The sequence below is a fragment of the Xiphophorus maculatus genome, chromosome 18 (genome assembly GCF_002775205.1).
Source record: "Xiphophorus maculatus strain JP 163 A chromosome 18, X_maculatus-5.0-male, whole genome shotgun sequence".
Lineage (NCBI taxonomy): Eukaryota > Metazoa > Chordata > Actinopteri > Cyprinodontiformes > Poeciliidae > Xiphophorus > Xiphophorus maculatus.
In genome coordinates, this window is record NC_036460.1 from 25041047 (window position 1) to 25162942 (window position 121896).

At 39.2% G+C, this 121896-nt stretch overlaps 2 protein-coding genes across 4 annotated transcripts; one reads left to right on the top strand and one right to left on the bottom strand.

Moving 5' to 3' along the window:
• Positions 1-21016: 21016 nt before the first annotated feature.
• On the top strand, positions 21017-75642 carry mme (membrane metalloendopeptidase). 3 transcript variants are annotated; one of them, XM_023351911.1, is made up of 23 exons: positions 21017-21593; positions 27383-27559; positions 28649-28684; positions 31770-31931; positions 52628-52708; positions 53304-53399; positions 53493-53611; positions 54333-54401; positions 55812-55946; positions 62512-62613; positions 62710-62846; positions 63035-63128; positions 64644-64772; positions 67784-67882; positions 67977-68054; positions 68263-68366; positions 68722-68780; positions 68870-68989; positions 69671-69804; positions 70126-70191; positions 72254-72349; positions 74380-74456; positions 74569-75642. In XM_023351911.1, exons 1-23 carry the CDS (start codon positions 21551-21553, stop codon positions 74666-74668), a joined length of 2313 nt encoding a protein of 770 aa, XP_023207679.1. In that variant the 5' UTR covers positions 21017-21550; the 3' UTR covers positions 74669-75642. The 3 variants fall into 3 exon arrangements, with proteins under 3 accessions (XP_023207679.1, XP_023207682.1, XP_023207681.1); XM_023351914.1 differs by lacking the exon at positions 21017-21593 and adding an exon at positions 25158-25409; XM_023351913.1 differs by lacking the exon at positions 21017-21593 and adding an exon at positions 27125-27310.
• Positions 75643-103693: 28051 nt separating this feature from the next.
• Positions 103694-120766, bottom strand: LOC102229407 (extracellular calcium-sensing receptor-like). The gene is made up of 12 exons (XM_023351714.1): positions 120608-120766; positions 119723-119754; positions 109540-109698; positions 109128-109431; positions 108159-108245; positions 107945-108052; positions 107672-107838; positions 107102-107579; positions 106779-107009; positions 106546-106669; positions 104261-104733; positions 103694-104134 (listed from the first exon to the last, which is right to left on the bottom strand). Exons 1-12 carry the CDS (start codon positions 120764-120766, stop codon positions 103694-103696), a joined length of 2763 nt encoding a protein of 920 aa, XP_023207482.1.
• Between the last annotated feature and the right edge of the window lie 1130 nt (positions 120767-121896).

The window sequence follows — 121896 nt, forward strand, 5'->3', positions numbered from 1 at the left end:
GTGTGCATTAGTTCTTGAAGCACTCAGACTGCAGTTGCAAATCCTGCTGTGTGTGGTTGATAATCCTGTAAAGGGGAAGAACGAAAGCAGACACGACACGGACACGACGTTACTCCTTTCGCTTCCAGCGTTATTATGTTGTTTCAAGAGCAGTTTTAAACATTACATTGTCACATACTGAGTGCTGAACATTGTACACAAACATTGTGGTTATAGCCACTCAGTAATAAGAAATGTAGCACAGGACGCAGCTGGCCAGAAAGCTAACATTAGTAGGCTATAGGTCTTTAAAAAAAACTCAAGTTATGGCAGTGACCACAAACACTCCCTGCTCATTCGACAAATGTAATGAACCTAAATACAGCTTGAACCCTGTATTTAAGCTTGACGGTGATAAGTCAGAATTTTACCTGTAAAGGGGAAAAACGACACGGACACGACGTTACTCCTTTCGCTTCCAGTGTTACTATGGAGGAGCAGAAGCAACGCGGTCCACTACATCGAGTCAGACAAAACCAATCGAGACACGATCGGTAAACAACTGCAGGTAATCAAAACGATTAGATCTAATAGTATTATACCCTGCAACATGGTCACCATTATTTCTTGTGTAACTTTTTCAGTTTCAGTTTTGTTTTCTTCCACTCAACTTTCCACGCAACCTAGCTTTAACAAGGACTCACCATCTTTGTGAAGGGCGTCAGTGACAACTGCAAAGTCAACAGTCGTCCAGATGAGGCCACGTAACATAGCCCTCACACAACATTTTATTCTAATAAAAATAATCTTAGGTCTGATGTAACATCACGACTTCTGAGAAAACACACTTTTACTTAGCAACTTGTCGATTCATCCAACTTACTTTTGGGAATCTTGATCGGCTTTCCCGTGTAATAAATGGATTTAACGTTTCACTTTTACATTTAGAAACAAATTACTGAAATATATTACCCTTCACGTTATTAATCTTGATTACCGAGATGCTCTTCATGTGGGGGGACTGATTGAGTAATAGCGACATTGTCATCACACAGCTGTGCGTGTGTACGTCTTTCTGTTTTGTTGAGAGCTCATGAAGGAAACATGCTGCAGACCTCACCGCAGACACGACAGGGACAGACGATTGTGATCAATCGCATATAAATGCAACGCTGTCCGCCAAATTCCCCACGGCCGAAGACCCCTTGTTCTTGCTGAGGAGTAACACACACTGAGTCGAAGCAGCATAAATCGGTCCAGGAAATAATCGCTTTAAGCCCGAGATGAAAGCTGTTGTTGCAGCCAACAACTTGACCTTCCTGACCTCCAGCGCTCGCCATGGGAAGGACATTAAAGGGACAGGAAAAGTGTGTGGCTGACTGTACTTGTAAAAAAGGGGGAAATCGAGTAAACAAGCTGACAAAACCCTTCCTGATATGAGACACCTGCGCATCTGAAACACATCCTTTCAGTTTTACTTGCAGCCCCCCCCCACGCGCCGTACATGTAGGAAGAGCAACAGCAGCTGTTGCTGCTGCGGCGCCGCTTCCTGTCACGTTCTAAAGCAGGTGTGAGGGAACATACACACCGAGAGGAGGCAGCGCATTCGTTTACCACCTGTGGGCCCCTAAAGAAGGAGATTTAGGAGGAGTGGTTCCTTTTAGCAAGGAAAAGAGGGGGAAAAAAACAAACAAAACACATCTATTACTTAAAAACAAAATTGTTACAGATTGCAATAAGTGTTGCATGAAAAGAAAGACCGATATTTATGCAATCGCATGCAGCAGGTTTATTTTCAACGCTTGAGTGCTGGTGGCACATACTGTGGCTGCCTTTTAAGGCGGGCTGTGGAAACACATGCGTTTGGAGTCTGCTCACTGTGGCAGAAGATCAGCAGTAATTTTGTTTACATTAAGTGGGAACACACTTCACTAACCAAATGTCCAAGGCCGACTTTTCATCCTGCCAAAATCGTCGACCGAAGATGGAGAACTGTACGCTTTTCCTAAATTGCCGGACTTTCCATTCGACGTTTGATGAAGGATGTTTTCTCTGAGGCTTATTGAACAGTATCGAGCACAAGGTGAACAATTTTAAACAGGAAACAAGTGAAAAAATCAAAAATCAAAAATCCGTATTTGCGGGTTGTTTAGTGCAGTGGTCCCCAACCTTTTTAGTACCGCGGTTAAGACTTCGCAAATTTTCTGCGGACCGGGGATGGGGGGGTGCGCGTCTGGAAAAGAAAGCAGGGGGGTGTGCGTGTTGGGAGGAGACCGAAACCGATGCTGTTTGTGGGCTCAGTGTTGCCGCGCAAGACGTAACCGACAGAATCCAGTTAAAGGATTTTCAAAAGAAAAGATCCTCCAGACTCAATACATAACACGGAAATATTTAATTATTTCTTGCGCGGCCCGGTACCAATTGGTCCACGGACCGGTACCGGTCCGCGGCCCGGGGGTTGGGGACCGCTGGTTTAGTGGATCAAAGAGAATCGGGTGAAACATTAACGTTTAATGAAATATTTCTGTCCAACTGCGTCTCAAATTATCTTGCCTGGTGCTGCCACCACAGGTCGGGAGGGGCGTTCGCAGTCAAATGCTGCGTTTGGTTTCATCTGACCACTCCACCTTCATCCACATGTTGACCTACAGCAAAGCACACGCAAGACATCTAATGTTTTTTTATTTATTTATTTTTTTCCAACAATGCCTATTTTTGCGCTACTATTCCATAAAGACTTTAGTTTGGGGTTTTTTTTAGGTCCATGACTAACAGTTGTCCTGCCAACATATTCTCCCACTTGTGCCTCTTGGCTGTTTTTCTTTTTTCTGATTAATTCTCTCCTTCCTCAGCCTTGCAGTCTAGGTGGATGGCCTTGTCTTGGTAGGTTTCGCAGTTGTTTTGTGTTCCTTCTATTTTTGGATGATGGATGGATTAAGCAGTTCTCTGCGAGATGTTCAAAGCTCGGTGTCTTATTTTATAACCTCGTCCTGCTTTGAACTTGTCCACCACTTTATCCCTGAGCTGTCTCCTGTATACCTTGACTTTTTTTTTATTTTTTATTGTGCTGTCTGCTCACTAGGGTCACGTAAGAAATGTCTGAGACTTGCGCATACCAGGGGGTTTTATACCGGGATTACATCTCACACATGTGGAATCTATTTGCTACTTTTACGTAAGGGTATCAAAGTAGAGAGGGCTGACTGCATACTTTGCCTCAACAGGTCGAGTTTGTGACTTACGTTGATTAAGACTCATTGATATGCGTGGGTTTTGTAAAACCACATGACTGGAGGCAAATAACTGTGGATTACAGGAAGGCCAAATCTCAAAGTTTTAAGAACTCTTGTTCTTAAAACGAGAGTAGAGTTTAAATTGTTTGATCTACCTTAATACTTTACATCAACTACAGTCTTTTTCTTCTTCTCTTATACACCCAGACAATTTACAATGTACTCAACATAACTCAAGGTGAGAAAAGCAGTCATTTGATCAACCGTTATCGACAAAATTCACACTTTTGTAATTAAATTTCTTTAAAAATACTCATGGTGTATCCACCTTCATGCTGTCACACCTTTTTTTCCCCAATGCACTTTTTATGTTTTGCACAGACTTAGTGTTTTAAGAAGTGTGAGGTCTGACATGCATATTAAATAGAAAGTCAACGTTTGTGGATTACTTTCCACCATCATGTGCCTGCCTCGGTAACAAGGGCATTACAGTGTTTTCTTCCAGGACAATCATTTTTGTCAATCAAGTAAGGTATACCAGATGGTGTCTAATAAGATACACTGAATATTTTTTCTTCACTTCCTGGCATTTAAGGTTTAGGCCAGTCAGAATGAAAATTTTTTAAATATATCTTCTAAGTAGAACACTGGTACACACACAGCTGCATTAATCGATGCACTGAAGTATCGAACGTTAAAGCGACAACAAAAATGTGTAAAAGCTGCAATTAGTTTACGAGATTCTATTTTCTTATTGAATGTGCCTCAATCGGTGCATTACGGTAATTCTTGGCTAAGCATTATGTTAGATTTTTTTTTTTTGAATATCAGACTATTTAACAGTTTCGTCCTCAAAGCAACGTTACTGTTTGATAAAAAAAATATATATTGGCAATGTTTCATCTAGCAACTCTTTTTCCTTTTAATTGTGAGTGTGTCTATGTGTGTACACCATCTATTGTTAGAATATGAATGCAAGGTGGGGGTTTTTTTGACCAGCGAAATCTAATCTGAGTACATCGGATTACAAGACATTGAAAAGGAGAAAATGAGCACATCAAATCTTTTTCTACGCCAGATTCCTGCAGACAGTCGCTGTGAGACCTCAGCTCATTCCCTTGTCCAGGAGAGAGAGAAATAAGAGCAAAGTGCTCTGCTGGGAGCATATAGGACAATATGGTCGCTGACGTAAAACTGAGCTTGATAATTGGCTTTATGTGTAAGAAGGATTCTTTTATGTTCTGTTCTGGATTTATCGGGGAGCTGATTAAGAGAAGCTGAAAGAGAACAAAGTTCTCTGTTCTTATTCTTCGAACTCTTGCTGCAGCGTTCTGGATAAACTGCAGACTTTTTGGTTGTTTCCTAAAAAAGGGTTTCCTCAGTGTAACAAATTACAAGGTTAGATTTACCAACCCCAACCCTCAAAAGAAAAAGCCAAAAGTAATTGTATCCCTCTAATCTTTGCACTTTATCTATTTAATAGGGATTTAATGTAGTAGACCAACACAGGGTAGCTCTGTTTATGGCTGTAGGCTTGCTCAAGTATTTCTTTTTCTTTTTTTTTTGTAGGAAGTTGTTTGTAAGAGGTTTTCTTACAGGATTTAAGTATTTAAGTTTCACTGTGGGAGACGATACTTCCAGCTTGATGGCCAGTTGTTAGTTTTATTTATTTATTTAATTTGTTTTTACTGCGTAGCGATGACTGTGGGCCAAACAGGCAATGTTTATTTTCCACTGACCAAAGTGAGCACATCCAGTGTGTTTTTCAGCTTGGAACTAAAACCCTCTGAGTTTCGGTGTGCTTCAGTTTCCAGACACAAATGAAATCTTCTGACGCTATTGGAAAGCGGGCAGCAGCGGCACGGGTAGAGTTTGGTGCAGTGGGCTTCTGGAAGCTCGCTCTCGGACTGATTGTGCTCCTAATGTACGCTTTCAGTATGTGCGCGCTCTAATTTTACGTCAAACGTTGATCAATTATTCAAGTAAAAAGCAGTAATATTTGCAACATGGGTTTTATTCGCACCGCCATGTTTTCCTTGTGTTCACTCGTAGCATTATTTCCCCTGTTCTTTTCTTCCAGGACAACTAAAGCATATAGAAAAAAGCAGACAATACACATGTGGATTTATTGGGTAAGTTGCTTTTTTTTTTAAAATAGATGTTTTCCCCTGAACATCTATTTTTCCACCTTCTGTCTTCCCCTTCTTGTTCTCCACTGGTAGGTGTACACAAGAGTCTAAAAGTCCCTCTGTCTGAGTAACAGCATCACATCTATTAATATGTGTACCATCTGAGTCCTTGTCTCTTTGCAGGACACCGACTCAAACCGGGGAAGCCCACCTGACACTTCCTGGAAGGAGCTGCTGAGAGGCTTTCCCTTCTTGGTGGCCTTGATCCAAACCCACGAAACTCGTCTCAACTACCTCCAACAACACGTATCAGACTGTATCAGCCGAATGTCTCGCGAGGCAGAGATTTAAGTTGCCGAGTTCGTGTCAGACTTGCTTCCCCGGAGTGATTCACAGACACATGCGGAGCAAATGCGGAACTGCTCATTAGTCACGGTTTTTCCTTCCAGTTCGCCGGGACACTTGTTTTAACCGCAAAGCTGTCATTTGAAACTTAGTGTTAATGAGTCACTTTTATTGAATAGGCGGAGTAGTGCATTCAGAAGTAGACAAAAGTGTTTGTTTTTTTTCCTCAATTGCCGTCTGAGCCGTATTTATGGTGGTAACTGATGCAGTTCTTGTTTTCTCGTAGACATGACTCACACCTGCTGGTCTGAGTGAAACTAGCTAAAGACTCCTTAAGTGTCGCTGTGGCACGTAACCACGGTGCTGCATGCCTACCGAAACGCCGATGCCAAAGAGTTGCCTCCACTTTAATGCATTTATAAAGACAAAGAGTGTTGTTTTATTACAAACAGAGATGGTGCTGTATGCATATTCCCCCGAAGCATAAAAATGTTATCATGTTTCGTGGTTTCGCAAATTGTTTCACAGATGAAAATAAAAAATAAAAAAACAAAACTCCGTGGCATGCATATGTGCCTGTGCTTTGGCTACTGACGACACGTTCTCTTCAAGAATTACTCCATTCATCCACATAACACAATGCTAACACTAATGTTTTGCCCTGGCGATGTTGTGATTAGGGCAATGAGCAGCGTTCGTTTTTCTGTCACTTTCCAGTCAAAAGTTCATTTCAAACAGTACTTCTTTAGGTCGCTTTATTTCTTCTTGACTTCAGAAAAAGTCTAGATTTCTGTCCGGCACTACCAGTAGTAATAACCTTTTTTTTTCCTTTTCTTTTCTTGAGTTGTTACAGTGTTAGCACAAATAAAAAACTTGGCCATACACCCCTAGCATCCCCAAAAGTGACATCGAATTTGTACTTCCCCTTTTGTTATCAAATTAAAGGTTTTTCTCTACTTTCAATACAGTGTGTACGGTTCAAATTATGTGATACTTACACTGGTCCAGTGTAAGTGGCTCACCTTACACTGGATAGGACTTCTCTAAAACATAGCCTGAGATTTATGAAACCTCTGTCGATTTGGTGAAAACACAAAAATAATTACCTTAAGTTGCTTTTAGCGTTAGAAACACATTAGGTGGAGACAAACATGAAACCCACATTTTATATCACCACTGAAATGCCACTCACTGACACTGAGTTTAAGCATTTTTTAAGCAAAAAAAAAGCTTAAACTCCCATTTTGTTTTCTGAAAATAATGTTTAAAAAAAGGCACTAGCATATTCATGCTCTTCATCCATGAAGCACCACTTTGCATGAGGAATAATTGTTCTGGTTTTCGTTTTGCTAGCGTGTTGACAGGACACAGAAGACGTCTGAACAGATCTCTGTAGTTCCTCCAGAGTTACTATGATATTCTTGGATGTTTTTCTAAATAATGGCCTTTTGCAGTTGTGCCAGCCTTTTTCTAGTTTCAGATGAGGGATTGAGCAGCTTGAGATATTAGATATTCAGAAGCTGACCCTGCTTTAAACTTCTCCACAACTTTGTCTCTAACCTGCTCGCTAAGTTCACTTGGATTTTGTGATGTTTGATCGCTAATGTTCAACAACACACCTTCAACACTTCACGGAATAGCTGGGTTTGCAATGAGATTGCGGCCCCTGTTTGCCAACTAGGTGACTTCGAAGGCAGGAATTTGCATGACACTTTATTTAGAGGCATCGGAATAAAGGGGGTACAAATTTATGTCAATATAGTCACCCTTTCTGGATTTTATTCCTAAGAAAACCCAATAAAACATATATAATTCTCATGTGATTCTGCAAGCCTATGCCTCTCTTCTTTTTTTTTTTTTTTTTTTTGACAATCTCAACAAAATACACCGAAGCTTCACACGTCGAATCACTAAAAATGACAAGGAGCGAAAAGGCTCAAGAGGCACGACGGCTCTGACGAAGCACTCCACAGAAACAACACGTCTGGTAATGTCTGCGTTCGCACAAAGTGCCTGTTTCTGCAGCAATGGGCTGTTTTAATACCGGCGTCTCCCCAAGCACAGCGCAATTAAAATCCAACACTCTCCAGGAGATCCATAACATGCTGGGTTTACTGACAGCAAGCAGAACTCAAATGGCCAACAGAGAAAGGCGGCGTAGAGGGGCCTCTTTTCTTTTTCTTTTAATGTTTAAAGCAAAGGAACACAAAGATGGAACACATAATGGCAGAGAGGCCGCATGTCAAACAAATCTTTTAGATGCACGCACGACGCCGGATCTAAAAACGCCAGTCACTTTCAGCCTCGTGGATAATTCACTCAGAAGAGAAACTCCTTGGCGGGGAGGTCTGACGTCGTTCGGGATCAAAGACACTGGAACATGAAGCGAACGACATGTGCGCAGTGGTGCGCACGCTGTCACGTCGTTCATTTAACAGGAAGTGTTACATTTACAGTTGTGTCTCAAAGTTTTCAGACTGATTAAAAAAATAAAAAACTGCTTCAGTTGTTTCGTGGCGGTAAATTCCAGTGAATCAAGGCCACAATCTTGGTCAGAACAGACTAAAATTGCTTTTTTTTTTTTTTTTTTTCTTGCCTACGTTGCGTAAAACTCACGGTGCATGATAACCCCTGAACGCAACATCGCCCCCTGTGAAACATGGGCGCCAGAATGTTTTCTTCATAGGGAGTGGTGCTTGAAATCCTTCTTCTTTTGTCAGCTGCGGGTTACCTCAGAGGAAACACATCCTGTAATCGTTGTCCTGTATCGCGGAATTGCGTAAGGAGGGTTTTTTTTTTACGGTAAAATTGCGCCCACATAAAAAAATAGATTAAACCGTCAAGAACTTGAAAGAGGTCAGACGGATCCGGTGAAAGTAAAAGGGCACACACAAAAACAGTCCAGCAAGTGCAAGAACTGACTCCTAAAAAGTAATCAGAAAAAAAAAGGTCATGCTGAACGCAGTGCAAATATTTCACTGCTGTGGCATCATAAAGGAAAGTAATGAATTGTTGGAATACAGACTAAAATTATTGATGTTCCGATAAATATTAATCGAGGGCAGCACTAAATAGGTGGTGGTGGTGTGTGTGTGTGTGTGTGAGGGGGGGGGTTAAATCAGTTAAATCTGATTTAAAGGGAACTCAGTGTTTTTAAAAAATGATTTTCTGGGAGTTTGTTCCAGATCAGAGGAGCATAAAAACTGAACGCTGCTTCTCCGTGTTTGGTTCTGATTCTGGGGATGCAAGAAAAGCCTGAAAAGGTTTATTCGACAGCAACCGATCTCTAATGCCTTTTGGTTGCTAAGCCCTTCAGCGATTTCTAAACTTGCAAAAGTATTTAAAAGTCTACTCTCTGAGAAGACTTTAGAATTAGAGTGATGTGCTCTAACCTTCTTCGCTTCAGTGAGGAAGCGAGAAAGCACTGAAGCTTTTGGACTCGGAGCTGATGTGGTCAGCAAATTTCCCTCAAGAATAGAACAAGATAGAAATGAAACAGCCTTTAATGTCCTGCAAGGGGGAAATTCAGGTGCAGCAGCTGCAACAGATATATAAGTTCACACAAAAAGTAGCATCAAGAAGATGCTGCACAAAACTGACAGAAAACACTCTGCGTTTTTTTCCCCCGAAACACATCCGACCGTGTTTACCAAAACGTGCGTAATGTGCACGAGTACCGCACATTGAAGAAGACGATTCCGCTAAAGGACCGGGTTGCCACCAGAGCAGAGCTTAGTGGAGAAAAGCGGCTGAGATGTTTGGACGCTTGCCAGGTTTCCTCTAAGAGAAGAAAAGAAAAACAAAACAAACAAAAAAAAAATCAAGGGCAGACTGACATTTAGTAAGAAGCACCAGGATTGGATGGCAGAGCAGGTTGTTTTCTAACAGGAAGCTTTATTAGATGAATGGCAAAGGCTGGATTCGCTTGCAATGGCGTACAAATCCACATTTTGGTGTGTGTGTGTGTGTGTTTAAGTGACTTCATACGATCTATAGCCGTCTTCTCAGCTGGACAAAATAAAACTCCCTGATTGCGCTTTATTTGTGAGTTGGAACGGGGTTTCGATCAGCATTCGGTCCAGGCTCAGATCGCTCTTCGGCTGTGGTGAGTGAGAATGTGTTGGATCGGCAGAAACGCGACACCTGCGGCGCACATGTTTGCTTTCCCGGAAGTGGCCGCACGGCCTGAAAGATGATTGAAAATCTCGTTTGCGTTTGAAGTATATCTCACATAAAAGAGCCCCGAAAACCTGGAAGGTGCGGATAGAAAGAGACTTGACAGATCCGTTTTTGCCACGTGGTGCCGAAGCTGACAACACGCGATCAGCCCTGCTGTGCGTGGCTGGCTTTAGCTGTCGCACCAAAGGTAATGAGGAATTTTTCTTACTGTCATTTTCCTATCAGAAAGTATTATCCCATCGCAGCCTGTAGGACAGTTTAATCCCCTCCCCTTCCTGTTGTAGCGATATTATTTATTAATTTTATTTTTTTTGTACAGCAATTTAAATGAGTTGGACCAGATCACAAAAAAAATAAAAAAATAAAAAAATAGCACATCTTGCTTCAGGCCTTCATGAAATGCGTGTTCTTTGTGTCATTACTTGAAATAATATTTTTTTAAAAAGAACAAATAGAAGATAGGTGCTCTCATTTAAAATTAAACAACACACTCTGAGAATAAAGAAAATATCCAACTTTTTTTTTCTTTTTTTTTTTTACAAACCACCTCTAAGGATACATGCATTCATATATGTACAATTTTCTATCTTAGCAATTATGCCTCTGGTTTCTTACCACTAACACAAAAACATATTTTTTTAAAATTAATTTGTAGGTTGAATTTTAACCACTCCATCAAATACCCTATTGTGCTTTTTGTGCGTGTTTGTCTTTAGCCTAAAGTCACTACAACAGCAGAAATACAATATTATTGTTTCATTGCTTGATGATGTCTTTGACATTTACGGTGTGTGTGTGCTGGAAATCTGCAAATAAAAAAGATGACTTGTCTCTGTGTGAATTATTTTTTTGGCAACCGATCCGTCGTTTTATATCTGTCACTGAAAGAAACCTCTTAAAACCGCACAAAACTGTTTTGCTTTTCTCGATTTGCATTCTGATTTGGGCTGCAGGTCTCACCCCTTCACGTTCATGTTTCGTGAACCGTTTTCAAAATGCAATTTTAAAACATGCTTGGCCACAAAGTAGCAAAGTAACCCCCCCCCCCCCCCCCCCCCCCAAAAAGTTTTATTTTATGGATTTTGCAACCTTGAAATTGTGGATTTTATACCTTGACAGCCACAAGGGCTGCAAAAATAAACCACCCTTGCAATTTGGATGGCTCTAAAGTGGAAGGCTATAGTCAGCATGATATCTTCCGTGTACTGAAAAATTCACCTAAAAAGATAAGAAAAAAAAAGAAAGCTGAAATTTTCATCCACTTCAAACTACGTGCTATGTTTCCACCAAAAACCTTGGAACCTTAAGGTCATGTAGATTGAAGGGCTTCATAGAAGTGAATAACACTCCTAATGTGAAAAAATAAACGGGCTATAAAATGTTAAACCACCACTCATCCAGTGTGACATGAGCCTATTTCACAAAACTGTTCTGCCATCAAGCCAGAAAGATAAACTCCTCTGTTTACTCATAAAATACAAACAGAGCCAGCAAGGTGGCGCAAACTCTTATAAATGAGAAAATCGCGGAACCAAAGGAGGCAAGAAGCTGAGCTGGGCTGATTTCATGCATAAAATATTGTTACACTGAAAGGTGTGGTGTGGAAGGAAAAACAAATCAGCAAACCTGGCTGTGCAACAATCAAAGCTGGTTTATTAGGCCTCCAGCATCACAGCACAGTTCAAAATGGCAGCTTTCCCATCAGTCAGTCTGTCTGCCACATCCAGCAGTCCACCTGTATGCTGGTTATCCCCACCTTCTCAATTTACCTCCAGCCAATCAAACTCCAGCTATCACTGCTCCCTCCATATAAGAGCTGGGTTTGAGGTGGGTCTCCTTCTTCTCAGGGTTCCAAGATGGCCGCTGCAACGACACACCCACAAGGTAACAAACATTTCACAGACAAAGGATCATATTCTAGAATTCAGACAGTACAAAAAAACCTTATTGCTTCTCAACATCATGCTTTGGACATCTCCCATTCTTAAGCCGGAGCACATCTACTGTAGGTGATTCACAGCATAAAAAAAAAAGAAGACACATCTCTGCCACACTTTGTACAGCAGCAATACATCGTAGGTGTTTGGCTGTTGACCACTGCTATCTTCTATAGCCAACGTCATATTCTTCTTAGCGTAGATGGTCCAATGTTGTAGCAGCGGTGAGAGTTAAGTGACGCCATGCAGTGTTGTGGTGTGTTTTTTTTTTTGCCCTTGCCACAGAACTCCAGCTGCCCTCCAGTCTCATCACTTCACCAAACTTTGGAAGCCCAAAGCAGGCTTAGCAGTCAGAGCTGTGAAAAAGTGTTCACTTCGCTTCTATTTTTATATATACAGTACAGACCAAACGTTTGGACACACCTTTTAATTCAATTAGTTTCCTTTATTTTTATGACTATTGACATTGTAGATTCACACTGAAGGCATCAGCATGATAATCAAAATGGAATAAATCGATAGTTGTGACAGAACAAAGAAAAGGTTTGTATTTGATTGATACACGGACAGATGAGATTCCCAGAGTTAAGCCAGTGCGGCCCTTTACCACCACTAGTTTGCCGTGTTTTATAATAGTAAAACGTGTTTATTATTATTAACTCTGCAAAAAACTGATTGAAAATCGATTTATTCACTGCATGTTTGTGTCTGTGTAAGACTAAGATGGAACTGAACATGGGAACGGCTCCAAGGGCTCCGTAGATTTGCGTTTTCCCATTAGATGCTGTTCACCTTGTATCTGGGGAAACGCACACATTATGAATGCTTGTGTGTGTGTGCCTGTCTGATGAGAGCGCGGTTGCGAAAAAGTGGAACAACTTTGCCGAAACATGTTTTTTGAGCTTTCACGGTGTCTGTAGGTTTCTAAATGAGAGCGCTGAACGAGCACGTGCTCTGAGGAGCAGTGAAGAGGGGAACGGATCTGATGGGGGAACGCAAATCGTAACACCGGCATTGTCGGTAGTTTCTTCTTCTGTGGATTGTTGGAAGCATTTATGTTTTGCGTTGCACTAATGCATGAGCTAGAGATTCCTTGACAGAAAAGATCCATTTATTCTGTTTACAAGACAATGGACACCGGTACGTTTTAGAGCCGTTCTCAAACTGTGCCGTTGTCAGGGAAAACATTCTCTACTTTCGTGTTTATGTACAGTACAAACGCAACGAAGCTCTTCCATTTACACCAGAAGTTGTTGTGTAAACAACGGCCTAAGTTGAGCCAAAAATATAGTCAACAGCACGAGGAGCATCACTAGCATGTTGACGAACATGGACTCAGTCCACATGTCCAGTCTGCAGCTTTCCCAGTTAAACAAACTGTCCATTAGCTTCTCATTCCACTTTAAGATTGTGGTTTTGATTTAGCTTTACACAGACAAGCACCAACTTACTGTACGTAAAAATGTACTTTTGCACACTCATGTAACCAGCAGGTCGTCAAGGTCCTGCAATGAGAGCCTGATGGATACAGGCCTGAAGCCTGAAGGAGGCGGAGCTTTAGCCACTAGAAACCCTTTCCTTGAAAATGACATCTGTTGACTTGGTGATCCCTTTCAGTTTCCCTTGATTTTTGTTACTTTTTACCACTTTGAATTACGTACTTTAATGTGAAACACTTTGTGAAATAAACCTTAATTTACTTAGTTGCTAATAAACAAAAGTTAAGCTCCATGTCATTTTTTTAGGGATATAATAACTTGTGTTCTGCCTCTGTTTCATGACTTGCAGTGAGACTTGGCTAAATTGCACATAACACAGAGAGATCATAAATCATCTTCTACCGCGTCTACATCCCTCTTGCGGCTGATGTACTCTGATTGTTTTGTTTTTTTAATAAGAACTAAACAGCATTATAAAAAATGTTCACTGCTTCCAACACCTTCACCTTTATAAGCAATCTAAGCTCAATACGCATTCATGACAGACGATCATTCACTGATCATGCCGTCTCATCCAAACGCTATCGCTCCAACGGAAATTGGGTCGTTTATTCTCCGCAGTGGCATACCCAGCTTTCTTCTCACTTTGATGCCGACGTTTGCTGTTAAACCAAAAAAGGAAGAAAGAAAGAAGAAAAAAACCCTCCTTGTGTATTTGCAGAGTTCGCCGTTTGCACAAACGCGACCCTGTTGGGAACTTTGTTCGCTGAGCAAAAGGTAAAGAAATAAAATATGATGGTGGAGTAAATTAAAATGTTTTTTCTAGAGCAATTTGTTTGTACTATATGCAAAACATGCCAAAAGGCAACTGATGGTTTCAAGCAGCTCTGATCTGTGAGAGTCAGATCCTACTGCAGCGTAATCGTATGCACACGGATGTTGCATGTGGACTTTGTGAGCTGGATCTGCGTTAAATATTTACTCCAAGCAGAAATTCTGTCATTCCCTTTTTAAAGGAGTTTGAGGCACATTCACATAGTTAAGACACACAAGCTGGTCTGCAATCAAACAGAAATTCTTTGCTCATTTATTGCTGAAAAAATAATTAGACAAATAGCTTGTTTATATCAAAGAAAGGCCTGGTTTGGAAAAAAAAAATCAAAACGGCTGAGGTGTACGCGCTTTGCAACATCCGGATGTTTGCAGCTGCCGTCGTTTATTATCCATTGTTTCAAATATCAGGACACAGTGACAACTGTACTCTCCAGGCTGTTGCACAATACAACCTCTAATAGGCCCACAATGCAATCCTTATCAAAAGCTGTCAAGTGCTGGCAGTCTGTGTCAGAGGTATCGACTGCGTTTAGTGAGAAACACTTAATTGGGTTGACTGACATTGAAACACAACTGTGTTTAACACACCAAAGGACTTCTGATGTCACCACTTAAGCATCCATCCATCCATCCATACATCCTGTTAGGTTTAAATTACCTGAACACAAGAGTCAGAATTTAGTTTTACCTGCAGGGAGAACACAGCTGAAACCCAGTTACAGATTTCTGCCTATGCTCTGAAGCTTCAACTGAGTCTTGCCCTGCTTTTATTAGAATTAGGAACTCCCTGGTTACATGACGGTGTGCAGCCCTGAAGGGAGGGGGAGCAGAAAACAGCTACACACTCGCATGAACACAACTCATTCATACAATCTTCAAAAGCATTTTTCATAAGATAAGACTATGGGTTTGGGTTAGGGCATTGATTGTTCCTCTGGACAATCAACGCCGGAATGTCTCGTTCATGGTATCCTCCTTTTTCACTCCTCAGCAGGCCACTTCCAAAGTTTCTGCAAACACTTCAAAACACTCAAAGCACATCATTAAAATGTAAATACGAAGGTAAATAAATGGATGATAATATAAAATAGAGGTAAAGCAAATGAATGATAATAAAATATAAAATTCTTCCAACATTTCCCCACTGTATTATCATATATTTGTACCAATCCTCATGGTCATTCACAGTGTCATCATCATTAGCGTTGGAAAACAATTGTTAGCCTAACGGGTGCATTTGGGCTCTGCGGTCTTCCATGGGAAATCGCAATCTGTTTAACAAGGAACGCAGACATGGAATACAACAACATCCACATAAAGTAAGAACAGCAGCAAATACTGCAATGGAAAACAGAAACAGAGGAAACTAGAGTGCGATATTTCCAAAGGTCTGAACATGTCCCCTCCACTCCTCAGTGGATTTTCATTTTCCCATTCCAGGGTGCAAACCTCTCACTTGCCTCCATTACGCTACCAACTGTGGCTACTGTTGTGTTGGGATAAATGTGCAGCTGTTTCTCCAAACAGTATACACACTTTTTCCTCTTCTTAGCCAGCAGTGTATCAGGGGCAATTCTACTCTAGAATGCCATCAGAGGTAACAGCAACACTTATCATGCACAGCCTTATATCCTGCCTGTCTAGTTTCCTAATTTCTGTACATCATAGTGGATGTAATTCATTCTGTCTACATTTTATTTGTAATACACCACCAACAAGTGGAAGACTCAGAAACCCTGTAGCCTCCTGATTCACAAACTTATTGACATGGTTCAAAGTTAATATTTTCCTTTAATGTAAAGCATATTCAGTAGTTCCTCAGATTCCTGTCCATTTATTTCCTTCACCAGCTCTTTTACTTCTGCTTTTATCTCAGCTTTATTTTAAGCAGAATTTGTAATAGAAAACCAAAAACAAAACAAAAAGGTTTAAAAGAATTAATGTAGCTGGATAAATCACAATTGACGTCGAACAAACGGTGAATATCAGTGTGAATTAACAGCCCAGTCTAAATTACCTTTATAGAACAAACTGGATCCTACTAGTTATTTAACTAAAATATTCTATATAATTTCTTCAAAAAGAATTAGACCTAGGTTAATTATAATGTTAATGTAACTTAACAAATCCAGACATTTACCAGATGCACCACTTTTTCTCTAGGCTTTTTACTGGTAGTAGAATTTTAAGTTTTATTCACAGTCATTTTACATAGATGTAAACCAAAACAAAAATCTAGATTAGAAAAATCATCATAATCCCGCATCTCGGACCCACCTGGGTGTCATTTTACTGTTTGATGAACCTAATGTTCCTCTCCACTAATGCAGCACTCTGAGGGCAGCCGGCACAATGATGTTTTAAATCAATCCTACGTTGTTTTTGTTTTACAAGTTGGTTAACAAATGTACCCCATTGTAATTCGTTCAGGTATTCCATATCTGGGAATGCTCTCTTTGCAAAGTGCTTTAGCCACCGTCAGAGCATCTTTTAGTGGAGAACAACTCTATCCATTTAGAGTATTCCTCTATTATAGCCAAGCAATATTTTTTCCTTCATTCTGATTTAGTTCTATGAAAATCCATATGAATCACTTGAAAAGGATATTTAGGTTCTGGAAACTTTATTCTTCTTGGTCTTAAGTTTCCCTGTTTCACTGTGGGTTATGTTTAGCACGGATCAGAACATGTCATATAAGTTCCAGTAATATAAAAGGTAGATCCATAACCCCCCTGATGATGCATTTCATGCAAATGTATCACAATTTCTACTACTTTAAATAGAGATTTCAATGCTGCCCTTTTATTTATCCGCAATCATTTTTCCAATTGAGGACTTTGCTGTTGCATGTCTCCAAATATCTTTTTGTGCACAATAGTTTGTTCCTCCATATCTAACACTTTTATTTCTGCTGATGCTGCCACTTCTGCTCATTAAAATCAGCTTAACCTATTTCCATTAAAGACCTCATTGGTACCTGTTGTGTGTGCTACACACTTACAAACTACTAGGTTGGCTGGCAGTAGTTTTGCTTATAGAAGATCTATTGGCAAAGGGGCATTTTTTTTTTTTTTTTTTTTTTTTTTTTTTTACAGATTTACCTGAAAATATTGTCAAATTTATCAAGGTAAAACACCACTAGATGGCCACAGTTATCTCTTCTTGCTTAATTAAAAATGACCATCCTGAAATTAAACCAAAATCTCAAATCCTCTAATTTACTATAAATTTTAATGACCATCAATCAATTAATCCTAGATTAAAAGGTTCTAAACTTTAGTCTAGAAAATATTACCTTCATTTACTTTCATCAATTTCAATAAAATGTGGATTCATTTCTTTTTAGAAATAAACTCTAAATTTAGAAGCAACAAATACTTCATGATGTACGAACACTACTGCGTCCATAATTTTCAACACTTGGACACATTTAATTTAGCTCTAAACAAATTCCTTCAGTAAGGAAAAAACCCTTAGTCAGCTGATTTCCAAAAGTTATAAATAGTCCAGAGACCTCTTTTTTCCATTATTTTTCCTTTTCTCTTTCCTTAGAATTGTTTTAATAATTCCCATTGATAACTTTTCCATTTTATTATTTTTATTACTAGTTTTGTTTTGTTAAAGATAACTGCCCTGTACTTAAAAGGAAAACCTTTTTTTTTTTTTTAAACAAACAGAATCATTTATTTCAGCATGACCTAAACCTTCAAGATGACTCCATTTTCCCAAAACATTCCATATTATATCTCTAAAACCCCATCATTCGTTGATGGTCTTTAATGATTTATAGTTGGTGGAATTCCATAACCTAATGTGTTAGCTCATTGCAGAACTTAACCTCCTGAGACCCGGGCTTTTGTTTGATGTGCATTTTTTATGTCTCCTTACTATTTGGGATTAGTATGACCTAATTTTAGTTGAAATTAAATTTTAGCTTTCTATGTGCTCTTGAACTATGTCAAAACCAATGCCCTCATATGAGGACAATGGGTCTGTTTTTGCATATACATTTCTCCTTGTCATTTGGGATCATAAGGACCCAATTGGCCTAAAAATGAAATTTCAGCTTTCTACAATAAGTGGTTTTCTCAAAACCCAATGTCCTCAGACGAGGACATTGGGTCTATCTGTGTGACGATAAGACCATTCAATCAATGTTATTATTTACATCTGTGTTTACAAAAATGTAATGTCCTCATATGAGGATGCAGGGTCTCAGGAGGTTAAATGTTTACAGATTCACTTCAAGCTTTCCTAATCTTTAACTTCTTCCCAGGATTCAGAGGTAACCAGAATAACCTCAGAGAAATTATCTAATATTGTGTGTTAAAACATCTATTAAGACATTCTTTGTTGACTTAATAATTGCTAAATGTGAACAGGTTAGTGAGCGAACAGTCTTCCTTTATCTTTCCTTTAGTGGTATATGTGCATAATTCTGTTTTGTTAATATACTTTATGTCTTCTCCTTTATTATTGTGTAGTTTTTGTCACTTAGCTGCATGTCAGCTCACTTTATAGTTTAAATGGCACCTTTATGTTGCTTTCACTTAAATGCTACCTCTCCCACAGTCCTATGTGGGGAAAGGAACCCTTTTAAAGAGCGCATTTCTAAGCTTTATTGATCCCAGTGCTGGAGACGTGGAACTAACGAGCAGCTCTCTTCTCATCAAAACCTAAATCGAGGTATTAAGTTGAATAATGTTCAGGTTGGCACCTTAACACTTGCTTGTCATCCTCTCCGGATGTTCACTCAAGGGATCACAATACCAAATTATTATTTTCTCTGCAGTTGTGAAACATTTAAAATGTCCCATATTATTTCATTACTCCTAAATCATTTGATTACTTAAACAATCTACTCTGAGAAAATTGTTCTCTGAATTTGGAAAACTAAAACTACATCAAAATCCTGCCTTATGCGGTGATAATGACTTCTCTACTGTCAGACAGACCGCAAAACAAGCCTCACTCCCTCCTTTCATGAACTTCCTCTCACCTCTTGGAGGAGGATGATCTTACGGCAGGAAAGAAAGCTGATAAGGATTTCAGGAGAAGCTCCTGATTCTTCTACTGCTTCATTAGGATTTGGCACTTGTATCATGAGATGTTTTAGTTTCATCTAATTTTAATTTAAACTTAAAAACCTTTTTGGGGTACCTGTTGTCGTTCCACTACTAAAATTGTAACTTATATTCTGATATTTTGTCAGGAGGTACTTTAAATGATGGGAGAGAGAATGATTTGCATTACAGCTGCCTGTTGTCTGGGTTTCTACGGTTCCAGCTCCTTTGCTGGAGTCTCATTGTTCTTTTCATCTTAACATAGAATATGTATTAATTGCACTTTGTTGTCCGATCTTAACAAACCTGTTGCTTTTTTCTGCTTATTTTTATTTTCTTATTTTTATTTGCAACATTCTCTCCCATTTCTTTTCATTTTATCTCCATGCTGTTGAACCAACACTGAGGTCATAAAATGACCTTTCAGTCGTTTGTGTCCTAAATATTTCACCTCTTCTTTGCACATTTGGAGTTTGTTCTTGCTAACTTTGTGGCCTTCTTCAGCTAAATGTTTCAAATTAAGCTAAAGTTTCCTTTTACCACAAAGCTTGTAAGTTTACCAAAACGTCCTTTGTTTGATCAATTTCTATTTACCGAGGGAGTTTCCTCTAGTTTCACTGAATCAGTAAACAATAAATCCTGTAGATTTAATAATATTTCTCTAGCTTAACAAAATTTTGGTCATTATTAAAAAGACGGTTTGTGAAAATATCTAGAATCAGCTTCATGCTATAGTTTATCTGGGCAATTCCTCTTCCAGTTAGGGCCTGTTTCTCTAAAGATCTTCTCTGTTTTATCTTGATTCTCATTCCAATAAAATGCTCCCACTGTAACTCATTTGTAATTTATTCTATTTTTCTACTACTTTCTCAGCCTAGAAGGAATAATCAACATTCTTCTCTAATATTTTAGTTCTCAATTCTATATAATTATTATATTTTATAAACATCCTTAGGATCATGCAAAGCCTTTTTAGCTGTTTCTCTCCGAGATCTATTTTCTATTTTCAGTCATTAAGTTCTTTCAAACTGCTATGAACCTTAAACACAATTATCATTACCAAGTAAATGATAATAAAATATAAAATTCTTCCAACACGTACATACACACCTAAACATCCATCTATCCAGCAACATGCTTTACAGGATTCTGTAAGATCCACTGGTGTTTACAGGCCAGAAGGAACATAGAACACATCTTCTGCTTTACTTATCCATCACTCAAGAACAAGACACTGAGTTTTTATTTTATTATTATTTTTTTTTTGCAATTTCTAGCCAATAGTGTCTGGACTTCCCTCTGTGTTGGAAATGTGGCCAACTCCTGATTCTGGCCTACAAAAAGAAACGACAACCGGTTTTTAGATTCCTTTTTGTAACTTTGGACTTTTGATCACCTCTAGTTTAAATGAAGTAATTAAATTGAAGCGATAGCCAGCTGATCAAACCTGAACTCGATTATTCTGAACAGAGGTTGTTTGAGATTTTTAAAAAAAGCATCTGTTCTTATTATTTCATTTATTGGCATCAAGAGAACCTCAATTTGATGCAAGCCGGAAAAGCTACATACCTGCTGAACATGAGTTCACCTGTCCTACACTGTTTCAAGCAGAACTTTGGAGCATCATGTTTGTGCAAGAGAAACAAAATAATAATTCAAATAACTTCAGATTCTTTTCTTTTAAAAATAGTTAAACATCTCTCTTCCTTTTCTCATTCTTGTCGAACCAATTTCGTGCATTTGCACATCGGAGACAATGCAGAGAGGCTCGCCCAGGGCAAGGACTGCCAGTCTATATGGTACCGTGTTGCTTAACATCTATTGGAGCTCTGCGTGAAAACTAGTTGAGCGTGGAGCACATCTTTTCATCCCACTGCCGAGCTGAACCTGCGCCCTGAAACCATCAAGGCGCAACTCATCGCCGCGGAGCCTCTCTTTGACATCGCACCAACACATCGAGGTTCCGACCGTGTGCAGAGGGAACTTCGGAACCTTTACACTTCTTTGTCTGAGCTGTATGTCACGGGCTTTATGAATATGGGACCCCTCTTCCTCTCCGCCCGCGTGTGCGTGGATCCCACACTTGAGCGGTTGCGCTGCGCCACGCCGCTGATGGATCATTCTCCTTCAGCGAGCCTCTCCGGGTAGATAGATGCACGGCGCGGCTCTGGTACTTGTGGAAAGGGGATCCGTGCGCGGGAGCGTGTTCGCGTCCGTCTAAATATGCACTTCTAGAACAAAGAGCTGAAGGTAGAAGGAGGAGAAGAAGAAGAAGAAGAAGAGGGAGGCGGGAACGGGCTCGCGTCTGCCTTAAATCAAGGGTTTTAAGCATAGTGCTCATCAGTGGCGGACTGTTCAGCATTTTTTTGCGCTCCCTTTGAGGATTTGACGGATATCTGATCAGTGGATGTGATGCCCATATATATCATCGACCGAAAATTTCCTGACATAACTGGTAAGTCGCCACCTGCACCCCGAGCCGGACACGCGACGCGGTGCCATCTGCCTTAACTGGTGTGTTCATGCGTGCGTGCGTGCGAGCGAGAGAGGGTGCGTGCGCATAACTGCAATTTTATTTATTTTATTTATTTATTTATTTATTTTGGGCGTGCGTGCTGTAACCGGATGGGTGACACGGGGCAGCGTGCACCAGTTGATCATGACACCCCCCCCCTCCTCCTTCCCCCCCCCCCCCCCCCCCCCCCCACGGAGTTCACAACGTGCAACAGGAGATGAGACGCCGGCACGCAGTCGGCGCGCGCGCTGCACATGCTGGATATTTTTATCACTGGGGTTTTTTGACAGTTTAGTAAATTGGCTCCAGTTGGAAAGCGGTGGTCCAGCTGGGCATCCTCTCCGATTACTTTATTTGCACCAGTAGGTGCAATATCCCTTTAAAAGTTATTTTTACTCTCATTCAGGAAAGCGAGTTAAGAAGGTGTGCTTCTTATCTAGATCACATCACCTCTGGGCTTCATGTCTCTTCTCTCAGAAGTAGTGTTTTTTTTTTCTTATTCTTTTTTTTTTTTTTTTTTGGAGCCAAAGGCCCTGAGCTGAAAACTCCTTTCTTTCTTTTTCTTTTTGTTATACCTTAATGCAAAGTAGGCCACGTTTCCACTGATACTCATTTAGGTGCACCATGTGTTCAGGGAGTCGCATGCAGTTTGCAGAAAAAAGTGACTTCGCTCTGCTGATTTGCAGACACGTTTGGTGTCATGTCTCGCTGAATGATGGGTTTAATTTCAAAGCAGTTTGTGAGGTCTGCGGCTGTTAATGTTTTAGGTGGATCATGTCGGAGAGGCCGTGCAGGTGGAGAGCGTGGAGAACAAGAGTTTTAAGTCTTTTGCCTTTTTGGAAGCCGTCATCCAACACCAAACCTCATTTGAAAGAGCTACCAATAAATAAAAAAATAAAAGGTGCAGACTGTACCTGGACACTGCGAGTTCTGAGTTTAAAGTCGTAGATACTCCTTTCTCTCTGTCTAGTGGAGTAAAAATCCTTAAAGACATCATTGATGAGCACTTATATGATGGTAAAACTCAAAGCAGGAATTAGAACAAACTTAGAGTCCAGAGAAACTCCTATTAGCTTATCTAGAGAACTCATTACCTTAGATCAACATAATCAGAACAAGAATCCAGAGAAACTCCTACTAGTTTATAAATCGCAGACTCTTAAACATGGGGTTATACCTTTTTGTTTTCTTCTTTTGCGATTTCCTTTGGTTTGTTGTGTCGCTTTTCCTTCTAATTCACATAAAGCACTTTGAATTGCAGTGTTGCTGAAAATGTGCTGCACAAATACCTTATAAGGTTCCACAACAGAAGCTTTACTTTGAGTAGGACAGTTTCTGATCCCTAAAGAAGCCTCAAGTAGTAACAAGATAAGTTATTATTATAAGTTGTCAATAAGCAGTTTTTATGCTTAGTTTTGATATGCCCCTTAACTGGAAAGGCTGCAGGTCGGTACGCTTACTTTTCAAAAACTTTGCATTTATAATGGACCAAAAATCCACAGTCTTAATACACATGTGGAAGCATACAGGTCAATTCAGCTTATATATATATATATATATATGTACAGTACAAATATCATATCAAGGTGCTTCACAAAAAAAAAAAGTCAACTCAATCCAATCATCCACTGGTTCAAAGTCAATTGCTTATATCCCAGTTAAATCCTATTCATTCTAATGGGTAAAAGATTTTCTATTGAAGGAAATCAGATGTCATACCGGTAGAAAGAACTGACTCTAGATGGGGGGGAAAAATTATAGGCAACTGCTAGGCGATCAAGAGGTCAGTTCCAAGGCGACCCAGCGATTTTTCGTGAGCCCAGCGCCAGACGGGAGGCTCACCACAGACTCCAGCATGGCTTCCTGGATTCATCCAGTCTTTTCAGACTTTTTCCCTGAGAAATACAGATTTGACAGACGGACGATGTCGGTACCAGAATGACTGTGAGAAGGTGCTGGTTATAATCCCACTTTGCTACCTCCTACATCTGCAATTTGGTCGGTTCTTTATAAAAAAAAAAAAAAAAAGTAGCTTTTTGCCTCAGGTCATTTCATTCTGACCGTGCACCAATTCATACCTGCCTCGGGGACATTTTGTACCTTTCTTTATGACTGGTGATTTGAAGTAATCTTCTAAATTGTGTGCTTGGCCTACTCTAAGCATATTTGGTTAGATGACTACAGTAGAAATGATCCAATCAGCAAGAGGTCATCTATAGAGTTAGTTTCATTAAGGCGTCACAATCTGTCGCATAAAACCCAACTGGTCCAAAAAAAAAAAGATAAACTGACATGCTGCGATTTAAGTACCTCACTACAAGATGGTTAACGGGCACACAAAGGAAGAAATGAACAAAATCATAATTTTTTCCCTCCTTCAGAAAATCCTGAAGGAGAATATCTGAACATTGGTTTTAAGGCCTTAAGCTTAAAGCACTTGAATTATGCAGCAGAATAATGATCGGAAAATCACTAGCAAGTCCGCCGCCTGAAAGGAAATAAAGGGTTTGAACTGTAGTCAAAATCTGGACTTGGATCCATTTAAAATGCTGCAGTATCACATTAAGCAGAAACCATCCAGTGTGGCTGAATTCTGCTCAAGAAACCTTTTAAGAGTACAAATACTTTTTTTTTTTTTTTTTTTTTACACCACTGTACACAGAGCGAAGAATTCGTAAAGGCATATTCCATCCAATGACAACTGACAATGAGGTTACAAAGCGAAATTTAAAAAACTGACTGTGAAGCGTGTAGCGCGAGTTTCACTGACTTTAAAAGCCAAGTCTGCCCAGTGTGTGTAACCTTAGCCACTCCTCCCTTTCAATAAATCCCATTGACATTCAGTTGTTTGGCAGTGTCAGAGCTGGAGGGAATAAAGATCACACATAGTCTCCGGTGCTGACATGCACGCAGTTTTATTAGAGCTGTGGGATCGCTGTCACAGAAATCTGTGATTTATTTTATTTTTTTTCCTGCCCTCTCCTGCAGACATAGAGGAGCTGTCAGGAAGTCAACTTGTGTCCTCCCGCTGTCTTATCACTGTTTTTTTGTTTGTTTTTTTCTCTTCAATATCTCCTACTTCATTTCCTCACCTGCTGATTGTAAAGCTGCATTCAGTCGTCACTCTCCTGTACTAAATCTCGTGACCTGCGGTGATGTCATCACGGCTGCTTTCGGAGCAGAAGGAGAAAAAAAGTCGCCGTGTGTGATAATGGGGTTGGATAATGACCATAATCAGGGAAGTTTACTTTACGTCAGTGTATTGTTTTGTCATGCAGAGGAATGATGGGGCAATTTGACACTCAGCAGGAAAATATTTTCCAGTAATAAACGTACGCGTGCGCCTTAAATGATGGGGCCTGTTCCTTCGGAGGGAGTAAAGAGACTTTGGTCATGCGATGTTCTCATCTTGGGCGGCTCGCACCGAGACCCACCCATCTGCGCAGACACCTCATGGCACTGGCTTGTAGAAAGTGTGCCGGGGCGTGGCTGTGGATGCGCGTCTGTGTGCGCGAGTTCCATGCGGCGCTGTTGAGGGATTAAGGATTAATTGCCTTCAGACCTTCACAGATAGACTTAAGTGCTTGTTACATGAACTTTGTTAAGTTCTCTCCTGGCCCTTGAGAGGAAAACAACACTTGACTGTAAGGAGCAGTGGAAAAGTCTGGCTTTTTGTCTGCTGCTGCTTATTTTTTTATTTTTTCCCCTCTTTCTCTCGCTCTGCCGTTTCTTGATCTGGAGTGCAGAGCCGCGAGGGTAAGAACTTCAGTTGTTCTCACCTCTTGCTCTATTTTCCTTCTTTTTGTCCTTTTTTTTTTTTTTTATGATGACTGCGGCTCGCCCTTCATCTCTGCTTTCCACTTCTTGTTTTCACATTATTGTCAGTGTCAAAACATAGGCGGGCTTTGGAAAAGTGTTAAATGTGTTCTATATTTGCTTCTCATTAGGGAAGCAGTTGATTGATCAAATCAAATATTGATAACAGACTTGGATATTTAAATAACACTGGCAAAAGACAACAACAAACTAGATTTAGCATTCAAGTTGCATCAGTTATAGATTTTTTTTTTTTTAATCCTCTCTAAATCTCAGTAATCTCCCGTTTAGTTTTTCAGCTACTGAGCTAATGGGTTGACATTGACTTTGCTATAATAACTAAAACCAACCCATTCTCGGTTCACCTCATCATAATTCCTCAAGAGCCTCCAGGTGTCATGTTTTATTGGTTTGAAGAGCCTTTTTTTTTGTGGAGCCAGATGCTCCATTTTCAGTACGGAGGGTCTGAATCCTGTAGTCTACAAAGTACCTTATGGTAAACTCGATATCTCAAGCTGAAACAAAAGCATTTCTTAAAAAAAAAAAAAAGTTATGGAGAAGTTTAAAATGCATTGCTTTGAAACGGCTTCCAGTGTTTCCATTGGGGGAAAAAAAAACAAAAAAAAAAAACACACGACACAAAAACATCTCCCTAGAAAATAAGTTCAGCATTGGATTAGATGGTCACTGTTGACACCTCTTTGAAAACATTCACCAGAATTTCAATTTTATTCAGGCACTGACCGGTATAACATTTGCCTGGTATACCATTGAGTGCAATAGAACAATTTCACTAAATCGCAGTTTCCACGTACTAACTGAGACGCAAATACACACACGATGGTATATTTGATTTCATTTAAAACGGAGATGCAACAATTGTCCCAAATTCCTTTGAAATGAATATTGTATGTTAATGGTTGCAATTTGAGTAACGTTATCCGGGAAGGTATTTGTTTTATGCATGTGCATTACAGTAGATTCATGGCCCAAATATATTCTCATCCTTAAGAGTTAGGATTAAAGCAAACTTTTAATTATACCAGCATCTTTATTCCGACTGGAGGCGACGATTGGTCCAGTAGAAGTTCAGGTTGAGAATTTGTGGATGACGAGTTGACTTTCATCCTCATAGACTCGGAGTCCATCAGCTAAGATAAATTGTTACAATGCCAGTAAAAAACAAAAAAGGTAAGCCTAAGAAATGTTTGCTTGTAATGCAAATAGATTTTTTTTAATTCATTATTGGGAAGTGTATAAAGAGAATTTATTGTAATAAAACCGATACTCCCTTTACGTAGTGTGATTATATTTTCAGACACCTGTCTCATTTCCTGTCAGAGACAACCTTCTTGGATTCATTGTATTTTTAAATGTTAACTATAAAAGTTAACATTTTATAGTCGTCATGGTAATATTGTAGTCGCACAGCCAAGAAGAAGTTTGTATTTTCCTTACTTTCCTAATCGGTGATGCAACCTCTGAGAAGTCTCTCAACACCTTCCACGGTCTCATTTTCTCCAAACGAACAGGGAAGTTACAAAAATCCGTTTTGTCTGTGGTGACACTGTCGATGTTGCGACTGCATTTGAGGGCTGCTGGAGAGATTACAAAATAGAGGTCAGACCACATATCACCCAGTCAGCAAGTGGAAATCCACTCTGAAGTCCCGGTTTGTCTTTGTTCCCATCCATATTTTGGGTTACCACAGTGATGGTGACCTCGCCATTTAGTTACGGTCTCATGGTGTCTGCTGGAGGCATCGAGGCCCTTCTATTGAGCTTCTTTGGATTTTTGGAAACTGATGGCTAGTGGTTCTAGAGAAAACAGGATCTTATTCAGTAAGAGTAACGGGAAGCTGTGACTGGAAGAGCTTAGTTGATGAATTGACTAATGGTTTATCCCCCCATTAGGTGAGTTGATACAGCCGGCTGGTGAAAGAGGAGACCTGAGAATGACAGAGACCAATACTCCAAAATCGGCAAAGAAGCCCCGTTGGACCTCTCTGGAAATCGGCCTCATTACCATCGTCTCTCTGCTGTTCATCGTCATTGTTGCCCTCGTCATCCTGTTTGCCACCCAGAAGACTGGTGAGTGTCCTAATTGAGGCTTAGCATTGATACAGACATGTTTTTATGTGCTTTTTTCCCCTTGCCTTTAACAAACTCAAACAACAAGAACTGTGTAAGGAAAACAAGTGAATCATCTAGCCAAAAGGATTTTGTCAGAGACGTTCATTAGGTTTCACTTCATGGTTAGCGGTAAGCACAAAAGAGCGTGCACAAGTGCTGCCCTTTGCTCAGATACAAGACACTTGTTCTGTGAGCTTTTATCCACTGTGCTTCAATACAGTCTCTGGCACAGAATAAAAAAAAGAAAAATATGCATACGTGTTCAAAGGTCCCCTTAAAAAGGTTTTCATGACTCAAAAACACTCTCAAATTTCTACATGTAGGCTTGATTCTAGGAACTGCATATTTCCAAGAAAATGTTCTTGGGTTTTTTTTTTTTCAAAAAGGAGTGATGTATGAAGAAAAATGGAGAATTGAGAAGCAAGGCTGAAGCCTTTTATTTGTTTTAGTTCAATGTCAGATCTTAGGTTTCACTCCTTCATGCTTCTGCTTTAAAATAGGCAGTTAAATGAGGTTTGAGTTATCACAGGCAGGTGACCTATAGATTAATTATTGACAAAGTTCAGCAGGTCATGATGGCAGAATCCTGACAGAAAAGGTCATCCAATTAAGTTTGATGGAGTTCGTCTGGCTTTTGTGGCCGTGTTGAGCCATTATTAATTTTTGCAGCCTTGTGCTTTATTAACGCGTAAGCTGCTTTGTCAGGGAAATGAACACTGAACGGCTTGGCTATGCTTGCGGCCATGTTTACACTCAGCTGTGTTTACTTTATGTGCGCTGACTCGTATAACCCACAAAGCGCCGCATTAAAGGTCAGATTGCAATCTGCTGATCTGTCGGCGCATCTAAGTGTCACTTGATTGACGCATTTCTGGCAGAGAGAACGTCTCACTTGAGAGGAGTTTTGTTACGCATGTGCAACAAATTCATTAACAAAAAGAAATGCAGAGGAAGAGCAGAAAAGGAGGAACTGATTTAGACACAATGACGACTTGAGTGCTGAAGAACCCACTGAGTAAAGGAAACGTGTTTTACGTTCTCTTGCAGATGAAATCTGCACCACAGCCGACTGCACGCAGTCAGGTAAGCAGCTGGTGTTTGTTTGTTTTTCTCTCTCTATTGTTTCATCCTGAAGGCTTTGACTTCTCCCAGAGGGAGCCGGCCTGGGAGAAGTGAGGCTGCTGCAGAAGCATTGTAGACATGCTCACTGAAAATGGCCTCTTCGAATGAGACACGTTCTCTTTCAGTCAAAACCACAATAAAACAGATCTGATCAGCCCCACTACATATAGGAATGTTAATTCAACCAAGAAGTTTGTTTCTTATAGGAAACGGACATATCTCAAAAAACAATAAATTAACATACAATGAGATTAGGTTTAGAAAAAAATATGAATCTTTCTACTATGTACATTTAGTTAAAAACATGTCATGTTGACAATTATTTGCATCCTTGATAAACAAGTTGATGCAGGTCCACGTTTAAAAATAATACGGTAAATACAAACTGATTGAATTTAATGTATTAAAGACTAATACATTAAATGTTATTAGGGAGCAAAAAATGTCCAGCGCGTCGCATTAAGATACAGACTCGTTTTGCCATTTAATGAACTTGGCAAAATACAACAAAAGTAAGCCGCATCCTGTTGTTGTTGCTGAAAACACACCAAATGAATCTAGAAAAACAATCGCTCAACCTGAAAAATTGACTTCACAATTTCTTGTTTCATCTGTCCAACTTTTTTTTTTCCTCTCTCTTTGTTTTACAACTACATTGATTTACTGCTCCCTCTTCAAATAAATCCCACTGCTTCGCTTTTTTTATTGGGGGGGGGGGAAAGTGTTCAGTCTTTTGTTAGCATTGTTTATTTAGCAGGTAAAATAAATTTAGAATTTAAAAGAAAATACACTAAAAGTTTTGTGTATTTCAACTTGCCATTTTTGGCCCCCATGCCGAAAAGTTTAGATTTTGTGTAACTGACGTAGCAGAGGGGGAACTTGTCTGTCTTGTTCTATCTTCTGTAAAAGCAGCACACCATTTTCCAAAAAAACAAAACAAAACAAAAAAAAAACATCAATTTATCAACCAAACATGGCGGTAGTCTGCTTTCGGAGCTGGATGACTTTGTACAATTAATAGAACCGTGACAGGCAGAAAATCATTAAAGCGAATTTCCTGATGAATGTTTGATCTGAGGGTTATTCAGCAGAAAAATTAATGGTTCCGAAACGCCTTGGTCAAAGTCAGAAATGTTTAAAGATATGCATAAAATACACATAGTGTCTGGTGATGGGGAAGACACTATGACAGAGCAGAAGGGAACCTTTGTCAAATATATATATTTTTCTCTTATTCTCACTGTCCAACTGGTGCAAATGTAACTGATATTATCCATTATCCCAGCATTTCATTTGATAAAGCGGCACCTCCTATCCTTCCTTCAATCGTATCCACGACGACAAAGTGCTTCATCACCGCGTCTCCTCCTCAGACCCACATTGTGCGCGGGGAGAACAATGTGTTGGCAGGGAAATGAAAACGACAACAATAAGTAAGAGATGAACATCTTTGGTGCCAGTTTTCAGCAACAGATGCCAATTTATTTCGGCAGCATTTCTGCAGTGTCGGTGTCCCAATTCAGTCAGATTTGATAGACAGCCTTGTCACAAGGGATCTCCGAGTGAGCAGCCGTCTGTAATTTAATTGCTGCTTAAAAAAAAAAGAAAAAAAAGAAAGCGAACATACCTTCACTGCTGGTGCCTGAACAAAACCTAATTACTGCCGCTACGCTGTTTTATCTTTGCTAATGTTAAGATTTTACTTGTCTGGGAATGGCACCTAAACAGAAGATGGGTGAGGGGGGGGAAGGGAAAAAAATCCATTTGAATATTTTTCTTTGTGGTACTGTCAATTATTTCTTGGCAGAAAATATCTTTTTAAATTTTTTTCTCCGAAGAGTTTTTGCAGCGCTAGTGGCTGGTATTTTTGCGACAGTAGGGAGGGTGGACATGTGGCAAAGGTCGTCAGGACCAGGAGTTGAACCCACGACATCCGCGTCGAGGACTAAGGCCTCCAAACGTGGGGCGCGCTAACCCCCTGCGCCACCACAACACGCCCCGGCAGAAAGTATTTTACAAAGCTTTATAAGCAGGTGCTCCACAAAAAATATTTCCCAATTTCTCTAGTTAAAAATTCAAACTGTTTAGTTTCCACTTACATTGTAAGACCTACGACTCGGCTTTACTAAATAGCTCTTGCCTTGCAACAAGCTTTGCAAAAGTAGCCTGACTCAGTGCAAACTTCTGGGTGCTCACTGTGCATTTTATTTATTTAAATCAGTGAAAATAATCAAAACAACCTCAATAAATTGTTTGAGCCTTTATCCCCAGCTTAAATGATTTCACCTCACTTTCCAGTGAGGAATAGACACATTAAGTTTTGTGTTAGTATCTGAAGTTAGCGTTTTGGCCCTTTAGCTTTGCAGGAGGATTAGATCACTGTAATCAGAGCGTTTTAGCTGCTTTCCTTTTTCTAGCATTCAGTTAATCAGCTGCAGCCTTCGTCCTTCAACAGGTTCTTAGCTAATCTTCTCTTTGAACACTTTGGTGTAAGATGATTAAACATATTTCCCAGAATGTCAGAGTATTAATTAGTGACATTGGAGCATCTATAATCAGGTGGGATTAAGTAGTTGTTGAAAAAGACCTCATTAAAAGTTTAACTTGTTTCGACCTGTGATGTTGGACTGATAATTTTTTTTTTTCATCTGTGGAGTTTTCATTTGGAGTTTTTGACTTTCACTGTCTTAATTGAGGCGACTTCCTGTTTTATTTTGACAGGCCTTTTGTCTGGAACACCCATGTCTTGCCACACACCTGTATGAAATGAAGCGTGGCTGCTCTTGTCAATGCTCAGACTTCTTTCTCATCAGCTAGACCTTCATTATGTTCTTCTGTCTTGCTTCTGCTTTGTTGTTCACCAATTTATTTCCCTGCCTTGCAGTGCTCTCTCTTTGTAAGTTTTATTACAGTCCTAGCAGAACTAAATTGTATTTCATCTGCATAATTTGATGGGGCTTCTTCCAGCTCAACTATTTCACACTTGTTCAGGACGTTCTTTTCCCCTCCCAATAAACCTAAAGCTTGCCTTCTCAATTTCCTGCAGCGTCTCGCCTCATTGAGAACATGGATGCTACTGTGGATCCTTGTGACAACTTCTATCAATATGCCTGTGGAGGATGGCTGAAAAAGAACATCATCCCAGAGACCAGCTCCAGATACAGCACGTTCGACATATTACGGGACGACTTGGAGGTCATCCTCAAAGGTCGGGAACCTGCATGAATCGATTGAGATAAAAGCAACTTGGCGACAATATTTGAAAAGATTTTCACTGAGGCTTTTTTTTGTTGTTGTTGACAATTAGGAGTTAGGAAATAACCCATGTGAAACTGAGCGTCATTAAGAGAGGTAGAGTACAGAGCAAAAGTTTGGACACACCTTCTAATTCAATGGGTTTTCTTTATTTTCATGACTATTTATAAGGCAAGAAATCCCACTTATTAACCTGACAGGGCACCTATGAAGTGAAAACCATTTCAGGTGACGACCTCTTGAAGCTCATCAAGAAAATGCAGAGTGTGTGCAAAGCAGTAATCACAGCAAAAGGTTGCTACTTTGAAGAAACTAGAATATAAAGGGTATTTTCAGTTGTTTTACACTTTTTTGTTTAGTGCATATTTCCACATGTGTTATTCATAGTTTTGATGCCTTCAGTGTGAATCTACAATGTCAATAGTCATGAAAATAAAGGAAACTTTGAATTAAAAGGTGTGTCCAAACTTTTGGTCTGTACTGTACATGTGAAGCATTATTCTCTTCTTTTGTGACCTACGCAATCATGGGGGAAGTGTGCTGCTGCATTGACTGTTGTCCAGCAGGGTCATTGATATCTTCAACAAAGGAAGCCACAAAAGATTGTTTCTAAGGAAGCATGCTGCTTGTAGAGTGATGTACTCAAGCGTAATAAAGTTAGATGGAAGAAAAAAATAAACTTGCAACCATAGCTTTAAGAAAGCTAGATTAAACTCCTCAACAGCTGGTTTTCCTGAACCACTTTGACATGGCCCTGGTCCTCCACACCTGAATATGCTTGGCAAGTATTTTTTTTTCCCTCGACACAGGAAAAAGTTCCTGCTGATAATTTGATTCTTGTGTTTTGAAGCAAAAAGCCACTGTAAGATACAGGACAACGTCCCCCTGAGGACTGGAGGTTGAGACCCTTCACTTGATTGTGAGCAGAAGCCACAAATGTTTGGAGGAAGAGTGGAGAGGCATGGAATCCAAATTGCTTAACGTCAAGTGCAAATTTCCACAGTCTGAGAAGTTTTCATGTTTTGGGTGGGGAGTCAGAATCTTTGCTGTATTGTCAAGAAAAAGACAGAGGAAGTGGATCTGACAATGCAGACAAGCTAAAGGCCACAATTACAGCGAGCTGGACTTCCATAACCTCTCAGTAGAGCCACGCGATGGTCACCTTTACGTCGTTGTAACTTATGCAAAAGGAGCCTCAGACGAAGCACTGAGTGCAAATGCTTTACGGTCTGGACTGCAGGCTGAAATACCTGCATTTCTGAGAAAGAGCACTTTGAGCTTTCAGTTGCTGCAAGCCAAAATGTGCAAATCAACAAAAGAACCCTCTTGAAATATGATATAGCACTGTGTTTATGAATCTAAATATTAAAGCAGGGTGTTTTGTGTTTTTCAGTGACATTGTTCCATTTTATAGCACTTCAAATGCAAAGGACGACATGTTTTCCTTTGCGTCATTACCATATCTGATGCTTTGAAATTGGCCTGTCTCTTTAAGAACCTCCTACCCTTTCCGACACGCTCCCTTTAGCATGTCATCACAACAATGCTCTCCATGCTGCCCATTGACGCCCTTTACAACCGTTCTTAGGAGCGCTGAACTCAGAAGTATTGTGAGCTCAGCAGATTCACGGAGTTCGCTAGTCGCTGCTGCTAGTCTGAAGGGGCCGAGTGGAGACGGTGTGGGGGAAGGTGAGCTCATCATTTTATGAGCACGCATTTAGGTCTAGGCACCCCATAGTGGCCGCCAACAGGGATTCAAGGATTTTCAATTTGAATGGATCAAAGCAACACTTGATGAGGGGATAGCATGATATGAACCTCAAAAAGTGGATTTTACATTTACTTTTCTCTTTTTCTTTTTTCAGGCTAGCTATGTGAAGGTGTTGAACAGCTTTTTTTTTTTTTTTGGTTGCTTAGAAGTCAGATTTGTAAAGAGAGCTGTCCTTCAGGGACTGCAGCTCTATGGATATCTCAGATGCTACAGGAGTCTGTCTGGCTTCACTTCTACCATGTGGGACTTTATCAGCAGAAAACTGAATTGGGGAAATAAGTGAGCGTGCATGTCAGCATGGAGTTTAGGCAGTTTATATATTTTGTATGAGGCTCGAGCGTTTCTCTGTGTTCTTAGTGAGCATTAGAGCCTTGTTGGTTCTTGTGATATACAGAGGGTCACATTACTCTGTGGCTGTGTTTGTGTGCTTTGGGGATTTATGGGTGTATGGGTTTGTGTGAAGTCCATATTTCACCCAGGACCGTCTGCGAGAAGGCCGCTCGAGTGCTCAGCTGAAGGCACTAAAGCTTTATGGAGGACAAAGCCTCCATGAACAACAGAAACTCCTCATGTGCCATGAATGTTCAAATTAACTGGCAGTACTTTTTTTGTGTGTGTGTGTGTGCATTATGAGGACTAAGTGAAGCTTCAGGGCTAAGAAAAGCCATTTAGGGTGTTGACAATAACTGCTTAATGAAATAATTTGTGCCAGCATTGAGGTTTTTTTTTTCTCTTTCCTTTCATGATTGTGGATAAAAGTAAAATCAATCTAAGAGGTTTTTAAATCTGCTCGTTCTGCCGTTAACCTTCTGAGTAATTCTTGGTGCAGAAAATTGGAAGATGGTAGAAATGTGCAGCTGGGATTTAGAGTATCGATGAGTGCTGCAATATTTCTGGCACTGCACCAGGAATTCAACCCGAGACTCCTTCACAATAGAGACGTAGAAGCAAGACTTTTGCTCACGGTTCAGAAACGTCCTGCCACACCTGCAGAATCTCGCAGAAACACAGCCCTTGAACTTTTTCCACATTTTGTCATCTCCTAACTACGTTTTAATGGGGTTTTATACGACAGACCAACATAAAATAGAGCTTTATTGCACGGTAAAAGAAAAGGGACGCACGGCTTTCAAAGTCTGCCCTGCATTTTTAATCATTTTCACTTTAGTGAGTAACTTTTGTAGAACCGTCCTACGGTGTGATCACAGTTGCACGGCTTTTGTTGAATGCGTTGGTTTTGGACATCTGGAGGACCACATTCTTTCTCTTTGCAAAATAACTGCAGCTTGGTAAAATTGGATGAAGAGCAACTGCGAATATCAGTTTAACTTGGATTTTTGACTTGGACCAGGTCATTCTAACACATGACCTTGTCATGATTATGCTGTGATCAAAATCGTCCCTTTGAGTGCTGGCTGTATGTTTAGCGTCATTGTTTGGCTGGAAGGTGAATGTTTGCAAACTTTTAACGGTTTTCTTCCAGGTTAGCTGAATCTGTCTTCTAGGGTTGTTGACGAATATTTTAGTAATCGAGTACTCTATCGATGGATTTTACTGTGGAAAAAAAAATCTCTCTGTCTGTCACTCTCTGAGCCGCAGCGCTATTCGTCCCAGGAGGACATATTCCTGGGACGCACCAGTCAGTTTAGGGAAGTTTATTAGTTCCTTCTCCCTCCCCCATCGATTAAGAAAGCCCTGAAAATTTGACATTATTCTGCTGCACCTTCTGCACCTTTTCCCACATTTTTCTGTCTCCTATGTGGCCAGTGACAAAAAAATGTGAACCAGCCTGTTGGCACAACTGTGCACATTTAACAGCTTGTCTTGTCAGCAGAGTTTCCCTCATGAGTTGCAGCACTGCCATCATTGCCTTGGGCCTGTTGGCACCTTTTCTGATCAATGCTCTCCTTGTCTGTGTGAGGTTACAGTTTTAAGTAGCGATAAGAATACTCTAGTTTGAGATTTTCTAAGTTCGGCACAACCAAACCCCGTTCTTGTGTTGGTATTCACGAACTTCACTAATGTTCTCCACACTGTCCTGCGAGTTCTTTAAAGAACATTCACATTCATACTGAAATGAACTTATTTCAACTGCTTGGACTGGATTTTATGTATCAAAAAAAGTGGGTGTAATGTATAATCACACCACCCTTGATACAATTGTTTCCATTTCATGAATGCATGCCTCTTTGTGAGGTTCTGTTGCATAAAATCGAAAAGTTGCAAAAAAAAAAAAAGAACAATGCATCGAAGTTTGCTGGCATAATGTGACAAAATATCACATTTCCAGGAGTACAAATACTTTTGCAAGCTTCTTTTGTGTGACTTTGGAGCCACTCTCCTCTGCCCTGGCTCCCACTTGGCAGGCCACACTCTCATAAAAGCCACAGACGGTGAGTGGTGGGGAATAAGAAAAATAAACGTTTATTTTTCGCAATCTGATACCGCGGCCATTTACATACAGTACATGGCATGGCTCTGTGTGAAACTGTCATTTCGCACCCCTTGTATTTTTTTTCTTCCTATGTTTCAGCTGCTTTTATAAACTTTTTGACAGCAAGATGTGCTGCGAGAGGAAATGACCAAAGAGAGAGAGAGGGGGAAAAAAATAGGAAAAACTAAAAAAAAAAAAAGCAGAACTGTGGGCAAAGGTTGACGCTGTCAAATTATTAGCTTAATTGCTCTAAATGCTGTTTACCACAGAAAGGAACAGGACTGCCAGGGGACTGTTCCTAATCATTCACCAGCTTGATCCCCTCTGACTGTCGGTGTTGTGCTCATGCCTCTGGGCGGTGGAGCTCGCCATCCGGAGATGGAATGTCTCCGGCAGTACAGTAAACACATGTGCAGGTTTACTCTCTCTGTGCGTGTGTGTGTGTGTGTGTGCCTCCATGTAAAACTTACTTTTAAAGAGAAGTAAAATAAACTGCATGCCACGTTGTTTTGGATAAACTTTAAGAAGGCACAACGCTCCTTAAAGGATATATACGTCATCAGCTGATATGGTTAAAGAAATACTCTCGATAACTACAGGGTGACGAGCACGCTAATGACCTAAGGTGGACATCAAACATGCAGCCTCTGATCCCAGGGCTCGCCACGGCTGCTTGTTTGAACATCGCCCCCCGCTGATTGATGGATGCTTTTGCTCTCAACAGCTGCATAAGTCTGAAAACACCTGGTCACTGGAGGGCTTTGCCTGGATCACAGCTGTAAAAAAATAAAAATGTCTGCGTGCTTTTATGTTCAAGTAAATAGTGTGGTTTGCAGTTCCTTGTAAATACTTCGGATGGTTCTTTACTCCTGTAGAACGCCGTAAATGATTAATGATTTTTTTTTTTTTCCTCCCTGATACCTTTAGCATGCATACACACAAGCTTTCTTTTCTTTTTCTTTTTTTTTTAATAGTTTAATTTCCTACCTCCCTCTCAGGTGTGGCATACTGTGCAATAATTTGCCCAATTGACCATGAGCATTTTAATTACTAATTAGTTTGTTGTCCCAGAAGAGGGACGGCAGGAACTGTGTCGCGTATGAGAGGATAAAAGGCTTTGTTTAAAGTTGACTTAAACTTGAGTTGAAGTTAAGAAACCAAAGGTGGATGACAGCTGGAGATTCCGGGTGTTGAAATGCAGCCCACAAAAAGCGGGGCAGCCTGGGCGTGAAGTGCAGTTTGTAACCAGGGGAATGGCTGTGTGCCGCTTTAAGGGACGGGTCAAAGCACATGAAACGGCATGTGGTAGTCATCTCCTGGCTATAGCCTGTGTATCAGTGACTGCTCTTTTTCAAACTGCTGAGTTCCTACTTTTTGCATGACTTCAGGACTTTTTATGTTTTTTTTTTCTTTCTTTTTTTTTTACTAGTATATTTGAGTCTAAGCTTGTTTCTCATTGAGATTGCACATTTCTGCACACTTAAAGCCCATTTAAGTAGCTTGGATATCAGATGTAATGCAACAACATCTTAAATGGAGATTTTTTATTTTTACATCGGAGATTAGTGTCTATGTTCTTAGCCTATAGTCGTGAATGTCTTATCAATGTACTGTCGCTCCGTTTGATACACCAGCAAAGGAAATGGTAAATGTACTTGTAGAGTTTATTTAGTCCGGTGGACCACAAAGCGCCTCACACTACAATTTGTCATTCACCGATTTGCGTTCACACAGTAATAGTGGTAAACCACCAACAGCAGGCAAGTGAAATGTATTGCCCAACAACTAAGACTAAGCAGGGATTTGAACCACCAATCCTCTGGTAACAGGACAAACTCCTAACACCTTTGTCACAGTCACGCCCCAGAGTAGCATACAATTTTTACGTGAAAGGAAACCGATTCACCGGTTGTCAAATTTGACCGAGATCTGAAAATTTGGAAATTTGGATTTGGTGCCTCTGAACTTGCCGTGAACGTTTTGCCATGTCCATTTCACACATCTTTTGTCCAATATTCTACAACAGCCCCACTTCAATCAGTTAGGTGACGTATATGCACCTAACTTGAAAAATGTGAAAACTTACTATGGGATGATATTGACTTGGGTATCTGTAATCTGTATGTTCAATAGAACCTTATGTTTGACCTGGATATGTTATTTATTCTCATATCAAACAATTTTTCAGGAGTTCTCAAGAGTGATTCAGGAAGAGCAGTCTGTATTTAAGTGGTGAATACAGACTAGTTAAATACTGTATTAGCTTTGGGAAGATGACAACTTTCTTCTTTTTTTATTTTCTGATGAAAATTAGAGGTCATATTTCTGCAGTTTTGATTTCTCTGATCATTGGCTTTCTGTTAATTCCAGAATATAATCTAAAATTTTCCTTTGACAATCCAGTTTCCTCAGACATGATTGTTTCTTACGTTACCAACAGACTGTGAGCAGTTCGCTCTCAGACTATCAGCAGGACGGCTGCTGCTTCCTAGAACGTCTAAAAGTAGAACGGGAGGCAGATCTTGGTTATCAGGCTCATCTCTTCTGGATCCAGCTCCCAGTTCACTGAGAACTGTGTCTGTTTTTAAGACTGAGCTTACTTTTTTATTTTTTGAGAAATCTTACAGTTGGAGGTTATTCCAAGCCATCTCTCTGGCTACAGCACGATAGTCTGAGGTTGCAGGAGGACACAGATTTTTCTCACTCTGACTCGTGCTATTTGCTACATACAGTTATTGCACTTAATGCTTCTTTACTTTCTTTTTTTAATGTATAATACTGTATCTATAATATCTATTGAAGCCTGTTTATCTGAAACACCGTTTGTGACCCCGTCTGTGTTGAACTAACGGAAAGAGCTTTAGCAGCCTATAAATATACAACTTCACCCACAGACCCAGGTTCTGTTGGCGGTTTCTTCCTGTCAAATGGCGCTTCTGTTTAACAGGAATCAATCTTGTCACCAGATGTTATGGTGTGAGGCGCTTGGGATCACCTGTATACTCTGTAACTCTGCCAGGTTATCTTGGATTGAATGAGCTTTGCTAAGTTTTATAACCAGCATCGACTCTGAATCTCTGTATAATTTAGTTGAATTTAGTTTTTTTTTCTGTATTTAACCTTTTTCGTTTTCCTTTTTCTTTTTTTTTTTTGTGAAGTGTTGTTAATTGGGGCTTTGCAAATAGGCAGAATTGATTTGGATGATTTAAGTGACGCATTGCATTTTGCATGTATGCTTACCAGTCCAGTTTAGGTCTCATGTGACCAGAGTATTTTTCTCCGCATGTTCACTTCATAACCCTGGCATGGTGTGCGGTAAATTTCACGAATTCTTAGGACTGTTTCAACAATGACTGTTTTCTTATTAAGCCCAGATTTGGAACTTATAATTGTCCTGTCATGTGGTCCTAATTGAGCTGTAAAGTAGCTCATCCAGAGTTGCCATGTTTGCTTCTCTGATTGATGTTCTCATTTTCCCAGCCGATCAGTTAATGCCTTTTATATATCAAATTGAAATCTCAAAATCAAAAGGTTTTATTATCTAACTTCTTCTCTGCACCAATCCCTGATCTGCCTGACTTGGCCTTTTTGAGATCTCCACAAACGACAGGGCGTTCATGCTGGAATTAAATTAAATGTAGGTGGACTCTATTTACCAATCAAATATTTGTTTGTGAAAAGGTTGCACCGGATTTTATTTAGGAGCGTCAAAGTAGAAGCAGCTGTGTACACTCCCTTCCCCCCTTTTTTTGCTCGTCTGTTAAAATAATTTTGAAAACGCCTCGCTTCCAACCCGCCCCACTCCATTTCTGTCCATCACTGTATAGATACTTAAAGAATCAACAAGGGACAATTTAATAAGCCGGAGGGACATTAGCAAAATGATGTGAATGGCAGAATTTTGTTTGACAGACGGGTGTCTCCAAGAACGGATGCACCTCACTAAAAGGTTTCACTCATTCTTTTAATAATGATTGCATACAACCCCCTCCGCCATAAGTGCAGATTACTGAGTTTAATAGATGCGTTAATGAGCCACCGACCACTTTGTCTGCACCAAGGTATGTCAGAAGTGAAAATCCTTCTACTGAAACAGAGCTTGCTCTGTCATTACAATGTGACTAGGATCCTAAGCTATAGTTTAAAGTTATTAAAACGTCGACTTGAATTCTAAAGCTTTCTTTTGGGCACGTTGGCTTTTCCCTGCATTCTTTGAGTGCGTGTCGTGCATGCCAAGAAACCGTGCCGCGTTTTGAAACGCCTGCATCCCGGAGATTTATCCTCGACACTCATCCCGAATTGCCTGAAACACCTCATTTGTTGTCCAGGATTGAAACGCATTTGCATAATATGAGACGGAGACTAAAATTACGCGTTTCACAGAGATAAGAGGTTCTGCGGCGGTGCATGAGACGCTGTTTAACATTAAAGCACACAAGAATATTCTGGAGGACATTATAATCAGGGTTTTATGGTGTGCGACTGCAGTGACGGCAACTCCTAAATGAGCATTCAAAATATTTTCTCCAGAGAATTTGCGATGCAGCACGACAGTCGGCTCGATCATGAATGCCAGAAAGGTGACGCTGGTTTCAATGACTAAAGTTCGTCTGCAAACACTGGATTTTTTTTCTTTATGTCTACTTTTGCTCAAAACTTCACCTCTCCTAGATTTATGTATTTAAAAGATCCATTCAGTTTCTCCACCTGCTTAATCCTTTTGTCTCCCGGGGGCAGATGCCCATCTCGGCTCTTATTGGGCATAAATGCTAAAGAGATCAAGTCAACACACACACTCTCTCCCATGGGGAGTTTATTTGAAATAGCCTGAAGTGCCTGTTTTTGGACTGCAGCAGAAAGACAAGAGTCCGCAGAGAGACATGCACAGTGAACACATAAAACCGCACCTGCAAGAAGGCCCCTGGTAAGGATTCAAACTGAAAACCTTCTTGCTGCAATGCAATCAGGCTAACGATTGCATCGCCACGCAGCTCAAGCATCCCAACAGCGGCTTCACAATACGGGGTAAAACTTATAAATGAATAAAAATGGAGTTCAAAAGAGTTTCAGAGAATACGGCGGTAAATAAAACTAAAATAGGATGGGGGAGGGAGGGGTTAGGTTTGAGCTCAGCTGATCCATTCATATTAATAGTGTTTTGAGAGGTCGATCTTTAATCTTTAAATCAGAGCGTCTGCCTCCCAAACCGGAACCGGGAACAGCTTTCAAAGAGGGACCTGATTACTGGAGGTTCTGCCTTGCATTTTCCATTTGGGGACTCCAGAATCCAAAATAAGTACCACTTACTGAGGAGGGATTGGTGTGTGTGTGAGTGTGTGTGTGGGGGGGGGGGGGTGTGCATGTTTAAAGATGCAGAGCTCAAGGGACTGTTGAATATTATCAAGCCCCGTTTTGAAGATTTAACTTTTGGAACTAAAATATTCAATTTATAGATATATATTTGTGGTTATTTTTCTCTCTTTCCGTTTTATTTAAAGTGACACATTTTACCAAAGCTGCTGTTTAACAGGATAGCTGTTATTGATAGAATCGCCGCCTAATGAAAAATAAACATCCTGCATATCATCGGCAACAGTTTAACGTTAAACAATACAAAAAGTCAATTTTTGTATACAATTTCTGTCCATGCCGGCTCTTGCATTGTAGGTACCTCTCAGTTAAATAAAACCTCAATAAAAAGTGAATATTTTTCAGCAGTTCAATCAAATTATTAGCCAAATAGGGTAATTTCTAAAGAAACTAGCTCTTTAATGTGTCATGCAAGCCTAACGGAAAGGTAAATGACAAAGTTTTTCCACTTTCAGTGGTCTGGGGGAGATTCACAAAGTATGAATTGCAGCTGAAGAAGGTTTTTCGTAGCACAGCGGTGCATTGGCATGTTGCAATAACGCACCAATCAAATTGTTCTCGTGTAAGACTGTTGATTTCTAAGAAAATGTACTTTTTTTTTTTTTTTTTACTAGTTAGAGGCCGTGGACATGAAAATTAATACACATAAAAAAGATATCTCAGCCTGTGTGACTCGATTAGTGGAATGTTAGAAAATAGCTTCTCTGTTTCTAAAACCACCTTGCGTTTTCCAGCTGTAGCCAGATTTATGTGAAGGTTATTCTATTTTCACCGTACTAAAACCTAGGAAAGGTTCGGATAAGAACGGAAAGCTCCTCCAGGTTTTGATGGTCTGTATCGCCCCTAATGTTGGTTCCCAGACTCCCTGTGAGAAACCTTGATCGCTCTGGTCTGTTCTAACTAGACAGAGTCACTATCGTTGAGTTATCACAGACACCAGATATGTCTGCTTGCTGTTCTCATTGTTGCAAGGATGAATAAAGTGGTGTTTGAGTGAAAATGACCAATTTCCGCTTGGTAGCTAATCCTGATGGTTCAATAGGGAAAACTCTGTCTTCATTTAAATTTTTCATTATCACTCAACATGACTTGCACTTTAGCTGTGCATCTATAATTTACTTGAAAATTCAAATGTAAGACTTTATTATCAATTCAATCATAATAAAACGGTGATCTTTCTTTGTGGTTAGGACAACTCCTCTATTTGTGCTCCGTTTGTGCAGCAAAACTTTTCATTTGTGTCACTGTCATTTTAAAGATATTAAGGAATGCTTCCAGAGGTCATAAAAGGTCAACTAGCTGCCCCTTCTACAAATCAAACAAAATCGGCGTCAATCTACTCGACTATATTTGTGCTGCAACAATTTTTGCTTGTGCTGCTTTCCTTTGAAGATATTAATGGAAGTTTAAAGGTCAAAAGGTCAACCAGCCCCTCCCCCGCCAATTTGACTAAATCAAAATTACCTTTAAACTTCCATTAATATCTTCAAAGCCAAAGCAGCACAAACAAAAACAAATTTGCTGCACAAACGTAGTCGAGTTGATTGATACCAATTTTGTCTGATTTGAACGTCCTCTGGAAACATTTCTTGATATCTTTAAAAATATTAGCGGCACAATTGAAAATTTTTACTGCACAAACATTTGACACCAATTTAGTCTGATTTGAAGGTCAACTTCACTCAGTTTTTCAAGAACAAAAAGAAAACGGTGTTTTTAAATCCTGCTCCTCAGTCCTCCTTGCCTTTTATGTTTTAGTCGTGTCCCGCTCAGACACACGACTGACTCTAATAAACTGCATTGCCTCCCATTAAGTGCTGCAGAAGCCTGTTAATCGCCCGTTCACTTCAGGTAGGTGAGCAGGACAGTGGTGAGAACCACTGTCCCCCTTTTTTTGTTCTCCTTGAAAAATTTTAAAAAGTGCTGGACTTTAAACCTTATAACGGAGTGTGTTGAGAGCGACATGCACATTCTGTGTTAAGTGACCTTATGCAATGGATTTGGAACGCAAACATAAATCAGTTGAGCTGGGCTTTCTGCAAGACCAAGATAAATGCAGGAGTCCCACAGCTCATTGCAGCGGCCCCTATATTTCCCTCTCCCTCCAGCACAATTAGTCCTTCCTGTCTGGACTAATTCTGTCTGTGTACACTTCCAGCTCATTCCGGGGGAAAAAGATTATTATCCTGAGTGGGAACATCTTTTGCAGCCTTTGCCCTCCTCGTTTAGATGCGTGGCTTGAGAAAATTGTGTTTTTACTTTTCAGCCATGACATTTCTAAGTAGGATCACGACAGTCATCCTGGAACGACGATTCTCTTAACATGAAGTCAAAAGCACAGAAATCAAGAAATGTAGTGGGGGTTAAAGTTTTGGGCAAAAGTTGTGTAAATGAAAACTCAAATGATTGGGTAAAATCTATTACTGCTACTGTGGCTGAACAGTGCTTACACAAACAAGAGAATCTTCATATACACAAAATCTTTAGTATTTCAAAAAAACGACCTCAAATTATAATTTTCAGCTATAATAAAACATAAAATTTAAAAGTTATACAGCACTAAAGTACAACAATGGAGTAAATCTCTTCAATGCAGTTTTTTCCAGTCTTTTTTTTTTTTAAAGTTGTCTCTGCTTGTTAACAAAGTGAAATTTTGGTTAACTTTCAAGCTTTTTGTCTTTAAATGTAAAGCAGTATAGAAAAAAAAAAAATGGCAAAGCCAATTTAAAATCTCTTCTGCTGGACAAAATGACAAATATTGGTGGCAAAAAATTATCAAATGCTTTCAAATACAAACTTGTGTGTGTGACGGCTTTAATTTGAAACCTTTGCTGTGGTTAAACACGAGTGGTTTGCAGTCTGTAATCCAATCACGCACATATGATCCGTGCCCTTTTGCGGAAGGCACCCTGTGAAGGGTCTCTGGGTTAGGACTTCATTACAGTCATACGAGCACATGAATAGTGCATGCGTGGTAATAAATTGAAAAGGAGGATTAGGCAAATAACCACACGTATAATCTAAAGCGAGATGCATTCATGCACGACGGAAAGAAAGAAAGCAGATTTAAAGGAGACAGATTATGCCCCTTTTTTCAAGAAGCTGACACAATTTCCAGAGTTCTTAGCGAAATCTATGAGATGCTTCGGTCAAACTACAACAGGATTAAAGTTTCAAAGCCCTCTTATCTAGCCTGTCTTCTAAAGTCCTTTGCATCTTATGCAAAAGGGGGCATGGTGAGACACTTGACTCCAATCCTCTTTTCTATGCATAAGGGGGGGGGGAAAGAAAAGAAAAAGCCAAAAGAAAGTGGTCAGTCTGACCCATTCTGAAGCACAGAAATTAAGCCAAAGAGAGACTAATTTATTTTCCAAAAATGCTGACATTGTTCATAAATGGCTCCATATCTTACTTTAGGACCAGACGACACAACTGGTGATCAGTGGGGAGCTGGGATGGACCATGCAGGTGGATCCTATTTTCAATATCCTTGAAGGGTTTTGTTTTGGAGTTATGTTAACAGTGAAACCCAAATAGAATTACAAATCAAAAATTTGAAGCATTTAAAAAAAACAAAATAAAAAAAAATGTTTATAAATATGGCTTACAGCTAACTGGAGCCCAAAATTCAGTTTTAGATAATTAGAATATTACTGAAATGATCATTTATAATATGTTCTGCACCATTATGTGGGGTGGGACCAGCTGGATTGACCCTTTTCCCGCAAGCAGTCATGAATATCTTCAAGGGTTGACCACAAAAGCTCATTATTAAGGAATTGGATATCTGCAAAGTATGAGCTAATGCTTATGTAGATCTCAGTCATAATTACTCAGCATTTTCTACATGCCACTGTGCACATCATTATTGATTACTTTGTATTAATAAACATGGTTATTTTCTTTGAAAGCTTACATAAACATTCATGTCTTTGGATTAAATTAAAAGTCTGTTTACTGTACCCTCCCCTGTCCTCACCCCTCCAGCTAAGTTCGTCTGGAGCCGCGTCTGGTTCAGTGTGCTGCGGCCTTATTTATGGAAAGTTATCTGAAAGAAAAATGCGATGCATAAAAAAAACGCACCCATGGACAAACCTCTGGCTGATCATATCTACGCTCCAACGTGTCGACGCACCAAATCAGTCAAAAAAAGCTCCGACCAGCTATGCACTCAAGGGCATATGGACGTAGTGTTCAAAAAGCTGGCAATAATTTTGCTTTATTTTTTTTCTTAGTCTGCAATAAAACAAATTTTGAGTTTCATTAGCTGTTAGCCATAATCCTCAAATTAAGAGCCACTTGAAATCAATTTGCAATGAATGTTCATTTCAGTTCACTCGTCACATTGATTCACTCTGAGTTTGGTTCTATATGTAGCCAAGCTAATTCTCAACAAATGTTATCTCAAAGCCCTTAACAAGACCAATAGTTTCCATTTCTATACAGATATTTGTAATCAGATCAATCTAATCAAATAGATTCCAGTTCAGGTACATGCATTTAAATGTTATAATACAGTGCAGACAAGTTCAGTTTATGCTAATTGGTGGAAATTGATAAATTTTGAATTCTGATTTATAGAGGTGAACCTCTATAATCACACTCTGGAAAAGTCACTGTCACTGCTGGTCCATTCAGGTGTTTATCTGAGGCTTTAGCAGCTCTTAAGTTGGTCTGAAAGACAGACTGACTTTGTCATTTACTAATCTGTGCCTTCTTTTGTTTTTAGTGCAGGCGTTTTAAAGGACATTGAACAAAAGCAGGGAGCATAAATCACGTTTGCTTTGCGTCTCGGTTTTATTTATCACACCGTGTTGTTTGGTCCCAAACTTACAAAGCGGAAAAAAGGGCTCAGCTTCCCCGTCTTTATTTTTTGATCTCAACTCAAAGTGGCGTGAGTGATGTCCTTTCTGGACTCCGGGGAGAGTTCCTTTTCAGCTCCCTCTGTAATTTAAGGCCCATCCTCTTTCCTGTATCGATTCACTCGCTGCTTTGAGATGAAGCGAGTGTGTGATGCTGTGTATCGGTTGATGCAACATTTGAGATGACACTGAGTGACAAACAGGGCTGATGTCGCGTTCAGATGGGTGAAGACTCGTCAAAGTCAAAGGGTTGTTCTACTTACAACATAACCCATTTCAGTTGGTAAACTTCTTACCTCTTTTCCTGCTTTCACTTTAAGACTTGCACTATATGGTGGACAAGGAGAGTTCTCTGTACAGCTCCATTATTTTTGATTTAGCGCAGTTTGAATAACAAAGGTATAATTTCAAAAATCTTTTGTACTATTGCTACAATAGTACGTTTTTTTACACCAAAACAAATTACAGAAATGCATACTTCATGCTTCACACTGCACGTATTTTGTTAAAATATTTAACAAAGAGGTCTGGCAAAGGCCATCCTAATGCAGAAAATCATAAATGCTTAGAAAAGCTGTTTCTATGCCAAACGCCTGATTAGTTTCTACACACAGAGCTAAAGACCTTCAGGGTGCGTTCACACCAGCCCTGTTTAGTCTGCTTTCATTGAACTCTAGTTTGTTTGCCTAGAAAGTCTGGTGTGTTTGGGGAGGTGTGAATGCAAAATCCAACTCTGATGTGGAGCAAACCAGCAAACTTTGGTCCACATAAAAACCTAGATTTCAATTCGGTTGAAGTGACTGGCGCAGTTCAAATAGGTATATAAATGCCAAGGAAACATGGAGGCTGATGCAAAAGCAGGAAGTGGACCAAAGCACTGAGCATTCGGGGTAAATATAACTAAAACAAATGCTGGTCTAATGCTAGCAGGGGAAATGGCTTTTTACCAAAGCGAAATCCTACAACTGCTAAAATCTGACACTACTCGATTTCTGCTTAAATTTCAAGAACAATGTTGCACTCATGTAGCTTTCAGAGGTTTTTGCGTCATTTCCTTCAACAATACACCGTTTCCTTCAGGAGGTCTTGGTGCTGTACCAACAGAGGTGAGGGGTGGAACAGGTTTTTTTTCCCATTTGGTTTTCATCGTTTGACACGTGTGAAAGCAAACTGCACCAGCTGAGAAGATCACAAATGTTGTGATTTTGGTCCTCAACCGAACAGTCTAGTGGACTATCAGGGGCAATTTGAGTTTAGCTCCAACTAAACTCAAAGTGCTTGATGATGATGACCATTGAATGTGGGGGGAGAAGCTTGCACTGTGCAGGAAAGAATGAGGGTTGGAGGACAAAACGGTAACCATCTTTATGGAACTTTCAATAAGTTTCCACTGAGGGATTCCTAAAGTAACTACAAACGACAATAGAAGCGGTTTATTCACTGTGACACTAAGGCGTAAATATAAAGTTTACTCTTTCTTTATGATTTTTTTTTTTATACATAAACATATTTCTGACACACTCGGTCTGTACGTTAAAACAAATTGGCATATGACTGTGCGTCTTCCTAATAACATTCATTTTTAAAACGCAAAAGGTCTTTTCCTTTCTTCTGCACTGTCATAAACAGTAGCTGCTACAACCATGAGTTCAGTCATTAACATACATTTTGCATGTACTGAAAGTTTATTGCAAGGCAGAAAGACTTGAAAGAGATTTACATTATGTATAATTCATGACTGGCTTCATAATGAATTCAAATGGTTAATGATTAAAATTCACAAAAGGTCCCCACGCTGTAAAAGGCAACAGATTAAAAGACCTAAAAGTAGTAGACGAATAAAGGAAAAAAGCATGCCATTCAGTATTTGAGGGTCAGGGACACATTGTCAGCATTATAGATTTTAAAAGAAAAGCTTCAAGTGACTTAGTGAGAACTGCATCTTCCTGACTGAGTGGGTTTTATTTTGAAAGGGCTCATTGGGGAGTGAGGCGTTTCAGTTTTAACTAGGGCCTTCCCTTGCTCTTCTTTCTTTTGCTTTACATCTGCTTCATTTAGGACAGATTAATCAAAAGCGCTAAACAGTGACTTGTAATAAAATCCCAGTTAAATTAATGTATGCGTGTTTTTTTTTTTTTTAAGTAGATGTTTATTTTATTTTTTTTTATCCACTGGAAAAAGAAATGTTTGCAGTCGTTATTGCTGCCTCGTGCCAGCAGGGGGCAATGATGTGGCAGCATCTACTTAAAAATTCAAAGAAGTGAAGAAAAATATCAGATTTTTGTACAAGATAAAAGCGGGAACAGATAAGACTCAAGAAATTACAGCTTGTTGTTTTTTTTTCTTCCATCATTTAGTCTCGACTGCTTACCTTTTGTTTTTAACTTCTTTAGCTTATTATTGAAGTTCTTCAAAAAGTTGGGCAAAATAAATTTCTCCTAGTAAGGGTATGACGACACACAAAAATTAAGACTTTGTACACCAAGTCCTGGATTGATTTTAATCAAGCAATAAATGTTGAAAAAGACTTTCCTCACTTAGTTCTTCACATACAGTCTTCATTTATTTACGCTCAAAACACTGTTTGTTTTTGTCTGTGTGCGTACCCAACTGAATAGGCTGTACTGAACATTTTCTCTGTGAATTTATGTACCATTAAACCACTTTCTATAAGTGTTTTGACATGGAAACAAATTGTGGGCATGATCACAATTAGCTTCCATATAATCTTTCAGTTCCTGACATGCACATCCACATTTCAAACCCTTTGAAGTTTTAAGTCTCCACATCTTACAGAACAGTCACTTAACATTAAGCATGTGCTGACAGTACTAGCTTAATACTTCAGTAAAGATAATAAATGTACTCCCATGTTAGCCTGTCCTTTGTCTTCTTACACAGTTCCGCTCTATTCTCTTTTCCCTTCCGTGCTGCATGTAGGATTTCTCCAGTGGACTTTCAACCAGGCCAAATGGTAAACAGAATTTATGAACAATGTCAATTTTCTGCACAGTTTTAAAATTGTAGTCTGCAATGCAGTCGTAGCTTACCCAATGGCAGCGGAGGAAGTGAACAAAGTCATTCAGTCCGTGTTGGCCACTCTTCCATATGTTGAATTGGCTTTACCAACAATCTAGTTCAGCTCTGTACTTCTGTTATCGCGGTGGGAGACGGTGGTTTACAGCCCAGGCCGTTGTCAGTAAGCTTCATGGCAATAAACGCGCAGGCAAAACCTTAGCGATAGCAGACGGTCCAGACCTTCTGTAAGAAGCAAAGCGTAGCCCAAGAGTCTGCTTATTGCTGACGTTGGAGTTCATTCATTTTTGTCTCTGTGCACCTCCCAGGTTCGTTAACCAGTTTCCGGACCCGACCAGAACCCCTCAGTGTAAATTACCTTGAGAAATGATGAGATTTATTCATAAATAAAAACTGGCTTGAATGCCGAAAAATGATCAAATGTTACAAGCCATACATGTCATACAATTGGGACAGATACAGAGTTTCATCCACCATCCAGCACTGGATGGTCCGTCACTTAGCACAGCCTAGGGGTGACACCAAGTGAAGCAAAGATTGAAGCGCGAGTTTATCTTTTATTCTTCTCCGCAATCTGTACCCTCCCCAAAGGGTAGTCTAATCAGTTTCAGTCTGTTTTCGTCTGACTGGTGGCAGTCACACTTAAATATGGTTATATAGGCTGCAGCCTGTGAGTGTAAGCAGATAAGAGGGTAAAAGAGATGGAGGAAAACACAGAATCCATAACACTGGGCTACTTCAATGTATTTGCTTAAATGGTTTTTAACGATGCACTAAAGTAACTCGCTACATTCTATCAGGTTTTCTCTTCCTGTAGCACCGCTCCTGGTTTCCTAATGGCAACACATAGTTTGTCCCAACTGGAGTTTTTAAAAACGAAACATGATAGGCCTCAAAAATCCTAAAAGGGTTGTGAACGTTTAGAACACTTCTGTAAGGTCTTTCTTCACTCTAGACAAAAGCCGAACCTTTTCTTTGTTCCAGTTATTCTTCATTCCCACCGACTGTCGTACGCTGGGGTAGTTCTCTGAAATGCTAACGCTAACGCTGCACTCTGTCTGGTTGTTCTGTTTCAGAGATTTTGTGTTTTGAGTGTCTTGAAATTTCTCTAGACCTGCACTATACATTTTTAAAGTCTTCAGTTGTCTATTCTAATTACGGCTTGCAGAGCGGATCATATTACACAGTAGTGGTTAATCATTAACCACACAAAACACATTTATGAATTTCTAGGGGTGTGACTGGCAAAATTAGACGGCAGACAAAGAGGAATCGGGAGTTCCTTGGGATTAGCAGAGTGTCCTAATTGGGAGTACGAGCCGATTTTTCTTTTACCATTTGTATTTATTTTCAGCACGCATCACAGTCATGTGACGCATCTACTTTTGAGGTTTTGTGGTGACTTGAGCACCACGTACAAAGCTATGTTAAAAACTGCAACTGCTGCCTGCTTCTGTTTGTGGGTCTCGCGAGAGACATTTCGCATGACTCTCATTTGCAGCTTTGTTCCTAAATGTCAGAGTTCATGTATGCCTAAAACTCAGTTTAATCACTGGTTCTGAGGCATGTTTTTAGATAATGAAGAGTGGCGGTTCCGGTATGATTGGGCATAAGTTAAAGATTTTGTATCGATACTGTCATCCTTGTTCTAGAACTAGAAAAGCCTTAATGAAAACCACAGATTTATCTAGACAGCACAAATAAAGACCCAGACCTTTACAATTACTAGAACATTTGACTTTTTTATTTTTTTTATTTAAATTTAAATGTCTCTCACCTGCACTGATCTTCATTATGTAGCATCTACTAAACGAATTGGCAGCTCCTGTTGGAAATGCTGTGCAAACCCAACCATGCAACTCTGCACAGGCAAAGTCCTGCTGTCCTTCCCCCTCAGCGGCGCCGGTTTCCTCCACAGCATTGATCATTCCTCTTGGTTGACCGCTGGAAAAACACTCGCCCGAGGCAGATGTAGCTGGCATCTTTCTGCCCACAACAGGTCGTCAGGAGGCAATGAACCGAGGCAATAAAATCAACCACTGGTGTTTCCGCTTGTTTCTAAATGGCCTTTTAGTGTCACATCTGTGGAGCTGTGGCTCCCGGGAGAGGGGAGCCCCGTCTTTCACTTGGCTGAAATACAAACACTGCCCAGTAAAATGTCTCGTTTAGAAATGGTTTCATTTTTCAATAGATGGCTCTGGTACTGGAATAATGTCTTGTTTTTTTTTGGTTTGTTTTAATTAGTGCAGAGTAGACTTTGGTTCTCCAGGTTTGTCAGGTTAATACAAGTTTACTTATTGAAAGGGAAATGCAAAATTATTCTCACCTTGAACCCTTTGATCTTTTGCATGTTTTGCCATATTGCATACACTGGGGTCTTTTACTGGAATTTTATGTGACCAGCAATGTTCCCTCTAATTTTTCATGTGTCTGGGCAGACACACAGGCTCCCTGAGTACACCGAGGACCACTGTGAGCAACATCAGACGTGCGCGCGTGGCCCACACACCAGTATTACACCGGTTATAAACCTGGGATCATAGCAAGTTGCATGGCTTGTTAAAAGAATCAAATTACATCAGCAATTTCCATTAGTTTGCTTTTTCTATAAGAGATTTCACCCTACTTAAAACGAAAAAACAAACAAAAAAAAAACGTTACTGTTCATGAGATGCGTAGTGTGTTATATGTAAGAGTCCCGCTTTTGCCACGGTGAAAAATGAGACATTACACCTTTCAGACATAACTTTTTGTTCACATTAAAACATTCACATTTTGCCAACAACATAATAAATAAAACAGACAGAACCTGGATTGAGAAGTTCAACTTTGAAGTTGTTTTTCCACATTTTTTATAAAAAAGTGAACTGTGTTTTTATTTCTCTGCCGTTTAAAAATTACATGTCGTCTCCTTTGCCAACAACTGCAGTCCGTTGCCAGGGTTTTGCAATGATTGCTTTAGTTTCCAGGGCTCTTAGTGACACTGGGACAAATTGGCAAAGTAAGCGCCATCATTTCATTTGAACCCTCGCACGTGAAAACAGTTCTGCGTCTTCCTGCAGGCGTATGCTACTCCCACTCCCCCTCTTCTCACTCTAAATTTCGACAGGTGCTCTGATTTCACCTTTATCTTTGTCCTTTTTTTCATGTGTGCTTTTGTTTGTGCTTATATGCAGGTGTCCTTGAAAAGAATGTGGAGAGGGAGGCTGCTGCTCTCACCAAGGCAAAGACACTTTACAAGTCCTGCATAAACGAGAGTGAGTCAGCAGACATAAGATGTGAATGGACTAGTCCATTTTAGATAAACAGTTATGTTTTGGCATCACTTTGTGCAGCTGTTGAAGGTTGTGTGTTTGCTTCAGTTTGTTGAAGATAAAAAGTACAATATTAGAGATGTCAAACACGGTCATCTTTGTATTTTGTACATAAGTTGCACATAAAATATGTATGCATGATCTAGATGTTGTAATGATCACCCAAAAATCTTGAAAATACTTTTAACCTACTACTTTTTACTTAATCTGGACCTTGGAAATCTTGCCCGGAAAATGTTTTTCAAGTTGTGGTAGTTTATGACCCTATTTGGAGAACTTGAATACACACCAACAAGATTTCAAGACGGAACAAAAGCGTTCAATCTATAAGTAAAAACCAAGAAGAAAAATTTACACTTGTACATTTTTGTTTGAAATAGAGATGTAGTAAAATTACAGCATTTTCCAAGGGGTAAAAATGTCAACTTCGAAGGAATGAGCCTGAAACTAATTGGTGAATGTTGCTTTTTTTGAGTTTGTGTAAAATTACTGTATGCAAGCTAATTTCCATTTGACTTTCACCAATACTGCACTGTAGGCTTAATAGAGCTGAGAGGAGGAGCTCCTTTGCGCGACATGCTGCCAGACATCTTTGAGTGGCCCATGGCTGTGGACAACTGGGAGGAAGACTATGGTATTGCATTTTTACCCTTCTTCCCCTCACTGCCATCATGCTATAAATCACTTATTGCAGTTCTTCCCTCGTACATCCTCCTTATTTCTTCAGGGAAAACCTGGAGGTTAGAGGATGTCATTGCCAGGTTAAATTGGAAATATGGAACTCAACTTCTGGTTAACTTTTTCGTTGGCACCGATGACAGAGACTCCACTTCATACATCATTCATGTACGTATAAAGCTTGTGGCTGTAAAACCCCTTAAGGTGCATCTCGGTGTATTTGAATTCAGTGTTACTTTATTTTACTAATTTTGACAGAGTTAGTAAAACAACAATCGAATCATTTTTTTTTTCATTTTTGCTGCAAAGATCCCCAAAACTTGGAAAACAATGAAATATTTGTCCTCAACCGTTACGTTTATTTCCATTCTGTGTGCTGATTGATGGCAGTCAGGTAGTTGATAAATCAGACATAGTAAATGATTTAGCAATCATTTTATTTAATTCTTGGCAACGTCTCTCTTGTGAACAAGATATTTAAATCTCAGTTGGACAAACCTGGTAAAATAACGGTCATTATTCCAGACTGTGCCAATCCTTGCTTCTTGAGTGCATTTTCCTGATGCACCTAATTCTTCCACTCAACTTTCTATATGTAGTTGGAAGGGGCATTTAGGAATATTTTTTTTCTTTCATGCATTAATTTTTGTTTTGTTTTTGTTTTTGTAGTCTGAACACAAACTTCTGAGTTTTTACTAGCTAAAACCTACAGTCTTTAAAACAAATTAAAATTAACTCTTAAAAATCTAAGGGATGGATGTCTTGGCATGTGTTATAACTGTCTACTGTAATACTTCTTGATTATATTCTGTTCAGATGTACCTCTGTCTCTTTATCCAGCAAGTAGAAAATTGTCTTGATTTCTTTTTTTTTTTTTTGTCTTTGCCAGTTTGATCAGCAAACAACCCTTGGCCTCTTGTCCAGAGATTACTATGTCTGCGAGGGTCCCTATGCAGAGGTGTGCTGAAATGTTTTAGTCATGTGTAATTAACTCACAGCCAAAGCAGTTGAAAAAGTTAATTTGTGCTTGTGTTGGTTTATTTCGTTGAAAGATTAGTTAACATGGAAAGCTGGTGTTTCATAAAGCCTCTGGCTGAAAATTAAATCAATAATATATATCATGATGGACAGGAGATCAATATTAATAGATAGTACATCTGATAGAATATCCAATATATAAAATATTCCCTGCTTCTTAACCTCTCAGAGCTAGCCAATCAAGGTGGGTGGCATCAACTAACTCACTCGCTCTTTGGTTACCTAGCAACAACTTGATGAGTAACTTGCGCAGCAGCCATTTCAGGTTTTGATGCCGTGCCTCATAACTTGCCTAACATAGTATTTTACGGTTTGGAGTGAAAACTGTGGATAAAACAGAAAAGCTCAGGCTAACAGTTTGGCAGTATATCAAATAATTGGAACAAAAAAAGTTGGTGAATAAATATATTGATAATTGTCTATCGACTGATACGAGCTGGTTTTACAGCCATATCGCCCAGCCCATGTAAAGCATCACTATAACAAGTTAACTTTTTTTGCACTGCTTAAATGCAATAATAGGAATGTTTGGGTTAAACCAGTGGTTCGCAAACTTTTTTCAGTGATGTACCCCCTTAAAAATATATTTTTAGTCAAGTACCCCCTGACATGGGCAAAACATTTTTGGAATAAAAAAGAGGTACAGAGATCGTGGACGTAAATCCCATTAAAACATACCTTTCCATGTACGTTCTGTACTTCGTCGGCTCTGGTTTTGCCTTATTTTTCACTTTCTCTGTACTTTCAGCAGCATTGCTGCTACGCTTTAGCTACGTCTCCATAGTTACAGTGTAATCATGATAACGACAGGTCGTTGACGAGTGCCCTGGGTCAAACTAACTTGGTGGGGGGGGTCAGTTTTATTTTAAAGGATATTGAAACTAAATACTGAATATAAAATTCAGTGCATGAACACGCATTTATATTTTATCAAACTTTTTACAAAATAATTTTTCCCAAGACTTATTATGAGGAGCCTACTGATTTTTTTAAGATATTTTGAAAAGCTTCACGTACCCCCTGCAGTACCTCCACGTACCCCCAGGGGTACGCGTACCCCCATTTGAGAACCACTGGGTTAAACTGTAGGGAAAATGTATTGCCTTTCAGAGGTTTGTTGTGAATAAAAAATGGGAGGGAAAAAGTATTTCTAAGACAGACCAAGTGCTACTGGAACAGGCATCCTCTGTTCTGGTTTTATTTTACAGCTGAATGTGAACAGTTGATTTGATAAACAAAAGGCAGCTACAGCAATAGTTGGTCTGTGCATTGGTGCGAGGAGACACTTTTGGTTTTTATGAAACGAGTATTACCAACAATTATTTTGCAGGCATGTCGAGCTTACGAGCAGTTCATGTTTGACCTGGCTAAGCTGATCCGCTCTGACCGGGGACTGGAAATCAACGAAACCCACATAAGAGAAGAGGTGACGCGAGTTGTGGATTTGGAGAGGGACATCGCCAATGTGAGCATACATCTATTCTTTCAGTTTACTCAGGTTGAAATGTGACACACATTTTGGTGTTTGCTCTTCTCTTTGTCTAACTAAAGGACTTTCACAGAATGTTTTTTCCTCCGGTAAGGACTGCATGCTAATAATCTGTTGCTCACACCTAAAATGCGTGACTTGGTCAAACCAAAGCTGAAGAATTTTGCACTAAATTTAGGACAAAGACTAAAAACAAACTCTGTATTATTTATTTATTCATCAGATATCTTCATTATTCATCACACTAAGTTTCCTTTATTGATGTTAATTAAGTAAAAAGAGACACAAACACTTATTACTACCACACGGATGGGGGGAGGGCGAGAAATCTCAAAATCTCATTTAAATCCCTATTGGCACAGGAAAAACTTTCTCTCAGGACCCACCCTGTGAAATAAATAAATGAATCCCCAACATCTGCTTTTTATGTGGCACATTCACATTTAGATTTACAGACCTCTCCCAGATGGACTGCGCAGCATATTGTGTAACATTTAAGACGGTAAAACTACTGTTCAGGCCATGGCCACAGCTTGATGCTGTGTTACTGTCAGCGTCGGCCAGCTGTATGGCAGAAATTACAAACAGAAGAAAATTATTCTTACTACTCCGCATCTCCTCTTTAGCCTTTTGTTTTTTTTATGCTGTACATTACAAGTCTTCATGGCCTGGGACTCACTCTAGACAAAAGCAAATAAAGATGCACCCAGGAAGCCAAAAATGCCTAATTACGTACCTGATCCCATCCGTTTCTGTCCAAATCACAGGAATGCTTATTCATTCACATTGGATTAGCATTATCACAGGACCTCAGAGTTCAGTGGGAATACTGGAGGTACTTTTTACTTTACAAATTACCGACGGGCCAATCCGCACACAGGGTTGAAAACAGAGAATTTCTGTAATTTGTAATTACTACAAATGTTTTTACCTAGGGACCATATGCTAATTCCGTCAGAATAAGGCTTAAGCTGATTTAAAGGTTCAGCTTCTATTAAACAATTAGCTAGTCTCCGAGGTATTACTTTGAGAGCCTGGTTTCCAAACCATGTTTAATCCTTCAGCTTCTCACATGAGGACAATCATGATTAAAGAGATTGTGCCCAGTTTCAGGGTCAGATACAGTAGTTGTCTTATATTTTAAGAAAGCATGTCAAATGTCAAAATGTCCGTTATTTTGGATTTGGAACTCATTTAAAGACACTTACCGACACTGATCATATCCAAAATAACCATAATCCTTTGCAGTATTCAATGTAAGCAAAAGCATGTATGGTTTGGGGAGTCAGGTGGTCTTGATCAGTAAAAGGCAGGTCAACATTGTAGCATTACACATTAATTAAACATGGATTATTTGCCAAATGTTTTTAAATGTCTAATGCAGCAAAAACTAAAATGTTCTTATACAATTTAGTTTGACATATTACATCCAGGAAAGACTCTAAAATATAAATGGTTTCAGGATCTTTGACTATTATGCTCAGAGACTCAGACTCAATGTTAGTGTGATACGGTTGCTGTGACTACATTGAACCCTGCCGCGGTCTTAAGAGGTCAGGTCATTTGGACCCCACAAGCTTTTTACTGTGTGGGGTCGCACTGACCCTGCATGTGCTTTGAGCTTTTCTGCTTTTTTTCGTGTGTATTTGTGGTTTCGGGAATTGACGGTCTGATGGGATACCTACTTCCTATTCCCCGGCTATCTGACCGTGCCACTTGCTGCACTCCTCCTGAGCATTGTGCCCAAACTGCAGGAGGGTTAAAAGATCTGTGGACTTGGCTAAGCAGAAACACTCAAGAATGCACAAGCTGCTTTGTTTGAGAGATTCACCGTTTTCAGCACAAAAACATGGCTCGTTTATCGGTAGCTTGTGTTCCTGCTGTTACTAGCTCCAGGGGAGAAGGGATTTGCCATGGCTGTCATGTAATACAAGATGTGCCCCGCTCATGCTATAGATCAAAAATGCAGACTTAGACACAGTCGAACATTTTCTTCCTTCGGAAATGTAACCACAGTTAAAGATTTAAGCGATGTAAAAATAAAAAGTCACATGCTGTGCAGCAGAAAGCAGCCAACTTGCAGGAATGACCCTACAATATACCTTGTAATATATATCCTGTGATATACAAGGCTTTTCACAAGACACATCTTTGCTGTAAAAGAAATTAAGAGGGTCTATGTCAGAGGTGTTCAAAGTCTGCCCTCAAGAGTCGATATCCTGCATGTTTTACTTCTCTCCCTGGTGGTGGTTACTACCTTCTCAGCATGTCGGTGTTCTGCAGAGGCCTGCTAACGAGCCATCATTTGATTCAGGTGTGTTGAAGCAGAACGAACTGAAACATGCAGGATACCAACTCTTGTCGGCTGCTTTTGGAAACCCCTGCTTTATGCAAAATCTGGCGCTCGTTTTACTGCTTCCACAGTGGGTGAGAGGCTGGAGCGGGAGAAACGCTCTGTGTACCTGTTTAAATTCATGCAGTTTCTGTGATTATAAACTTTAACAAATTGCACTTGCTGCAGCTTTGTGGACCATTGACAGCTCAAATGTTTTAAGCCATAAAACCGCTGTCATCCAATAATTTTTTTCTTCTGCACTACACCTCTGTGGGTCCATTGGGAAATTGAGAAATGGACACTTTTTTTTTTTTTTTCCCTCTGTGGCAGTGCAGACTTCAGATTTTGGCCTTCGATGCCTCCTCAGTCGAGACTTTGTTCTGGTCCCTGTAGGATGAACATACTCCTTCTCGCCTAATTGTAACTCAAGCTAAACTCTGTTTGTTAAATTCACAGCAAAAATCTCATGTATAATTAAGATCTTGTTTTGAAAACGGACATTGTCCTGTTAACGGCTTTTTCAGACCATCTTCACACCCAAATGAGTTCTTAGCCATGGTAAGCAACTACGACTGTCTAGATTTAAATAATCTTGATTTGATTATTTCATTACTTAGAAGCTTTGAATGCATTGCAATGCACTCGACTCATGTTTTTGTGTAACTCAGGATCTTGCTGTTGGTGCGTCACAGAATAGGAAATATTAAGCTGAGGTGTTTCTATTTCTGTTGAGGCACAAGACAAACTACAAACAAGAGGGCACCCATTTTTTGTCATTATTTTGGCTGTTATCTAAGAACTCCTTCCACCAGGTTCCGAAACAGCTTTTTCCCACTTGCCATCAGACTGCTGAACTCTTAACTGGACTGCACTCAAAAACTGGTCTCCACTTCATACCTTGCACATATACATAGCTAAGTAACTTCCATTTTACTGTCAGTCCTGCACTTTATATTTTATATTCATATTTTATACTGTATTTTATTTTATTCTGGAGTAACCTCACAACATTGGAACCTCAAAACATTGTCCTGAGCCGTATGCAACGAAGTTACGTTCTGTATACACCCTGTGCATGCATAATGACAATAAAGTCAGTCTAAGTCTAACTCATTTTCTGCTTATTGCTACAAGTGCAACATTTCTGTAAAATGATTCATTACAGCAATCTTCTCAAGTTCTTCAGCAGACATATTTCTTGATTTTATTGCTGTGGATGTTTGCAGTTTCAAGGAGCATAGTCAGGGGACTGAGACTGATAGATGGTGTGACTTTCACGCTTTTAACTCTTTCCATGCTGAGGCATCATGCACAAGCTCGCTATAAAAAGCATCATGTATCCATGGGCTTTTCAGACTGAAATATTTTTTTGTTCTTAAAGGCACCGACATATTATCAAACTACAGCTCTACCTCTAATCAGTGGTATTATATTGTAGTTTCTTCATATCCATAATAAGCATTTTAAATACTCGAGCAGGCTTCTTTTAAAACAGCTTGTGTTATCAGTCATTTATATTTGTAAATGAGTGTTGTCACTCATTTACTCATTTATGTAAACCAAATGGATAAACATAAAAGTTGAAACATTAAATATGTTTTAAATGTTTGTTTGTGTTCCTGCTGATGTAGCTCAAAATAACAATATTCACAAATTCTGTCATTTAGAATGAATTTTATGGATATTTGAAACATTTTTGTACCATTATTTCTACAACATAAAATACAGGCTATTAGCAAAATCTACATTGGAGTTCTGTCATTTATTTTGGCTGAAACCTATTTTATGTTTTATGGTTGGTTGGTTTATGTCACTTACTTGACTTTCGTTTCATCCATATAATGAATACTGGATATTACTTTTTTAATAATTAGGGTTCCGAGCCTGCGGGAACGAGCCAATGTAGGGCATGGCGGTTCGCCTGCTCCCAGCGGAGCAGGGAACTTTATTGTTTTACTCCGTTTTTCCATTCTTCTTATGTTTCTCCACTGAAACTTGTACTGCAGCATACCCCCCTGAAACTTATTACAACTTTGATTTGGTATCCAGGTTCAGTACCCACACCACTTCTCAGATACAAATATTCAGCCACATTCACCTGTAGGTGTTGCTGTGGTAGAAAATATGCGTTTCATCTTGACTCAAAAACGAGAAATCACACTAACAAAATCGATTCTTAGAAACATTCTCAGACAGATGAGCCACTGTGCAAAACATTTTTTCAGCAGAGAGCCATTAAGATTGCATTAGTCAAAACCAATCTTGCCCCCTAGGATCAACTCTGGAATAAAACCTAGCACAATATATACTAAAAAAGGAACAAAATAAGTAATTGCAGCAGATTTATTTATTTTTTTTCCCCAGTTAGAACTGGGAAATTGTATATTGACGACTTTCAGGACTGTCCTGCATTTGAAAGCTCTCAGAACCAAACGGTCCTGAAAAATTGCAGACTCTGTTGGGGCACGCAGTGTGCCGGCGAAGTCCAGGTCAAGGGACGAGCATGTGGGGAGCTAGTGAAAGGAGGTGGACCTGCCGGGTCATACGAGGAACACATTGTAACTGCTTGCAGTTATAATTTTCCATCCATTCATCTTCTTGGCTTATCTGTAGTTGGGTCGCGGGGGTAGCAGCCTGAGGCCCAGACTTCCCTCTCCCCAGCCACCTGGGCCAGCTCCTCCGGGGGAACCCAAGATGTTCCCGGGCCAGCTGAGAAACATAGTTCCTCCAGCATGTTCTGGGTCTTTCCCAGGGCCTCCTCCCGGTGGGACGTGCCCGGAACATCTCACCAGGGAGGCGTCCAGGAGGCATCCTGACCAGATTCCCGAGTCACCTCAACTGGCTCCTTTCGAAGTGAAGGAGCAGCGGCTCTACTGAGTCTCTCCTGGATGACTAGCTCTAGTTTTGTGTTGTTGTTTTTTCTTTGAATATTTCAGATTAATCTAAAGGTTTTCACCACATATTTAAATTTATTTATATATATATATATATATATATATATATATATATATATATATATATATATATATATATATATATATTAAACACTATTAGCCATGGGATTGCAGACATTGGTCAAGATCAGATTTGCCGTAGAAATCCACAGAATTCAATAGAAATGGAATATGTCAAACCAAATGGATAAACATGAAAGTTGAAACATTAAATATGTTTTAGAGGTCCCATCTGTTATGATAATTTGGCCTGCCATTTTTCCTGTGCACTGTTTGTTTGTGTTCCTGCTGATGTAGCTCAAAATAACAATATTCACAAATTCTGTCACTTAGAATGAATTTTATGGATATTTGAAATATTTTTGTACCATTATTTCTACAACATAAAATATTGGCTATTGGCAAAATCTACATTGGAGTTCTGTCATTTATTTTGGCTGAAACCTATTTCTGCTGCTGATGGCAACAGTTGCCATCAGCGGCAACGGGTAGATTCATCAGCATGAGCTAACATTAGTGTTTGTGTAAACAGCAACTATGTTGTAGCCACTTGTTACTTTTTTCTTGTCAGCGACCTCTGTGGGGAAAATAATATTAACCTTTTGTGGTTTCTATAAAATCCTACCATTTTATTTCATACATGCTGATTTTCTTTCTTTTTAAAATTTTTTTGCTGTACTTTTGCAGCTAAAATAGTGGTACAAGCAAATGTTATAACAGAGAGACATGGCCATTTTTGTATTTTAAAGCCCTTGGGCATTACATTTATTAGGAATTTAGGTGACTGGCATCATTTTGGGCTCTAGGCTATGTTTGCCTTGGAGTTAATCAGCCTTGGAAATTAAGGTGTACTTAATTCAGCATAATCATCACAGTATATTAGCATATTCAGAAAAAGTTTATGGTAAAAAAATACTTTGCCGAATATGAATGTCTTTTTGAAACAAGCTTGTTGGTCTGTCAAACACCAATATTTTCCTAGAAATCAACAGATTAGTAACCCTGTTTTGTCAGTCTGCGCTTCTCCTGTTGCTTACATGCTTTGCTTTCTCTCCACTCTGCTTCTCACTATTACAAAGCAGTTAAACCATTCACACTCTGACATTTACAGACCTGAGGCCTCCTGGGCTGCCCATGCTTCATTCTTCTGGAGATGTACTGAGAGCGTACATGTGTTGGGGAAACAGGATTTTTGTTGGAGTTTTTAAATTCCAGTCTTATATTTTGTTTTATTGTTTTTGTTTTCTCCCAGGCCACTGACACACCAGAAGATCGGAACAACCCAGTGTTGCTTTACAACAAGATGGAGCTGGGGGAGCTGAACAGAAACTTCACTCTTGAAATCGACTCTCAGGTAATGCCAACATCTTAGCTTGTGACCATTTCTATTATTTAAACTTGGTGTTAAATATTTGTAACTTTTTTGTGTGTGTTTTGACTTTACCTGAAGATGTTCAACTGGAGTTACTTCACAGCTAAGATAATGGACACCGTGAACATCAGCGTCCCTGAATCGGAGAAAATCATCAACTACTCCCCAAACTATTACAGAAGACTCAACTTCGTATTAGCCAAATACACCAAGAGGTGTGTAAGATTAGGCAAATTAGATGGTTGTTTTTTTTCCCAGAGAGATTGCTCACCTTTGCAGTAATTGTATGTGTTTCTGTCAAGATGAGTCACGGGATGCGGTCAGAAAAATCTGGTCACACTGCTGTTAGATCATTGCAGGATTATGTCGATCTCCTTGACCTTGCTGCGTTTCCTTTTTTCAGAGACCTGCAAAACTACATGGTTTGGCGGTTTGCTATGACCATGGTAGTAGGGCTGAGCCGAGCTTACAGAGACACCAGGAAAGCTTTCCGCAAGGTACACAGCCTGACATCACCCTGACATGTTGCCTTGGAAAAACTACTTTCATGAATGTCCTTGCAATGTCTTTATACCAATATCAAAATGGAAAGTTATTGTACAGTGGTTAAATTGTACTTGTAGTTATTAAAAACAAAAAAAAATACGATGGAGTTTTATAGCTGTTGAAATTAATAAAACATTAAGATCTGAAATGTTAAAACAAGGAATATGTCTTTTTCATAAATTAATATGCTAAACCATTTTTTTATTTATTTATTTCATTGTGAAGTTATGTGATATTCTCTCAGTCCTTTATTTGTCCGATGGCAGTACAAGTTGAATTGAAATACTAATGATTGTAGAATCATGTTACCTTTTATTAAAACCTGTCAACAGCTTCTCATTTTGATGCTACACAAATTTTAATGAATAGAAAAACATGTTAGATGTGTATAGAAAGCAGGAACACATCCTGTGTCTCACAGCCGTGTCTTGCAAAGGCTTTCATAAATGTTCTCACACTGTCGCATTAAAGAAAATTGATTTCATGTGACTAACACAAAATAGTGCAGAAGTGCAAAAAAAGACTATACGTGACTTGTACAATTTGAATACGCATTTTGTATTCAGCCCACTTTACTCTGTTCCCCCCCAATAAAAATCTAATACAAGTAATGACCTTCAGATGATACATAATAATGTGAAATATTAGTTAAAGAAGCAGAAAGCCCATGATATTTCTGGCAGAGCAGCCAAAGTCCATTGGCTCAAGTGGGAGAATCTGTTGAGAGACTATTGGCCTTGAGCTCTTTTGAGATGACTGAACCAAGAGCAGGGGATGCTGGTTAAAATCAACTGAGGAAAGTACAGGGCATTCCTAGAATAAATCATAGAAAAGGCAGCAAAAAACCTGAGCTTGAGGAGGAGGTTTACCTCCCAGCAGGACAATGACCTTAAACATAGCACCAGTACTGCAGTGGACTGGTTTGGATTCCAGTCTGTCATGGCCAGATTCCCTTCAACTTTTATGTGTATGGGTTATTAACTTTTTCATTACACATTATTTTTCTTTTGCTCCACTTCCTAACCCTCTATGGCATGACTTTTTATTTTTGTGGGGAAGAAATATTTTCCTGCATTCTTTGGGAGCTTGGTGGTCCCTAATTACATGTCAATCATAAAATCGGACTCTGACACCTCCTGGAACCAGATTTGGGTTTGTTGCCTCAGGGTAACATTGGTCTAGAACACCAAGATTGTCTACACTGATTATGAGAAATGAAATACAAATCAAACAAAAACTATATTCATAAAAGAACTATTTTTTGGACAAAAATATGTCAAAAATCATGCCCCCCAAAAAATAAAATAAAGGAGCAATGTGAGGTACAGCTATGTGGTTTGTTGCCTGAGGGCAACGCCATGCCATAGAGGGCTAAACTCGAAATTGGTTTCATTTGAACATGAATAAGGCCTTGCCATAAACTTTCTCCTTCATTCACAAATTTTCTGTCGTTACCTTCCAAATAGGCTCTGTCTGGTACAACGTCAGAGGTTGCCGTTTGGCGACAGTGTGCACTGTATGTCAACAACAACCTGGACAAAGCTGTGGGACGGCTCTATGTGCAGGAGGCTTTCTCTGAGAAGAGCAAAGAGCTGGTAGGTAGAGGCTGAACTGAACCAATTTTTGTCAAATTAAAAAAAGCCTTATTGAACAGCTTTCTTTGGCAATCTGAACTGATGACATAAAAATAATGCGTGCTTTTATGTATTCATATACAGAGCGAGATAGTTTAAGAGACATCTGTGATTTTGTCACCTGTCTCTTGTCTGTGCCTCAGTGTTATCTTGCTTGCATCCACTGGAAGCAGCTGAATGAGGCGTCCTTGTTATCGTGCTCACACCACCTACGCTGCAAATCTCAACTGTGTGCCTCTGTGTATGTGCACACGCAGGCTTTGTCACTGTTTCATGTACGAGTGACACCGTCTTAACTCTTAAGCATCTCAACTTCCATAAAGATGTTTGCCTACTCAGTCAGATCCCATTTCCCTGCTGTGTGTGTGTGTGTGTGTGCGTGCGTTTGTTTGTAATACCTTCTGGGACCATTTTTCTGACACTATGTTGTGGGGACCCACTGCTCCTTGTGGGTACTGAAGCCTGGTCCCCACAAGGGGAAACGCTGTTTTTGGGTCAGAGCTTAGATTTACGACTAAGATGTGAATTGAGTTTTGGTTAGGGTTAGGTATGTAATGGTTAGGGTTAGGATAAGGTTTAGGCTGTAGAAATGAATGGGAGTCAATAGAAAGTCCCCACAAAGATAGCCACGCAAACAGGGGTGTGTTTGTGTGTCTATTTGGTTAAGTGAGAAGTGACACATGGCTGCTCTGAACATCCAGCAACGTATCTGCTTCCCCCATTCCTCAAGTACATGACCCAGCATAAAGTGAGTTGACCAACAGCCGACACATATTTCAGTACAAACATGAATACTTCATGACACAATCTCTCGGCAGGGAGTGCTGTTATGTTAATAAGCAACCATGATGAACTTATTTGATTCTTGATGCAACCCTGTTTTAAATCTTTTCATTTAAATGAAGTATCTGTATGGAGGAGGATTAGGGCCTCCTCTGACGTTAATCTCAAAATTCTGACTTTTTTTTTCTCAAAAAAAGTCTTTAAAGCAGATGGGCACCAGGAAGCCCTTTTACTCTCCTATTAATGAATGGGCGTCTTTGGAGATTCCTCAGCCAGGAAAAAAATGGCTTAAATCCAACATGTTCCTCCAGAAAGTTTGTTTTCCTCATCCACAACTTGCATCTTGGTGATTGAAACGGTTTCCTCCGAGCTGCACATCTGCTTCAAAGTCAGAATTGAGAAAAAAATCTGAATTCTGAGATTAAAGACATTAATCTTTTTCATGTAGATGAATACATTATAATTGGAAGAAATAATTTCCAGGAGGAAATTTGTACATCAATTAGATCATAATTTAAAAAGTATATATTGTCCTGCGGGAAGTAGTTGATCAGTCGTCCAGATCATCACCAGACCATCTCCATCTCCTTTGTCCACTTATCAGCGGTCAAGAGACATTCAGTGTACTAGAACATTAATTAATAAATAAAGCACTATAAGCAGCTCTAGTTTCAGCTGCTCACCATGCATATCTGATATAAATACACCTAAGTGGAAGCTTTCACTGTAAAACTAAGATGAAATCAGTGATGGTTTATTGCGAAATTTGTACAAACTGCCTCCCCTAAAGGCTTTTCGGAGAAATCTCTGTGTGGTCTCTGCCAGTTTGTGGCAAACCACAACTTTTTAAAAGGGTTGTGCAATGAGTAAGCAAGGGGTCCACTAACGTGACGAGACAAGGGGTTTTTGGGTTTTCTCTTGCTGTGGTCTCAGAGTAGGTCTCAGTTCATTTAATTCTTTGTGTGAAGCAATGCATTTAAAAATGTGGAGACTCTTGGGGGTGACATTATAAAAAGGGTAGACTTACAGAAAAAACTCCAGAGAAAAAAAACAAAGAAAACCCTCCTGAACAGGGTTAGCACACATTGCTTGTAATGCTAGTTTTAAAACAAGGTACAATGACAGTAGCGTCAATTAGCATAAGTTTTATATTTATATAAAGTTGTTTTTCCTTCTCTTGGTTGCAAGATCATACATTTTGCTTTTAAAATCCCGCCCTATTCTATCTGGAACAAGAATGGTACATTCAGAATAAAAAGGCATGTTTTTTCTCTCACTGTTTGAAGTTAAACTAGACCAAATATCTCGTTTCAGATCAGTTAGAATAACCAAAATTATTTACATTTGTTACATAACAGAAAACTTAGCGGGAGCCTTTTTTTTCTAATTTTCTTGAAATTCCAAAGTTTTCACCTTCTTAAAGAGATAGTAGTCATTCCTAACTCTTTTAACACTAAGGGAAAGCCCAGATTATTTCCTGGCTTTGGAAAACTGACAGGTCAGCTGACAATGACATTTACGGAAAAGGATTAGGGCCACCGAAAAAAAAAAAAAAAGAATTCTGACTTTAATCTCAGAATTCTTTTTTTTTTTGTGGTTATCACCTGAAAAAAAAAGGAAAAAGTTCAAGAAATATATACATTTGTTTTAGCCAAATGGTCAAGTCCTTAGAAATCCCGATCGAAATATTAACATTTTCAGAACAACATACTAAATAAATTGCTGAACTTTCAGAATTAAAAAAATCTGTAATACATAATGCATTTGTCTAGTTTATTTACTGTTTCTCAATTTCAATTTTATGCATGTTTTTCTGGGTTGCATGCCTGTTTTAATTCGCACAGTTCTTCAGTGGTAATCTTTTTATTTATTTATTTTTTTTTCAATTGAACTCTATTTCTGTACAGGAGATATTTTTAAAACGATCATGACAAAGTCACTAATTCCAAATTAATGAACAGACTAATATGCAAGTCTGAATCATTCTGATATGTGGATATGTAAGGCCTAATTTTAGGAAGTGTGTTAATACTTTGACAGAAGTTATATTTGTCTTACTTCTGATCCAATTAGAGTTGATGAACAACAACAGCAACAGCAGACCAGAGAACCTTTTCATGATGCATGTTCCTGTTCTATCATTGGCATCTTCTGACATTTGCTCTCTCTTTGGTGTGTTGGGAGATTAGATGGAGGAGATGATTAAAGATATTCGGGAAGTTTTCATTAGTAACCTTGATGACCTCTCCTGGATGGATGAAGAGACCAAAAAGGCAGCTGAAGAGAAGGTGTGAACTGCAGTTGCAAGAATCAACTTATTTCTATTTAGAACAACCATTAGATCAGATTTATTCTCATTTTCCTTTCTTTTTTTTTTTCCAGGCCCGAGCTATCCGTGAACGCATTGGTTATTCTGAAGACATCATGAATGACAAGTATCTAAACAATGAGTACAAAGATGTGAGTATTTGTGAAAAAAACCCCCACTGTTATCCATATTTCACTAAGTTCTTTGTAACCGAAAATACTTTAGGAAAGTTGCATTTCTTATCCTTCCTAAAACATCCCAGTGAATTTTTGACCGTAATGAGTTTCCCTCGTGAATACATGTTGACAGCTTCCATCACTGCTAATCCTCCTGATTTTTTTCTGGCTGTGTTGCTGTTAGCTGAGCTACAGTGGAGAGGAGTACTTTGAAAACATCCTGCAGAACCTGGAGTATGTGCAGAAGAAACGCCTGCGGAGACTTCGAGTCAAAGTCAACAAGGAGGAGTAAGGTTTCTTTTTGTGGGGGCGGTGGATTTACCAGCTTTACTCCAGATGTGTTGTAAATAAAAAGTGCATTGTTTGGTATTTAAATCACCTGTCTTATTTATGGTCCTAGCAGAGTGAACTACTACAGTGTTTACCTCATTTATTCCTTGTGCAGTGTGTTCACTTTATGCCACACAAACTCCCACATGCATTTAGAGTTCAGCTTTAACAGCAGAGAGTCACACATTGACCTTGGGCTTTAAAAGCTGTATGTTAATTTTCAACGTTTTTACTCGAGTAGGCTTCTTACTGTGCCTCCGTGTTTTTTCACAGTGTCATCGTTTAATAATTTTTTTTAAATTATTATTTCAAGGTGGGTAACTGGAGCTGCTGTTGTCAACGCCTTCTACTCGGCCAGCAAAAACCAAATAGGTACCAAATAAGCACTGGAAATTATGTTCAGCTATAAAACATAAAGCCTAAGCTATTTTGAAATGTAAAAATGCTTTCTCTGTCTGTAGTGTTTCCTGCTGGTATCCTTCAACCCCCTTTCTTTAACAAAGGCCAGCCTAAATCGCTCAACTACGGTGGAATTGGCATGGTAATCGGTCATGAGATTACACATGGCTTTGATGACAATGGTATGAATTTTCTACTTCATTGTTCTTCCTTACAGTTTTGCTGGATTACATTAGTCTGTGAACAGATGGATTTCCCCCTGTTACTGGTACCACTTTGGAGAAGAGCTTTGTTTCACCTTCTTATGCCTTTGGCCTCAGGATGTTTGTTTTTTTTATTATACAATCTCTTGTGTTTGAATTGCACTCTAAATAATTTTCCACCTCAGGTATGTCACCTGCATTCTTATTTACTCATAAAAACACAAATTCTAATATCTAACAATCACTTTTAGCCATAAGAAGCTTACGGTTTCAAAACAACAAACTTCCATCCTTCTTTTTTTTTTTTTTTACAGTTTAGTCATTTTAATATAACAGAGGAAATGCAGAGGTTTCTTCTGGCTGTTTGGACCATAGATGAACATGTTGCCCTTTGTTACATGTTACTTCACGCTCCCTGTCAGCTGACTGAAAGAAAACTACATTTCTAGCTTGCTTACAGGAACAATGTTGCAAATAAATGAGACAAAGCCTATTTAAGCAACAGTTTTTAAAACATAATCTCTTAAGTTGATATAAAATGTAACTACATAGTGACATTTAAATTGGAAATGGTGTCATACCTGTAGTATTTATTATTTGATTATTTTTGCAGTTAATATCCCCGTGCCTAAGTGGCCGACATCTGTTCTGTGTCTCTAGGTCGCAACTATGACAAGGACGGTGATCTGAAGGACTGGTGGACTCCTGAATCTATTCACAGATTCCTGGAACTCTCAAAGTGCATCGTTGACCAGTACAGCAACTTTTCCTGGGACCTGGCTAATGGTTTACATGTATGTTTGCTTCTTTTTTCTTGGAACATTATGTGAAAAATTCCAATTAACCTCACTTTCATTGATTTTACCGGAATCGCTGTTGCCTGTTTTGGAGCTTCACCTTTTCTCCACAGGTATATTTTGTGTTGACATATGAGTACTTCTCCTTTTATCCTTCCTCCTCTGTACTGCTCCTTTCAACAATGCTTCTTTTATTCCCTGGGTAATTTGTTCTTGTAACCCAAAAACTGAAATCTGCAATTTACTGAAAATATGGAGGGAAAACTTTCAAGTCTCTAATTCCCCTTTTGCACTGTGGACTCTTTATTTTCTCCTTAGTTGAATGGCAACAACACCCTCGGCGAGAACATAGCTGACAATGGAGGGATTCGACAGGCATACCAGGTGAAGAACTTAAGAGATGCTGTAAAAAAAAAATATGTTTTGGTTTACATATGTGACCTGCTTCATACAACTTGAAAAAAATGCTGAAGTCTGTTTGTCAGGATGTTGACATGTTTGTTAGGTTGTATGAAGGTGTGATTGCTGGTACTGTGACTCTGGATCAACAGAGGGTCACTAATCAATCCTATATAATGATTTAAATGTTTAAAAATAAAAAATATGTATCTTGTTTGTAAAATCCTACAGTAGCTAAGAACCGGAGAGACGACAACTGATTAGATGAATTTTGCATAAAAATTGCTTCAAGATAATTATTCTGAACTAGAAAAATTGCTGTTCCTAGCGAAACAGCTGTGAGAATGCATTTCTGCAGAATATGCAAGAAAGAGCAGAACAAAGCATAAGAAGTAGGACAAAAAGCAGAAGAAAGCTACAGTCATACATGGTAGAAATATTTTTGCTAAATAGTGAAATTTAGCTAAAGATATAGCATAATTCAACAGAAGCAGAAATTTGTATGCAAACTGAAATATTTAGAAAAAGTTGAAAAGTAAAACAGCCAAAGAAATAACATAAATTAGCAAAAGCAAAATTTTGAATTCAACTTGAAAGTACGATAATAAAATATAGCAAAAGAAATGGCATAAATTAGCAGAAGCAGAAATTTGTATGCAACTTGAAACAGTTGAAAAGGTATTATGGTAAAATATAGCAAAAGATGTAGCATAATTCAGCAGAAGAAGCAGAACATTTTGATATACGAATTGCTAAAATTGATTGGTTTGCAGAAAGCCTTTGTAGGCAGTAAAAGCAGAAGGCATAAACATAAAGGTAGACAAGCAGAATGCTGACAAACAGACATAAACAGAGAAATAGGAGAAGGTGTGACATGTCTGTACTGCAGAAGAGTTTGACAAAAACCACTAAGACCTGTAGCAATGATGGTAATAGTTCCTTAAAGTAGACATGCGTGGCTACATTTTAATGCATAAATTATTTCTGTACAGTTAAATATGTGTGAACAGCATCATTTTGTTTGTCAAAAAGCATGAAAAATCATAAAAACATCAGTTACTACAGTGTAAACTCTAACAGCTGGAGGATTCCACCATAGGATTACATTGTAAACCTGAAAACGGTCCAAAATCTGCATAGAACTTAAATTGCAACTGTGGAAAAATCCATAAGAGATATCAAAAAGCTGAGACATTTGAAGACAGTTTAAAGTCTTGTGACTTGATTAAAGGTTGAATGGAGTTTCTAGGTTGTAGTAGGCAGAAGAAGTAAGCTGTGAAAAAGCAGAATTTTGTAGAATTTCATTGCATTTCAATGGCGCTGACATTTGCACCAAAAGCGCAAATATTTCAAAAAGTACAAAGGTAGCAAAATATATAGCACAAATCTCCAGAAAAAACTGAATGTTTTGATATATCAATTAGCACAATTGGTTAAAGTTAGCAGAAGTAGTAAAAGACCGAAAAGTGTTAACAGGAACTTAATAACAGAGTAGAGATGCAAAGAGAAATTGCTTTGTCATGATTAGCTTATAATTTTCTGCTTGATCAGCCCTGACCACTGACTGGTCTGGAGCATCATCATAAATTCAATTTTCCTTCTGTTCATATAGGGACAACCAGGTTGCAATGACAACATTGTCTGTTAGGGAACAAATACTAAAATGTGATGTTTCTGCATGAATGAACAGTCGATTTGGGAGGGTTACCTCTTTTTGGTATTAATTAATTAGTTCTTTAACATTTTCGTAATTATGCAAGAAGCTTTTTAACATGAAAGAGTGAAGTTTAGACCTGTATTTATGTTGAGACTGAAAACGGTCGAGACAGAGCAAGACTACAAGCAGAAAGAAATCCAAACGAGCTAAACCCAGAAATTAGAAATAAGCCACGAAATTCTGACTGCGTTTACACTCTGAAAAAGAGAGTGCACATTATTTTCACTGTAAACCGCAGCTCTGAATTAGCAAGATGTTCATTGCAGCAGTTTGCTTTGTAATGTAGGAATTCAATATGTGTAAAATAGATACAATTTTGTCTTTTTGTAGGCATACAAGAACTTTGTGAAGCAGCATGGAGAGGAGCCCCAGCTGCCTGGGATTGACCTTTCACATGATCAACTCTTCTTTCTTAATTTTGCTCAGGTAATCAAGTCGAACAAAAAAAAAAAAAAGAAAATCGGAATTAAGGTTTAATAAAGTTCAGAAATGTTTTTTAATCATCATTGCTGATGTAATTAATTCTGAATAGCTCAATAGTTACTTGGAGGCTCTTTACTGTAAGTGAAGTATGACCTGCTTTAATTTGTAAAACAATTTGCCTTAAATTGAAAAACAGTTTAATAGCTGATGTATAAAGACACGGTGCGTTTGAGTAAAAATCCAGCCTTTTTCAATTTTGTACATTTAGAGTGGAAAAATGCTAAACTAGGATGTTTTTTTTTGTTTGTTTTTTTTTTAACAAAATTAATTCAACTGCTCCTTTATTTTTTCTTGAGAAAAATATAATCAATAAAGCAAAATAGAAAAAAAGTAATACTCTGTACCAAAAATGAGCTTTAACAAAACACACAGGATCACTATTCATGTCATAAATGATTCCAACTATAAGACAGGAACTTGGTAACAAAATTGATAATGGTATTGATCACAAAAATCCACCTGCGTAACAAAATGCTTATAATGATCAATGCTATTAATAGGGCACAAACATACAAGGTAGAAAGTTGTGTGAGAAACTAAACAGGCAACTGTTTTACAAGGTGTCATCATGTCTGGTTGTTGCGCAACATATTCTAACAAGCAAAAACTTTAGTAAAACACATACAAGAAAACATTAAGGCGAGGCAAATAAATCGGCAAAATCGGCTCACAGGTGCCTTAAAGGGATAACGCACACTGCTCCGTGAATCATACAAAACACCTAGTCAATAAAACTCAATTTCAAAAGAAATTAGTTACATAATAGTAATACTCTTTTATTTTTATCCATTTTAATTGCTCTATAGTCTTTCTACACTTTGAGGATGAACAATAATTAGATCCATTTTCAATCTATTTCAACGTTGATCAGCTATTTTAATGCTGTCATTCACAGAATGTGTTCAGTTATCGCTATAAAATCTCTAAAGAATAACTTTACAGCCATCAGTGTCGGGATGACTTTCTGGAAATATTTCATCCCTTTTGAAAATGCTTCGACTATCACCTACAGAATTTATGTCTTCACGTTTATTTCAATAAAATCCATATGTAAACGTTAAAATCCCCTGAAGTTGAGTAAGCTATATGTTAAGTTTAATTACTTCACAACTCGTAAGTTTGAATGTTTTCTGTCATTAAAAACCAATGAGTACTTATATTGTATGAAATTAGAAATTATTCTCACAAATCTTATAAATGTTTTATTTCACTACCGTTTTTATCATTACGTATGCTTTGCACAAAAGTTGAAAATTGTCAGCGATCTTGACATTAAAATTATTTTCCAAAAATGTTAGTAAAATATGCTGTAAGTGTAGCACACTGTGGACTCCCTCTACTAGGTTTATCAATTGTAAATCTTCATGTCTTTACAAAAGCCCAAAAACTGATGAACTGATTGGTTGTTAATAGGGAAGGAAGTTAGCCTTTGTACACTTTTAAAAAGCAATAAGTGACAAAAGTTATTCATGTATCGATATCTCTACTGTACATGTTAGCACTGGGGGAAAGCGGAGGAGCTTGATTATTTTAAATTTTTTCCTTCACAGACTATCGGTCTCATACCATGCGATTACGACATAGTAACAGTTTCAACAAATGCGCGACAAAAAAAAGTATATTTTTACAAAGGTTACACACTGCAGCTTTACAGTTGGAGTAAGGATTAGAAAGTTAACACAACTAGGGCGTTGACAGCCACATATGTGAAGTTTAGCTTTCCACTACTCTCAGGAGGGAGCATGGTAAGTGAGGCAATACCATTTCCAGAGCTCAGTGCAATAGATTAACTAATATTAAAGGAACACAACATGCCTCTGCAATTAAAGAAAACGTAAGAATTTGTATTATTTTGCAAAAATTATATGCAACAGTTCAGTAAATTAGTAGGATACCTTATGTATCTATCAGCGAATACATTTGCTGGAGCTCTGTACTTGCCTGATACATTACATCCTGTATGTCTTTTTAAGATTTGGTGTGGATCCCATCGACCAGAGCAAGCCGTTAATTCCATTAAAGTAGACGTGCACAGTCCAGGGATGTTCAGGTAATAACATGAAGTGCAGCATTTCGTGACTTAAAAAATGCAGTTTAAAAAGCAGGCACCCTCTGACACACAAAGTTCACCTGCTAACACCAGTCTCCTTTGTATACTCTAGAGTACTCGGCTCCCTTCAGAATTTTCCAGAGTTTGCCAAAGCATTCAACTGCAACAAAAGCAGCAACATGGTCTCTGACAATGTTTGTCGTGTTTGGTGACCTAAAGACCTCTGAGATGGGCAGTTTTGTTCCCCATTCCTGCCGGTACGATACCTCTCCCCTCTAACTGCTGGAGCTCTCGTGGAGGATTACAGGGATATGGAAGCTTCCCTTTGTTCTTGATGGACCACGGCTGGTGCAGCATGCACTTCATCCAAGATGGCAGCAGACAATAACCCTCATGGGCAGAAGCACCGTCTCTCAAACTATAACACTGCTGTTCAATAAATCAACTCTTTCAATCTCCTGCTCACTGGATACAATCACTCCTTCTGTTTTTTTTTAAGTTCTATTCTGTTTTTTTGCTGTCACATTTGCTTATCCTTTGAGCCTGCCAGTGTTTGTTTATGGGTGAATATGCGAGTGTGTTTCAGTCAAAATGCTTTACAAGCAGTAGGCAATAGAGTGTCGGACAGAAAAATGTGCTCAACCCACTCACATATTAATACGCCGCCTACCCACTCACATACATGCAACAGGGCCGAACCACTGTATTGTATGTGGGACTCAGCTGGAACTCTCATAAACCTCGGCTGTTTTCCAGCCTCTGTCTTGTCTGCAGATTTTCTCTACAGTTTTCCCATCGTGGACCGTTTCAGTTTAAGTAAATTATGGCACAGTCAGAATTTATTTTTGTCTAATGGAAAAATATTTAATCATGATACCCTATTACAAAGTTCTGCAATACACAATAATATGTTGGCTGCTGACCACTGTCTTTTGTTTTATAATAGAATAATCAACCAAAACTGCATTTTATTTTCTTTCTATATGACAACTGAGATGACAATCTACTTGTTCCAGACCTTTTTTCATAAATTGTACTGAGCCTCCTCTGTTTTTGTGTGAATGTTGTTTATGCTTTGTACCCATGTCAATTATCACTGCCTGCTGTTGGCCTTAAGATTGTTACCACAAGTGTGCATTTATGAAAAAGAATCTGAATATATATTAAAGTATAGTTTAACTTTTTACATTGCTTGTTGTTTTTTTAGTAAAAAAAAAAAAAAATCTGCACTACTCCTGCCTGGCTGTTAGCTGACTGTTGGTGACATAAAACCACTTTTGGTAGCTCGCCACCAAAAGGTTAAAATGTTAACTGCACCACTGAAACTCAGCTAACCTATGCTTTCTAAAATTAAAGTTTTCATTACAATAACAAAGCTTGATTTGAACATATTGCACACAAGACATCATGTTAACTACGCTAGGCTAGGTTAGCAAGCTACAAAAAGTTTACAAGACAAAATTTTGTGTCGGCAGGTGTGTCTTTAAGATTTAGGAACTGAGCTCACAACATCTGGCCAGTTCATACAGCTAACCTTCCTGTCTTTAGCTGATTGAATGGGTTACTTGCTCAACACAACAGCATAAACTATGGAGTCCCATGTTGGTACTATGGCCAAACATTGATCATCTTCTCAAAGTGGATTTACAAATGAAACCTTTTCCCAAACTTGTCAAAATGAACATTTTATCTGTAGATTGTATAGTGGGTGGATTTCATCCTTCCAGGTTTTCTGGCTTGATCTCCTTGGTTCAAATGTAACTGAATCTGTAATTCTGGGTCCCTACATGTGGAAAACTCAGCCTTTTTATATATTAGAAAAAATGATTCACCGCGATCAACCACTCCACCAGCGTGTGCCATGTCTACTCTTTACCGTCTTGGTTTCCTTTGTTCAAGCTTTTGCTCTCTCATCTCTCTCTATTTGTAGGATGACGGATATGCCTCAGTTGCCTGTATTTAGATACTTTATTATAACAAAAATCTTATTGAGGAGCATCTTTTTCTTTTAAAATAAATCTTTAAATAACATGCCAAATCTGTATGTAACTTGTCTTATGTGGTTATTTCTGTGGTTTTTTCTCCAAACTTAAAAGAAATCTATTGGTTTAAAGTGAATCATTTAATCTTCTACCTGTTGCAGAGGATTATCAGCTGATGAGGCTGTTTCATACAATCAGCACTCTGCCGAACTAAGTTCAACTTAGCAAGAGAGTAACAAACTGAGGCATCTCTTATAAATTGTATATAGTTCTCAAAGAGTTAAAGCAATTAAGCTAGTTTTAAAAATAAATGCTTACCCCTAATCGGTGGTAAAAATTTTCCATATCTTTCGATATCTGCTTGCGCCCCAGGCAGGTATAGATTTCCTGTGTCCTTATGAATAAATGTGGACTTTACTGTTTAATATTTAAGATTTATTCATGGAGCCAGGCATTTAACACGTGGTAAGCTTGTACATGTTCTAAAAGAGTTATTTGCGTGACAGTGCAGATGAAATAAATCCTCATTATGATTTCCTGAGAAATGGAAGGAGTTCAGAGCTAAGGAACGATCATGAGTATTTAAATGGGTGATATGTATTTTCCAGTCATAGATCCAATTTATAGCACAATGTAGTAACTATTTTACATTCAGCTGTTATAAAAATGCTGCTTATATCAAATATGACTTAAAAGAAATTTGACTTGGTAGTTTAACGTCTAGAAATTCTCTACAAGAAGCTCCCACTCGTTTGGATATTCTGCCCCAAGTACACCATCACAACAATGCTCCTCCATTATGGCATTTCTAACCATTCTGACTGAAAAGTGGTTCCTATGATGAACTCAGCAGGTGCGTGCTAATTGCTTCTCCTGCTGGTCTGGTGGGGACAGAGCGAGAAAGGGGAACTTTGTGCCACAGAAGTTCGGCCGTAGACTGGAGCTCCGAGGAGGAGCTTTGTGGAAATAGGCGGGGCTTTGTGGGAGTTAACTTTGAGCCCCACCCCCTGAAATGGCTGTCATGGGTGATTCAAGGATTCCTCAAAAACGCATGAAAGAATCGAAGGAACAATCAAGGTTTACATAACGCCCCCATTTTAAGATGTAGCATGACGAGCGGTAAAACTGGAAATGCAACTAAACTGCAAAGCTAAGTGTAGAGAATCTGAAGGAAAAAAGTGCAGCAATGGCCAATTCAACAGCTTATTTATCGGACACTCATGATAAGTAATTTTTAACAGCAATAGAGACTCCAGCACATCACTTGGCTGCAATGCCCTTTGGTATTTAGACGTGCTGTGCTTCAAACAAAGCATGAAAATGCGGAAATGGAATTTGACCTCATTGCTGGTGTTGAAATTCACTGTCTTTGTTTTTTTTTTTTTTTTTTATTTAGTTTTATTTGCTTGCAGCAGATCAGACAGGAAATGGGCAAAGAAGGAAGAGGACAGACATGCAGTCTCCGTGTATGAGGCGGCCACCCCATTTCTACACCACACAGTTTTTTGTCTTTTATGAAACCGTTGAGTCACTGGAATTTTCATTAAAAACTGCGTTGAGTTCATAGATAATTGTCCGAAAAAAAATCCTGTTGAGCTGCTGCTGTGGAGAAAATACCCCGTTGCTATTAGAGGGGACCCGGAAGGAACTCAGATCCTCTGAAAAAGGGTGTGTTGAATGTGACGTCCTCACGGTATAGTTAGATTAACACGGCACGTTTGAAATGTGTCGGATGGCAGACCCAACACATTTCATTTGCAGAACCTCCTGCATGAATCTTTGAGGAAAGTTTCTGACGCCTCATCAAATCTAGATAAGGTACAATTAAGCCAGGTAAAGGCAAAAGGGAGTCTAATTATTTGCAGTTAAGCTGTGTCTGACAAGGTGGCTAGTGCGAGTAAAATTTGTCAAAAAAAAAATAAAATAAAACCAACATGATTAACATCCACAGAAGGTTGTTTTTTTTAATAGTTTTTGAGATGCTTCGCATGATCTAACCTTTAGTCCGTGCATCATGCGTCGTAAACAAACGTCCCCTTTTGCTCCTGCTGGTTGACAGCACTTTGGCAGATAACTGAAAATTCTCACCACCCACCAACCTCGTGCTTTCGCCTTTCGCCCTCCCTGTCGCTAGTAGCCATGCCAGTTGCCCTCACAGCTAACATTACAACACCTCAGCATGTTCCTGGGAGGCTCAACCGAGTGTTTTGCACTTGGAATGTTGCAAACTGCTGAGGTCTCATTCCAGAGTAACAGACCAGAGAGGTCATTTAAACCTAATGGTAATAAGAAACCTGTTTTGAAATTTACTATTTAAAAAAAAAAGTGGGGGCCGGAGGGGGTACTTAAAATCTAAAAGCCTGGTGGCAATGTTCTGTCACTCGTGCCAGACTTTTTTTTTCTTGTTTTTCCTTACATAACATAGTTTTACTCTCTTTTCTCGCCCCGAGGTCATAAAACCACTCCACTGTGATGTTGCCCTTTGGGTGACCCTAACAGTGGGTCCAGTGGTATGTGTGTGTTTGGTTATACGAGTGTGGTGGAAGTAAGGGGTGAACGACACAGAGCCACTGGAATGTCTGTGGGTGTGGGTGTGGGTGTGTGTGTGTGTGGCAATACTTGGGGTGGCGTGTTGGGACCACAGACGGTCATTGGTCGAGACTGAAGTTTGTGGAAAAGGAGCACAGAATATTATCTGCATGTGTGTTCAGGCTCGCCACGCTCCTGAATAGAACACATTCTCAGCCACACATGTGAAAGTGGCCAACGGCACGAACCAATGATGAGCTGGGATCATGAGTCAACAGAGATTCAAATAGGCAAAAGACAGGTGGGCATTGTGCAGCGGTGCAGTTGATTTGAAATGGGCTCTAACTGTGAAGTGCACTCCACTGTGCTCGCACTGATAATCAGCCATTATGATTTTAAAGAGGCTTTTAAAACTTCCTCCCAACCCCCATCAAAAAAAGTCTTAATTGGCTACTCTTGAAATTACAAAGCCTTCTACGACCAAGGTCAAATAAAAAATGGATTTTGTGACAAAAGAAAATATGGGGATTATGAGTTAATTGGCAAAGAATCAGAAACAAAAAGACAGTCTACCAGGTCAGGTTACTTGGGTGTAATCTAAGTACTCCAGGTATGTAACTAGGTATATTGTACTGTAATAACAAACAGGTTGTGAAAATGCAAGAATGAAAATGATCTTCGAGCTTTCACAAGGTATGATATATCATCAATGTAAAACAGTGACCTCATGTGGTGGTTCAAAGTACCAGGATTTTTAGGTTGATATAATGCGAGGGGGCAGTTTTTTTTTCAATGAGGTTTCAGAAGCATCAAGTTGAATGCAAGGTATTTTTACCAGATTTTTTATCATCATTTTCAGCAAATTAGATTATCATGCAATTTGAGTTTTTCCTGAACTTGTGGCCAAGACCATAACTTTTGATGTTCTAACTTCAGCAAAATCCCTTAACTCTGGTAGTTCAAGTGGCGTATAAGTAAACGATCATAATGGTAAATTATATATGTTTTCATATAATGCAGACTTGATGTAGATTTGTGTGTATATGGATCAAATAGACGTAGGATTTATCATTCCTCTCAATTTTCAACCAAGTCAATGCTTTATTTATCATCCAACCATCCATTTTCTAACACCCTTGTTCCCTAATGAGGTCAGGAGGTGCTGGTACGTATCTCCAGCTAACGTTTCGGGTGAGAGGCGGGGTACACCCTGGACAGGTCGCCAGTCTGTCGCAAGGCAACACAGAGACAGACAGGACAACCACACACACACACACACCTAGGGAGAATTTAGATAAACCATTTAACCTAACAGTCATGTTTTTGGACTGTGGGAGGAAGCCGGAGTACCCAGAGAGAACCCACGCATGCACAGGGAGAACAAGCAAACTCCATGCAGAAAGACCCCGGGAATCAAACCCAGGACCTTCTTGCTGCAAGGCAACAGTGCTACCAACTGCACCACTGTGCAGCCTTATTATTTATCAGTGTATTGTAATTGTTGTCGGGGGGTTTTAACCTCTGGTGTTGCACTACATTTTTTTTAAATGTTTGTAACTTATAGCTGAATGTGATGATATCCAGTTTCAGCGAAGATAAATATGTGCTAGAATCGGACACATTAAGCCAGCGTTTCCCAATTCCGGTCCTCAGGCCCCCCTGCTCTGCATGTTTTAGATGTGCCTCTATTCCAGAACGGCTGATTCAAATGATTGCATGACCATCAAGTGCTGCAGAAACCTGTTGATCACCCATATATTCAATCCAGGTGTGTAGCAGAAGGGAAACACCTAAAACATGCAGGGCAGGGAGGCCTGAGGACCGGAATTGGGAAACGCTTCTGTTTGTTCTCAGTATTTTCGTTTTGCAAAGAGTTTAACTTGCATCAAAATACATTCATATCTGCCATATCTTCAATGATTTGAATATCCGACAGCAAACAGAAATGCATTTTTACACTCATCGTCCACATGAGCATATTTATTTAGACCTTTTGATGCTCCATTTAAGGTACTCTTCCATTCTACACATGCAATTTGTGACAACCATTTTCTAGCCAATGGCATGACTATGGATGGTTATTTGACAGCCATTTTATCAGAATTGGCATAACTCAAAGTAATCGATTTCCTGACACTGGTCCAGGGTTTAGGGCAGAACCATTCAACAAGCACAATGTCAGCCTGCGTCAGTCGTTCCAAAACCAGATTTGGAATATTATTCCTGTTCCTGTTTCATTTTTGCTGACTAAGTGAACTCTTTTTTTCCACCCAGTTAAAAATGTTATTTTTGGGTTTTTTTCTTTCAGTCCCTCTCATGTGATTGCTGTATTGTCAGTGTCTTTACTTGGTTTATTAACTTGTGTTGCACAGGGTTTTGTGTGGATACAAATATTTCAATCTGGAAAGATTCAGACAGAGATAAGAAGACAATTAGAAGAGTTTATTGACAAACAGAATTTAAAGTCTTTGGCGCTCGGGCCCTGGCTGGGGATATCGCAGCGTTAGCGATAGGCTTCAGATGAGCATCCCCCAGGGCCCGGCACTGGTGGTGGAGGTTGAAGAAGGGTGCGGGCCTCAGGACCGGGCGAATGGAGGAGAAGGGGTGGTGGTGGGTTGAGCTCGGCTGGAGAGCGAAGGACACCATGAATGAAGGTCCTTATCAGCTGGGACTTGGTCGATGATTGGACGTGACGTGGCTTGGTCTGGCGTTGATAGGTCGACGATTGTGGGCAGGTCGCTTCAATTAACGGGTCCCGGTGGGGATAAAAGAGTCTTCCGGTTTGAATTTGCGCCTAGGCTTCATGACACAAATAAAATAAAGTAATGCAAATTGTGATGGTTAGAATGTGATTCAGTTACTGTGGTTGTATCCTTTCTAAATAATAGTAATAAAAAAAAAAAAAAAAACTGTGCAAGTGTGGCAGTAATCACACGATCCAAAAGAAAAACATGAACAGGACTAATGTAGGGTTGATGCAAATTCCCACCACCAAATACCAAAATGATTCCTTACTTAAGGTGTAGTGATACCAAAATAACGTTAGTAGAGGGAATTTATATCTTAATGAGTGTGTAGTAGTGTAATTGCTGAATTGCTGTGAATTAAAGTCAATGAATCGCACATCCCATAACCTGTTTAGACTGATGTTAGGATTTGTCTGGTTTAGTTTTTTTGTTGTTTTTTTTGCCTACATGTTTATGAGTGTGCAGACAGACAGCTGTTGCATGTGTATTCATTAATTATGTCCCAGTGCTGTGGTACAGATAGTTTCCATTTCAACCTCATTAGTCTGTCAGACGGAGCTGTTTTTATTTTTGTTGTTTTTTTTTTTTAATCTTTTGCACATGTTGAGCAAAACACCAAAATGCACCGGGTCATTTAGCCGGGGCAGGATTATGTATAGCGCTTCTGTCTCTTGCATGCTGAGAAATGGATGTGGCACAACCTGCAGTACCAACCAGACAATGTAATTTCCTGTTATTAAAAGCAGGCTTCACTGCGCGGTTTGGAGCCGACAGCGCTTCCATTACAGGATTAGAGAATTCGCCGCCACGTCAGTTTGTGAACCTGACATGTCAGAACATAATTGAGTAATTACATTGGTTCTAGCTAAAAGTACAAGTTTTAAAAATCCTGTTTATTTTGGTTCACAAAATGACATGTATGTTTATACACACATCACTCTGTACCAGTTTTGTTTTGCCGTTTTGTGTTGGACATACAACAGTTAGGAAAACCAAAAGAAATAAAATATCAACATTGATCATGATCATAAAGGGCATTTGTGTTTCTGAAACTAAATTATATGTAATACTACTACCACTAATAATAAAAATAATAATAATCATCATTTTATTTGTATAGCACTTTTCTAAGTACTCAAAAACACTTTACAGGAGTACAAAAATACAGAATCAAACAATGCAACATTACACATAAAAACACGCAAAAAGGGTCGATTTAAACATTAAAAGCGATTTTAAACAGGTGTGTTGTGTTTTCTTTCTTGAGGGTGGAGAGAACATTGGTCCACAATTCTGCGTCACTAAGGATTTTCATGTTTGACGTGCTAAACTGAAACGATTCTGCATATTTCCAATATAAATTGTGCGTGAAAAATCAACTGTTTTGATGCAAAAATTACAAACAGTAAAAGCACAAATAATGACATTTGACTCGATGAAAACATAATACATAATTTTGGCCTAAGACCAAAAGGAGGTTTCAAAAGAAGATTTCTCCTTTTTCCTTAAAAGAAATTTAAATTGTCCCAAAGAAATCACAGTGCATCACTTCAGATCTTGTTGAGGAGGATTCCCCATTGACAGAGCCAACTAAGGAAATATACAGTATATACATCTAACTATATATTCTTTTCCAATTTCTCATCGTACTAATGCAGCACTGGAGGAAAGATAGTTCTGAGAGGGAACGCTGTATCAGGCATGGGGATAGTTACCGATGCGTGAGCCTGCAGATAATCATGGCCAGTTCACCTGAGAAAATAAATTACAGTGGTGAGTGAAAGATTTATACCCAGTTATGAACCTTAATGCTCCACAACAAATGCAGACAAGTGGTTAAGTGCATTCATATAAACAACATCACAGTAATTTAGGAGGCAGGAAGGTCATTAAAACAGGATGCTTCCTCAAACTGAAAGAAAAGCTCCATCTCTAAAGAAAAAAAACCCTATTTGACCTTCAGCTTCTTCCAACATTTCCTGTATGTGATTTAAATAAAAGCTCATTGCCTCGACATTCTTCATTGGTGCCTGTCGTCGTTTCAATGGGAGGAAGAACTTGTGGCGCTACTTGGGGGTGTCAAAGGCTGTTTTCTTTACTTGTAACGATTATACAAGTAAAGAATAATCATTCTTTACTTGTAAAGAACACACCAGGAATAAAGGTGTGTTCCTTTATTCCTGATTGCTAAAGGAACACACCGAATGTGTTCGTTTATCAATCAGCTCCCCACCACTCCAACACTTAAATGCCCGCTGACTCAAATTTGCTCTGTAAACAAGTCCAGAGTGAATTATGTTTTTGAATGATAGCTTACTTTTGTAACGCATCCAACACTGCTACTTGAAGCATGGAATAGTTTCTTCACAACTTCAACTAGTATATTTTGGAGAGAAAAAAAAAAATTAAGATCACTATTTTCTTGGAAATGTACGTCTTTTTGTGCTTCTTCTCTATTTGTGCAGAAGTCTGACTTCAAGGACTAAATTCATCGTCAATCACTTTCGCAAAACCTAAACAATGCATAGTTTAATTTTTAGATTTTGTGATTTACTCTGGTAGGACTTTTCATCGCCTAGCTGCGGGAGGTCCAAATGGTGCGAGGGAGATTTAAGTCCCCATAACACGAGTAATTCATCTGCACACTGACACAAGACTTTATTCATTTTCTTCTCGGGTCATAAATGATATACAGGATATACTTTAACTCCAAAGAGCTTTGCAAGCTTAAGTAAAGGACTCTAAATGTACAAGAGTGAAATCTCAACTATTTTAATTTTGTATATTTTATATATGTATGTGTTGTTGTTTTTTTTCCCCCCCGTTCAACATATTTATTCAGTTCACTCTGAAAAAAATCCACATGGCTGAATGCAAAGAAAATCATACATATGTTAATTTGGCTAACTTAAAACAGGATTGACACGTATTAACAACAGTCTTCTTTGAAAATTAAATACCAATATCAATAGACTTTGCCGAGGACTGATTACGATTTATGGCTCAGTTTTCTACTTGCATGCCAAAACAAATGGAAGCGTGTATGTAGTACTAAATGGTTTTCAAATCGCAGTGATGATCTTTTCTCTCTTCTGTCTTCCCCGGAGGAAAACTATTCCCGTGACAAATTAAATTTCAACCATACACTTTTTCCCCCAGAGAGAGAGGGAGAAAAATCAGAATCCATTAGTGAAACCTCTGCACAAAGTCTGAATGCACCATCCAGTTTTAAGTGTTTTATTTCTTAGCTGCTCTCTGTAGTGACATGGCTAATAAGAGAAAAAAAAAAGTCATCCAGAGAGAGTTTTGAATGTAGGTTAGATATATGTTAGAAATTAATTGAAATTAGGTGACAGGAAATGCAAAGTAGGAATAAAATGATTAATAAAAAAGATTAATAATAATGATTTGTTCCTGCAGGGGATTATGTATTCCATACAAATTTAAGTTTCTCAAAACAACTATATCTCTAGAAAATTTTTATATCAGATGCACAGAACTGCATTAAGAATGAATATTTGGATATTTTTGCTGTACCGAATTCATCTGTTTGGTTTTTACTGAGGAAAACCACAGAGACCTTTTCAACTTTTCTACTCTTGTTTAAAACGTAACACGGAAAGAAAACAATTCCTGGCGTCCTTACACTGGAAGCAAACATCTGGCTAAAGGCCTCTGACTGACAACTAAAACAACAATTACGGGAACAGCTATGGTGTTGGCAGGTTGCAGAATAGATATCTAATTTAATCCTGCAAACTTCTGGATGAGTGATGACATTTTCTCTCTCTCTCTCGCTCTCAGACTTTTCTTTTCCAATTTTTGAACGTGGCAACACCCAAATCGATCCAATAAAATTCTTATCCCGTCTACAAGGACAGGGTAAGACGTAAAAGAATAATAAAACAAATCATCGTCCTGCACTATTTCAGCCCAGTCTCAGTTTGCTAATAAAAAACATGGTGCTAAAAATTCTCATTTTATCACATAAAAAAACCCCACATACTTTATTAGTTTTTCATGAGTTAGACCAAAACAAAGTAATGAATAATTGGAAAGCACAAGAAAAATGTTGAGGATTGATTTTTACAAATAAATATCAGTGTGGTGAGCAAACAGCTACGTTTCTGAAACCTGTTGGTTAGATGAACTGCAAACCATTTCAGGATCACAAACATCTTAAATAATAATAATAATAATAATAATAATAATAATAATAATAATAATAATAATAATAATAATAATAATAATAATAATAATAATATGACAGGCAAGTCAGGGATAAACAATATTCCAAACTCTTAATTTATTTATGATGGATTTAGTTCATTGTCCTATAATACAAAGAAACAAAGTATAGAGTTCGACCATCCAACTAAACTAACAGGACAAGCAGCAGGTTGTCCTGTTAGTTTATCTGTCAAGATTATCTGTCAATCTTGCGTTGTCAATCAGGTGGGATTATCTGTCAACGCAACAAAAAATAAGTCCAACAGTACACAAATTTGTCTTTATCGTAGTGGCAAGACAATGTCCAGAAGGTGGACAAAAGTCAACAATGTAAAATCCACAACGTGAGACATGGCAGCACCTGCATCCAATTTTGGGAATAATTATCTTCACCAGATGCAGCAAAGCTGGTTTAAGTTAACAGAAAGATGGAGCTACATTCAGGGCAATCCTAGGAAAAACTGTTTGGAGACTCCAAAAGACTGAGGTATAAATTCACTACCCATCAGGACAGCACCCCTAAATGTATATGCAACTAATAGAAAAGCTGTCAATATGTTGTGACAGCTTAATATAAGAGTGACAAACAATGAAAAGATTAAGCTCCTCCTCCACCTATCCTGCTATTCTTAGCTCCCTGTCAAAAACAACCAAAGAGAGCCAGGAGGAGTTTCTTAGCGCCAACACACACCTTGTTGTATGTGCTGCTAAATGCGCTAATAGCGAGGAAACAACTTGCCGTTACAGGAAAACCATTTAGCTGCATTAGAGAGCAAGGGGGCGTGTGAGCAGCGAGGACACGAACCTGATTGAGAGCGCTAAGATCCTCCTCCTGACTCTGATTGGTTATTTCTGACTGAGCAGTGCAATGAAAGCAGGCAGAGAAGCTCGATTTTTTCCCCACAGATTATCTATCTTAGACTGTTACAATAAAATAATGATGATTTTCAACAAATATGCGTTGTGTTAGGACCGTAATGTGCTACTGTTGTGTGTTTTTTTTTTAACAATGGCAAATAAGGAAATAAACAAAGCCATTCAGTTTGCATTTGCCAAGTTTCCAAATATTGAGCAGTTAAAAGTCGGAGTAAGAGAAATGTGTGACATTTTATTGCTGGTAAAGATGTTGTGGACCTATTCCCCACAGGGTTATTTATAGTGATGCAATTTTCGGTAAGCTCCATCAAGCTGGTGCATTACATATGTCACGGTCAAACGTTAGCGATTGGCTATGTTTAAAACATCAAAAGAAAACAACTTTCTGGAGCTTTTGCAAAGAATTCATACTGTTTGAACGCAAACACTCTATAAAAATCTACTTTAAAAAGTGCTAAACTCTCAAGAAGTGAACAGACTTAATTTGTATTTTTCTATAGCTGATAAAAAAGCTATATATTTAAGGGGGGGGACCAGAGATATTATATATATACATATATATATATATATATATATATATATATATATATATATATATATATATATATATATATATATATATTTTTTTTTTTTTTTTTTTTTTTTTTTTTACTCTGAACAGCTTTTCTCCTAAAATGTTTTCTTTTGCAATAAGGAAAACATAATTACACTGTTTGATCTTTATTGACCAAGCAGTGTAATTATGCAACATTGCTGATAAGCTGTCTTTGTTGTTCTGCTTCCCCTGAATACATCCCAAAACAAAAAGACACTATATGGCATAATAGAGCCATGTAGGCAGTGGTTGCTAACCTGCTGCTTGGTCCCGTGTCATCAGATGGCCTCTTCCACTACGGAAAATATTCTGTTAATGTGACGCATTTGCCTCCGTCATGTTCTCAGGCTTTTATTTTTCCCTCCCTAAGTTTTCCAGTCCCACTCATCTCTTTGTTCCTTCCTTTTTCGAACCGGTAGAGCCGCTCATATCTCCCCTCAGTGTGAACACCGTCAGACTGAAAGACTCTAACATTTCATCGTCTACAGCGACGCATTGTGTACAGGTAGAATAATGGGTACAGACAAAAAATTATTAAAATTAAATGAACCACACAAGTGTGTGAATGAATGTAAAGATGATCTAAGCCAGCAAAGTTTGGACGTAACCGATTTGTTGCTTGTAGTCTTGTAAAAACATTCAGTTCAAGTTAAGCATTAACGTTCTCTTTGGCCGTTCTCTGTAAGAACGTGGCATGTAACTGTTGCAGTCAAGTAACAGGCTTTGTCTTATGCAAGCAAAATACGTAAAGAACAAGACCGTTGCGTCAGCCGTCATGTGTCTGGATGGACGCAGGTGTTCGAATAACTGCTGTCATAAATGCTGAAATAGTCGCAGCCAATTGTGTGGGAATCAAACCACAAAGATGTCTTGCTGTTAGGAAATGTTATGTTCGGCTAAAGCTGCAGTGGCACTTGAAAGCCTTTGCTGTGGTTCAGTGTGGACACGGTTTAAAGTGAGATTAAATGCATCTTGACTTTGAAAGCTCTTGAAAAATTTGCTTGTACAGCAAGCAGGACTTGGCAGCAGCTGCTCATCTATAAAGGGTATCTCACTGCAAAAATGGTTGGCACTTACAGCAATTTTGAAAACGGTCTCTTTTTAAGAGACACAAATACATTTCGCTGTTTTCCATGTGTTTTAAAGGGGAATACTGTCAAGCTTTTGCTTTGTACACCCAATCCTTTAAAATGGAACTTGTAGGCCGTTTTCTTTGGTAAGTAATACACTCTCAACAATCATCTGACACAGTTGCAGTTTAAATATTGACTTGTTGGCTTCTTCAGCCAAAACTCACACAGTTTTCTATGGCTTGAGGCTGAGTTGGCAGAAGCAACAAGACACTAAAAACAGTAAAAACTCTCCAGGGGAGCTAACTGTAACATTTCACCACATTTAAGAAGCATCAGAAGACTTTATCTAATATATTTGATATATATATATATTTGCCTAATGACTTATACTTGTATGGCTGTACTGCTCAGGTTTATTGTATTATGTTGACTGTTGTCGTGTGTATCGTGTTTTTACACGTTCTTACACTACTGTCAGCCTTTGAATGAAAGTAGAAGTCTAAACGGAGCGGATGGCTTTTACTGCTTGCAGCTTTTAAAGTGATGTGAAAACCCAGAATGTAAGGCGGCAGCAGCAGCTCCCTGGTGTTTAGTGGAGTCAGCAAATCCAATAACGAGCTTTCAGAAATGCCAAGGAGATACTTGCGATCGAATGAGAACATCCCTGATTTGCCATCTTTTACTTTTTTTTACACAATGGAATAAATCTGAAGATTTCCAGTGAAATGAACTATTTGTCCAGAGTTTACCCAAACTAGAAGTACTAACTTGCTAAACTGAAGTAAGATTTTGTTTAAGACAAAAAAAAAAAAATCAAACTGTTAACCTGTGAATTTACAAATCTCCTGTTTGGTTCTCACTTTGCCCTAATTAATCTCAGGTCAAATTAGGAAAGTCCTTGGCATCCTTTATTGTCACACAGCTGCGATTGTTCAGAGCTCTAAACACTGTTGTTGTTCTTCAACAATTCTCTCTCTGAGGTTTCAATCACTTTGGAGATGATTGCAGACTGATGGTGCTGCCTCAGGACTCTGGATGACTCCGTTGGAGAGCATAGCTGGGATGTTTTGATTCGGGTCAAACTTTTGGTCTGTTCTACTGCAGCTCTGTGATGATTAAAGTAAAGTGTTTTGTTCTATACATCCTCTTGTCCAAAATAATCTCTTATCGTTTTACCAGTCTGAAAAGCAGAGAGTTTGTTGCTTTCACACCGTCACACCAGACTTCGTAACATTTACATGCTTGGATAACGGATCAGACGGGTCGCTTCGGTTATATGTGCATGTTTCAGGAGGATTTTGTCTGTATATTAAGGTTTAGGGTATACTTTGTACTTTTAAGGAAACCAGAGAGGCTTTCCAGTGTTATAGAGCTTGTTTTGTCACCTATTTCAAGGGCGTTTTCTTCTTTACCACAAAGCATTGTGAACTACTGAAGTATTTTGATGTATCAAAACTGCTTTGTGATCAATAAGCATACCTCTGTAGCTGAATGATAAAGCCACCATGTAGTGTAGTGTGTCTAGAACTCAGTGTTGAGTGACGGTCTGATAAAGACTCAAACAGAGTGGTCTGTCTTTCATATCAGTCAATACTATGTACCCTTTCTGTTTTCTTTTGCAAATTTTGGCCTCTCCAGCATGTCATTTGACTTCAATTTCCAGTCGAGATTGTAACTTCACGTTAGCATCACGATGTTGTTACACTTCAGGCAAGTGCAAACCCTTCAGTAGCACCGCGGCGCCGATAGCTGATCCGTTGGTTTTCCGATTTCTTCCACGTCTGTCTGGTTGTGGCATCAATTTTAAAGGTATATCGGATTGTTTTGCTGAGCAGCCGGTCCTCTTTTTTTGTACTTGTTTATCTCTTTCTGTTTCCAATCAACTCTTTAATCAAAGTGGGATGTTCTTTTGCACAATGTCTGGAATGAACCCTTTTACTCGTTTTTTTTTGTCCTGAGAGGAACATATTATAAACGGCATCATTTATTGCCTTAAACAAGGTCCACATGTTTGGCACCTGTTTCTTCTCGGAATAAATGATTCAACAGATACTGGTATTATTTAGAACATGACCTTTAAGTTAATCACTTAATTGCACAGAACCAACAGATTGAATGTCATGACTGTTTGGCATCTTTGCTTTTTATTAGACTAAGGCCCTGTTTACATGACAATGATACAATGAAAATGGAAGTTTTGTTTTGTTTCTGTTAACGCATTTACATGAAGACATTGTAATTACAATTTTTCTTTACACAGTTACGGTACACATCGACAAGGTGTAATGCTCTCGCCAAGCCACTACTTGGTGCTACGTTCTTTGAAACTAAGTGCGCATGTGTTTAAAAAAATAAAAAATTCTACTTGAAAGCACGTCGATTCGCGTTTCCCCATCAGGTTCCGTTCCCCTAGATATTGGGGGGAAAACATGCATATGTGTGTCTTATGAGGGTACAGTTGGAAAATAGTGGGATAACTTCGCTGAAACACGTTGTTTGAGCTTTCACGGTGTCCGTAGTTCTCTAGATAAGAGCGCTGAACAAGCGCGTGCTTGTTATGATCGCTGAACAAGCACGCGGTGAAGAGACGCTGGGGGAACCATCTGATGGGGAAACACGAATTGTAGTAACACCAGCATTGTCAGTTGTGTCTTCTGCTGTGGACTGTAGGAAGCAGCTATGTTTTGCGTGATACTATGCATGAGCTAGGGATTCCCTGACAGAAAAGATCCATTTACTCTGTTAACAAGACAGCGGAAACCAGTATGTTTCAGAACCATTGTACGGTGGCCCTGAGGTGCAAACCACTACAACATTAACAAAAGCACTATAACATTAACGAAGCACAATTACAAATTACAAAAGCACTACAACATTAACCAAAGCACTACAACATTAACGAAACGGAAAGGGTATGTCCCAGTTGGAGACCTGAGAGATCGCTGATTGGACCACCGTGCTTTGATGTAATTATTGTGCCCCAAAACAATTAAATAATCACATCAAAAAGTTCGAAACGTTGTCCTTTGTTTGTTTGTTTTTTTCATATATAATAATGTGTGAGAGATTGTGTCAGTGGCATTCACTAACTTGAAATACTTTGCAGAACGGCACTTTATGAAGTTCGGTCCATTTACTTGTATTAGCTTGCTGGTAGATAAGCCACTTTCAATATGGCAGACGCTATAACGTATCGCAACAACAGCCGACCCGCTCAAGCGATAACTTCCGGTTCAAAAACACTGTCGTCCAATCAGCGATCTCAAGTCTCCAACTGGGACATACCCTTTCCGTTTTGTTAATGCTGTAGTGCTTCGTTAATGTTGTTGTGTTTGTTAGGTTGGGGTTCCTTTTCCTGTTTTATTTTGTTTTCTTTTCCTCTTCTGTCCTGGGTTTTTTTTTTGTTTTTGTTTCTGAGAAGCTGCGTTTCCTTTAACAGCCATCAGATGTCACCAGTGAGCGGAGCCCCTGGAGAAGTGTGGCGGCCAACCTGTAGACGCACCTGTGTCTAATTTTCGAGAGCTGCGGAGGTGCTTCATAAGGACAGCCTAGCTGACACTCCAGTGCCTGAGTGTTTGCCTTCACTGGTAGACGTTTTTCTTAGGAAGAAGCCTTCTATGATCGCTCCCTGTGTTCTGATCGCTCCTTGTGTTCTCCCCGTCAGATTTCCTTGTGATCGCCCTGTGACTCCTGGATGTGGACAAGCGCTTCCCCCTGGATTTCCTTGTGTTCCTCACGACGCCATTGGTATTACCAATCGGTTGCCTTCCTCCGTGCACTTACCTCCCTGGTCCCTCCCCGTGGATCCTCTGTGCCTCGCCACCGGCTGAGCCTGCCAGCCTTTCATGTTCCGGGGGCTAACTGTCGAAACTCCGCTCAGAAGCCAGTTCACCCTGCTCTCCAGCTGCAAGGCTTACCTGCTCGCTCTCCGACGGTAACTCACTTCTCCAGCCGCCACCATCGACAATATTAACCTCCGCATTCAAGTAAGCGTCCTACGAAAGATTCTCAGAATTATTCCATTTGAACCATCCCGTGTCTCACTCCGCTTTTTCTCATATACAGTCTGACGACCAGTTTCCTCCAGTCCCAGGTTCCAGAACTATTTCCCCTGACCCCTCTTCCTTTCACCAAAATAAATATTATTGTTGTTTCATATCGCTCCTCTTGGTGTGTCCTTGCATGTGGGTAACCCGGCTATCACCCACCATGACAGTGTTTCGTTAATGTTGTAGTGGTTTGCACCTCCGGGCCACCGTACCATTGCACTCTGGAACCCGTTCTCAAACTGTGCCATTGTCAGAGAAAACATTCGGTGGTTTCATGTAAATGTACAGTACAAACACAACAAAACTCTTCCATTTTCACCAGAAATTGTTGTACATGGTAAATGGACTGAACTTATATAGCGCTTCTCCAGTTGTCGTGTAAACAGAGCTTTAGTCACACTTTTGTTAATTATTTGGTAAGTGATGTGGTGATTTTGAACTGCTGCTTATTTAAACGCAACTTTGGAACTTTTCTTTTTTCTTCTCTTTTTCAAATGAGTATCAAGTTATTCACTTTATAAACTGAAACATCTCGTAACCACTGGTTAAGATGTGGCCAGGTTTGGAAAAAGCCAAAGCCTAGAAGAAAGGTCTTACCTTTTAAAGTCAGGCTTATAAACTATCCCCCACCTCCAACCCCCATAAAAAATAAATAAAAAAAAATGTTTCAGTTTAAAAAACTAAAACAGAAATACAAAGTCAAGAAGTTCACCTGCCAGGTATAGTTTCATCTCCAGGTAACTGACATTGAAGCACAAAGTATTTTAAACTCCTGAGTAAAAACTCTCAATTTGCTCTTTGAATCTGCTGAAATTGTTCGAAACGAGACGACGCGGAATTAAAGCGCGACGTTTAAAAATAAGCCGTAAAGAAGACGGAGCCGCTGCTGGAGCACCAGGAATAAATTAGCATTTTGTCCATGGCGTTTGAGCGCGTTGAACACACTCGGCACAGCACAGAGGAGAAAGGGAGCGCTCATTACTCGTGACCTCTCGAGAACTTAAAAAAAGAAAAAAAGGATGAACGAGAAGAGCAGACAAAAGAAAGGGAGCAGGTGGTCTGGAAAGTGGAGAGCGCAGGAAAAATGAGAGGACAGGAAGAGAGAACACTCATAGTGTAATTGGATGAGCACTTACAACCGGCAGGGTCTGCTTCTGAAAACGACTGCTCTCTCTCTCTCTCTCTCTCTAACCCCTCTTATTGTAAAACGGACTCCCTCATCCGCTCCCCTACACACACACACACACACACACACACACACCCTCACATACCGGCAGAGAATCGGCACGATTACACTCTGATGCATGGGATGTGATTAGTTGAACAGTCTCGAGCCTTTCGCAGATTATATATATATATATATATATATATATATATATATATGTGTGTGTAGTTCTAAGCAGTTCCGACCGAGTCTGTAGGTGATTTGCCTGCACAGTTTCTCCTGAGTTCACCCCACGTAACACACACTACCTCCTGTTTTCTCCCATTTCCTCCCCTGCTGAGTTTCCTCCCTGTTGGCAGCGATTACTTGAGATCAGATGTCTTGTCTTCCTCCTTCCGCCTTTTTGACGTGTCACGAAACGACCCGCAACAGCAGTTGCTCAAAGCAAGCGCGCATCCATCTTCGTTACTTCGGCAGTATTGTTTTCTTTTTTGTTGTTGTTGTTTTTCGTCTGGCGCTGTCTGGGTTGACCGTGTCTCAACGTGTGAAGTAACAAATGTCCTTTTAATGGTTTATTGTTCTGGATTTCCCCAGCGGCACTCCTCTCGTCCAGGCCGATGCTCTCTGCAGCTGTGCTGGCACGGTGTCGGCATGGATGGATGGATGGCTGGCTGGGGGAGGCCCCTGCCAGTTTGCGGTGAACAGAAACCAGGTAGTGTTTTGTCAGGCAGCAGATGTTGGTGCTCGGCGCGTCGCTCCCTCTTGGTTCGAGGTCACCCTATCGGGATCGCGCATTGTTGTAACAATCTTTTTTCCGTGACGTGTTTTTCTTGAGGTGAACAATAACCCTCCCTTCATTCGACTCTCCCCCCTTTCTTCCCTCCTTGTTAAAACAGAGAATGCTACTCAGACACCCTGCACGATTTCACTTGTGGCAGCTGATGCTTACTTGGCACATAGCTCAGCTCCATTAGCAGCCATATGCCTGTGATAATTGGACAGAAATATCATTTGGCAAATCCAAAATGCTTTGCATGCGTTTGAGCGCGACACCAGTTAATGATTGTGAAGCTTTTCGAGCCCCTCTCTTTGACGTCTTTTCTTTTGTGTGTGTTTTTACGTGACCATGGTGAGAGTCGCTAGTGTCTCACTACTTAAGTTGGGCTTTGAGGGGATTACTTCTGATCCGTAACATTTGCAAGTATGACAGGAGCAGGTGTGTTCTTGTTGTGACATATGCTGTAAACTAAGCGTTTACTTAGAGAAAAGCTGGAGAGTTTGCAACCTCCACCAGAGTTCACTTGGTTTAGCTCAGTTTGTTTACTGCAGGCAGCAATGCTGCCACTAGTCTTACAAACGGTTCACATATCACGTGATTTACATCACCTGAAACAGTTTTTAGAAATGAAATGAAAACATGCAAGACAGTGTGACAGAACACGTGTAATTTTAGCTGAAGCACGCAATTAGCTGTAGTGTAGTCAATTTACAATCAGTTTACTAAAACATTGTTTAATATGTCCTTTAAAATATTTACTATCATTAAATATGCCATCAGTTGGCATTGCATAACAAGGAATAGCACAGTTCTCTTCTGTGCATTCCTTCTATCTTCTGGCAAAAGGGATTTCTTTTCAATAGCATGCCCAGTAAAGTGAACATGTGTACTCTGGCTAAACAGTGTATTCTGAAATAACGTCACAGGTGTTCTAGAGAAAGCGATGTTTTTGAAAAACGCAAGTAATGGGTAGTTTTATCCATCTTTAATGGAGAGGCATCCTGAAATGTGACGCATTGCTTTTTAACACTTGACAATGCAGCACAATGCGAGCTGCTCCGTTTTGGATTGTTTGAAGTTTATTCATATTTTCTGTAAGTCCACTAGACCAAACCAAACCACACTAGAGGAAAAGTCCGTCTATAGAGCCTGGCTGTTTGTACTGTATGTCGCATAACTCTCTCCAATAGGGTGCATTGCAGTTGCAGTGTGACAAAAACGGAGAACAACAGATATGAATACTTTCATAAAACGCAGCGAATGTATTTAATAAGCACTCCTGTCTTTTTTTCACAGTCAGTTGCTTCCTTTTCTGTTTGAGCGGCAAGCTGCCCTGCTGTTCCTTTGCCCAGTGCCCACTGATCATGCACATAAATTTACTATGGCTCAGCTGCTGCTACTGATAGAGGGTGTCTGCAGATGATGAGTTTGTCAGGCTTGAGATTCCAGTGTTGAAAGGTGTGCTCAGGAGGGGGTCCGGGAGGAGTACCAAAAAAAATTCCCAAGGTTACTTTAATGCCTCATTTCAAAAGTGTCACTACAATTCCCCTCTGTGTCTGTTCACTTTCCACGGTTCTCCTTTTTGGCCCATTGGACTAACCAGGAAAAAAAAAAAAAAAAAAAAGCTAAACAGTTGATGAAAACATCAAAACAATTCTGTGTTTCTGCATTCAGACCAGCTGACAGCTTTGCCTGACTAGAAAATCTTCGATGGCCTTCTCGGCCGCAACATTCTGTAACTTGTTTTTTAGAAACCGTATTAATCTTCTCTGTTACTCTTCACTTCCTGTAGTCCGTAATTTACAGACTACAGACTTTAGTCTGTAGATTTTCAAATAAATTAATATTGTGCTTAATATATTTCCAAGCTTCTAACTTATCATTAAATATGAATTAAAACTGTGACTCTAATTACAGCTGCTGATGTTTTTACAGGTATAGGATCTGAACAAGATTCATGCAGTGTTTTATAAAAAGGTGCAGGCAATTATTTTTCTTTTTCCATTTCTGATTAACTGTCAGACCTTTGGTGTCAGCTTTTCAATACTTGGATGTCTTGCAGTCCACCCCAGCTTTGTGTGGATTCGATGTCTTGGTACTGCAGTAAGCTCTTTGGTTTTGCCCATTGTGGCAAAGTAAGAAAGAAAAATTGATTCTGTGTACACATGTGCTTTATTTACATAATGAGCTGAGATCAGGATTATCTAAAACTGATTATTTAACCCATCTCCGTGCCGCATGGCCTATTGTGGGAGAGAGAAGTGTGACTCTGTTTTTTCATTTATTTTTGTAGGGGTTAAAATATTTATTTCAGCCAATGAGAAACAAATCAATGTTTAATTTTTGAAAACCAGCAGAGGATGAAAGATTTATTCCCCCCACCCCGATTTTTGTTGCTGTGACGGTTCAGGCGGAAGCGTCCCATTTACAGTAAAACGTGTTTGCTTCTCCAGAGTAGTCACATTTCTGTTGCAAGATGCCGTAATTAATTACCAGTGGAGTAATTTGTAAAAGTCGCTGGCTTGTTGTCACGTCATTAGAAAGTAATACATCATTGCAATGATTTTTGGGATGAATATTAGTCAAACGCTGTTTCATTTCTTCTCCAGGGATGCGTCGCAGAGGTAACACTTGGCAATGAGGTTTTGGTTTCAGTCTGTGGCCATTTGGATAGGAGCTGTGCTCCTCTGTAGGCTTTACATAAAGCTTAAACAATGTGTGCCATTGAGTAAAAACAACACCTTTGACAATCCTAGCTGATCTAAAACAGGAAGTTATATTAAAGCAGACTTTTGTCTGATTTAATGTCAGACATTAATGACATTAAACACGGAGAAAAAAACAAATTGTAAATAGCATTTTACGCACAGTGAACAGAGAAATCTGTGCAGTTCAAGGTGATTATTTAAAATCTTTATTAGCATTAGATAGAATTCGTTTGTAATATACTTCTTCCTGACTTGAAGCTTCAAGGCTGGCAGTTTCAAACTTGCACAGGAACTCTTACAATCACAAGAAGTCAAAGATGTTATCATGATCACAGGGGATTTATATATATATATATATATATATATATATATATATATATATATATATATAAAGCTCCTTTCTTTACCAGAAAGGGTGACTCAAGTTGACTTTACACTTGGAAAGAAACAGATGAACTTTAAAGAAAAGGAGACTCACATCCTTACTTGATAAGATCATTTTGACATTTCATAGGTCACAAATCAACGCAGTTTGACATTGTTGACCATTCTCACTCTTCTAAGAGCAGCAAGTTGTTCAGTGAGGTGAAAGTTGATATGATTTAATATAGTTGTTTTTGAAAAAAAAACCCATATATATATATATATATATAGATGCAGGAAACTGAGGGGATAATTGAAAGGGAATGGGTTTGACTCTCAGTTTAACAGCGTCTGCTACATGTGAAGTGTTTGTGTATCTGTCCCACATTAACAGCTCTGTGATGTTTGTCTCTTAATTATTCAGAGCTGTGCGTAGCTATCTATCTTAAAAAAAAAAAAACAAGATAAAAAATATGGCAGTGTAAAGAGCACAGTGTGGGGCTTTAAGTCATTTTCCCATGCTAAAAGTAAAATTAACAAAAAGAAGAATATTTAGAAGAGTTCAATTAATTCACATGAGGTTTTGTAAAATTCATCAGAAGCCGAGTAAAAGGCCTTTTAACTTTCATCTGTTAAATGAATATGCAATGCGTTTCTGTCAGCCGCAATATCTTCACTTTATTGAGCAATCTGCAGCCTTTTAAAGATTTGTGATTGGCGATATTGTAGTATGGTTTCACATTTTAATCCTTAATTAAAACACAATGTTTAATTTTAATTCAATGGGGGACTCCTATTCTGCATCAGTGGCAGAATTTTAAAAGACCACATTCCTTTTATTCTGATTGCTAAAGTAAAAATAATTACTTTAATTAAGTAGTTATGGTTGAAGAAGAGTAATCAATCACAGTATTATAGGTCATGCTATTTGTTAAGGTAATCTTACAAAACTAATTCATAAGAAAATAAGAGAAGTCTGACATCGCTAACCAGAGCTATCCCTTCCTTTGACTGAAGTTATATTTTTATGTAGCAAATAATTTCCTAGTGCTTAGAAAAAATAACATGACTGCTGCTTCTGCTTAATTAAGCAATTAATTACACAGCATGTCCTTAAAAGGACATTTTGAAAATAATCACAGTGCGGAGCTCAGTCAGTGAGGTTGTTCCGTATTTGAAACAGAAAGACAAAAGACCTGCAGTCTGTGAGCGCTGCAACAATTACAAGACGATTATGTGAAGTCGAGCTCTCAGAAAGAAGCCCAATCCTAGAAAAGATTACATATTTACAGTTACACGTTTCATAATTGACCAGCCAACAAAGCAAAGGGCTGATATCATAAAAACAAGACTGATCTTTTCAGGTGCAGATAGTAAGCAGATCGTTACCAAAAACAGATTAAAAAGCACGGTGTGAAGCATGGCAACCACAGCATCGTGCTACGAGGATGTCCAATAATGTGAACAGTCACTAATAAACTGAAGCATCATTTCTGTTTTATGTTTTAATCCCCTTTCAGAACACCCCCCAGCCCCCAGTTTAATATTTCACTTTTAAGTTTTACCTTTTAGCCGACAAAAGGCCCCACAGTTTGGAATCGTCTCTCTTTGTGATCAAAATCGCCCTGTGGGATTTGTGCTTCAATCTTTGCTTTTTGTTTTCCTCACTTCTACCTCTCCATACTTTGGAGTTTAATCTTATTTTACCAGCTGTGGAGCTATTTGCTGCGTCTGCCTCCGCCTCCCCCTGCAGAGGGAGAGGGCGCCAGCGAGAGAAGAAGATTATGGACAACTGGAGAACATTACGTGCATTAATGTTGGCGGCGAGAGTTTTACTGCCTCTTATTGCCTGGCCCGTGTCTGACTCCTCCTGGCATTCCAAGCATGGAAATTTTCAGATAAATTTAATGAAGGCGAGCTAATCACCGTCAGAATGCTGATCTTTCCTGTTTGCATGGCTGTTCGGCGAGCTTACGTTAGCTCTAATGGAAGTGTCACAATTGTGTCTGAGATTTCATTTGTTCTTCCCTCGAGTCGCGGGTTCCTGTTTGGTATTTGTTTGGATTTGGTGTTTTTGTGAACGCTCAGAAAAAAAAAAAAATCAAAAATCCAAATCAGAAATAATAAGAAAGAGGGCATAAACTCTTAAAATTAAAGTTTGTCTGGATTTATATAGGGATTTATGTTTTAATGTGCCAACAAAAAGTGACAACAACAACAAAAAAACAAAGTAAGACATCTTTTAATATAATTTAACAGTTTAAATGTCCCCATTGTTAATCTTGTCTGCGAGTATGATCTAATAATTGCTTGCTTAATCCTTAAAGTCTTTGAATGTAAAACATTAAACATGCCACAATGTCTGCAACATGGACAAACCTTTGCTATAAGCTATGTTTTGGGTTGTATTTTGTTAAATATGTGTGATGTGTGAGTTTTTCCATGCATCTTTCAGCTTCACGTTGTCCAAATGCTCATGTTTACACGTTTTGGAGCACAAAATGACACAAGCGATCGTGACTCATGCCACTTCAACTTAAAAAAGGATCTTCAAAACCTCTGATTATTTGATAGACTATGTAAAAAGAACAACACTGTGCTATCTGGTGATTGGTGTGACTATGGATGAGCCTATTACGCATTCAGTTTCTATGAGCCTCCGCGATCTCATTTCTTTTATCTTGTATTGATGTAAAGAGTAAAAAGAGCAAAAAATAACAACAACCTGGCTCTTCTACCTGGAAGAGCCAGTATCAAAAGGAATGAGCAACTCTGTGGTAAAAAGAAATGTTTGTTCAGTAGAAGTCGTGCTTTCACACGTCCTACATATCAGCTATAATATGAGTATTTTTTCCCCCTTTTGTTGCTGAAACAGCCTTGACCCGTCGATGATTGGACTCCTCTACAACCGTGACAGTGTGTTGTGGTAGATGATCCAAGCAGAAGGGCATCGGTGTGACACAGATGCCCTCACGACAGCTAAGAGGTTTTACACAATCTCATCGTTCAAGTATGTTTGTAAAATCTATCCTCCACCCAGGAAACGTAGTAGAAAAGCAGGTCTCTTTTCCACTGAGACTGGCCTTTAGTATTCTGTGCATCTCTTTTCAGCCAGACTGAGTGGGTGATGAGCATCAAAGTAATGTCCAACTGAATGTCATGAGCCAAGGTTTTTCAGAATAACACTGCATTATCAGCGTTTCTTATTTTTTGGGGGGGGGGTTTATTGTTATGATGAATCATCTTTTTTCTGTGAGAGAGTTCACAAGTATGTGGTTGTTTAAAATATCTCATGTGGATATGTTGGGTTTTTTATGGAATAAATGTATTTTCTAATCTTTCATGACCTATATGTTTTCAGAGACAGGGGGCGAGCAGTGTCACCAACTGTGCTTCTTTTGAACATGCTGCACTGGAAAAACCTTTTTGTTGGTCGTTAAAATTTGGTTTACTTTTCACATTTGGCGAATTTTTAGGAAGTCCTCATAGGAAATGTTTATTTAAGCACATGTCATTGTGTAAGTTTGTGTTTTTCGTTCTTTTTCGTTAAAGTATCAAAATCAGTTGCCGCCTCCGTCTCTGTGTTTGGGTGATGTACATAAACCACTGGGTATGGGACACGAGTTTCACTGGAACGCAATGAAACTCAAGTTTTACTTGAGTTCCAAGAGTCAAATTTGTCAGCATCTGCACAAGTTTTATGCAGATGCTGATTTTATTTTGTAACAGAACTTGGCACCTGCTCTCGCTGATAAAGTACCAATACTGAGCACAATACACGAACTTCAGAGTGTGTGATCCCATGAGCAACAACCCAGAAATTCATTGCCCTTACCTTGACTATGTTGCTGCTTTAGAATGCAAAAGTTGTAATCCATGTTTTCATATACATCTGTGTGTGATGGCGCGTCAAAGTCCAGAGCTGCAGGTCTTGTTCAGTGCTGCATTTTCAAGCCAACAATTTTTCCTTCCACTCAGCTTCCTATTGACATGCAGCTCTCTGGCAAGTGTCGTTTTTTAGAAATGTCTTTTTGTGGAGAGTTCCAGTGACTGGCTGCAGAACAACTGTAGAGTCGCATCTTCAATGTGATTGGGTACAAAGTGGTCCTAATGTAACACTTTTGTTTTGAAAATCTTTTATCGATCTGAATTTTCAAATCTTCTGTGAATTTGAATTTCGTGTTTTCATCGGCGGTGAGTCATAGTTATCAAGATTACCAAAAATAAACACATGAAATGTGTCATTCTGTGTAAAAAAAAAAAAAAAAAATCTTTATAATATGTGGCTCACACATTTGGAATGGTATGAATCACATAACTTAAGGGCTAGATTTTAGTTTATTTAGCTACAACCTCAAATTTGCTAAACATATTAAATCTAAGTTACATTATACAGACTTGCTGTATATTAAATGTTTATCTACACATCTATGCAATTTCTGAATTAAGTTTAACATTTATGACTGGTACATTAACAATATCCAGGATTGTTTGGCTTCAGTTACACGTTTCATCTGACAGTGTGAACTCGACCCAAAAAATAAATACACAGGAAAAAATAAATATTGCTTCTCAGCTGAACACAGAAGCATTATGCCAAGTGTTGCCTCTGTGGTTTTTTTTTTTTTTTTTGTCTGAATTGTTGGTGTTATTTGCAAACACTTCAAACTAAGGTGGGAGGAAAAAAAAAAAACCTCAAACATTGTAATTGTAAAGTAGATGTCAGTGGCAGGCTGTAAACGGTGGCAAATGAAAGAGGGTTCGCAATCTAGCAAATATCTTTCTTGATGCATTCTATTAAGCTAAAGTAATGATTCTAAGCTCATTAAAAGGTGTTAGCAGAGAAAGCGCATTGATATTATTAACATGTCTGCTCAAATATAATGAGTAGCAGTAGGAGCTCTTATTTTTGCTTCTTTACATACTTACTGTTACAGCATGTCTCATAGCTTAGCATATGCTAACTTCTATGTCTTTAGGGTTGAAAGTTCTCAGCATTTTTACTTAGACAGAACTGACCTCCGCTATTCCTCTGCTCAATCCCAGATATCTTAACAGATAAGACTTGAGTACACGACAGCCAGTCATTCTCTTTTTACATCTCCCATATCATCATCTTCACACGTCTTCCCTTCTTAATAACGTCTGCAAAAGAAAATGCATTTTCTGTGCATTCACAACCTCACACTCCTTTCATCTCGTTGTGGAAATTACCCAGCATTTTCTCATTCAAACTCCATTGATTATTTAACCATCATTTGGTGCTGAGCTACATCGGGCTCCTGGCTGTTTGAGTTGTTTGAGTTTTCTAGATTAAGCAAAGATTCAAACAAATATTGCTACATTCATAAGCATTTCTAATCATTGCAGACGGCGCACTATGAACAAAGATCCATCCAAAGCTCCTAAATTATTATTTTTTGACAAAAAGTGAACAGACTCCTCTAAATGAAGTTTTGATATGAGTCAATGTCAATTCCAAAAAAAAATCTTCTTGTACCTTTTTTCCTGTCTATTCCTTGAACACCAGTAATGTTCTCTGTCTGTCATATTCAGCCACGTTAATATACCTGGGGAAACAACAACCGATCCATCAGTCCAGGATAAGCATTGCTAATGAAGCTGGGAAAAGAAGCAAAATGTCACACAATTTGGTATGTTAATAGCGAGGCGGGATGTTTTCATGCGAAAGCCTCTAGAGAATCAGGATTCAATTAACCAGCGAACGCTGGGATTTCTGCACAGAGTCACCTCAGAAACCTTGGGCCTCATCATTCTCTGTTTTGTGAGCTGAGCAAATGACACAACTGCCAAATCCTAGTACGATTCAGCTCTGAGACGTCTTTCATATTTACATTCACGGTGGCGGGAGGTGGAGGTTAATCTCGTCTCCTTTGTGTGACATTGCTTTGTTTCTGAAGTCTTGCGACGCTGTTAGTGTGGGTGGCGGCAGCGGTAGGGAGTGTGTAGGAAGAAAGGTGTGAGACAGAAGGAAGGAAATTCCTGGTTTTATTTTTCTAAGCCAGAGCTTAAATTGATCTTAATAGCTCACTGCTACCATCTGGTGGCAAAATATATCCACAAGCACTATCTTTCTCTTTTTTTTTTTTAGGGCTAGGAGATGAAACGAGATGTTTAAAATCTAAAATTTGCTAGAGGGAGCTTTGGACATCAAGTGTTTCCTTGTGTTCTTTTCTGGCCTGAGCAGGATCATGTAACACTTTGGGGCAAAGATGCAACCCAGCAGTCCATAACTGGAGGCCAGGATTGCAAACACTTCTGTGACTGTTGCGTACTTCCCTGGAGAGCTGATGTAGGCGGGAATAAATGCTATCCAAACGGCACAGAATATCAGCATACTGAAAGTGATCAGTCTAGCCTCGTTGAAGCTGTCAGGAAGCTTCCTGGCCAGGAAGGCCAAGAAAAGACAGAGGACCGCCAGGAGCCCGATGTAGCTCAGCACCAAAGCGAATGCAATGTATGAGCCTTCGTCACATAAGAGAATGATAAAGTCTTCCTCACGTGGCATCAGTTGGCGTGGAGCAGGGGGCGCAACGAGCAGCCACACAGTACAAATAAGGACCTGCAAAAAAAAAAAAAAAAAAAAAAAAAAACACAGATGTCTTACTCAAATACTTTGAGAGTTCTTTCCAGATTTTTATTTTTTTTTTTAAAAACAAACAAAAAAAAACCCCTAGCAAAGCCTTACCTGGGTTACGGTACAAATAGCGATGATTGCTTTTTGCTGTGAGGGTCCAAACCATTTAATGACATTGCTGCCTGGAAGTTTTGCATTGAAGGCTACCAGCACCACTAATGTCTTCCCTAGGATGCAGGAGATACAGAGCACAAAGCTGATCCCAAACGCTGTGTGGCGCAGCATGCAGGACCACTTGGATGGCTGGCCAATAAAGGTCAGAGAACACAAGAAGCATAGAGTCAAGGATAGGAGCAACAGGAAGCTCAGCGCCGAGTTGTTAGCTCTGACAATGGGTGTGGTTCTATTGCAGAAAAATATCAGGACCACAATGCAAGTGCTGAACGAGCCGATGAAAGAAATGGCAACCAGGGTGATGCCCATGGTGTCTCTAAAGGAGAGGAACTCCACCCGTTTGGGGATGCACGCGGTCCTTTCAGCATTGGACCAGAACTTCGGTGGGCACTGTGCACACTCTATGGCGTCTAAAGGAGAGATAAAAATGACTTAGCTGTGGTACCCAAAGCTTTTTCATGACACCTTTATGCAGGTCTCAGTAAATCAGAATATCATTCAAATATCAATTGCTTTTAGCAACTTATTTCAACAAGTGCAGATTCAATCATATATTTTTTCAATGTTTTTTTTTCCTTCTTAATGTAAGTTATTATTCCTTTGACTGGAACAATGATCAACATATTTGATGAGGACTTGCTTTATGACTTTGATGATATCATTTGACAAAATGCAATGCTTATCGCCTGTTTCATAACTGATGACTCTATGACGTTTGAATGATCGACCAATAAATCATCGCGTTCATTAGTATAGCACTTTTCAGCAACAAGGCAGTTCAAAATGCTTGACATCATGACAACAAAAACACATCATAGTCAACCATTTTGAAGATCAATAACAGACAACGCCTTTTGTCAAGTATCGATGTTGATATCACTAAAATCACCAATCAAATATGTTGGTCAATGTTCCAATTTGTTATGGTTCACAAGCAACCATGAACTACCTTGTTGCTGAAATGTGCTATACAAATAGATTTGACTTCACTTGATTTAAGGAAAAGCAAAAACTTCTCAGAAAATTTGTATTTTACATAAAAAACTGTTTTACTCTAGAAATGTTATGCCATCCCTGCCGAATCCTGGGGAAGACAGAGGTCTTGACAGTTGCCCTATACACAATAACACTCTCAACAAGAAGGGTCAAATATTAAAGGTCATATCTAACAAACCTGGCTGTTCAAAGGATGCTGTATGCAAAGGGCAGCTGAGTAAAAGAAGAAAAGCGTAGAAGAAAAAAAAAGGCTTATAAGGCAATGTAGAGCTTGAGGGAGATTTATAGATGTACGCAGTAGAGGAGTCACCAGATTGAGTCCTGACAATGCATACTTTGTCGAGCTCTCAGTTTGTTGGGAGGACGCCATGCAAAAGGCCTTCAAAAGGAAAAATACCCTGACCTTGCAGTCAATGTCAGACAGTCAGGGTGGATTGCAAAAAATGTAGCTCATGGAAGGAGGTTTCTGGGGGTTTTATTGCAACATATACTTTGAGACTGGTCTTGACATCAGTAGTCAAACCTCAGGCCAGATCATCAAAGAGATTTTGAGTGTGGTAGAGTGGAGAAGTTAGCGGTTTTGGCTCAAAAGAATATAATCCCAACCTGTTCTCCCACACAGGAAGGCTGGACAAATCCTTAGAAAAATCTGATGCTCGGCTTACTGGAAACGTCTCATGTGCAAATTTTCTCATTGGCATGAAAGGATGTTAAAACCTGACTCAGGGACGGGAACACTGTGTCTCGCATAGTCCTTGACACAGGAATGTGGTCCTTGATACTTGGGCGGGAATTTGAAAATAAATTTAGCTCTCTGAGAAACAGAACTCGGGGTTTTCATTCGCTGTAAGCCTTCACTGTCAAAATTATTAGAAACTAAACTGTTGAGATATATCACACGGTATGCAGCCCTCATGCAGTCTTAAGAGACAAGGTCATTTGGACCTCACAAGCTTTTAACTCTGTGTGCGGTCCAGCAGTGTGCACTTTGATTAACTTCTTTTTTTTGGTGTGGTTTTGGAAAATAACAGTTTGATGGGCCAACCTGCACCACCCCCTTTCCTCGCTGTGTGACCATTTACTAACCCTCCCCCTAAGACCGGGGTAAGGTTAATCTGCTAAACAAATTTTACTTTTCAAATGAACTAATAAATACATTTTAGATGCACCTGTACAATATGTAAAATTATTCACCACAATGGGCTTGCTGAATAATTTTGCCTCACCAGAGAGATTGCTGATCTTCCCCGCTGTACAAGCCACACAGTCATAGCAGCAAACAGGAAAGCTGGGTCTCATCGCCTTCCGTGTGCCTGGAGGACAAATAGTGCTACATACTGATAAGGGAACCTGCAGGCAAAAAAAAGCAAACCTAAGATAAACATTGTTTCTGATAAAACAGTTTAAAAATCCCACATATATTTTGGCTATTTTATTTTATTTTATTTTATTTTTTTACCCTGGTTCGGTTGCCATTCCACAAAATGATGTCTTCATGGATGTAAAGTTTTTGTTTAACGTCTCCGGTCATGCCATCAAATTTGCCAATGTTGATGAACTCAATTTTCCCATTTGGATTCATCTGCCAGTTAACGAGATCGTACATGGCTGCAGGGTCGCCATTCTCATCGAATTTAATTTCACTTGCAAATGAATTCAAGTACTGCACTTGCTTTAGGTAATGAAGTAGCTAAACAAAGAAGGTGCGTGTGTGTGTGTGAGTAGAAGAAGTGAATGGGGACGTCTTAAACTGCAGTGAGTAACTTAAACATGCAATTGTACCTGCCAAGGCTGAATAACATCTGGATCTGCACAGGACCTCTGAAAAAAAGGTCCTTCTCCTTTCACACAGCTTTTCATTGCCTTAAGAGCATAGGCGACAGCATACACCGCTTTATAGACGTTGTAGGAAATCCTCAGCTGTGATACATCTGAATAGATATTCGTCACATTCCCAAGGTCTTCCTTTCCAGAGCATGGAGGCTTACTTTCACCTTCCTTTTCCCGACTTTCAGTTTGAACACCCAGGCTGCACTGAAACACCTCTTCCCAGAAGGACACAAGGAAGGGATCCGTCTGGGCATCCGATCTCGACGGATTCAAGCGAAGCAGAAAGTCTCGCAATCCTGGAATGTTTGCCTGCTGAATGGCAAAGCCAACCGTACCCTGGAGGATGTTGTGGTACTTCTCGGGGGTGGAAAGTACAGCTGCTGTGCTCCAAGCTTCACTGGCTAACCACTGTATCCCAGTGAGCTCGCTTCTGTATGTATCAGGGATGGAGACAAAAGCACTGAAAGCATGTTCTCTGTGTATGATTGGTTTCCAGCAGAGTCTAAAACTAAAGTATCACACCTTTGTACTTCGTCAAACAACGCCGCCGCATCTTGTTCCACAGCAAATACGAGAATCACCTTTGCCCCAGACAGGCGGATGACGGAAATGATGGATAAAATTTCCGCCTGCTGTCTGTTCTTAGGGATAATCCTATGAAAGGCAATACAAACACCCAAATTTGTGACCTGAGAGAAGAAAAAAAAAACCCCAGAAGATCCATAGTGAGCTGTATTTTAACGTTAGCTCACAAAACAAAATATTCATACTTGTATTCATAACTGATCGACCCACCTCATTAGCGAAAATGTTTGCCCCGCCACGACCGTAGGCATCATCACCTGCAATCACACCAACCCACGTCCAGCCAAAATGTTTAACGAGCTGAACCAGAGCGTCTACCTGGGGATACAGGAATGCTGAAGTGAGAGAATGTATCACTTCATTATGTAACAGACGTGGACACTTTTCTGTTTCTGCTCAATGTTTCTTTGTTAAACTCTCTGACCTGGAAGAAGTCACTCGGCATGGTCCTTAGGAAGGCAGGAAACTGCTTTTTGTCACTCAGACAGGCACAGCTGGAGAAATAGCTGATCTGTAAAATGATCACAACTTTGAATAAATGGGGAGTTATAATTAGAAATGGAGAGGTATTAATGGTAGTGCATATTATAGTTAAAAGTGTGGAATAGAAGTAAACTGATTTAACCTTTTTGTCATTTTTAACAAATAAATAAAAAGTGCATCATGCATTTGTACTAAACTTAACATCATCCCCCCATATAAAATCTACAGCAATAAACAACCTCCTTTAGTTAATCATTCAATAAATCTCAGTGTAAATATAACTCTGATTCTGTGAAAGCCTCAGAAGTTGCTTTGTGAAAATTAGAGCAAACATATTCACAAAGGCCAACTAATAGTGGTGGTGGTGGAGCATTTTAAAGCAGGGTTTGATTATGAAACAATACCAAGTTTTGCCAATCTAAAGAAAAACTTGTCAATCCAACAACTGAAAATGACAATGGCACAATGCTTTGCTGCACAAAACCAGCTATAGAATTTTTTTCACATTTGTCCATGTGACAAACTTGTATCTTTTCTTTTTTGTTCACGGGATACACCGAAACAAACATAACTGCTTGAACCAAAAACCCCTTGTTTGCTAGAAAACTGAAACTGCTAATGGCCCCGAGACACACAATGAAACATGATGGAATCATCACAAACATTTCTCTCAAAAAGGGACAAGAAAATTGTCGGTTGCTGCATTTGCATGTCGCAGTTTTCAGATTCTTATTTGTAAAGCATTTCAAAAAGTCTCTATTCTATCTTTTTCTGTTGGTCCTTCACATAAAATACAAAAAAAGTATACAAGAAACCTTGTGGTTGAAGGGGAATAATAAATAAAAATTATAAAAAAAACAAACATTGAATATAAATTGTTTTCAAAGTCACAGTACAAATATGCATTTACTTGTGGCACGGTGAAGACGCCAAGGAAACGAGCCACAACGAGAGACTGAGTGGAGCCTCCGTCTCCTATCACCAGCGGCACGCTTTCATTGCAAGTGCTATTCCTCTGAGTCTTTTCTCCAACCTCTGAGCTCTTCTCACCCCCCATTAGCTCCATGGCAGCCTTCAACGCCTGATGCGGTGTGCTGCATGAATCATAGATCTTGTATCCGACTGTGATGTTCGGAAGAAGCTTCCCCTCCTTGTTGATCTCTTCGATTGCAAAGATCATAGTTTGCATCCAGCGGAAAGTTCGGAAATTGAATCTGGTTTGAGAAAGTGTTGATAGAACGCTGCATGAAGAAACTTTCTGAACATGGTGATAACTGTTTTTTTTTTTTTCCACACACATAGCAACCAATTACAAATCTTACCTGGTGCATTTACTTTTAGGAGGGTGGGAGGTGAAAGGCAAACTTTGCTCCTCCACCATGTCATGAAGGGAAAAGAGGCCCCCCAAAATGATGTCCCCCTTTTTCTCCAGCACAGGCATAGTATTGGGTATCATTCGACATTGCAAGCTCAGGTCTGGGCTGGAGTTGCAAGGAAATAACAGATTCAAAACAAAACTCAAAAGCACAAACCGGGTTCTCCTTGTAGGAATGACCCCCATCCAAAATAGCTTCATCCTACTATATCAAAACCTCTTCAAATGATAGCACAAAGGGTTGCACAAAAACAGACGCTAAACGACAAACGGAGAAGCACAAAAGCCGACTCGACGAGTTGAGAGGAACTTTACAGCCTGATTCAAAAAGCCTCCAGAGTTCTGTGTCTTCGCAGCCCTCATAAAGAAGAGATTAACTGTCCAGCCTCTTGTGTCATGTAAGAGATTCTGCCCTTTGGCATATATAACATTTCCTTCATCAGCATCAATCTCTCAGAAAGATTTAATTTCCCTTTTGGCTTGTGTTCCGTGGAAAATAATCCCCGGTTTCACAGCAGGCAACGACAAAAACAAAGAGGTGGAACGGGCGCCGAAACATCAGGGAGAAGGATATGAGCTCTGTCATAACGCAGAGTTATGCTTGAGTAAGGTTAATTCAGCCTGCACTGATGCGATGAGGCACACAGTAGACAAGTGTCACTGGGACTGTTAAACTCCATTAGATCCACTTTTTGTCTTTCAAGTGCACAAACAGAGAGACTATTTCCAACATTTTAGAAGATTTGAATCCTGGAAGCATCACTTTCCAAAATTTAAAGTGACTTCTACAACAGCGTAGCGTATAAAACAGGTTGAATTAAAAAGATTGATGCACTCGATAGAAAAATTGTCATACTTCTGTTCCAGTTTTTCTCAGTTCCTTCAGTGCATTTCTCTCTTGACTGTACAACAGCTAATGGGTTTTTTTCCCCACCAAAATAATTAGCACAAAGAGCAAATCGCTTGTTTAAAATGGATAGATCTTTCAGAGAAATGCAAGTATTTATGTCAATGTCATCAAAATGATAGTCCTGACATCACTGTTTAGAAACAACATACTTAAGTTATAATGTTATAAAACGGGAGAGAATAGTATGGAAGCAACTGATGCATGTCCAAAAGGATTTGAAGTTTTTTGGAAGAAATTAAAACTTCCTACCGTGATGAGCTTATGACTTAATATTGTGGTAGGTTGAACTAACGGTTACGAGTTTTTTTTCATTTTGATCAGAGAAATGCATCGAAGCAATTGATTAATAAAAATAATTATGTTGTAGAATACACTTAGTACAATACAGCTGAAAAAATAAAAAGGTTTTGAGGGGAAATGTAAAACATGTGAGCTTCAATAACCTAGTTGCATATATGCGCACCCTGTTAAACTACTACCACTGAACCACATTTTGCTTTCCACCACCCAGCATTTCTACAACATACGATCACGTAATCTGAACTTTTGCACAGCCAAACGAACAAATTGTCAACGTGTGACGTCGGTAGACTCGATTGCTGTAATCAAATCGAAAGGCGCGACAAAATTTTTGCTTTCAGTTTTTCTTGACTGCTTTCGCAGCTGCATCGAAGCAAATAGGAAAAACTATATCTTTCCACATAGGCAGTGTCAAATTATGCTTCTTGCAAAGAATTGGATCCAGTATCAGAAACGCTTTGATGCAAATATTTTTGATTGCATGACATTTTTTTTTCAAGCTGACTGAAAACGGAAAAACTGTAAATATTACAAAAGATTCTGTAAATGTGAACCAAAATAAAATCAGAGAGTATAGGATTTTTTAAAAAAATCTGTTGCAGTAAAAAAAAATTCCCGCTATTGGTACTCAGCCTGGATCCTTACTGATAAAGAACAACACTTTTTAAGGCCTGCAAATAGGCTGTATAGGTGAAGATTTGTGTGACAAGAGTGTCAAACTGGTGCTTCAGTGGGTTCATAATGATCTAAACAGCTTCTAATCGTTAGGAGCAGGTAAGGGAATGTGGACTGTTTGAATGAAATCTGCGTGAACGGTTTGGCAAAGGGTGAGGAAAATGTGCTAAACCAATGAGAAATTCTTATCACATTTCCACGAGGTGTCTTATTCTCTGCTGAAATAGTAATGATGACAACTGAGTGGAATCCCAGGTACGTTAAATAGGTCAAAGCAATCGAGAAAAGCTGTAAGATTCAAGATGACACTTTTTGATCCCTGCAGGAAAGCTATTTTGTCCAAACAGCACAAAAATAAATACCAGAAAGGACTACCTATGTTCTTGTTAAAAATTTACTTTAATTGATTACACAATTTAATGTACTTTCATTTCATTCGCAATACACCTCAGGCTTTTATTATATTAAATTGTGGTGTAACATGCAAGCGATTGGGATGTTTCGCAAATCATTATTACCAACATAAACACTTCAGGCTACACAACAGAGCACCTCAGAGCATGAAGCAAACAAAATATTACATGCAGCCTGTTGTGTTGCCTCTGGCATGTAGGTGTGCCTGCCATCTTAATACGTCCCTGAGTGGCACAAAATGAAGACATGCCGTAAGACAGACTGCCGAGCGCTGGCAGACATCGGGTCCTTTACTTCTAGGCAAGATTCAAGGCTCAAATGAACATGTGCTCTCAGGGGAGAAAGTTAAACTTACATTCATCCCATGTTTTAATGTAAATGCAGCTGTTGGATGATTCAGTTCAGTTAGTAAAACCTGATTAACTCATGTAAATTTATCATTGTACAGGCCTTCATTATGCTAAAAGCACGCTACTGCCATCATGTGTATGAAATTATTACACTTACACAACATAATAATTATGGTTTATACAGCATAATCATCACATTTGCACAATGTAATATGTTTTACAAGATAATTGTGTTTTCACAGCATCTGTTTTCACAGTGTAATTTTTATGTCATATCGTGATGCTGTTTAGAAACTTATTTACTTCTGTGACAGCAATAGACTTCAGTAGAGCGGATGAATATCAACACAGACAGAGAGAAAAAGACACAGAGCTGTCTCAGAGAGCACAGGGGAATGAATAATGAAATAGTGAAACTCTGAGAAACAACAGAACAAACAACATAAAAAATAAGGCAAGGAGCACAGAAACACAAAGTGTTTCTTTTGTGTTATTGAATAAATTTTGTATGATGCAGGTTTCACTACAATCATATTGTGCTCCAATATAAACTGATTTTGTTTAAACAGCTTGTAAGAAATATCACTATATGCCAATTGTGTTTTGATTCTTTTTATTAGCACCTATCCTATAACATATAGAGTCTTGCTAGATTAGTAGTTCTGTGTTTTGTCTGCTCTATGAATTACAGGAACCACATGCACTTGACCCAATCCAATTCAAACTATTTTGTATCGAATCAAGTTCACGTATTAAAAACATGTTTAAATATTTTTTCAGATATGTTGAAATTGTTAGATTGGGGTCTTGTTCACAAATCAAGGAAAGTGGAGCAAGAGATTGATAGGCAGACTGGTTCTGTATCTGTAGTGGTAAAAAGAGAACTGAGCCAAACGTTGAATCTCTCGATTTATCACTGAGTCCACGTTCTTAACCCCATCTGTCTGCCATGTTGTGTGTTTGCGGATGGACCCAAAAGCAGCAGGCTTGAGACATAACATTGTGTAATAAAAAAAATGAATCCAGGAGGAAGGGGCAAGAAGGGAAAAAAATAACAGGAGTAGACTAGAGGAACCGGCGAGGAGTGACTGAGAATGAGTAAGAATTAAGTACTGGGAGGCTGAATGCTGAACAAAGACCTGGGCTGATGAGCTAATGGGTTGCAGGTGTGAGGGGAGAGAGCAGAAAGCAAACCGAGGAGAGAGAGAAAGTGGCACAGAGTGCGAGAGAATACACAGGAAACTGGAAAATATATCTAACACTAGAGAATAACTAGACCTAAGAAACATAATAAACTAGAGCAACAAAGAATAACTAGATACAAGAAATAAACATCATAAACAAGAATCACTAAAGGACTGCACTAAAGTAAAACAGAACCAAGACTCATCTAATCAAAAGAGACTAAGAAATATAGAATAAACAAATGTCAGAACGCAGGATCCTAACAGTATGGTCCTGGGGGTTTCAAGGCCAAGACATAAACAGGACTGTACTAGGTGGGTTGTAATTTCTACATGGAACAGAAAAACATGTCACTTAAGTTCAAATCACACTGTGTTATTAGTTAATTTATTCATTCTTCTTTTTATTCCCTAGCCAGAGAATTGTATTTTTTTAAAATTATTTTTCTGTCTAATTTAAATAAAATGTTAATGGAAGTCTTGAAAGATTAAGTGAAGGACCCATCATGACTGCATGCTGCATCTCTTATTTGCCTAAGAGCATTTATCTTACCAATTTGGATCATTAAAACTAAAATGCAGAGATTAAATTATATTTTGTTATTTGAGCTGGGACTGTGATATCACAAACATACCTTAAAGTACTTTACTCACAAAATAAGAGTTTTTTTCTTAATTCATCACATACAACTGCCATTATCCAGATCACTTAATTACACTTTTTTTTTGCCATCTTCAGGCTTTTCCCACTTAATTTAACTCCCAACGGTGAAATAACATAACTACTATTAGTATTAACTTTACTAATTTAATATTAGAAAAAAAACATAAATCAAAATGTGTTTCATCTGTATTTTGTTTTTGTTAATATCTGTATTTGTATTTTGTTAATATTTATTTGTATAACATTTTTCATTTTACTCTTAAAAATGCCAGACTTTGTATGAAGCTTTATACATATTTTTGTCTTTCTGATGAGATCACTGTAAAAATAATCAATTCAGGTGTTTCAATCAGTTCTTAAGTAGCGTTATTACAGAATGTCGTTTTATTCTTACTTGAGTAATTTCTTAAATTACCATTTTTAAAAAACTTTTTTTCTTGATATATTGCCTCATGTAAACATCATTATGTCCTCCCTATGCATCTACAGTACTAGTGTGGTATATATCTTAATCTTCATTGAGGTGCCACTAATGTCGTGGACAAGTTGCAACATTCTGTGGTCTGAATGACAGAACTCTTAAGACAACAAGTTTAGGACCCAGAAATAACATCATTCTACCTCAAGCTGCTCTATGCAGAAGCTCCCTCTGCTCTGATGAAAATTTGCTCTACAGATGTCTTGTAGCCACTCTCTCTGATCGGGGTCTGTCCTGCTTTCTGATCGATTCGGCTAATAACCGTCAGACCGCCTGGGCTCGCTGATGGACTGTGCCGTGAACTTCCATCATTTATCATTAAGTTTTTTATAAATAAATAAACTATATGATGACATAAATCTAAAGCTATGTAACTCAACCTGATCTTCTTACTGAATTTATTCCAGTGTACTAAACAGGGCAGGAAAAAAAAGAAACATGCATTCTTCCTACATGTGAAAGCACACATTGTTATATATATATAGAGAGAGTATATACACTGCTCAAAAAAATAAAGGGAACACTCAAATAACACATCCTAGATCTGAATGAAAGAAATATTCTCATTGAATACTTTGTTCTGTACAAAGTTGAATGTGCTGACAACAAAATCACACAAAAATCATCAATAGAAATCAAATTTATTAACCAATGGAGGCCTGGATTTGGAGCCACACACAAAATCAAAGTGAAATAACACTACACACTGATCCAACTTTAATGTAATGTCCTTAAAACAAGTCAAAATGAAGCTCAGTATTGTGTGTGGCCTCCACGTGCCTGTATGACCTCCCTACAACGCCTGGGCATGCTCCTGATGAGGTGGCGGATGGTCTCCTGAGGGATCTCCTCCCAGACCTGGACTAAAGCATCCGCCAACTCCTGGACAGTCTGTGGTGCAACGTGACATTGGTGGATGGAGCGAGACATGATGTCCCAGATGTGCTCAATCGGATTCAGGTCTGGGGAACGGGCTGGCCAGTCCATAGCTTCAATGCCTTCATCTTGCAGGAACTGCTGACACACTCCAGCCACATGACGTCTAGCATTGTCCTGCATTAGGAGGAACCCAGGGCCAACCGCACCAGCATATGGTCTCACAAGGGGTCTGAGGATCTCATCTCGGTACCTAATGGCAGTCAGGCTACCTCTGGCGAGCACATGGAGGGCTGTGCGGCCCTCCAAAGAAATGCCACCCCACACCATTACTGACCCACTGCCAAACCGGTCATGCTGAAGGATGTTGCAGGCAGCAGACCGCTCTCCACGGCGTCTCCAGACTCTGTCACGTCTGTCACATGTGCTCAGTGTGAACCTGCTTTCATCTGTGAAGAGCACAAGGCGCCAGTGGCGAATTTGCCAATCCTGGTGTTCTCTGGCAAATGCCAAGCGTCCTGTACGGTGTTAGGCTGTGAGCACAACCCCCATCTGTGGACGTCGGGCCCTCATACCATCCTCATGGAGTCGGTTTCTAACCGTTTGTGCAGACACAGGCACATTTGTGGCCTGCTGGAGGTCATTTTGCAGGGCTCTGGCAGTGCTCCTCCTGTTCTTTCTTGCACAAAGGCGGAGGTAGCGGTCCTGCTGCTGGGTTGTTGCCCTCCTACGGCCTCCTCCACGTCTCCTGGTGTACTGGCCTGTCTCCTGGTAGCGCCTCCAGCCTCTGGACACTACGCTGACAGACACAGCAAACCTTCTTGCCACAGCTCGCATTGATGTGCCATCCTGGATGAGCTGCACTACCTGAGCCACTTGTGTGGGTTGTGGAGTCCGTCTCATGCTACCACGAGTGTGAAAGCACCACCAACATTCAAAACTGACCAAAACATCAGCCAGACAGCACAGGTACTGAGAAGTGGTCTGTGGTCCCAACTGCAGAACCACTCCTTTATTGAGTGTGTCTTGCTAATTGCCAATAATTTCCACCTGTTGTCTATTCCATTTGCACAACAGCAGGTGAAATTGATTGTCAATCAGTGTTGCTTCCTAAGTGGACAGTTTGATTTCACAGAAGTTTGATTTACTTGGAGTTATATTGTGTTGTTTAAGTGTTCCCTTTATTTTTTTGAGCAGTGTATATATATATATATATATATAAAACTTTATTCAGTGTCCAAGTAAGTGATCTTATCTTATAGGGTGAATTTCACTCACCAAAGTCCAAAGTTTTGTAGTAATTATGTTCTGACAATTTTAGTGAAGGCCTTGTAAAGTCTCATAAAGAAGGAAAACAAAACAGATTTGATGACCATCGCAAAAAAAATTTTATTAAATAAATTTTAATTTATAGTTCTCTTGGTATTATAATTCAATTAACTAAATGAACTTAAAGATTAAATAAAACATCAACGTAATCTTTAATCGTCTCTAATTCTGAACAGACATTTTTTAGAATAAAACTACAAATTTTAGGCTTCATTGTGGTCTTAGAAAATATAAAGCATATGTGTTTCTATGACATAGCTTATTTTCCCAGGGAAAATAAATCTTTTAACATCTGGAGGAACCATGTCGGTGTGACTTGTTTGTGTGACCTTATGCATTAGGAACATGGCAAATGAACCTCACCTGTTGTTCAGATCAGATGTGTTTTTTGAACATCTGCAGAAGCATAACACACACTTGGGAAACCCTGAAACTTGTTTTCGTGTTTGTGTGTATCAAGAGGTGACATCCTTACATCATCTTCAAACAGCCAATTTACCTTTTGTCCAATGATATTGAAGGCGGAGGGTGGAGGCTGAGGAGGTGTGGGGTGTGTGTGTCTGCGTGTGGGCGAGGGAGGGGGTGGAACGGGCATGCAGGGACAAGCAAGAATGACTAGATCTATGCCAGAGGCTACAAAACAGGAGGTCACAGGTGTTACGGTGGAAATTAATTAAATTAGGTTGTACTGATTATTAAAAAAAACACAACGCAAACTTAATTGGAGAGACTCAATTGCGTCATTTGTTTTTCCCTTTCAGCTGTAAATATGGCAATCGATATGAAGTTGAGAAGTAGTAAACTAATGTGTAACAAAAGCTGCAGTTAATATACTGAAATATTATGTTTTGTGTCTTGAATATAAAGATTGATACTGGAATTAAAAAAAAATGTCTTCGACATCAGTTCCAAACCTGCTGCTTTATCATTAAACCATTAGTCAATAATATTTAATAATTGCTACTAAATTGTGGAGAGGTCAGAAGTTTTATTTAAATCCTTTACTTCTTGTTTTAACGTTATAGGACACACTGCCTTCTGTCAAAGTCTCATCTCTTTTACGGAGTGTGTCACCTTTATACCCTCGCAATTCAAATAAATTCACTTGATTCCTTCACTTATAAAACGTTTTTATACATCTGAAATATATTCACTGAAACACAGGCCAGTTCCTCCATCTTTATCTATGTGGGCATTCCTAAAGAATAGAGCGCTGTATCCAAGCGTGTTCATAGAAAGCTGAGTGGAAGGAAAAAGTGTGGTATAAAAACATTGAACAGTAGTTGAGATAACTGCAACCATCCTAAAGAGGATTGTGAAGCAAACTCCATTAACTTAAAACAAACTCCTACAAACGTTTCTCTAGATTAATGTAAATAATGAATACATTAATAAGTTATTAATAACTTAATATTACTAATTAAGTCACATACAATATTAAATATTATATATATATACATACATATATATAGTATATATATAATATTTAATAGTATATGTGACTTAATTAATAACTTAAGGTATTAAGTTAATAACTTAATACCTTAAGTTATTATTCACTTAATATTAAGTTATTAATAACTTATTAATTTGTTAATAATTTACATTAATAAGTTCTTAACTAATTAACTTAATTTAATAACTTAAGTTAAAACTAACTATCAACTTAATGAGTCAATAATAACTTATTTAGCTAATAAGTTAACTTCATAACTTAACATAGTAACTTAAGTTAAGCTATTAACTTAAGTTACTTAAGTTATTAAGTATGTTGATGCACTATTGTTTTGTCTTCTGCAATAGATGCATAAAAACCAGTTTTAAAACAAACACCTGTCATAAAAAAAATTTAATTATTTGCAGATGAAAGCACCATTTAGAGAAAAGAATAATAATTTTGTATCTTAAAATGAATACTTCACACAGCTTCACAATGACAATAAAAAACAGCTTTGGATTTGTAAAGAAATCAATTTCTAACTAAATTGACATTTTTCACACAGTTGAATGAAGCCGAGGCATAGATTCAAACTGGAAGACTCTTCATCTTCCTCATCTTCAATCATCAGGGTTCAAACCTTCATAAAGCCTGGCGATTTCTACACAACCTCACATGACCTTACAATCTACAGTAAGGTCATGATGCCTCTTTGTAGAGATCCCTGGCCTTCCTTCTGTTTCCGTCCTCCTCTTGTTTTTTTTATTTAGAAAGATCCTGCTGCTCGGATCCACTTTCTCCGCTCTGATCAGGAGGATCTCAGTGATGGTGAGATGAAGCTTTATGAAGTTTCATCTCTACCAAAGCCCTGCCAGGCTCCTGATGCCTTTGCAGTTCCTCTCAATGGATTGGCAGGCATTCTTATCTTTTCCTAATTCAGTGCTTCTCAATTCCAGTCCTCAGGCCCCCCAATGCTCTGCATGTTTTAGATGTGCCTCTGTTCCAGAACAGCTGATCCAAATGATTGCATGAGCTCTTCTGCAGCCATCAAGTACTGCAGAAGTCTGTTAATCACCCACACATTCAATCCAGGTGTGTGGCAGAAAGGAAACAACATGCAGAGCAGAGGGGCCTGAGGACTGGGATTGAGAAACACTGCCCTACTGACATCTCTACATGCACCTTCCATATACCCTCGAAGGCATCATTGTCCCTTTGCTATTTTCGTCATCTAAGTGTTTCTCGTACTATTATTCTGCAGGCACCTATTTACCTTTCCCTTTACTCACCATTGCAGGCTCATCCAGCCCATTTCTTCCCTTTCGATTCTCAAGCAATCTATACCTATTCTTCTCTGCAAGTACGCTTGTCTTTTCCTCTGGTCATCTTCTCAAGCATTCTTTATCTCATCCGACCTTAGCTCGGTCCCGGTACCCTCTTTCATTTGATTTTTTGGGGAAAGACGTCTCTAATCCTTCTCCGCGGCGGCTCATCCTCTCTGACGGAGGTTACCAGAGAGGATGAGCCACGTCTTCTGCCGGGGTCTGAGCGTCAAAAATTGTCTCTCAAATAAACTTTCTAAAAGACACTTTCTCTCTGCATGAGTATTGGCAGGTCGAAATGAAGCCTGGGCATAAATTCAAATTGGAAGACTCTTCATCTCACGTGTCCAGCCAATCACCTTGTCATCCTCCTCCGTAAACTTTCTAAGAACAACTTTCACTCTGTGTGAGCCTTTCCTTGAAATACATTGATGTCAAAGATGTAGCAAATTTTACCTCTGACTTCTTAGCGCTAAAGCCTTGAAATGTGTAATTATTTCCACTCTCATTGCTATTTTTAGAGGAACAAGCTCCTCTTGGTGTTCTCAAGGTCTCTTATTTAGTGAAAGTGTGTCAATGTTTTAAAAGCACGAGAAAAGAACCTTCTGAAAGAATTGTCTTTCTTTTTTTGGTGCCTCTTCAGTTCGTTTTCAAAACATGACACAACTATATTGTCGACTAAATTATGTTCGATAAGGGCCAGCGTCCTTCCAGAGGAGCAGCCTAAAGTTTCAGTGATGTTCTTGAAAACGTTCTGGCACAGATGAGGAATGCATTTCTCCTTAATCTGAAATTAATGTCTCTCAACTCTTGCCCAGATTTTCCCCACAAGTCGTTCTTTCGTGGCTTCCAGGTGATCAGGAAAGCAACATATCTTTGCCTTCTTGATGCTTCTAGACGTCAACAACTTCACGAAAAGCCGAACTGTGTCTTTCCTGTCTTTCTCAGACACTCCATCCTCTGGAATGCCTGAGAATTTTGACTTTCTCAGCTTTTCGATTTTTCTCCTCATTGCTAGAAGTTCCTGGATCATAATGGTGACGTGTTGTATCAAACAATTGAATCTTGCACTCACCTGGAGCCACTGTGTGGGGTCGTCTTTGGTCAGTGGAGATGTGGCCGCCGATATTACATGTTTTAAGAAAAGCATGTTAAACATCTCCGTACTCTCTGTCTGGAAGTCCTCTTCGATGTCCATGACTCGAGCAAAAGCCTGAGAAATGATGTTGCCCATTGTGGCTTTCAAATCTTTGTATTCGTACCGGCATTTCTTGATGTCCAAAATCACATCTGAACAGACCTGTGTCATGTAGTGCAACAAATATGCTATCCTTTTTCTGATTCTTTGATCTGGACATCCAGATGCCAGATCTTCCCACTTTCTTTCTGGAATATAGTAGATAAACTCATCGATTGCAGGAATCACAGAGTCATCCACTATAACCTGGAGCGCATTTCTCAGTACAATTGAGAAACCCATCTTGCTGGTGTACACTCGAATCTGCTACCACTAGAACCGATATCGAATGTGGGAGAATTTTAGCTAAAGGAGTCTTATAAACTGTAACAAGGCGGGATGTGACATCATAACGTGTCAGCACAGGAATACATGCAGCCATGTGATGTAATTCACCTACAATTTTTTTTTTTTTTTCAAATTCTGCTTTGGAATGATGCAGACACAGCTATGGTTGTCATGTGTCACACTTCTGTGAGTTTTGTAACTAGGTAGCTGTTAAGGCAGGCATGTCTAAAGTCCGGCCCGGGGGCCAATCACGGCCCGCGGTCAGATTTTATACGGCCCGGTTCGGTTCCAGCTTCGGTTTTATAATGTATTATTTATGGCCCGCCTGCACCGTGAAACAGAATAAATAAATCATAAAACTTGAAACTGTAATTCCTCCTTTCACCAAATGGTGGCAGCACCACTTTAATACTATCAGTCTGCCTCCGTGCAGCGAACCGCTCTCCACTCATTTTCTGCCATGGCCACTGCAAAGAAAACAAGTTGACAGTGAGGGCCGCCGCTTTCAAGAGAGATGGGAATTATAATACTTCACTGAAAATCAAGGCAATTGTGCTTGTCTAATTTGTGAGACGGTTGCCTTGTTTGAGGATTTCAACGTAAAGAGACACTACCAGACTAAACATGCTAACACATACAACAAGCTAACAGGAAGTGACCGTGCTGAAAAACTGAAGCAGCTCCAAGCTGGACTGGCATCACAACAGCGATTCTTTACGTGGGCCTGTGAGTCAAAAGAAAATACCACCAAAGAAAGCTACGAAGTGGCCATGTTAATAGCTAAACATGGCAAACCTTCTACTGAAGATACATTTATCAAAGACTGTGTTATGAAAATG

Coding starts and splice junctions, on each gene's coding strand:
- mme (XM_023351911.1), top strand. CDS start 21,551: ATGCCCATATATATCATCGACCGAAAATTTCCTGACATAACTG. Junction 53,400..53,492: donor CAACTGGGAGGAAGACTATG/GTATTGCATTTT, acceptor TTATTTCTTCAG/GGAAAACCTGGAGGTTAGAG. Junction 69,805..70,125: donor ACCTGGCTAATGGTTTACAT/GTATGTTTGCTT, acceptor TTTTCTCCTTAG/TTGAATGGCAACAACACCCT.
- LOC102229407 (XM_023351714.1), bottom strand. CDS start 120,766: ATGGGCAACATCATTTCTCAGGCTTTTGCTCGAGTCATGGACATCGAA. Junction 119,755..120,607: donor ACCCCACACAGTGGCTCCAG/GTGAGTGCAAGA, acceptor TTTGACGCTCAG/ACCCCGGCAGAAGACGTGGC. Junction 109,432..109,539: donor CCTAAAAGTAAATGCACCAG/GTAAGATTTGTA, acceptor TTCTCAAACCAG/ATTCAATTTCCGAACTTTCC.